This window comes from Mesocricetus auratus, unplaced genomic scaffold (assembly GCF_017639785.1).
Source record: "Mesocricetus auratus isolate SY011 unplaced genomic scaffold, BCM_Maur_2.0 Super-Scaffold_100031, whole genome shotgun sequence".
Taxonomy (NCBI): Eukaryota; Metazoa; Chordata; class Mammalia; order Rodentia; family Cricetidae; genus Mesocricetus; species Mesocricetus auratus.
Window position 1 is genome coordinate 4,439,951 of NW_024429212.1, and position 121,896 is coordinate 4,561,846.

At 48.4% G+C, this 121,896-nt stretch overlaps 2 protein-coding genes across 11 annotated transcripts; both read right to left on the reverse strand.

Moving 5' to 3' along the window:
- Window positions 1-3,065: 3,065 nt before the first annotated feature.
- On the reverse strand, window positions 3,066-117,470 carry Myom2 (myomesin 2). 8 transcript variants are annotated; one of them, XM_021234413.2, is made up of 38 exons: window positions 78,902-79,030; window positions 78,506-78,535; window positions 72,975-73,089; window positions 70,988-71,143; window positions 67,789-67,927; window positions 67,515-67,672; window positions 66,435-66,527; window positions 59,342-59,430; window positions 59,199-59,249; window positions 56,507-56,671; window positions 56,116-56,277; window positions 53,954-54,095; window positions 50,033-50,232; window positions 49,345-49,398; window positions 42,927-43,054; window positions 41,827-42,010; window positions 40,552-40,726; window positions 39,008-39,129; window positions 37,328-37,515; window positions 35,134-35,260; window positions 33,096-33,274; window positions 30,546-30,660; window positions 28,824-28,980; window positions 28,632-28,738; window positions 26,829-26,873; window positions 26,301-26,437; window positions 18,240-18,384; window positions 18,077-18,136; window positions 16,891-16,958; window positions 14,013-14,126; window positions 13,756-13,843; window positions 13,033-13,071; window positions 11,183-11,288; window positions 7,951-8,114; window positions 7,687-7,723; window positions 5,904-5,926; window positions 5,377-5,432; window positions 3,066-3,846 (listed from the first exon to the last, which is right to left on the reverse strand). In XM_021234413.2, the coding sequence occupies exons 1-38, from the start codon at window positions 79,011-79,013 to the stop codon at window positions 3,535-3,537; spliced, it is 4,542 nt and encodes a 1,513-aa protein (XP_021090072.2). In that variant the 5' UTR covers window positions 79,014-79,030; the 3' UTR covers window positions 3,066-3,534. The 8 variants fall into 8 exon arrangements, with proteins under 8 accessions (XP_021090072.2, XP_021090071.2, XP_040589538.1 ...); XM_021234412.2 differs by having other exon boundaries at window positions 72,975-73,092; XM_040733604.1 differs by lacking the exons at window positions 78,506-78,535; window positions 78,902-79,030 and adding an exon at window positions 117,393-117,470 and having other exon boundaries at window positions 72,975-73,092.
- Kbtbd11 (kelch repeat and BTB domain containing 11) lies at window positions 94,610-117,527 on the reverse strand. 3 transcript variants are annotated; one of them, XM_040733606.1, is made up of 3 exons: window positions 117,393-117,462; window positions 102,910-103,008; window positions 94,610-101,078 (listed from the first exon to the last, which is right to left on the reverse strand). In XM_040733606.1, exon 3 carries the CDS (start codon window positions 100,379-100,381, stop codon window positions 98,483-98,485), a length of 1,899 nt encoding a protein of 632 aa, XP_040589540.1. In that variant the 5' UTR covers window positions 100,382-101,078; window positions 102,910-103,008; window positions 117,393-117,462; the 3' UTR covers window positions 94,610-98,482. The 3 variants fall into 3 exon arrangements, with proteins under 3 accessions (XP_040589540.1, XP_012977909.1, XP_012977910.1); XM_013122455.3 differs by lacking the exon at window positions 102,910-103,008 and having other exon boundaries at window positions 117,393-117,527; XM_013122456.3 differs by lacking the exons at window positions 102,910-103,008; window positions 117,393-117,462 and adding an exon at window positions 117,207-117,342.
- Window positions 117,528-121,896: the final 4,369 nt, after the last annotated feature.

The following is a 121,896-nucleotide window of genomic DNA, read 5'->3' on the forward strand; positions in this document are numbered from 1 at the left end:
ACTCAAGGATTTACTTTGGCGTATGGCTTGAGGGCACAGTCCATCGTGGCAGGGAAGGGAGAGAGTCCATAGAAGCTGCTGGTCAGTCAGGTATCAGAAACAGGTGAGTGCTGGTGTCCCCCCCACCCCCATTCCTTAAGCAGGAAGGTGAACAACTCAAAAGTAGTTTCAGGAAGTCCCTGAAACTGAGCAGATTCACTAGGCCTCCTCCCTGCCAGATTAAGCAATAAAAACTGAGGGTCCCCCTCAGACAGAAGGAAGCTGAGCTGCAAAGAAGACACTCAGACCAGACCAACTACCTGGAAGAAGCAGAAAACAGCGGAGCTTCCTGAAAGAGGTTTACATCAACTGAGGCACCTGGAAAGGACACTCTCCAACCTGTTGAGCTGCCTGCAGGCTGTGCAGTGTGCTTCAGATTGCCAGCTTTGTGAGCTGTTACCCATGCTGGGGTGGACCTTGATGATACAGCTGTCTTTTTTTTTTTTGAGACAGGGTTTCTCTGTGGCTTTGGAGGCTGTCCTGGAACTAGCTCTGTAGACCAGACTGGCTTCAAACTCACAGAGATCCGCCTGCCTCTGCCTCCTGGGTGCTAGGATTAAAGGCGTGCGCCACCAGTGCTCAGAGATACAGCTGTCTTTGAGTCATTTCTGCTCCTGTATGTTACCCCTACCCTAAACAAAACTCGTTGGCTCACCAAGTCGAACTTTGGTGTCATCTGTACTTTGGCCTGTCTGATGGGGGTGAAAGAGTAGATATGTGTGCTGTATCACCCCAGGAAGGCTTGGTCATACAACAGATGGGGGGACTCTAGCCAGCCTGAGCATGGTAAACATGGCTCTGGCAGGGCTTGTCCTTCTACCCCATTCCCTATGCCTTGCTAAAAGCCATTACATTATGTTCCTAAAGCTAGCTAGCCCCCAAGGTGTTGGCATTTTGGGCAGATTGGGATGGGTCAGGTATTCTGGCACTCGGGAGTCACAGAATACTGAGTGTTACACAGCTCAGGTGGAAAGGTATCCTGGAGCTCGGGAGCCAAGGATCACCACAGGTTGTAGTAAGCTTAGCAGCTTACAGCCTTGCCTCAGGGAAAGGCTTCCCCAGTGTATCAGCTCGGCTCAGGCAGGACAGGGTCTTCCAGCTGGGGATGTTCGCCCAGGTTAGCAGTTTTGCTCAGCAGGAGGTTTCTCCAGCGAAATTGCTACAGTTCAGCTCTGCTCCGGGACAGTGGAGAGCAGAGAGCAAGAGCTGAGAACTGAGAGCAGAGTGTAACAGCTCCGCTCTGACAAGGGAAGGTTTCCCCGGCAAAAGTGTTACAGCCATGCCTGCTCTCTGCTCTGCCCAGGGCCGCCTCTGCTTCACTGCCAACGCAAAAGAAGATCTTCACCCAAAGCTCATCCGAAGGGCTTTATTGGGAGGGAAGAATCCAGGAGAGTGGCTGCCCTCTGCCACAGTGGCAGAGAACAGCCGGGTAGCACGAACAGACACAAACTGAACAGACACAGGGTTTATATAGGGCTTCCAGGGTGGGGATTGGTCAGATTTTAGTGCTGAGCTCAGATTGGCTAGAGCTCTGTCGAAGATTGGTTAGTTTGCTGCACAGGATTAGGGTCAGATTTGGCTCTGGTTTCAGAGCCAAAGTGTGTTTCTTTCTCTGGTCCTTTTTAGCCTTTTGGCTCCAATTTTAGGGCCAGGGTGGATTTGTTTCACTGACTCTGATTCCAGGGACAAAGTGTGTTCCTTTGGCACTGGTTTCAGGATCAGGGTACATTTCTTTGGTTCTAGTTACAGGGCCAAAGTGTGTTTCTTTGGTTCTGCTCAGGATGTGTTTCTTTGACTGGTCTCTTTTTCCCTACACAAGGTCTATTCCTTATCTGTCCACTTTCTCCCCCTGAGGCTGGCTACCAATATTCAACTATCAAAGTATTAAAGTCTAGCAATCCTAAGCCCCATTTTGACTGCCCTAATTAACATGTGCAATCAAAATTAAACACCTCATCCTAACATGGGGTTTCCCCTTTTACCTTTATTAACTGCCATTTGCCTATGGGCCACGCCTGTCTCCTCTCTATCCAGAGGCAGTCCTCTGTCCATCTGGGACAAATATCCCTCCCTCCTTCTTCCTTTTCCTCTATCTCCTGTCTGTCTCCCCGCCCCTTGTCCCTCTGGAGCAAGTAAATCTCCTTTGTGCTGAGAACGTGTCTTGGGGAGACTTATGCCAATAGTGGTCCTCTCAACAGGGAGTTTATAGATTCGGTTAACTGAGGTGAGGAGACTCACCCTAAACGTGGGAGGCACCATTCCTGTGGAGGCTGAGGTCCTAGACTGAATGAAAACAGAATGAGTTGGGCACCAGGGTTCATGCATCTCTCTGCTTCCTGACCGTGCACACACGGAGACCATCTGCCTCAAACTCCTACAACCATGCCTTCTTCTCCATGACAGATTGTCCCCTGGAACTGTGGGCCAAAATGAACGCTCTCTTCCTGGTGTTGCTCTGGTCAAGTATTAGGTCACAGCAACAATAAAAGCAACTAATACAGATTTGAATGACCAAAAGAGATAAAATGTACTTAATCCAGGAAGCTCTTTACGCTACAAAGCGACTATGATGCCAGTGGGGGAAGACTTTTATAGGCAAGAACTTGGGCCTCTGCTACAGGAAGGCTGTGCTCACCCTGCGCAGTGTTCAGCCTCACCCAAGCAGGTCTGCACTCGGTCAGGCTTACGTTTTTCCTTGGTGAGTACTACAGTGCCCGTTTCAATGAGGGGCTGCTTCCCAGGGGATCCCTGCCTAATTCATCAGTGTCTTAGAACAGAGCGAAGTCACACACGCATTTTGCTTTCCTCTATGACAGTCTTTAAGTCTATAGTCTGTGAGCCTCACCGAATGCATATTTCTCAGGACTCCTCACTGGGGGTCCCTCTCTGCATCTGTATCGGGATGGAGATGCAGGAGAGTCCTAGCCCACATGCCACAGAAGCCTGAAACCTGAGAAACTTATTGAGCCAAGATAGGAACATGTAGGTAGGCAGGATGTTGGTACAGAAACCACAGCAAAAATGCCTTTCATTTACGTGTTTGTTTTTATTAGCCTAAAGCAAGAAGAAAACAGGTAACCCAAGTGACATGCTCAAAGGCTACACAGAGTCTCCAGAGATGAGTCCTGCAGACCCCACCATCACCCTCAGGATGGTAATAACGGCCCAGACCACCGCATGCTAGAACTAGCTGAGCATCACTCCACAGTGCCTTGACCCTGGGCATGGCAGCCGCCCTCTCTCCACTCACTCTCCATTGCCCTCCACTCCTGGACTCACATAAGGTTTTCAGCTCTGTAGAAAACATTAACTTTCCCTCTGCACATAAAACTTTAATCACAAGATGCAAAAATCAAAAGCCTAATGTGCAACCACCCATCTTGCCACATGTGTTCAGAACTGGCATCCACTCAGCACAGAATACGACATCCTAAGACTTACACATGTCCCCCCCCCCCCTGTCCATCTCTGCAGCCCAGGGTGCATTGTATCGCCTTACTCAGATGAGGCAGAGGCTGGGATGAGCTTGGGTTTGGCCTGCTGGGGAGGTGAGATATCTGGGATCTTTTCCCCATGTTTGTACACGCTGACCGTGACGTCAATTTTCTCCCCTCCGTATTTGTTCTTCACGTTGATGCTGTACTTGCCCGAGTCCTCGGATGTCACCCCCTTTATGGTCAGGCTGACATACTTGGACTGTTCCACCTTCACGGAGAAGTGCTCGCTTAGCTCAATGTCCTTGTCGTTCTTAAACCAGACCACTTCAGGGTCAGGGTTCCCAAACACTGTGCAGGTGAGGTTCAAGGTCTTTGGAGGGAAGGAGGGGTGAAGAAACACAGTTAGAAAAGGAATGGAAGATGAGGGTGGCGTGGGGAGTGTGACCAAGATATACTGCATGCACGTATGGAATTTTCCAGCTCTGAACTTAAAAAGGAAGGCGACGGCCATGCTCCTCTCTGGAAGGGGCAGCTCAGTCATGCCTACTAGGACCATTTGCTACATCAGCCACCCTCCATGAACAAAGGCCCCAAAGGGAGGTGGGGACAGAGGAGCCCTGTGCTACGTGGAGCCCAAGAAAAACCTGTGTAAATGGTTCTGCTTGTTCCAAGTTCTAACCTGAACTGGGGGCTTGGACTTGGGAAATGGATTAGCTCTATTATCTCTGCTGAACCTGTTTTTAAGCTTTCTACGCTTCTTTTTATTCTTGTTTATGTGCATGCCTGCACATCTGTGTATGGGGAAATACATGCAAGTGTAGCTGTTTGTGGATGGCAGAGTAAGGTGTCAGATCCCCGGGGATCTGGAGGCACCAGAATTGTTGAGGCGCCTACTGTGAATGCTAGGAGCTGAATGGCCCCCCTCTCTAGGAGAAGCACTTGCTCTAGATAAACCCTCCTTTAGCCCCTAAACTTCCTTTCCACTTAGACTTGGGGGGGTCTGTCTTCCCAGTCCTGGGAAGTTCAGAGAATATACTGTCTACGTCTGCTAACTCAGGTGTAGTGATTACACACTTGCCCGGACTCAATGCACTTGCAGTCTGTGATTGTTAATTTCACAATTACATCTTCCGTGATGTCACAGTCACTCCACCTCAGGGGCTTTCACTGACTGCTAAAAAGAGGTCTATAAATTTTGCATTTGGGCCTAATAAAGTCCTTTCAAGTACCTGTGTCCCTGTGACATTGGGCGAGAACCATGCAGTAGAAGTGCCAATTAGATATCAATAACTCCACTGATGGGAGACAAATTAAAACCTCAATTATAGATTCTAGAGTGACCTTGGAAACTGGAGCCAGGTTTCCTTCTCCTTCAATATTAAAGAAGTTGTGACTGTTCCCATTCAAAAGTAGTGGCTCACAGTTTCACCACAGATGGGAACTGACCTCAGATGGAGAAGCCCCTGAGCCAGGTGACATCAGACCCTGTGGACCCCAAGGTCCTTCTACCAAGTCTGTGACCCACACAGCATGCCTGGTGTTCAGGACTTGCAAAAATGGCTTTTGTTGTTGTTCTGCTGCTGCTGCTGCTGCTGTTGCTTTTCTTTTTCTCAGTACTGAGGCGAAACGCAATGACTCACTCACACTAGCCAAACCCTCTACCACTGAGGTGCACCCCAATCTTGACTAGTAGTCTATCCCATCTCTCTGTTTGCAGAAGTTCTCAGGAGTTCAGGACAGAGGGGTGACGGTACAATGGGGGTAACTCTGAGCACCCTGCAGGCCAAGTGGGGAACGATTCCAGCTCTCAGGCTCCCCTGTGTCCCCCTACAATGTCAGCTGAATTCCACCCTGCATCCCTACGCTCATACCAGCTGTGTCCACAGCCGTCTGCTCTCACCTTGCCTTCCATTATGGTCACCACATCAGGTAAGCCACCAATCACCTTGCCCCGATCTGCAATGAAAAAGAGCTGGGTTGAGGAGGCGCTGTCACGGAGGCCATACAGGAGACCTGAGGTCGACACCAAGGGAAGGGCGGGCCTACCCTCAGGAGAGGGCACAAACGGGTGAAGAAAGCTACTGCAGGGGCCATGGCCAAGGACTAGCTGGCTCTGTGCAGGTTGGGGGACAAGTGGTGCCAAGAAAATAGGAATGAGAGTCAGCTGAACCAGGGAGGTCACATCAGGGACTGTACAAAGAGCTACATCTCACAAGGGAGAGAGTCTTGGCATCTCTGGGGAGCAAGAACTTGTGGGGTTGGGTGCAGACAAGGTGGAGAAGGGGACCAGGTAAGACATAAGGGGATGAGCAGAGGCTGAAAGATCAGGGATCACTCAACTTGAGGCAGGGGTGTGCTGTTACTGATCCACTAAATCAACCATGTAAATGGTGCACCTGTCCCCATGGTCACCCAGTCAATACTCACTCTTTTCTGCAAATGCAGCCGCCCTAGGAATCACAAGAGGGAGAGAGAAAGCTGTAAGAAATGCTACTGCCAAAAGTACACCGTGCATGTGAGAAGTTTGCTAGCAGTGAGAGAAAATGAAGAAGAAAGATCTAACGAGACATAGTTGCACAATCATTGGTTCCTGAGCTGAGCTCCAAGGATACCAAAATCTATGGACCTGCAAATCCCCTGTGATGAAAAGGTATACTCGCCTACAACATATACTCATCCTCCTGGATCTTGTCAGTCATCTCTAGTCACTTACAACACCCAATGGAGTAAACACTATGTAAAGTTCTTAGACTGCTACTATCTAGGGAATGATGACCAAAAAAAAAAATGCCTGTAGGGATGTACCGCCTTCAAAATGCTTTTCGATCGTGGTTGGCTCTGAGGGTGCAGAACCTATGCCCAGGCAGAAGGGTTGTGTTCTGATCATTTGGCGTTGGGGAGGGTACTAAAACCAAAAGGAAGATTAGCATGCAAGCTCCCAGGCTTGGAAGATTCATTCATTGTGTTGCACCTGTTGGGGGGAAGTCCTGTGCATTTGTCAATAAAGCACTGTTGGGCCAATAGGAATCTAGATAGGTGGGACTAGGAGTCCAGGAAGACTCTGGGAAGGAGAAACACAAGAGTCAAGATGTAATACCATGGGGTAGGAAGCCTGGAACTATTCTCCAGTAAGAGAAATACTTAAATTAACAATTATGGGATAATTACTTTAATCAGAGCTAGCCAGTAAGAAACAAACAAGGCCAACAGCTTCATAATTAATATAGCCTCCTGTGTGTTTATTTGGGACTGATACGGCTCTAGAACCAGGCTGGCGGGAAGGCTTCTCACAAGGAAAAAGCCTCCCTTTACATGCACCAAATTCACCAGACAGCATTAGAGACTTTTAGGTATCTGTGTGTCTGCACTCATGTGTGCTGGTTGGTACAGGTGTGGATGTGTGTGCGTATGATGTGTGTGCCTGTGGAGGCCAAAGGTTGATACCAAGTACCTTCCTAGGTTGCTTTCTGCCATATTAATTTTGAGGTGGTTCTCTCACTCTCTCTATCTCTCTCTCTGTCTCTCTCTCTGTCTCTGTCTCTCTCTCTCTCTCTCTCTCTCTCTCTATCTATCTATCTATCTATCTGCATCTTGCTAATTTTGGCTAGACTGATTGGCCAGGAACCCTAGGAATGCTCCTGTCTCTGCCTCCCCAGTGCTTGAGTTGCAGGTGTGCCTTTCTGTACCCAACTTCTTCCTTCAAACATGGGTTCTATGACCCCACTTGACTGACTAAGCCGTCTCCTAGACACTAGGCATCTTGGTAAACTGTCAATTTCCGATTTATCACACTTGTCACATATCCACTCGACAAAGCCATCTGAATAATTTAGTAGGAGTCAGCAACTGTTCTCCCCTTTAATACTCTAAATCTCAGGCACTTATTCGAAAATCTGAAGCATTCTTTAACAGTTGCTCTGTACACCATGTCACCTGGATTAGGACGGTTTGAGAAATCCATCATTTTAATCATTTAAAGTAATCCAGGGCTCTGATGTCCCTAGGAAGCTAATGCACAATGCATTTCTAGTGTTGAAAAATGGTTGCCCTGCAACATATTGAATTTCTTACATTGCTATTTTCATCCCAGGTACAGAGCATTCTTGGACTCGCTAAGGCATTTAATGGATGACCCTGTGTGTGACCAGAATGATCCCAAGGCAGGGCCCCACCCCCAACAGAAAAGATGTTAACAAGCTGTAGGTCTTACTTGAGCTTCTGGAACTCGGCAAATGCTTCATCAAAAGCTGCAAGGAAACATTCCATATGTCACTCATGTTCCCATGTGTTTACCTCTCATCCACTCAAATGGTCTACCAGATAACTGACAAACTAATCAAACCAATAAAGTGACTTTTCTTAAATCGTCTCCTCTAAGTCACGACATCCATAGATTACTTAATGCACCCTGTTCTTTTCAGCATCTACAGGGGTGGTCACAGGAGTGTGACGAGCTACAGGGAACATCTTGTACCTTGGCCAGAGAGGTCCAGTGAGCGCTGGTGGTTGTCTTTGCCGTCGAAAATCTCAAAAGTGTATTTGCCCTTGTCCTTCTCTGTGGGCTCACAGATCTGCAGCCACGCCATCTCCTCGCTTCCCCCAATCCGCATGTGCTCACTGGATGAGATCTTGGCTTCTCTACAAAGCAACATGGGTGTGCTCAGTTAACCTCTGGACCACGTGCTCACACCTGTGAGGGGACACTAGCACGTCTGAGTGAGGAAGGTCTGGCCAGCTGGCTCACATCTGGTTGGGGATGATCTACTCACTTGCTCATGCCAATGGCACAGTAGGTTTTGGGGTTTTTTCCTCTGGCTATTATAAACCTAAGTATATTAATCACTCAGGCCTGAAACCTCCTAAAGCCAAATGATCACAACTTAAAGGACTTCAGAACACTTGATTTGGAACGGCAGTTCGTAAGAACATTAGGCATGAAACTTAAGACCTGACACAGCATTTCCATCTCTAGGTGCACGTTCAAACTGACTGGAAGTGGGGACTGGAACATTTGGACACTCACATCTGCAGAGACGTTATTCACGATCCGTAATGCGGACAGCCACATAGGCCCCGACAGGAGAATGGATAATTAAACTGCGGTTTGTCCACACGGTGGAATACTACTGATTCTTTTAAAAGAAGGGAACTGGAACATGCCGCAACATGCATAAATTCCGAGGACATTATGCTACATTTGAAAACCTTGTCCCAAGAGGACAAACACATTTCTACAATCTGAGGTCACCAAAGTAGCCACACTCAAGATAAAAGAGTAAAATGAAGCCAGTACATCAGGAGGACAGCATTCCATTTTACAAGACGAAGGCCCTGGAGAGTGTGACAGAGATGGCCACCCGCAGCATGGCTTCACTGCACCCTTACAGCGATGAAATAATAAATTTTATGTTTGTTGTGTTCTATGCCAACTATGAACATGTAAGTGAGACTATGACACTCAATACCACTGCTGTCTACCAAGTCAGCAGTGTTAACACCACACTCACCCATTGTCAAGCCAACCTGCTTGGTGTGCACCCAGGTTTAATACATGTACACACACACACACACACACACACACACATACATACACACATGCACACACACACACACACACACACACACACACACACACACACATACATCTTTCAAGTTCCTGCAATTTAGAGGGCTGGTTTGGGTTTTGCAGAGAACTGACTATGAGCTAACAGTAATTGTATCACTTTTGCTGGTCACCGTGTACTTGCCGTTCAATGAGAGAAAGGAGTCTCCTGGGCCTCTTGACTGTGAAATAGTTCTGACAGGTACCACTCATAATGTGGGGACACAGAACATGTCAATCCAGGGTAGAAAAGTGACTGGTATTGTGCAAGCAGAGTATCAGGAATGTGGGCAGATGGGGAGGGAGGAAGCTAGGAAGGCTCCATGGAAGACCCGCACAGGCAGGAATAAAGGATGGAGTGCTAAGGCTCTAGACATGCCTAGAAGAGCACAGAACACACCTGGCAGGAGGATGCATAGGTGCTTGGTGCCCTTGGGCAGGCAGAAGCCAGAGACCAGAGGCCAGAGCTGCATGGTAGGCTCACAGCTTTCTAGCCAGAATGTTTTGTTCTATCCTAGCAGGTTCATCCTAGTCAGCTGGCTCTTAACCTGAGGGTAACACACATCAATTCTAGACCTCCAGCGAGCACAGAGCAATATCTCAATTACTAAAGCAATGTGAGGGTCACCCCAGCACTCGCAAGCTGTCCGTCCCTACCTAAAGGAGTAATGAGACTTTTATAAAGACCTTCTGCTTCTACAGAAAAGAAAACCATTTCTGTGCAGTCAGTCTCCCTGCTAGATTCCTTGAACTGACCACCCAAGTGAGGGTTAGACCCTGCCTCACAGCTTCCTAGACCCATGCAAGCACGCATCGGGTAATCATCACCGGGGCTGCTGATGCCTCCAAAGCCAGAAGGGTTTGAGATAGAAGGCTCAATGTGAACATATATAAGGCCCCCTTGCTGTCTACTGCAAACACCTCAGCCAGCCCTGCAGTGTCTGAATGTTTGAGGGTTGCTACTTCCCCCCTGCTTGTCAGAGGAAGACAGCATTCACTGCACCCAAGGATTTGCGATCTGCATCAGGTGGTGAGTCACGGGTCACCGTCCCTAAATATGCAATGACTCCTGTAGCCTGTTCAGTCTTCCTCTGCCAAGAGCAACCCATGTGGGCTTTAATCTGAAGATGTCTGCCATGTTCTCTGTCTACAAAACTCAAATACACTATAAGCAAAGAGAGCCCTGCCACAGGTCATTGGTAGCTGGTAGCCCTACCCCAAGTGGGAGAGAATCCATCCCACTGGAAACCTTCACCTCTACACCACTCCCACCAGGTCTAAGGATACTCAAAGTTAAGATGCTGGAAATGGAAGGCATCTCATTCTTTCAGGTAATTTGAGCCCACCAAGATGAAGGGGAGTCATTAGCCCCATCTGCCCACTGCAGGAGAGACCTCCCAAGCTAAGGGAACATGTATAGCCTGAGGTCAAAGCACGCTAGCTTTGCTTTTCCTGTAATGACAGCAAGCAATCCCTTGAGCAACTGGGATTCCTCTAAGCCTGAAGTGGTCAATCCTCAGACAGTTGAACTTCGCCAGGCCTGCACAAAACATTAATTTCACCCTCAGGCAGGAAAACAAGGTTCTTTTTCTGAAGAACAGTTTTGCTGTGTTCCTTTGGGCCAGTTTCTCATTTATAATTTCCAGCCTTTTATTTAAAGTGGCATTTTCTGCCTTCCTTGGTGTATGACTTGGCTTTTTTTTTTTTTAAGCAACAAACAATTGTGCTCACCTTTGCATTCTGCAAATTTCTCACTGGGATCTATGGATCAAATGTCACCCACTGACACAGGTTTCTCCTCCCCTTTCCTCTTACTCATGTCTAGTGGGAAAGTCACTAGTTGTAAGGTTGGAGCTTGGACTCTGGTGCCCTTGTTGCTATTGTCACTACCCAGAGAATGTGTTCTGAGCACTGGTGTCATTGGTACGCACCGGTGAGGAGTTGTTGACGTCTTCCTTTTCTTTCTCCTTTGCCCAGACCCTCCCCACTGCCCCAGGGACACCCAGCCAAAGCGTGCCATAATTACTGGGACCAGGGTTTGCTGGGAGTACCACATTGAGCCAAGGATGCTGTATCCAAGGAGACACACACTTCTCCTACTCACTTGTGATACCAGCTGACCTTCATTTCCTCTGTGAAGTACTTCATGAAACACTGAAGTCTGATGCCCTCTGGGGTGCAGAGAACCTTCAACGGTGAGGCGGAGGCCCCTGCAGATAACAAGATGTTATCTCAGATCTCCGAGAAGCAGGACAGGCCCATGGCCCATCAGTAGGGCGCATCCATCCACAGTGCTGGCACGTCCCTCCTCAAGTCGGTGCTCATTCCTGTCATAACCTCAGAAGCTACCTCCCTCCCATCGCATATGCTTTCATAGGACAGGCACACTTGCCCTGACAGAGCACTTCGAAAAGCCCTGTGCTTAAGACCAAAGAAACATGAGGTTTTTCAAAAAAAATCCACACCTGGCCCTTAGCAGTTTGGCTTGCATGAAAGAATCAATCTTGGTGACAATGGCTATGAAACCTGCTATATTAATTGGCCCAAATCTGAAGAGTAAAAAAAAAAAACCCTATAAAGGAGGGAGAATCAGCAGAAGCCAGAGTGGGAGGACACAGCAGGAACCCTTCTTACTAGAAACATCTGCTCATCACTCCTCTCCACCTGAAATGTCACAGAGATGCCAGGGGCCCTGTCACATGGAGACTCCTGTGCCTGCTCTTCATCCCCACCTAACTCCCCAGAAGAGATGTCTCTGTCCACCTTGGGTGACTGAGTGAGCCAAGGACTCCAGAAGTATCGTGTGAGGCCAACCTGTTGCGTTAATTGGTTCTCTGCATATGACCCACCTGTCATCAACAGGGGGCCCTCCAGCACATTACAGGATAGGTAACACAAAGCAATTCCCCAGAGCATAAGAGCAAAGCCATTTTTCTAACAGCTTGATTCACCTTAGAAGCAGCTTGCACACTCATGAGTAAGTGCTCAACTTAGTGAAAGCCATTCCAAGTGAAACTTATTTTAAAATGTAGCCTGGTCCTTTCACTAAACAAAAGCCAAAGGTCCACCTCACGGGGCTGTTTGCAAAAGCATTGAAGATGCACATACAGGGGTTTTCATGAGCATTCCAGGAACGCACAGGACTCTGTGGTTGAGAGGTAAAGAGGGTATGGGTTCTGGTGAGTCCGGACTCAGCTGGCTGGTCATCTACTTGCCTATACAGATTTTGGTTATGTGATCAGAAAAATGTAACACGGGTATTCTCCAGGTGATGTGTCTAACCTTTTGGCATTAGAACACAATGTCATCATCTACAGAATTCACCCTATAGGGCCTCACAACAGAGTCATGGGAAAGGAAACTCCAGGTCTCATGCGGTCACAAGTAGGTTTATGACTCTGTGTTAGGCCACTTGTGTGGCTATCCTTGACTTTGTGCAGTCACATCTGGCCAGTGGGTTGTAGGTTGGGCATCCTACAAATCTAGAGAGCCTAGAGTAATAAATTGCTAGTTGTTACCATGGAAGCTACTATTTGTTCATTTATAAGCAGTGCTTTTGCTTTTCCAGTTTCCATACAAAGGCAAATGGCTTAATACACAGACTATGAAGTCTAAGTGTGAAATATCCACTCTTGCCATCCAGTGTTTGAGAAAGACTAATAGCAACTTTGGACAAAGCAATTGCCCAAGCTGAGAAAAGGCTAATTGGCAGTGGTGACCAGTGGGCAATGCCAGCAGGGGCTTCCAAAGCCGAACACAAGCTCTAGAATTCACACTGAAGAACTCAGAAAGAGCATCACAGAGTGGGCAGGCAACCTGTCATTCTTCTGCCACCAGTCCAAGTCCAGGCAGGGGACCCCCAGCCATCAGTGCCCTCTGGGACAAGAGTGCTCACCCTCGGAAACAGACATGCTTCAGCCAACAAGACTGGAAAACTCAGGGCCTTTTACTCACCACACACACGACTCATTGCCAAGATCATGTCCTCATACACTGAAAGGGAGAAGGGAAATGTACCATCATTGGGTGTGAATTCAACAGAAAGCAGCATTTTCCATGTCTAATTAAAGTGACACAGGAAACTGTGGTACTCATTTGAAAAATGAAACATTAAGATGGTAATATGTGTCCATAAAAGGGCTATGTGCTCCATAAATCCTTCTAACCTCTTCGAGTTTTAAACACAGGACAAGAACATTTTGTTCGACATAAATCCAACTGCATATTGAATTGAATAACTTCCTAAGAGCTTCCGTCATCTTAGCTGCATTTGTAAGGAATCAAGTGCGGCTTCTGATGAGGGAGTGAAATGACATTTCATCTAAGCCCAAAGTGATACTGTGCATTTTTTCTAACACCGTGAAGCAGCTCTTGATGCAGACGAAGTGCCATCTGGTTTTCTTACCCGGTGTCACTACAGAGACGAAATGCACGCAGCTCTGAGTGTACAAGGGTGTGTTTTTATAGTACCTGCCATCCCATGGATAGAATAGAGCTTTGTATGCTCAGGGCAGCTATGACTCTATCTCCATGACACGCCTTGTCATTGAGACAGAATAGATTCCTGCTCAGTGAAGGATGCACACAGCTCAGGATGCACATGGACACAGCCCCGCAACACCCCTCATCCAGTAGACAGACAGATTTCACTGTAAGACAAAGAAGGCATCATCTTACCTTTGCCAGCTATCTCCAGGATAGACACATCTTGACCTCTGTCATCTTTCAAGGTTGCTTTGTATTCACCATGGTCCTTTTTAGACAACTATGAATAAAACACATTCCATACTTATGCAGAATCAATACCATGAGACAAGACATTGTATTAGTACATTTTCCTTGCAAAGCATGGGAAATCAGTGTGCAAAATGGAAGGCATTGCAGAGTTTACAAGTTACAGAGAATGCTATTTTGCTCCTCTGGCTGCATAGTACCTTTGGTATAAGCAGCTCACAGACCCCCTTCTCCAGGTCCGGCAGTTTCTCAGTTTCGTAAAGAACATCATCCTTGAGCCATTTGAAAACTGTTTCCCTCTTGGTGTTTGCAACCTGCAAAACAGAAGTCCTAAGTGAATCACTGTGGCTCAGGAGAAAAAAATTCTTCAGGGTTAGTCAATCCCAGACCTAAAGACAACATCAGCTTTTACCTTCAACAGGCTCAGTAGAGGGCTCATAAAAGAACTGTCACTTCTAATAACAGCAAATGCATTTCTCAATTGTCTTCTAAAAGCAATAAGCCTTTATAGCTGCCCCCAACAGGACCGATGAAGCCAGTAGGTGTGAAAATCTCTCATTTAATAGGAGATGTCATTAATGAGGCCTGAGCAAAGTGCTTTGATTCATAAATGTTTTTAGAGCTCTATGGATCACTGGGCGAGTGCTCTTTGAAAGTGTGGGATTGAGGTCCATGAACACAAAAGGATGAGACACAGACAGAAGGTTTCCCTATGTGGGAATTCCTCACACTTGAGCCTCTGGCTTAGAAGCTAAGCTTCGCAGAGTTCTGATGGAGAGGAACCATGCTCACACGCACATAGCTGACATCCTATCTCAGGAAGACCACATTCTACTTTGTGTGACAGATGCTGGATGGCATTGGATTCCTAGAGGCTGGGGAGTCTGCATCCCCACCCACACAGACTCCACACAGGTAATGACAGCAATGGAACATTACACATGATAATGTCATGACACTGGCTCTATTGACCAGTGATGCCATTTGTTTGGAATTTCCACAGCAGCTGTATGCAGTGTTGTCACCAGAGAAAAATCACATACCGCAGGTACTTTTGCCTGCTCTAGTCCCCAGAGCAGAAAACCAGTCTCGTACGGAGAAGCCATTCATAGTGTCTAAGGAACACATGGGGACCATGCACTAGCCACGCTGGAAGTGCCCCACCCCACCCCAGCACAGAACACACATCATAGGGTAGTAACTTCCTGGTCTTCTCTGGGTCTTCCTACTGTGCCGGCCTCGGCCATCCTTCCTTGTCTCTAGGCTTACTCTGCTCATCAAGGCGGAAGTTGCCAATGCCTTCAATCTTGTCTCTCAACAGCCTCCATCCTCCTACCACGTGGGTGGAGGGGTCTCACCCCATGCACAACCCTGTGCATCTTCTCCGACCCTGCAATTCACCTCTGTTACACTGGAGCACTCAGGTGCCTAACGTGTGCATGAGCACGCAAAGCAATTTGAACAAGCAAATTCGTCAGACGCCACATTCACACCGTGCCCATGCCCAAGGGACACTGCTCTCCCATCACACTGCACTGCAGTATGACAAACTCCCAAAGCACTGTCTTCCTGTTGTGATTAAGGTTCCCGTAAAATACTTCTTTTGTTTTTAAATGCTTTTCTGTAAAAGCGTAGATGTGTCCTAATATATGCTATTCCTTCTGTATATTTTGTCACATACATAAATTAAGAAATACCACCTGCCACAGTTATCACTGAATGAAACAATATTCAGGAAGATGGTTTGCAGCATTTATGCAAACATGAGTGTACAAAACGAATGCATGAGATTGCAAAATAACTCGTTTCAAGATTTCTTTCATTTCTCTAATATCCGTGTCTACTGGCCTGTGAATCTCTGTGATCAGGGAGCTTGAAGTAGTTTCAAACATTTATGGGCCATTACGGATGCTATCAGTCCCAGGAAGTAGACCTCCCTTTTGCCCCTTGTCCTTAGGATACAGGAAGAGTGGCATGTCTTGGTGATATGGCCAGAGCCAGAGCATCAGTCACTGACCTCTGACCCCCTAATGAGCTGAGCTTTGTAATGCTCACCACAGAAATACATACCTTTCCATGCACGGTAATTATTTGAGAAAACTGGTATTTTAACCAGTAAAAACTACCTATGTAAACAGTCCACGTTCCGTAAATGGCTAGCCTCCTGCCTCTAGATGCCAATACTTTAGACTCTACCATCATACCCACTCCTTCTTACAACCTCACACCCACCAACCCTGCCCTCTTGATATAGCTCTATAGCTTCTTATTGTGCATAGTGTGTATAACATCGGCTCTGTCTTCTGATGGTGGTTGAGGATGTCATTCAGTTCCTGTTCTTGATCCCACCCCCTGGACCTGGACTATCCTGACCCATGAAGCCCCATCTTGCTGAAATATCCTGCCTATTTTCTTCTTTCTGACTTGGGCTTTAAATAATTCGTAAGTAGGTTAAGGGCAAAAATAATGCACTAATATCACTTATCTCAGCCCTTTCACAGTGACAGATTTAAGGCAGGCACTCAATAAATTAAAGGTTTCTTGATTAAAACCAGGCAGTGGTGGTGCATGCCTTTAATCCCAGCACTTGGGAGGCAGAGACAGGCAGATCTGTGTGAGTTTGGAGCCAGCCTAGTCTACACAGCGAGTTCCAGGACAGGCTCCAAAGTTACAGAGAAACCCTGTCTGGAAAAATAAAAAAGAAAGAAGTGTCTTTGCTGAATTATAAATACAAAACTTAAGAACCTGTTCCTCAAATGCTCTTTAGTCCCTAATGGTATCATGTGGACAGCATGGCAGGTGCATTTCCTCATGACATGCCTTCTTATGGAGTCGCTGCTAATAATCTAAGTCAACGCTTTAGTATGCTACCTCCTTAAATCTTCTTTAAATGTCACAACACTAATGCTTGATGAAGAAGGGGGATGGGCGCTTACCATCTAAGTTTACAGGGTTCGCTAGACCCTGAAGTCGCTAGTCTATTTACACCTAACCCTAGAGCACCATCTTCAGTCCCCATGGCTGCTCCCTAACCAGACTCCCTGCAAGGAACAAGAGGGAGAACCATTGGTCTCTCACCTTGCAGACAAGCCTAACTTCACAGTCTTCTGTGACATCCCAGTGCAAATACTCAGCAAAATGAGGGCCTGTGGGGAAAGGAGGAGTCCCAAAACAAGAATTAGTTATATAGACACCTACGGCTAATGCAGTCATTGCAATATTTTAATATATTTCCATGTTATATTTTGATGTATAAACATAAAGGCGGGAGGAACCTGCTGTGCCCTGTACAGCCAGGGTATGTCTCATAGTCCTGAAGCCAGCTTGCCTTAGAGCTGCCTGTTCCTAGTGGGAGGACACAGTCCCCCCTCCTTATTGCATATGGGGTCATTTGCCCTATAGATATTTGTAATATCCAGCTTGTCGCATTCTCTTTTCCGGGCTATGAATCTGACTGAACACTGAGTGTCACGGAATAATGACCAAATCTTTAAAGTAAGAGAATTAGTAGAGGTGAGATGGAGACAGAGCCACAGGACCTCCCAACTTTGTAGATGTTTGCTGGTTCAGGTCAGAGATGGATGCAGTATCTTTTTCAAAAGTATCAATCATTTCTATTGAAATAAACACGGTGTAAGCCATATCCTAATGAAACTATTTCCTCATTCAACACAACAGTTTAAATATAAAACAGGCTTGAGACTTATGTACTGATTTTTCTCATATTAATACATCTTATAAGGCGATAATTCAATTGGTGCCCTGTTTAAAGCCTATGGGGGAGGTTTAGTAGGAAAGTACCTGGAAGGCACTGGAGGTGGGGGGAGGGAGGACAGAAGGTGATGTGATACTATTTCAATTCAAAATACATTTTTTAAAACCTGTGGGAAAAGCAAGACCAATAAGGAGTGGTCTGGACATTGTGATGGGGTATCCAGACAAGTCCATCTGACTTGTCCGGAAGGTTATGCCAGGCTGAAGTAGGCAGGGAATTTGGCTCACCTGAGCTCCCACCACTTCTGTGTGAGGTTATCAACATGTGACAGGCAGAGGAAACATGGAAAGAAAGGTGTTGGGAGGGACTATCAAGATGCAGGGGACAGGGACTAGTCAGCCATTGGTGCAGAGGCTGGTTGGATAGTTTCCACAGATAAAATGATGGCACAACATTTGATCCTTCTACGTCTTCAGAGTCAGCTGTGAGATGCAGAGACAATTACAAAGTCTGCATCTTGTGCTGCCGTGTGAGCGAGCCACCACCTACCTTGTTTCCTGAGGAATTCCTTCCTTTGAAATTCAGCCTCTTCTAGGACAGTCCTGAACGCTAGTTAAGAAAAATAGAGAGATGATAAAATACGTCTCCATTAAAGGGATTTTCTTTCCATTACGTTTTTTGCGGGCACGTGAAGATATTTTCTGTGGCATACCGTCTCCGATGAGCACCAGTGAAGATTGATTCTTGGCTTTTCCATCTTGAATCTGCACAGTGTAGGTCCCTTCATTTTCTATAGTAAACCGATCCATGACCATCTCAATCATGCCTGTGGATCTGTCACATTTAATTCTGTGTGTCTGGAACCCAGAAAAGACACAGAGAATGACATGATGAAACCACTTCTACAATTTGCAGTTATACTGTATGGCTGTTTGGATGAGAATGGCCCCCAATAGGCTCCTATATTTAAATGCTTAATTACCAGGGAGAGAAATTGTTTGGGAAGAATTAGGAGGTATGGCCTTGTTAGAGGAAGTGTTATAAAAGCCCACATTGGGTGAGCTCTCTCTCCCCTCTCTCCTCTCTCTCTCTCTCCTCTCTCTCTCTCTCTCTCTCTCTCTCTCTCTCTCTCTCTCTCTCTCTCTCTCTCTCTCTCTCTCTCTCCTCTGTCTCTCCTCTCTCTCCAGCTCTCTCTGCCAGCTGCCTACAGTCCAGTAAAAGAAGCTCTCAGCTATTGTTCCAGCACTATACCTGTCTGCTTCCTGCCATGATGATCACTAATTAACCCTCTAAAATTGTAAACAAGCCCCCAATTAAATGCTTTTTTTTAAGAGCTGCCTTGGCCATGGTATCTCTTCATAGCAACACAAGACTAACTAAGGCACACCAAATAGTGCATCTAAAGGAACTAGGGGACACAAAGGAACTCAGAAAGAAAGGTATCAACTGTTCATCTGGTTGAACTGAAAACCAAAATAAACCACTGTGTCCTGGGAAGGGAAGAGAGACAGGAAGGTTCCCCGTGCGTAACTATGAACTTCAATCTTTGAAACTGTAAACAGCCTCCAGGTTGTAAATGGATAAAGCCTGCCCCATTATCCAGGATTTCATCTCCAATACACATACAAAAAATAGTAAGAAACTCAAATACGCTTTCACATATGTCAGTCACGTGTTCTATACTTGTATGACATCACTGCGTATTTTAAAAAGGAGCTTGAAGAGAAGACAGGTATATCTATGTGCTCAAGAAAGGCCACAATGAAGGGCCACAAGTGTGCAGACTAGCCTTGCAGTAGAACCTTCTGGAAAAGGTTAGTGACAGGAACTATGGGGAAGCACTGTGTCCTCATGCTGAAATGAGTCACCACCATATCAGAGTAGAAAAAGAGCCCAGCCAGCTGCCCCTGCCCTGGTCCCTGCATATCTGTCTAGTTTCCAGTGATGACGTTTGCATATCAAAAGCAACGTTCAAGTTGCTCAACAAATGGTCAGTGTCCATGTGCTATCTGTCTTCATCATTTTACCACCAGTTCCCAGAACTGTCGGAACCCATTCTCACTAGTTAAGAGATCCCCGGTAAGAATTTCACCAACCGGAAGCTTCAAGACACAGTAGGCTCTCCAGCTTCCTCTGATCCCTCACCACAGTATCTGAGAAGGCTTTAGGAAATAATTAGGCATCTTAATGCAGCTAGATGAAGTTCTGAGATTTTTATGAGCCCCATAAATACAGGGTTTTATGTGACTTTCACAAAACAGCATCAGTCTTCAAATGTGAAAGTCACCTGTGGGCTGCTAATTAAAGAAGTGAAATGGTACCCTCCTTCTCTAAAAGATTAGCTCTGAAGCAGCACCGCTGCTGTCTGTGGCACGTAGAGAATGTTAATCAAAAGATGTTCAACGGATAATGTGCAATTACTCCATATTTCACTTCTTTTCCTAGCGTGACCTCTGCTCAGAGAAAATATCTCTAATCACCTTGATGAGGCAGTACTGCCCCAAACCCAGAATGCACTCACTTGGCTGTTTGCAACCCACAAAAATCTACCTGCACTCTATTTTTTCTAAAAGCATGTCATGGCTCCCATGGTTCAAACTGAGTAGATCATGTGATTTAAACCATGACATGACCCTGACATCCCAAGATTTCTGTTTGATAGACTTCATCTAGGCCTGTTTTGATAATACCACCAGGAAGGGTACACGAGCTAGTTAAAGACAGCACCGAGGGGAAGTCAGGAGGGCGAGTCCTGAGATTTTTACAAAAAAGGGTGACTGGTTGCCAATATCAAACCAGATGAGGTCACTACATGTTTACTAGGAAAAGCATAGGGCGCCCAGGCATGTGATAGGCTGACCTTTAAAGCCATTGGCTGGCTATTTTCCCACTCTGCAGTTTTTTGCTTTAAAAGGTGCTTGCTGTGGGGGCAATAAATAAGTTCCTGCTTGACTGGACTCCCCAGTGCATCTGTTTGTCTCTGGAATCCTGGGAGGCTGGGGAACAGGCAAGCACACACTTACCCTCCCTCGGACCCAGCTCAGCCTTCCGTGGTTTGGCTAAGTCCCTGCATCTGGCACCCTCAACGTGGGGCATGAAGGACCTATATTTCAGTTGAAGCTAAGCGGTCTCTCAGGGTAAATGAGACCCTTAGTATGGGTGACTCTATTTTCAGTAAGAAGGGAGACAGGGAGGGACCGGAGAAATCTGCCAAAGATGAGGTGGAGGAGGAATGGGCTGAACCAGCCTCCCCAGATAAGTCCAGACTCTCCCCTTAGCTCCCAGGAATGAGGAAGTTGGGTTCCCCTATACCATCCTCAGGGAAAATCCAATGATCAACCAATTGAGGCCTGGGAGCCCAGTTTATGCCGAGGCCTACCCAACCAAGGGTAGGATGCAACTAGGGCCCCCTCAAGCCTGCCCTATAAACTTGGTCCCCAGGCCTGGCAGGCCTCTAGACTGGTATCCTTGGGAGGCCAAGGATCTTTAAAAGCACTGCAAGGCCATGGTGGAAGATGGCCCTAATTTCCCTTGAACACAGACCCAAGGACATCGCCTACCATCTGTGCGTCCCCAAGGTCTGGCTGGATGTGGCTAAGGCAGTCCTCCCTAGTTCTCAGTTTATCAAATGGTGCGGCTTTTATAAGGAGGAATGTAGGATACAAGCTGAGGCAAAGAGGCAAGCTAACCCCACCATCCCTATTACCTGTGCTATGCTGTCAGGAATGGGAGATGGTTACTCCACTGAGGTTCAGCAAGCAGGGGTCCCTGTGCCGTATCGGGATCAAGTAAGGCTGGGTTGAACACCTGGGCTAAACAGGATGATGGGCCTACTGACTCCCCCACAGCTGGGGTGAGGCAGAAGCCTGACAAGTCCTTGCCAGAGTTTATAGATCGGGTCCAACAGAGTGTTCAGTGCAAGCTGCCACCCAGAGACCTCAGAGAACAATTTATCAAACTGTTGGTATGGGAAGGGATGAATGAGGACCATAGAATGACCTGCATGGGATTAAAAGGCATTTCCCTGAGCATATGGGTCATAGCCTCCCAAGATGTAGGTACCCAGCAACAACAATCCCAGTCTCTGGCCCAGACCTTGCAGGCACAGATGACCACCTTCATGGAGGCCATCACCCAGTCCCTGGAAACCCAGGGTCAAGGGTCCTTGAGGCCGCTGGGAAAAGGGACATGCTTTATATGTGGGCAGGAGGGACATTTTAAAAGAGACTATCCTAGAACCCCTCCCAACAGGCCAGGAGGGGCTAAGCCCCTCTGTGCCCCATGCCCTCAGTGCAGGAAGGGATACCATTGGAAGAAGGACTGTAGATCAAAATTTGATTTGGAGGGGAAGGCTTTAAATTGGAGGAGGGGCAACCTCCAGCCCCATTAAAAAAGGGAGGAAGTCCCTCTAAAAGTAGGATTGGAAGGTCCCATACCCTGACAACAATAAAATAATAGGATTCAATAATATATGCTTATATGGATGACTTAATTTTGGGACGTTGGATCCAGCATATCTGGAGGGCTTTGTGGCCAAGGTGCTCCAACTGATTAAAAAAGGGTATTTACTGTCACCCCAGAAAAGGTCCAAAAGGTGCCCCCCTTCAAAGTACTTGGGTCATGCCTCAAGCTAACACAGACTAGCCCTCTTAAGCCTGTTCTGAAGGTGTCTGAATCTACAACCCTGATCCAGCTCCAGCCTTACTGGGGGAGATTAATTGGCTGAGACCCTGGCTGTCAATCCTCACAGAAGACCTGGTACCCCTGTACACCCTGCTAAAGGACAAGGTGCCTCATGATAGTATAACCATGACAAAGGAACACCGCGAGATGCTCCTTGTCTTTCAGAAGGCCTTGGACAAATGCTTTCTAAGGAGGTATTCAGTGACTAGGCCCTTGTCCCTCTGGCTGTTTGCTGGAGCCTCCGTGATTACAGTGGTTCTAACGCAGGAGGGGAAACCATTGGAATGGATCCTTATTTATGTCTTTGGGAGGAACACCCTGGATCTACACTCAGGCAGATCAGCTCACTGATGCCACTGCATATATGGGGGAAAAGACCAAACATGCTCAAACTCACTTCCTTCAGTTTTTCACAACCCTAGGATTTTACCCATACAGATTAAGACTGATAATGACCCTTGCTTTGCCAGTAATTCCATGGCAGAATTTTTCCATAGATGACACATCAATCATACTAAAAGAAGCTCTTATAACCCTCCAGGACAAGCAATTGTCTAAATGTCTAAAAGAACAAATTTTAAAACAGAAATGGGGAGTTGGCCCCCATTTACAACTAGGAATGGCTTTATTTACTATTAAAATTTTGAATTTTTCTAAGGGAGCAACCAAATCTAAGTTCCAAAAACATTGGGGCCACCTATACCCCATACCCCAAGTTAAGGTCAAATGGAAAGACCCTCTAACATCCAAATGGAGGGGCCTAGACCCAATAATTACAATGGAAAGATGATTTGGATGTGTCTTCCCTATAGGAGAAGAAGTGCCCATCTGACTTCTGGCCAGAAATCTAAAATTCCTGCCTGCTCCCACAATGCAGGAGGATGACCAAGAACAGGTTCACCAGCGAAGAAAGGAAACAACAATGGTGGCCAAGGTTCCTCTTTCACAATAAGAGGACCAATACAATGATACCTAACCATGTCCAAGGGTGTTGTACCCTTGAGAAACTCTTGTGTTCTTTAAAACTTACAGATGATGTCCCATTTCCTGACCATTCTAATGCTCCCACTGCTGATGCTGACTGCTCCAGTGACCACCCAGCAGAAGAACCCTCATTGTCCCCAAAAGGTGACATTGATGGTGATCAATGCCGCCAATGGAGATATCCTCAACAGCACCACAAATGAGGCAGTCCCCAAGACCTGGTGGCCCACGCTCTTCTTCAACCTCTGTGACCTGGCCCGAGGATCTTGGGATGTGGGAGACTGGACTCCTCTTCATTAAGAATGGTCTGAATGTGGAGGGTTGTGGGGGTGCCACCTGCCCCACATATCGGACCCCCATTCCCTGGGCTGCTCACATGTTCCCAGTAGGGCAGCCTTAAGGGACACTGACTTTTATATATGCCTGGGAAGCAATCAGACAGATGTGGACATATCCAAATGTGATGGGATGGACACCTTCTACTGTGCACAATGTGGGTACGAGGAAACAGGGACAGGATCCTGGATAAGGCAGAGAGGGCCTATTAAAGTCGGGAGGGTGAACCATCCCAAACTCACCTGGAATCCTCTGTAAGATCCAGATCTCAACCCTGTTGGGTCCCTTTATAATAATAACCTTAATTTGTGTCTTTGGGCCTTGCCTTTTCAATAGGCTGGGCAGACTAGTCAGAACAAAGATTCAAGAGATCCAACTGATGACCCTCATGTACATTGTGATAGGTTCACCCTGAGACTATATCCCTTTTGAATGAACCTTGACAAAAGGTGCTATAAGAGGTGAATCCCTGTGGAGGTGTGTTGGGGACTGCTAGAACCTTGAACAAAATGGAGTCTGTCAACCGTTTCTTGGCCTTCTGACTACGTGACTACTAGCACACATGCCCTTGAGACAAAGGAAAAGGCTAACCATAAAAGTTAAATTTACACAGGGCAGCCCACCCGCCTAGCCAGGGGGGAAGTACCCTTACAGAGCAATTGTCTTTGTTAAACAAAAGATTATAGCATTCTGTTGTACACTCCCTACCCCTCCCTAATTCCTGCACCTGACTTACGCTGACAAGCATTTGTGGAATGCAACTAATGACTGATGGAAAATTACAACTTTGTCTTTACCGTATTTGGTGTATATTTGAAATGAGACTTGATTGATATGCTTGTACCACCCCCTGAGGTCCTTCCTCTATAAGTTCCAGCGCGCCCCAAAAAATAAAGGCTCTTGATCAGCGAACGTTGTCTTGAGCCTGATTCCATTAACCTCTTGAAGTTCACTTTCCAGATCGGATCTGCTCGTAAAGGCCCACTAAATTAGTAGCGACCCTCATCACCTCACCCCCTCGGGTCGGGGGTCCCTTCCCGGGGGTCGCAGAGGTGCCAAGAGGTCCATACTTTGAAATGAGGTAGGTCATGGTCTAAAACAAAAAGGAGGAATCTGAAGGACACACAAGTCAGTTAAAGATGGTACCGAGGGGAAATCAGGAGGCCAAGACCTGAGATGTTCACAAAAAAAAACGGTGATTGGTCGCCAAGATGGAACCAGATGAGGTCACCACATGAACAGCTCATGTTCACTAGGTAAAGCATAGGACGCCTAGGCACATGATCGGCTGGCCTTTAAAACCACTGGCTGGCTGTTTTTCTGCTCTGCGTTTTTTTGCTTTAAAAGATGCTTTCTATGGGGTAATAAATGAGTTCCTGCTTTACTAGACTCCCTGCTATGTCTGATTGTCTCCAGGACCCTGGGGAGGCTGGTGCACTTACTCTTCCTCAAACCCAGCTCAGCCTTCCATGGTTGGGCTAAGATCCTGCACCAGCAGACATAAAGACCAAGCTCAGAGTAGATGGTAAAGCTCACAGAAAGAGAGTGGGCTGCCCACAAACATGGGTGAGCTCTCATTTACAGCTCCCCGTTGATATGTGTGGGATGAATACCTGAATGGGGAGTTTAGGATTAGGAAGCTAAATGTCAAGGATATACCAAGACATTCAGTGAAAAGAGGGCATGCCAATAGATGACTCACCTAACCCACTCCCGAATAAAAGAGACCCCATGAAAAATAGATTGTCTTATGACTGGGTTCCCCAGCATGCTATAAATTAGACAAGTGTAAACATATCTAACATAGGTAAGGACTTCTCAAATGCCCCAGAGTGGAAAATGAGGACTTCAGTAATTTAAGGATTATTTTTATATAATCAAAAAAAAGATGGCTCATGCAGTAAGGTTCTTCCCTCACAAGTATGAGTAATTGCATTTGGATACCAGAACCCATGTAAAAAAGCTCAACATGGACACACATGCCCAGAGATAGCAAAATTGGAGACAGACAGATAGATCTCTATAAGCTTGCAGGCTAGCTAGGCTGGCCTGATTGATGAGATTCCAGGCCGATGAAAGACCCTGTCTTAACAACAAAGGAAAAGATGCCCCAGGAAAAATGCCCACATGTGCCATGCATGCACACATTTAAACCACTTACACAGTGAATATATACATATACACAAAGTAGAGCAAAGGTCAGGTGCTTATATATTATCATACTAAGCAATTATGAAAAGCCCACCCATTTCTCTGTCCAGATCAGATCCAGTACACCAAGGCCAGAGAGGACCAAGTGCCCCTGAGACTTCTTTTTTACCTGGTTGTCCCTCATGGGAGCTGTCAGAGGAAGGAACATAGGGAACCATTTTCCAGAATAGAGCAAAATGTCAAGACTTCAGAACCACAATCAGAAAGAAAGAAACTAATTCATCAAGACAACCCCCTTTTATCCTGTACATTTCCCTAAACCCAAACTCCAAGTCTCTAAAATATAGTTCCTAATTTTTAACACATGTGGTTTTTAAAGTCAGCCTAAGTTGTATCAAACCAAGCTTGAATCTCCAAGCACTGTGAGAACCACAACCTCGAGCCATTTGGTCAACCTTCTGAACTCCTGTTTCTGGAACTCAAAAAGGGTGGGAAGGAACATAAAAAAACTGACTCTTGAGAACCTTCCAAGTAACCCCAGATTTCTCTGAGCTGTAGCTCACTCCCAGCCGAGCAAATCCAGGTCCCTCTGAGTCACAGCTCACATCCAAGAGCTCACCTCACTGTCAGAGACTTCTCTGTCATTGATAACGAACCGGAAGCTGGCATCAGGTGAAAGGTGCTCTGCCTGCAGCCAGAATCGGACCTGACCCTTATCGAAAATCTCATAAGCTAATTCGGACTTCAGAGGAATTGCTACAGGAGGAAGAGAAACCATAAGTCAGTGGTGAGCAGGTTGTCCTCAGACGCACAGCTGCAGATTGGAAGGCAGCATCAATCCCAGTTCCCAAACATTGCAAGAAGGTGAGCCATGGAGTATTGCCCAGGCTCATGGAAACGAGACATGCACATCATGTGAAAAGCCTCCTGGTTGATGAGTTCCATGAACCTCTCTGGACATGGTCAGAGGTTGAGGAGTGACTCTATGAGATGACTTCTCTAGACAACTGTCTTGGGTTAGGAACAAACGGGCAAGTTTCCACATCATAAACTGGTATTTCTCCCAACTGCGTCATTATAAGTGTAATGAAGGCCCTCCCTCCTCCTGGGTCTGCAAATACATGTATGAAGCCGGAGGATTACTTACTGGGGTTCTTTATCTCATTGCTCAATGTCATCAAACGCTCAAGTTCTAAAAGTAAGAAAGGAACATCTCATCAGTTTGACCTGTGCATTCAGAAGTCTATGAACAATGTCGTGGTGATTTGAATAAGAACGGCCCCCATAGACTCATGTGTTTGAAACCCTGGCCTGTAGAGAGTGGCACTACAGGAGACATAGGTGTGGTCTTGTTGGAGGAAGTGTGTTACTCTGGAGGTGGACTTTGAGATCTCATACATGCTCAATTCACACCCAGTGCCTGCAGATCAAAATGTAGAAAACTCGCAGCTCCTTCTCCAGCACCATGGCTTCTGCATGCTACCATGCTCCCCACCAGGACTGATAAAGGACTAAACATCTAAACTGTAAGCCACCCCAATTAAATGTTTTCCTTTATAAGAGTTGCCGTGGTCATGGTGTCTCATTACAGCAGTAGAAACCCTAAGACAGACACCAAGGCTAATTTACACTGAGGGCATGAAATAAACATAAGGACGGAGAAGGGGCTTTAACCTTTAACACGCTGGCAGTGTGCTCCAGCCAGAGTCCTCACCCTGAAACCCACTTACTAAAAGGACAGTTGAGGGTGAGACATGGGAGTGGGGGACGGGCAAGGCAGGCACTATGGAAATCTAGACTAATCTGCAGAGTGTGAGTAAAGGGGCAACTCTGCTCTCTACCACAGGGGGCACCTCCTGCAGCTAATCTGCTCCTGGGAACATGCTGAGGCTAGTATGTTTCTTTCCTCTGCCAAGGTTTCCTCCTGCCTTATTCAAGGAAAACCTCATCATGGCAAAAATAATTGCAACAGGGCAAAAGGAAATCCTGAGCAAAGTCAGAAGAGCTGAAATTCCAAGATGTCTCTCCATTTCTTTCCCTTTCTTCCTCTCCTCCTTTCCCTCACAAAGTTAGAATTCATACATGTTATGGACACATAAGAGCATTCATTTGTGTTAAGTAAAGAAGCCAGATTCTTCTCAATCAAAAGCAAACTTCATTTGATCATTGGCTTGACCATGAGAACCTCCACTCCCAGTGACACCTCCCAGCAGGGATGTGCATAAATCAAATGAACTATGCCTGGATCCCTGAGGTCTTGCTTTGGTATCAGTTATGTAAAGCATGGCGGAAGCTTCATCCTATGCATCTAGTAAAGCTGCAATGCAGAATGCCCTGCATGAACCGCCGTGCAGAGGAATATACCGTCACTTCCTAAGTGTGCAAAGAGAGTCCTCAGAGACAGGCTGCAAAGTCCCTTCTCTATGCAGCTTAAAGAAGGGCAATGCCAACCCTCTGTTCCTCTTAGGTAAGTCTTGATCAGTTTGTCTGAGTTTGGTAAAATCTAACCAAAACTGAGCTAGATCTGCAAACTTGTGGAGTCAACAACATGTCACCAACACCGTCCTCCCAGATGATCACCTGTCCTCCCTTCCTATGGCATGAGGGATGTAGGCATCTCCCCAAGTTCACATGTTATAAACTGATCCCTGTGTAAGCCATATTGAGGTAGGAGTGAACCAATACTGCTGTCCTGGGAGTGGGCCCTTGTTGAGACAATGAGGCCCTTGTAAAGATTTTCTGTTTCCCCCACGTGATACTTTCCAAGACAGAAAGAGGCAGTGAGAAAGCCTTTAGTCTAGATTTGCTAAATGTCTAAAGAAATGTCGGCGCACATGCAAACCCCACACCCGGACTTCTTCCTGATCAAATGTGTTTTCTCTGTACTAGAGTCGAACTCTGAAAGTGTGACACAGCTGAGAAGGGCAAGCCTGTGCCAGGAACACGTTACCTTCCTCATCCAAAACGAAGCTGGAGGACACACCATCCGTGTCGCTTACAGATACAGAGTATGTCCCTGTGTCTGCTTTATCTGGATTCTTAAAGTACAGCTTCGAGCTGAAAGGAAAAGGAAAGGCAAGCATTAGTCACTTCTGCCTGCAGAAGCCAAAAGATCGCAGCCTCTGGCTTCCCGGTGACTTACTGATCACCCTCTGTGTGAACCTCGAACCGCTCATCATCGGCAATCTCTTCATAGGCCTTGCACCAGGTGAACTGGGAGGCGTCTGTCATTTCCTGGCAGTCAAAGCCGAGGTAGATGTTGCCCTCCTCATCTACACCAGCACTGATCTCCTTTGTGCCTACAAGGGATGGGAGGAAGCAGGGGATCCTCAGGAACTCTGTGTCTCCTAGATTCCTTTCCTAGAGAGGGGGTGACATCGGCCAGGAGGAAGCTTGCTTGACATTGGTTGCGTCATCAGTTTTATTTAATGTCTATCCAAAATTGGCCAGAGAGGCTTGGAAGAGCAAGCACCTCTCATGGATCTGGTCAACAAGGCCAGCTGCTGATGCCATCTGTACCATTAAACTTCTGCTGGATTACCCTCCAGCACTTCAGAAACCCCTGGACTGCCTCTCAGACTGACCTGTCACTCCCAGGCCATAACCTGGACAGTCATGTTTATACTACCCCATATTACCCACTCATCTTCCTTCTCCAAATCCATTATTCTATGTCTTATGGAGGACGAAGGCTGCTACTTGTCTGGTATGCGTTGGCCAAGATAAACAGCTGGCCTGACACCAGACATTCAGAATACAGCTGTTAGAAGCTGGGGCAGGGGATGGAGAGATGGCTCAGCCATTAAAAGCATCTGCTGCTCTTTCAGAGGAGCTGGGTTCAAGTCCTAGCACCTACGTGGCAGCTCACAGCCATCTGTAACTCCACTTCCAAAGAATCTGGTGCCCTCTTAGAAGTCTTCTGAGAGTAGCAGTCACATACACAGCTAAACAGTCACACACATAAAACAAAAACAAATCTTTAGAGGGGGAAAGGAATAGAGAGAAGGAGGAGGAGGAGAAAGAGAGAAGAGGAAGAAGAGGAAGAAGAAGAAGAAGAAGAAGAAGAAGAAGAAGAAGAAGAAGAAGAAGAAGAAGAAGAAGAAGAGTTTTATTATTGCCTGTGGTCGTGGTGGTAGTGTTGGCAAAGCTAAGCCCTGCTGGTGGATGGAACTAAAGTCATTAATAAAGATGCTCCTGGGTTACCAGGAAGATTTAAGAAACAGAGTCAGAGGAGATCAGGAGGCCCCAGGTGTAGACCATGGAGGTCTCAGCTCTTGGCTCCATTACCTCCCTGAACCCAGGCACACAACCAGCCTGTATATCCTGTGAGTTGATTTTTAAACCCAGAGGTGCCTCTTTGCAAGATCACCTCACGAGAGTCTGATGCAGCCAAGAAAATGACCAATAGCTTTATATCCTTCTGGTCTCACCCCAACAGCTGCTGTATAAACAACAACAGTCCCCCGTGGACATTGTTCGCTGCTCCTAGAACAACCTCTCCACACCAGCAGATGACCGTATGCTCAGGGGTTAGAGCATGTGCAGAGCCTGGATGTAGCCTAACTTCTCCTGTCAATCAAGTTCTGCTTAAAACATGCTTGGGGGGCTTCGGGGGAAGTAAAAAAGAAAAGAGTTCGGTGAGGAAGGCGTAAGCAGGTGATGGGGGTGTATGAAGTCAAATGCATTATATTATACATGTATGAAATTATCAAAGAACCTTTTAAAACCTTAAGATGGCAGGGTACATATTCATGCATTTAAACATGCTTCCACCCATGCATTCACATAGAGCATGAGTGCTCCCCTCAAGGTTCCGCTGTGGGGTGACATCTACTGTGCTGAGCAGCTGAGAGGTGGGGCTCACCTGGCCTGGCCTCCACAAGCACAGGTTCCGATGTATCCGATGGCTTCCCTGGTCCACTGGCGTTCATCGCTCGCACTCTGAATACGTAGGTCTTGCCTTGCTGCAGGTCACTGACCTGGAAAAGACAGAAGAAACGTGTGCCAAGGCGGACAGTGCCCAAGCTCACTGAAGGAACGAGCAGATGTGGGTTTGCTTGTCTACATTCTTTTGTTCCTCTGAACACTCAAGTGCAGAACCAAATGCTCTTGACTAGGTAACAACCCGGCGATGATAGTTAGCACAATTCCCCAGGACCAGAGCCTGTTTAAAATGTGGTTTCTAGCTGTTAAAACCATCCTGTAGACATACCATAACCGAACCAGTCTCTTTTCACGTGCATGCACCTGCTGCCATCTATAGCGTGGCTGGATTCTAAGGTAACCGTTTACTCAGTCAAAGGAGACTGTTTTCCATGGCGAATCTGTTCTGCGGGGCAGACTGCTTCCTGTCCATCCACCCGTGTGCCTCAGCGCCTGGCCCAAGCATCACCTTCCTTGAAAGAAGGGTGCACAGGCTTCTGCCTAGACCACATCAAGAGAGCCCCCCTTCCCCGGTCAGAGGATACAGGCCAGGGACTCAAGGACGCTGACACACTGACCCAGGGACTAGAAAACTGAAGGTGCTAAAGTTAAATCTTTGAAAAATGAGGGCGAACTCATCTACACTGTGCACACATGTTAATGTGTGACCCTGACCCTGAGTGCTGGCGTGCAGGTGTGTATGCATGCATGTAAGCGCATGTGGCAATGCAGGCGTGTGAGTGTGTGTACATGTGTGAGAGTGCCGGGATGCATGTGTGGGACGTCGTGGATGTGCATGCGTGTATATATGTGGGCACAGTCATGCATCCGTGTGCATATGTGTAATGGGTGGGAGAAGTCTTCTGAGGGTAGCAGCCACACACACAGCTAAACAGTCATACACATAAAATAAAAACAAATCTTTAGAGGGGAAAGGAATAGAGAGGAGGAGGAGGAGGAGAGAGAAGAAGAAGAAGAAGAAGAAGAAGAAGAAGAAGAAGAAGAAGAAGAAGAAGAAGAAGAAGAAGAGGAGGAGGAGGAGGAGGAGGAGGAGGAGGAGGAGGAGGAGGAGGAGGAGGAGGAGGAGGAGGAGGAGGAGGAGGAGGAGGAAGGGGAGGAAGAGGAAGAAGAAGAAGAAGAAGAAGAAGAAGAGGAAGAGGAAGAGGAGGAGGAGGAGGAGGAGGGGGAGGGGGAGGAGGAGGAGGAAGAGGAAGAGGAAGAAGAAGAAGAAGAAGAAGAAGAAGAGGAAGAGGAAGAGGAGGAGGAGGAGGAGGAGGGGGAGGGGGAGGAAGAGGAAGAGGAAGAGGAAGAGGAAGAGGAAGAAGAAGAAGAGTTTTATTATTGCCTGTGGTGGTCGTGGTGATAGTGTTGGCAAAGCTAAGCCCTGCTGGTGGATGGAACTAAAGTCATTAATAAAGATGCTCCTGGGTTACCAGGAAGATTTAAGAAACAGAGTCAGAGGAGATCAGGAGGCCCCAGGTGTAGACCATGGAGGTCTCAGCTCTTGGCTCCATCACCTCCCTGAACCCAGGCACACAACCAGCCTGTGTATCCTGTGAGCTGGTTTTTAAACCCAGAGGTGCCTCTTTGCAAGATCACCTCACGAGAGTCTGATGCAGGTGTGTGTATATGAGTTCATGTGTGTACCTCTGCACATGTGTACAAGTGTGAGAGTACAGAGGTGCATACACCCATGTGTGGGCTTCTGTGTATGCATATGTGTGTGAGTGCAGATGTGTAAGTGTGTGAAGGTGCCCATATCTGCATAATAGAATGTGTATTTGCAAGTATACATACAAATGGGAGCAGGTACACATGTGTGCATGTTAGTACAACTGTATGTGTACATATGTGAGAGCACAGGCGTGCATGTATAGGTAGATATGTGTGTTCATATGCACACATGTGTGTCAGGTGAGTACAGCTACATGTATGTACACATGTGTTAGCACAGATGTGTGAATGTGTGGGTGAGAGTATGCATGTGTGTGCATGTCTGTGTATGTGTGTATGCTGCTCATCAACCATATAAGCAATTATTATAAGCAATAATTATTAAATATAATTACTAAATAATTATTATTAAATAGATAATGGTTAAAGATAAGAATTACTACTTGGAATCATAGGAACTAGGTAAAGCAAATGTTGGGCTTAAGGTCAAAGCACAGAGTTAGGTGCCATCATCCTTTCCCAAGTCGGAGAAGGGGCCTCTGCACACAAGGGTGTGGTCCTATAATGGCAGTTTGGTAGGCTGCAGTGTGGGAAGAAATGAGCAAATCCGCACAGCTTCCTGACCGTGTGTGAGGACAGCACCACCTCCTCAAGGCGCTTTGCTGCCCTCTGCTGGAACTTTCTGCACTTGCTCCGTAGACCCTGGAGGTGAAGTCCCTTCTTAAGATGGTGGTCTCCATGGGATCACTCACCTAGAGACTTTGGGCCAGTTTGCTAAAGAATCAAAAACGTGAATGTGAAAGGGGCGGCAGGTTACCTTTAGATAGCGATTTGGAGTTGCTGCCTCACTGGCGGTCTTCCACTCCCCCGAATCCTCTTCCTTAAAATCCACAAAATATCCAGACACAGGACTGCTGCCCGTGTACACAGGGGCTTTCCACAGCATGACCAGAGAGGTGTCTCGGACCTCGCAGAACGTCAAGTCATAGGCAGGACCTGAAAAGTCACTAAACCTGAGCCCGGCCAGCTCAGCCAAATCTAACTACTGTCATCGCCACTGCAGTGACCCTGCCGCCTGGGCAGGGGCTGCCCACCCCCACCACTCATGCGACCCTGTCTCCTGGGCAGAGGGGGCCCACCACCATCACTCCAGTAAGTCCCCTGCTGCCTTGGTCCTCTCAGGCGCCCTCTCCACACTCACATGTCCCTCTCTCTAGAAGGTTCCAGATGCCGGGGCTGGAAAGGGAATCTACCTTCTGTCCCCTCCATCACCCACCTGGGTGACCGTGAGTGTGAACCGAGTCATTCACAGTGGACATCGCTCTCCGGCCAGCACACGGGCGTCACACAGACAATGTGCAGAAACAGGAGGGGTTGCCATCACTGCTGCAAACCTCCCAACGTGCTAACACATGTCACAGTCCTCTCCCAAGAGTCTGGGGCTGACTCCCCATTCCCAGAGAAGCTCTTAGAAGCAAGGGGAGAGAGGCGATGCTGCCCAACTTCATCTTAATTAGATCTCACTGTATCCTGTGTGTGCTGTGAAAGCAGGTTGTACGAAGCCTTCAAGAAGATTCTGGAGCTGGGCCTTGTGGTGCAGACATGCCATCCTGACTACTCAGGAAACTGAGGCAGGAGTATTGAAAGCTTAAGTCTCGGCCATAGTTAGTGTAAGCTATCTTGGCAACTTAGTGAAATCTCTCAAAACAAAAATGAAAGAGTGATAATGGACACAGTATTAAAAGAGAATATAAAGCTAATGCCTTTCCGGTTCTAACTCTGTCATAGACTTTTTTTTTTAATTTTTGGTAGATAAGTACATCAAAATATATTTGATAGGAAAAGAATAAAATCCAAGGTGAAGCTCCATGACTTCAGAATGCCTACAGACTGTGGGTCCAGTTAATTTCAGTGTGTGGTTTCTTTTTATTTCTGAGTTTTTAATATAAAGTTGATTTTTTTAAAGAAAAGGCTGCAGATGTATCTCCATGATAGAAGGCTTTCCTAGCTGGTAGGAAGCCCTGGATTCATCCCTGGAGGTTGAAAAGGGGAACAAGGAGGCGGGGGAGGAGTAGGAAGAGAAATGGGAGGGGTGTTCTGAAGAGCAATTTCTAAGGGGCCCAACCTAAATTAATGAAAATGAGGAAAGAAACTGGAAGGGAGGGGCATAGGGTGTGGGGGAGAAAGAAGAAAGGAAGAGGAGGAGGAAAGGAAAGGAAGAGAGAGGGAATGACGGGAGGAGGGAAGGAAGGAAGGAAGGAAGGAAGGAAGGAAGGAAGGAAGGAAGGAAGGAAGGAAGGAAGGGGGAGACAAGGAAGGGAGGGTGGGAAGGAGACAGTGAAGGAGGGAGGGAGGGAAGGGAGGAGGGAGGAAGAAGAGAAAGAGGAAGGGTGGCAGGACATGTAGGGCATGACGTCAGGTCTGAAGCAATTACACTTCTCAGAACTGGGGGCCCCCGATTCTCAGCGTCAGATGCTAACACAGGAGTAGGGACCCTGACGATCTGCTCTGCCTTGACTTGGTCTAGGTTTGTGGCTCCCTTGCTGCATGGAACTTTTTGCCACCACATCCGGGTCCCATGTCAGGTGCCAGCTGCCCATGGTGGACACTGGGACACTCCCTTTCCTCTGTGGCCTGGGCTAGCGGGTCCTTCCGTGCGCCACCTCCCACTCTGTACTCAAAGCCCCTTCCCTGGCTACGTGTGTCACTGCCTCACGCAGCTCTTGCCACAAGTCTGCACCGTGCGAATGGCCACCGTCTCGCTGTGGAAGTAGGTGACAACAAAAGTCTGCCATGGGAGCCCCCTCTGGCCAGTCCCGCGGTGTAGAGAGGCCTGTCTGGAAAGACTGTCTCACCAGGTTCTGGCGCTGTCCAAGCCTCGCACTTGAAATGCTCACTGGGGTCCGATGGCTGCCCGATCCCAGCCAGGTTGACGGCAGCAATCTTGAACTCATACAGTGAGCCTTCTGTCAAACCTTCCACCTGCATGGAGTCTTGTTTCAGTTAATACAAGATCTTGAAGCAGTGTTAAAATGCATAGAGGCAAAGGAGGACTCGTGATGAGTTTGCAAAGAAAAAGGTAAGTGGAATGAACAAGGCTGCCAAACTAGACTAAGCCATTTAAAGAGGCCATTCATTTCTGCACCTAGTATGTGGCAGTCATGACATCAACTCTGTGATGGCTTCAGGTAAGAGCTGAGCTGAGAGAAAGAAGCAATGCTCACAAACCAGGGATGGGGGAACCAGCTCCAAGCCCTGCCCTGTCTCTGCAAACCCACCACTGGGGTTGGCGGGATGGAGCAAGGAGCTCATAGGACTCCCTGACTCCAGCCTAGCTACGTAATGCTGGCTTAACTTTCAGCTGTAGTCGTTACTACAACATCTACTCCCTAAGTTCAAGTGCATGCTGAGTTTCGTGGTTTTTCAGTTGCTACAGTCTTCAGTGTGCACTGAGCTTCGGGGTCCCTGTCAGTCATGGGCAAGACCCTAAAGGAAGACCTTTGACCCAACAGCTTGGTAGAATAAAAGTCATATCCAGGTTGGGATACTGATTTCCAAAACGAGACCTTGGTGGTTTACTGCTTTACTGCTCCAAGGACAGGGCCATCTCACCCGGAGAGGAAGTAAGTGGTTCTGCCAGGGGCCCAGCCCCAATAGCCTTACTGGATGCTGGGGGTGAACTTGGAAAGTATCAGTATTGTTACACTAAATCTATCTGAATTTAAGCCACATATTTCTTGTAAGTGTAAATATATTTAAAACGTTACAAAATTATATTCTAAAGTGTATCATAAAGCAGAGCTTTCTATATGAAAATGAGGCTGCTAAGACCTCGCCCCAAATTTTCATTTTCCCAATGTGTCTGCCATGATCAGTCCTCATGTGTTGGTGATGAGATGAATCCATTCATCACTGCTCAAATGAGCAATCAAAGGCTTTAACAGTTGAAATCAAAATCAGGGGTTGGATTCAGATCTCTTACTCCCTCTGCATCTGGGTGTGACACAGAGGACAGGAGATGGCAAACACTGGAATTTCTAGGAAATGATGGTGTGTTGGTTTGAAAAAAATGCCCCCCAAAGGGAGTGGAACTTGTAGGAGGTGTGGCTTTGTTGAATAGGTGTGGTCTTGTTGGAGGAAGTATGTTACTCTGGAGGTGGGCTCATATATGCTCAAGTCACACCCAGGGTCTCAGACCACTTCCTGTTGCCTGTGAATCAAAATGTTTCCGGCCATGATGCTAATGGACTGAACCTCTGGAACTGTAAGTGAGGCACCACTGATGGGGAAGTCCTATGTATATGTCAATAAAGCACTGTTGGCCAATAGGGAAGCAAGATAGGTGGGACTAGGAGTCAAGGAGGACTCTGGGAAGGAGAAACACAGGGAGCCACAATGTAGCTGCCACAGGGGTAAGAAGTCCGGACCCTTTCTCCAGTAAGAGAAATACTTAGATTAAAAATTATTAAGTAAATACTTAAGTCAGAGATAGCCAGTAAGAAACCAAGCAAACTGCCAATAGCTTCATAATTAATATAGCCTCCTGTGTGTTCATTTGGGACTGATGGGAAGGCTTCACCCTACACACCACAATTAAATATTTTCTTTATGAGGGTTGCTGTTCCCATAGTGTCTCTTTGCAGCAATAGAAACCCTAGCTAACGCAGGTTGTTATCGATGAAAAGCAGTGTCCTCCCATCAGCACTTGCTCAGCTAGATCCTTTCCCACTCCTCTGCCTCCTCTGCCCCCCTCCCCCTGCACCAGGCTGGGATCCTAGGATGAAACACACCATCCCCACCAACTGGTCATTAACAGACCATGAAATCTGCTCAGGTCCTGGCATGGCCTCTTTATTGTTTCTTAGCTTCCTAAGATCCACCTAGACCCCAAACACCATGCCCTCTGAATTCTAGGGTTTTTAGACGACTTCTATTTCAGGATCAAAGGGCCTGAAAGCCAATGGAACTCTGGAACTCTGAATGAAGGAGTCCACCCCCAAGGTCGCCAAAGGTCATCTAGGCAAAAGCAGAGGACAAGCAAACACCAACCGTTAAAATCCTCTCTTTGACAGGCGAAGAGTTGACTTCATGCCAGTTCTTATGGTGTACTTCTCGCTTGTCCAGGTAGTAGCCTAGGATGGTTGAGCCACCGCTAAATTTAGGCACTTTCCAGCCCAGGGTCATGGAATGGCCGTCACAGTTGAGAAGGGTGATCCCGTATGGGTGAGAGGGGACAGCTACAAGAACACAGAAGCATGACAGTCACTGGGGCTCTATGTTCCTTATCCCACCAAGTATCCAACTCTGGAGTCACAGGGGAAACAGAGGCCCAGGCACCACTGCTCTGTTCACGGTCTCCTTTAAAGCGGGTGAGTTTAACAGCGCCAGCTCCTTTCATCTGTCTCCAATGCTCTCTCTAAACGCAGTTTCAAGAACCTTGAGGCTAGGACAGGGACCTGTTTGAACCCTGGGCCTGGTGGACATGGAGACAGCAGGGGGCCCTCCAGTCCCTGAAGGTGAACAAATGTAGCTTTCCAACCTACCTATGTGACGAACAACCACCATGTGACCAGAAGGGGGCAGCACTACCCATTCCATGTGTTTTTACTTCTCAGGTAGGAAAACTTCAGACTAACATGGGTACATAGCTATGGTTCCCTGTTTGGGCACCATGTCTAGAGGGATACCACCTTCCCCAACAAGCTTAGGAGTGTGCCCCAGCTTCCCTCTGACTGAGGGGTGGTGAGTGGGGGAGCAGGGACAAGCTTGAGCCTTTGGCTTCAGGCAGTAGACACAGGGGAAAAGGCAATCCTTCTGGGAGGACAGAGACAGATGTATGAATCGGAACCAAATGGTCTCTGCGCCTGTGCTCGCCTGGGACTTACCAGAGTCCCCGAGCTGTCCTCAGAAGTCCCAGACCTTGGAGAAGTGGTGCATACCTCTAATCCCAGCAAGTGGGAAGCAGAGGTAGGTGGATCTCTGTGAGTTCAAGGCCAGCCTGCCTACATGCATCGACGGTCCCAGGCTAGCCAGGGGCAACAAGAGTGAGACACTGAACATGAGGGATCCCTTTGTCTAGAGACAGCAAAAACATCTTGTCACCGCTCCACTCAGAGGGCAGAGCCTCAGGATTCCTGGGACAAGATGGTTCACTAAGCTAGCCCTGTCCTAAAGCTGCGGCTTCAGTCGAGAAACTCTGCCCAGTAAATAAAACGGAGTGTGATCTTGGAAGACCCCTCAGGCCTCCACGCTCACACACCCACCGGGGCACGAGCACTCACTCACTCACACACACACACACACACACACACACACACAACACAGTCATGTGCAAAAAAAATTGGGTCTGAATTGTCCTGTTTGATCAAAATAATAGACATTTTAAATATTCATGGATAGGATGAGAAAGTGACATGAAAGCCACACCGGCTGTCTCTTTGAAAGCACACATTTCAAAGAGACAGTCATGGCAGGCAATGGATTTCCTCCCCTAAGTACAGAGTTGCTGCGACGTCTTCCATATTTAATTAGCATGGTGTTGCCCTACTTCAGTTTCCCCTCAGTGCCATTTCCAGGACAAACAGCCCTCGGGGAGGTGTGGACTCCGCAACAAACCCCACCCCTACCACCTTTGTCCCCTGTCCATGGTCTAGGTGGTGCGGCAATTATTTATTCACGCAGAGAGTATATCGCTCTAACCAGAGACAGAAGAGCCCATGAGCTACGTACTGAGGGCCGCCTGGACCTTGATGACTTCCGACTCCTGGGAGTTCTCGCTGGTCCCCACAGCATTGACAGCCTTCACCCGGAAGATGTACTGCTCGCCGGTGGTTAAGCCATGTACCACGAACCTGAGGAACACGGTCAAGGGTCACACAGCACAAGACCCCGTTCGCTGCTTCTACAGCTGAAGCAGAAGTCACTAGGGTCCTTCAAAAAAAAGTCCCACTTGGTCTAACCCCAGGTTTACTTTCTCTGTAAACCCCACACACCCATCCTCATTTCAGTGTCATGAATTCATTCAGTATTTAGAGCAAAAAGGGCGAGCCAACAGCGCCGGTTACACTGCACTTGGTGTCAAAGGCTGAGAGCCCCTGTCTTGAGGTTTTTATCCGGAGTCTCTCTGGAATGCAACTCTGCTATAGCGTTCTATATCTCACGTCCAAGAGGACCGTGCATGGAAACTGCAGTGGTTAGAGACGGGGACCTCAAATTCACACAGAGCAGCTGGAGCGTCGGCTTTGACACCCAGCAGACCGTGTGTCTCCTGTCATGTTCCTTAACCCCGGCAAGGCTCTGCTCTCCCTCCTAGGGAGCATGGATGCTCAGTCCTCTCAGAACTGCCATGAGCATCCAGTGGGAAACAATCCAGGAAGAACTTGGCCCGCCTGCCTTGCCCACAGCAAGCATTCAGGAAACATAAGCAGTTGTTATGAATCTATGGTCAATATGATTTGCCAGCCTTCTGCAAGCCCCTCTCTGAGAATACGCACCAGGTCTCTTCCTCTCATGGGTCTTTCTCCCATTGCTGGCAGTGGACTGATAGACCACCTAGTTGTCAATCTTTTATACCCCCGGGTTTTTACAATATGCCTTCTGAAAGAAACTGTTTTTATGGTAGAGCTGCCACCAAGACCCTCCACAGCAGCCAATGTGACACAGACTCCACCTTCCCATGAAGCACATCTCGCAGAAACCACAAACCCAGACATTTCATGTGCCTTGGGCAGAGAACAGAAGCCGGTAGTTCCAAGAGTAAAGACTCTGGCTTCCCACTGCAAAAGACACAAGTCTCCAGGGCCACTGCCCAACCAAAGAGTAGTCATTCCCTGCCCCAACCCTGTTGAGGGTTGAAGTATAAACCTGCCCTTGTATGGGTAAAGAAGGGTTTCCCCTGCTCTGTGGTGAGTAGAGATGCTACTCTGACCCCCCAATGAATCTAATTTAAAATATTAAGGAAATGGCAATGACGGTTGTTATTACATATCATGTGCATATGCTTGATGATTGCATACCATGCCTTTATATGATCAAAATAATAATAGAAAAAAGCTTTTATCAATAGACAGGTTATCTATCTCAGGGATGGGACCTACCTATCTCAAGTCAGCACTTGAGAATGTCACATCCCAACATGTGACTAAACAAAGGAATCATGTCTAAAGGGGAGTCATGGGCATTCTACTGTGATCTCTCCAGCTCTGGAAGCCACACCACGTCTAATGTCCTGCCTCTGTGACAGTGGGTTGGCTGCTAGGTGATGGGGGTGGCACCTGTTATATCCGATGGGTTTGTGGTTGCATGGCTCCCACAGGTTTGTTCCCGCCACACAGCAGTCCACATAGTAGCCCAGCAGGTTCTCTTCATGCTTTGGCCTGTCCCACTGTACCACAACAGATGTCTTTGTATTCCTAGAGGCAAGCACCCGGCCAGGAGCAGATGGGGCCACTGAGGGGGAGACAGGAAGATGGAAGCTGTGATCAGAGTGTGGGCCCTTCCAGAAAGTCACCTTGCCCCCAAGGAGTAAAAGCCAGGTTTGATACTCTACAAGGGAGTGAGTTCTGGGTAGAGCTGTGGGACTAGGTCCTCCTCCTGAGTCACATGACTGACAGGAAAGGAATTTCCACTGTGAAATCTTCATCTCCATGGGGATGCCAGAGGTTCTAGTGCATGAGGCTTTGCTTGACGGCCATGTTGGAAATAAGACACACTGATATTCTATTTTGGAGAATCTATAAGGATAACCCATTGAATCAGTTTGGCCATCACAGCTTCTGCTTCTCCTTTCCCCAGTGGGCAATACTAAAAGAATCCTCAAGCCAACAATCTCAGACACATGCCCAGTGTTCATTGATTATTGTTACTTTGTGCATATGTCATTAAGTGAAAGAAAAGCAATGGCCTCTCCTTAGAGGCTATAGTTATGGTAGCTGTAGTCCTGGGTTTGAGTTCTAAGATTCTGGGTGACAGTGGAAACAGGCCACAACCCAAAGAAGATCCGAAGGTAGCCTAGGTCTCCATCCCCAATACCAGCTCACTGTCATCTCCAGCTTTTGAAAGATGTGATAAAAAGAGAAGGGGTACCCTGATGCTCAGAGTGAAAATGCCTACCTAACACCAGGCACATCCTGCCCAAAGGCTGTTAGAGATCAGGGGGCCTCCTGAGAAGGCTATACTTTGGAGTGGACTGCAATTCGTGTTTCTACACACATTTGTAGGTAGTATATGCTTATAATCACAACACTCAAGGGACTGAAATGGAATGATTGCTATTAGTTTGAGGGCAGGCAACACTATATAGTGAAGTCCTGTCTCAGCAAACAAACTAACAAACCACTTGTTGGCTTCATGAAAAGAGAATAGACCTTTGGAGAAATGCTGAGTGTTGGCCACAATATGGAGGCAGCCCTCCATCACTTGTGAATGGACTCAACACCACGCATGAAGTCATGCACAGTGTTCCAGCATCTTCATCCTCTCACTGAAGTGGTACCAGTGACACCTTACTTTCAACCTGTTGTGGATTCTGGTTATGGACCACAACTTACCAATCACGTCCTGTGCCTGAATAGGCGGTGTTATCTCTGATGGGTCACTCAGGCCATGCTTATTGGCCGACAGAACCCGGAACACATAGGACTTCCCCTCAGCCAAATCGAAGACAGCATACCGTGGAGATCTTACTGCTGTCTGGGCATTGACCCGCTGCCAGCTGCCACTCCCAACTGCAGACTGCAGGAGGAACAGGGAAGGAGGTCAGGGTCTCAAAAGATGGAAGGAATGATAATTGCAGAGAGCTTAGGGGAGTACTTATGAGATTGCATCTCCACTTAACGAGTCATAATCCAGTTAAAAGTTTTCCCATTCTGCAGCTATGTAGAGTGATGGCATGACATGATCTACATGTTCCCAAGAGCATAGGTCACACAATCATGAGGTCACATATCTAAACCATGGAGCTACTTAGCTCACTGAGTAAAAGCCTTTGGGGAATTATATCATTTGGTTAAATTCAGTGTCCAAGTTCATAAAAACTAAGTTAGGAAGAATACATACGGTATAATGGTATATCCTACAAAGTATAGAGATATAATTTGTCACATATGGTTCTATATGTATATGTGTGTGCTTGTGTATGAGTGTTGCCTGTGTATGTTGCCTGTGTATGTATTGTACTAGGTAGTGGCATAAAAATGTGTATGTCTTTACTTATATCCAGGTAATGAAGCCTAAGCCTGCTTAAACACATTTCCCTCTACAAGATCGCCATCCAGTGGCTGCATGGCTTGCATGCAAATTGAGAGATCCACTTCTCAGGAAACCTGCAGTCCTTGGGAGAAACTGGAAGGCAGGGACAGATGTGTAAACTCCACTCCTCCCTAAACCGTGGGGACATAGGAACCAAACAGTTGAGCAGCAGCTCTGCTACAGGGCTGACAGAGCTCCCTTCCCACAAATTTCTATACCCGACCAGCTACCCATGAGGGACCAGACACCAGGTCTCAACTCTGCCCTCTGCCACTTAACCTCCTCTTACACAGCAGGGGTCAGACTCTCTGGAGACCAATGGGCTCACAGCCCCTAAGGAAAGCACAGGAAACAGAGTGGCCACCTGAGAGCTGCCATCTTGGGAACTTGGCCAGAATACCTTCTCAATGAAGTACATTAAGGGCTCCTTGCCACGGGGAGAAGGAGGATCCCAGCTCAGGACGACATAGTTTCTGCTGACCTCTGAGGCCTGAACATTAGTGGGAGGTCCTGGAATCTGAACGTCACCTGCAAGAAAAATGAACTGAGTGAGTACTGTGCGGTGACATTCAACCATTCCCCAGCATAACCCAGGGTACAAAAGACCGCCCTTGTGAGTTGGGAGTATGACTCCACAATTAAGAGCAATGGCTGTTTTTCCAAAGGATCTGGGTTTGATTCCTGGCACCCACTTGGTGGCTGTAACTCCAGTTTCAGGGGATCTAGTCCCCTCCTCTTGCCCTTGAGTATACCAGTCAAGCACATGGTACACAGACATATATGCAGGCAAAATACTCATGCCCATACAATAAATATTTTTAAAAGATTTCCCTTCTACAGTTGGCCATTTCTACTCAGAGAAGACAAAAAGATTCCAGGCTTCTTTATCCAGAGTCAAAACACTCCATTAAAGATCACTCCATTTTATTTCTGATTTAAAAAAAAACAAACAAAACACACACACACACACACATACACACACACACACACACACACACACACACACACACAATCCAGTTCCTAAGAGTCTCATCCAAAAGCCTTTCAGAGTTTATATAGGACAAAGGAAACAGAATCCAGAAGAAATCAACCAAACCAGGATTATCTCTTGCTAGGATCTGTGAAGGCAGCTGGCAGCATTGCCAAAGAGCCTGCACTGACAACACCGTGCTGATGTCTCTATACTGTGGACTGAAGTCTTACATTAGCTCCTAAGGTACACTGCCCTTTCCTCCCTCCAAAGATCCATACACATTTGAAAACACTGTAATCTATACCTGTTCATTTAAACCTCAGGAGAGATGGTGATAAGCCCCTTGAAAATTACTGTGGAGGGGTGTTTATGATCAAAGACATCTGGTATACCTGCATCCCCTCTCACCTACCTACATTGTTTAAATACATGAGAGGTGGTAGATATTTGTGTTTGAATTTATGAGAGAATTTCACAGGTCTCTTTGATTGTTGTACAAAATATTAAGACTTTCAGTTAGATTAACACATGATTAAAATGGTTTGAACAGTCCCCAGGACATCTCTCTGCCCTTTGCAATATCCAGTTGCTCCCTTGGGACTCAGTTCCAGGCTGCACATTGAGCAGCCGCATGGAAACAGCACAAAACAAGATCGGGTTTCACTCTGAGACTCCTTCACAGAGCACAGCTCTAGAGGGTTCAGCTTAATCTGGAATCACGCCTGTCAGTGGGTTGGATTTCACTGAGGAGTCAGCATGTCTCCAAGGAAAGTGGGGATACAGAGGTGACTGAGGGAATGGGGAGCAGCCCAGGTCCCCATGAGTCGTTTTCAACCCTTACATGTGTATAACACCCAAAAGGGTACAGGCAGAGACACCAGAGAAAAGCACAGAAATGTTTGCCAGATTCCCAGAACAAAATCACTTCTGCTGAAGCAAGCTAGGGGGAACATACAGTTCCCACCACCACCCTGGGGCAGGCAGGAGCTACAAACCAAATGTCACACTTCAGAGCTTAGACCTATCTGTGTAGTTTGAGGGACACAGCCTCTGGGAATAGAGAAATTGGGCTAAGAAACACTTCATTATCTACCAAGGCAAGAAGTAAAAATCCAGCCTTGGGAACCAGAGAGCTCCCAGTGAGGATGAATTTCTTGAGTCATTAAGGCTTTCTATACTCTGCAGAAGATCTTCAGAGACCCTAGCCACAGACAGAAGAAACCAGGTTGGGAATGGCCTAGGAGCCAAGAATGAATTAATGAGATTCACAGAAGCACAGCGAGGGTGAGGGGAGAGGTCTGTAGAGACAGAAATGAAAGGAAATGGCCGGATCCTTCTCCTGGTGCCTTTTGCCATAGAGCTGGGCGCAGCTGGTTAGTTACAACTGCCCTTGACCTCTGTTCACTTCCAACCAGTTCTCTTGGGCCTTGACTCTGGATGGCCATGTTTACACTGGACGAAGATGGAGAGATGGGTATATGTATAACTGTGTACTATATAATACATATATGTATATATGTATATATATATACTCATGTACAAAAATACTTCTCATAACTAAAGTTATTTTGATAACAAAAATATGGCATGTGTAACTACATGTATGTGAGTTATTTTTATCTTACCATTATTTAAAATATTTCCACATCCATCATCTTTCTTTTCCCCTTGGAAGATGACACTGTCCAGTTCCAATCTAGAATGCAGAATAGGAACCCATACCATATCCACTGTCACAGCCATTGAGAGACTGAGTTATGGTTTAAGCTTGGGACTTCTGGGTCCCAATCCTGGACTTTGTTCCCTCAGTCAACCCAAGGAACCCACCATCACCCCAGAAGAAGTTGCCTTTCATTGCCAAAACCTGAGGTTGATTTGGAATGTGCAGTGCTCTCAAGGGGCCAGAAGTTAAGAGGATGAGAAACCAAGGCCAAGGGCTACAATTTCCAGAACAGATGGTCAGCTGAACATGCAGGGTACAAGTTCCCTGGTCCAAGGTAGATTACAGGATCCTGGATATGGAATCAGCAGAATGAAATCAGTCTTGTGGGGTAGCAGGCTCACTGGGTACACTAACAGCATTTGTTATGAAAGCCTGGTAACCTGAGTTCAATCCCCAGAACCCTCATGCCCTAATTTCTTCTCTGCTACTGTGATAAAAAAAACACTCTAACCAAAAGCAACCTAGGGGAGCAATATTTTTTGTTCAGCTCATAGGTTATATAGCCCATCACTGTAAGAGACCAGGGTGAGAACTTGAAGCAAAACCATGGAGGAATACTACTTGATGGCTCACTGGCGCTCATACTTAGCTAGCTAGCTTTCTTATAGCCCCCAGAATCATCCATACAAAGAATGGTGCCCCCACAGTGGGCTGATCCCTCCTGCATCAATTAGCAACCAAGACAATCCCCACAGACATGTCCATAGGCCAATCTCATCTGGGCAATACCTCAACTGGGACTCCCTTCTCAGGGGACCCTGGGCTCTGTCAAGTTGACAGTGAAAGCTAATTAGGACACTACATAAAGGTGGAAAGTGAGAACTAGCTCCACAAAGTTGTACTCTGACCTCCACAATCATACCAGGGTGCACACACACACAGAGTCACAGAGAGACAGAGAGAGGGGGCAGAGAGAGACTTACAGAGCAATAAAGTTTGAAAATACATAAATAAAAGCAATCTTAGTATATTACACAGGAACATATCTTACCCTCTCCAAGAATAGAGCATCCTTTTTTGATGTGACAATTCATTAAATATTAGAAAAGGTAACTTATGTTAAGGAAAGAACATTGACATGAATGGAATGTTTAAAGGAAGGGACTAACCAACTAAGATTAGGGTGGAAAAAAAAGACTAAAATAGCTAAAGTGTTGCTCTTAGTCAATGAAAGTAATGTTCCCACTTCATTGAAACAAATGTCTAAAGGAATATTTGGACTTAAAAACTATCAGAGCTGAGGAGGTAGGTAGGTTCAGTGTTAGAGTTACAACAAGCTTATGCAAAACACTGACTTGATTCCTCAGCACTGTGGGGTCAGGGGAGAAGGATGGGAAAGAGGAAGGAGGGGCAGATTATATTTTTAAAAAATAGAAAAAGTAGCTTGCTAGTAGCAAATGTTTGAACTCAGACAAGATTTGCTTAAAAGCATTATAGAATCTCAAGACAAGAATTTATGTTTAATGACCAAAGGAAACAGGATGTCCTGGTTAGCTCTGAGACCTCTTGACACAGCCCAAGACACCTGAGAAGAGGCTGAAGAACTCAGACCTCATCTGAAGATCTGCCTCTATCAGGTTGGCCTGTAGACATGTTTATGGGACATTGTCTTGATTGCTAATTGATACAGAAGGGTCCCAGCCTACTGTGGGTGGTGCTATCCCCTGGGCAGGTGGTCCTGGGCTGTATGAAAATCTATCAAACCATGGGCCAAGAAGCCATGAGCTACTAAGCAGAGTTCCTCCCCAGTTTCTGCTTCAGTTCCTATCCTGATTTCCCTCAACGGCAGGCTGTAATCCAGAAGTATAAGATGAAATAAACCCTTTTCTTCCCAAGTTGCTTTTGCTCAGAGTGGCTTTTTTGAAATCATAGCAACAGAATAAAAACTAGAATACAAACTTACTCTCCAAGTCCTGTCTGACTACATCAGAACCTTAATTCAAACCCAGATAGCTGCAGGCCATAGGAATTGTTATTCTATGCAAGCAACGCCTCACACCAGGACCAGCACCCGCATGAAGCTGAATACCAGCCTATACCCCAGTCCTCTACCTCGGGGTCTCATCCTCCGCCTTCCAAGGCTAGCCACATGAATACATACTAGCCTCTGGAATGCTCCAATGTGTGAATAAGACACCGCCACATCCTAGAATGCAGCAACTACCCAGAAGGGTAGCACAGCAGGAATGGAGGTGCATGGATGGGAGACAGGGGAATGCCCTTGGTGTCTTCCTCTGGAAATCAAGCCACTGTGCCCGCAGGCAGCATCACGGTATCATCCCTGTTATTGCCATGACAATGCTTCCTTTACTTGACATTTTTCTTTACACAACATCATCCCTTACTCAGCACACTTCCCAAATGCATCTATGCCTATATACTAAAAGGGAGCGTCTCTAGCTACAAAGGCGTAGCTGAAAGGTCCCTGCCTTGGGGAGCTTTAATAGGCTCTCCCCCTTCACAGTACCACAGGTTTCATCACAGACCCACGGCATTTATGAAGCAAGCTGCACCTTCTCACCGTGGCCTTTGTTATGGGGTGTGAATTCCACCGTCCACATTGGGAGAGCACAGCATTTCTCCACTAATCCTACATCCCACGAGAGTGAAATAGAATGCTTTCCCCCCAGCATGCCAAACCTCCCATTTATACAGGCCTACTCGCGGCAAGACTGTCTTCTCCAGTACGTCTTGGAGCTACTTCTCAGTCATTCAAATATCTATGTTTCAGTAGGTCCTGCACTTGGCACAGTGCTAGACCAGACAGTTGTGTAGGGTTGTAAGCCACCCTGCCAGGGACAGTTTCCTCTACTGAGTATCGATTGGTTGTCTCTCATGACTTTGGGGTCTTCTGGAGAATATGTCTGACAAAGATCACTAGTGCCACCTCAAGGTCACCCCTGCAGAGTCCCCAAGGGCTTTCTGTAGAACTTCACTTCCTCTGTGAACAAGGTTGGAGAACACTACTTCAGAGGCCCCATAGCATTCACAGGATAGAAGACACAATGGGAGGCTCCTCTATGGAGACTGTGTGCTGCAAACCTAAAAGTCAGCCCTAACCGACAACTGTCCAAGAAGAAGGAGGAGGAGGAAGAGGAGGAAGGAAGAGAAAATGTGGGAGGGGCAGGCAGAGAGAGAGAGAGAGAGAGAGAGAGAGAGAGAGAGAGAGAGAGAGAGAGAGAGAGAGAGAGAGAGCAACTTCAGGAGCTAGTTTTCTCCTTCCATTATGAGTTCCAGGAGTCAAACTCAGGTTACCAGTCCTGCCCAGGAAGCACTCTACCTACCACTGGCCATCTCACCCCTGGAATGTTCTGTTTATGTTTCTGTTCCCTGTACTGTAATCTGGCCATAAGTCCAACTAAAACCTCAGGATATCTGATTCATGGGCTCCTCAGTCCCTCTTCCTAACTGTCTGAGGACACTTACTAATGAGACATAGTCACAGCGTCAAGCTTCAATAAGAGAAATACAGTTTTTTCAAGAATGCCATTTGAAAGGGGAGTCACAACCCATTTCAGTTCAAACATTAGGAATAAAATTCTTGTTGAAAAAGTTAATAAAATAAAATGTTCTTTCACTAAGAGAGTTGTAAGATGGGGAATTGCTCAATTGATACAGTGTTTGTTGATCTCCAACACTTGTGTCAAAAGCCAGGTGTGCACACTTATAGTTCTAGCACTCGGGAGATGGTGACATGACTACTTGGGATACTCCAGGACATTGAGAGACACCTTGTCTCAAGAGACGAGAAAGGGAAAGAGAAGAAAGAAGGGAGAGAGGGAGGGAGAGAGGGTAGGAGAGAGGGAGGGACGGAGAGAATAATATCTGTAAAATGACAAAGTTGTTCTCTAGACTCCAGCACACATTCATGTATGTACACACATGCACAAATTAATTAACAGATAGATAGATAGATAAATAAACAGTAAGGAAGGACCCAACATCAGCTAAGAACAAAATCTCAGCTTTACCTGCAGGATTTCCTAAAAGATGCATTTGGGCCCTACTTGAAGAGTGATGCCCAGACATACTACAGCTTGCTCATTGGACCCTCTGCTCTTAGCCTCTCTCATCTCTAACTAGAGGCCTCAAGTTCACAAGGCTGAAAAAGGGGATCATTACCTTCAAGGTCATCCTGGTAGATGACGATTTCCTTCTCTCCTTCCAAATGAATGGCTGTGGAGAAAAGATGACAATGATTTTGACATGGAAGCGTTCTCTAATGAAAGTACAGTTTTCCCTAATTTGGGAAAAGTTGTAAGCTGTCTCAGCATTTAGGCAACAAAAGGTTATGGGAGTCATGACCTCTGGTAATTGGAAGTGTTCCTGATAATTCTCAGCACAATAAGCTCTTTGTAGAGGGTCAAAGGACTCATAGTAAGGTAAAATAGTGACTCCCATGAACCATGGCAAAGGGTCCAGTCCCATGAAGGAATTTGTGTCATAGAATGTAAAACTCAGGCACAGAGTGGCTTGGTGTTGAGACCTAAGTCCCACCATGTACAGGAACTGTATCATCAACAGATGGGGGACATTGACTCTGGGCATTCTCAATTCCAGTACACTGCTTGGTAAAGGCAATAAGCATTGCTGTGAAGCATGGGTATCAGCATCTATTCCGAAAGGCACGTCAATCAATCACTTCCAAGCCTAAAGACAATATTGATAGAAATATTGAGAATGGGGAAACCTTACCTGCCACACTCATCATGGGATGTCACGCTAACATGCAGTGGGCAACCGAGAAAGAACTAACTCCATGCAGGTAGCCCATGGGTTCCAGTTATTAGTGGGACTCAAATGAGCATACCTTGTAACCTTTTGAGGTCAGCAGGGTCAAGGGCAGCCACAGCATCAGAGATCCGGGAAGGCCTGCTGATGCCAGCATTATTGACAGCCCTCACACGGAACACATATGACCTTCCTTCAAAAAGTCCCGTGACAGGGTACTTGCAGATCTTCACGGGTGCATCATTGCACTGGACCCAGTTGTTAGTTCCCACCTCGCATCTTCAGACAAAAAAGAAATGAAGCGGGGAAAAGCATAAGTGGTAATCTAAGAAAGACTCAGGGGTATATCCTCATAGAGCAGTCATCACAGGGGGCATACCACTCAGACGAAAATTCACACTGTTGACATATTAACATCTGTTAACAGTAATACAATAAGCCTAAAAGTATTTAGTAAATTCCTTTGCAGGTGATATGATAGTTTACATAAGTGATCCAAAAAACTCTACCAGGGAACTTCTACAGCTGATAAATACTTTCAGCAAAGTGGCAGGATACAAGATCAACTCAAGAAAATCAGTAGCCCTATTATATACAGACAATAAAAGGGCTGATAAAGAAACCAGAGAAACATCACCCTTTATAATTGCCAAAAACAACATAAAATACATTGGGGTAACACTAACCAAACAAGTGAAAGACCTGTATGGCAAGAACTTTGAGTCTTTAAAGAAAGAAATTAAAGAATACACCAGAAGGTGGAAAGCTCTCCCATGCTCTTGAATAGGTAGGATCAACATAGTAAAAATGGAAATCCTGCCAAAAGCAATCTACAGATTCAATGTAATTCCCATTAAAATACCAGCACAATTCTTCACAGACCTTGAAAGAACAATAATCAACTTTGTATGGAAAAACAAAAGACCCAGATAGCCAAAACAACCTTATTCAACAAAGCAACATCTAGAGGCATCACCATCTCTGACTTTAAGCTCTACTGTAGAGCTATAGTCCTGAATACAGCTTGGTATTGGCACAAAAATAGACAGATAGACCAATGGAATCCAATTGAACACCCTGAAATTAACCCAGACATGTATGAACATCTGATTTTCGACAAATAAGCTAAAAATATACAATGGAAAAAAGAAAGCATATTCAACAAATGGTGCTGGCATAACTGGATGCTGGCATGTAGAAGAATGCAGATAGATCCATGTCTATCGCCATGCACAATGGATCAAAGACCTCAACATAAATCCAGCCATAATGAGCCTCTTAGAAGAGAAAGTAGGTGGTACCCATGAATGAATTGGTACTAGAGACTGCTTCCTGAACATAACACCAGTAGCACAGACAGTGAGGAATGCATGGGACCTGCTGAAACTGAGAAGCTTCTTTAAGGCAAAAGACACAGTCAACAAGACAAAAACGTAGCCCACAGAATGGGAAACCCCACATCTGACAGAAGGCTGATCTCCAAAATGTACAAAGAACTCAAGAAGCAAGTCTCCAAAACACCAAAGGATCCAATTAAAAAGTAGGCTGCTGAACTAAATAGAGAAGCCTAAAATGACTGAGAGGCACTTGAGAAAGTGTTCAACATCCCTAGCCATAAGGGAAAAATCAAAACAACTCTGAGATACCATCTTACTCCTGTCAGAATAGCTAAAATCAAAAACACCAACAAGAGTTTATGCTGGAGAGGATGTGGAGAGAGGGGAATACTCCTCCACTGCTGGTGGGAGTAACAACTTGTACAGCCACTTTGGAATCAGTATGGAGATTCCTCAGAAAAATGGGAATCAGCCTACCACAAGACCCAGCAATTCCACTCTTAGGCATATATCCAAAAGATGCACATTCATACAACAAGGATATCTGTTCCACTATGTTCATAGCAGCATTATTTGTAATAGACAGAACTTGGAAGCAACCTAGATGCCCCTCAACTCAAGAGTGGATAGAGAAAATGTGGTACATTTCTACAATGGAGTACTATTCAGCAGAAAAAAACAATGGAATCCTGAAATTTGCAGGCAAATGGATGGCACTAGAAGAAACCATTCTGAGTGAGGTAACAAAAAGACAAACATGGTATGTACTCTCCTATATACAGATTTTAGACATAGATCTGGGGAGTGCCAGGCTACAATCCCATGGCCAGAGAGCCTAGGAAACAGAACCTTCATCCAATGACTGATGGAAGCAGAGGCAGACTCTCATAGGTAAACACTGAGCTGAACTCAAGGAACCCAGTGACAGAGACAGAGAACTGATGAGCAAAGGGCTTAAGACTGGGCTGGTTTAATCCTCAGAAACAGCTGACCTGAACTAGGGGTAGCTCTTGAATCCCAGACTGATGGCTGGGAATCCAGCATGGGACTGATCAAGACCCCCGAATGTGGGTGTCAGTGAGGAGGCCTAGGCAATCTATGGGGCCTTGGGTAGTATATCAGTATTTATCCCTGGCATACTTTGGACTTTGGGTACCCATCCCACAATGAGAAATGCACTCTCACCCTGGACTCTTGGGGGAGGATCTAGGCCCTGCCCTGGATGAAATGACACACTATGGACACCCCCATGGAGGGCCTCACCCTCCCTGAGGAAATGAGGGGATATTGGGGGTGTTGGTGGGAGGGCATGGGAGGAGGGGAAGGAAAGTGAGAGGGACCTGGAATTGACATGTGAAGCAACCTTGTTTCTAATCTAAATTTAAAAATAAAAATTAACAAAAACAGTATTTAGTAAATTCAATAGCTATCTCTACATAGGAACATAAAGGGTGGATGGATGGATGGATGGATGGATGGATGGATGGATGGATGGATGGACGGACAGATGGATGGGTAGATAGATGATAAATATAGGGATGATAGAGAAAGATAATGGATGGATGGATGGATTGATAGATAAATGGATAGACAGATAGATGGATGGACTTTAGATGAGGCAAAGGTCGATGACAGGAAGATACTTACACACATGCATTTACACAGGTAAGTTCAATCTTTGTAGTTTATAGATTAAGATAATTCCTGCCATCAAACATGTTTTAGCCGAATATGATCAAAAAGTTACTTTACACCCATTGTGGGCAATTTATTGTTTTAATTTTCCCCCTCCCTGTATTCCAACCAGTTCCTCTCTACAAATCTCCCCCACCTCCCACCCCCACCATCTTACCACCCCACCACCCCCACCACCCCCACCACCCCCAGCCCAGATCCACTCCCTTTCTATTATTTTAAAAGAACAGGCTTCTAAGCGATAATAATAAAATACAATAAAATATAAGATAAAACAAAAAGCTGTCACATCAAAGTTGAACAAGACAAGCCACATTGTTGGCATTTCTTTTGGCAGCTTGAGTGGAAAGGCCACAGGATGGCCCCTCAGCGCGTGAGATGAAGTCTGGGGGACGTTATCCCTCCCTCCTTGTGGCTACTATACATCTTACTTGAGTTGAGCTAGGGCTGACACCTTATTGGGATCCTGCTCAGGCTACTGAACAATAAGATACCAGTTTCCAGAACCCTTCCCATGCAGAATTTGAAAGACTTTTGAAAATATAGTCCTGTCCAGAAACCTGGAAATGCAGGTAATATTAGCCTGTTTTTCATGGGCTGAGGAATTTAAATACAAACTTTTATGTTAAGTCCCCAGAAGAACAGGGCAAGGTCAGAAGTCTTTTGGGCTCTTCAAGCTGTAGAGTTGAACATTCATGTTAAGAAGTGTCACCTTACTTCCCCTAACTCTCCTGCAGGTAAAAAATCGGGCTTGTTACTGGCCAACAAGCCCCAATAGATTCTCCCAGGGCTCAGCCTACTAGCATAATTTACCAATTATTTTATCACTGACATTAGATGACTGAATAGTGATATGATCACTCTCCTGAATGGCACTATCAGCCTACAGCGACATTATATATACAAATTAGCTGCCTTAGTAATGTCACTGGTATTTCCATCCCCAGGAGAATGAAGCACACACTGACTTGTCAATGAAGTAGCCGATGACAGGACTCTCGGTGGTGGTGTTGGGTGGTTTCCAGGTCACGATAACATAGTCTCTGTTGGCGTCATGACACTGCAGGTCCATGGGTGCTCCGGGAGCCCCTGTGACCAATGGGTCAGCATCTGTTGTGGGGAAGTATATTTACATCACTAACAAGGTGGAGTCATTGCCAAGCCTGTCCAAAGACCTCCAAACTCCCATTCTCTCTGATCAGTTTCATCTTTATTTCCAAATTATTTGAATGAGTTTATTAACTGAGCAGACTGACATCAAGAATGTCTACATGTATTTTTTTAAATCTAGAATATTTAATCTTCTTATCTATGGCTTTTTTATAAATTGATCCAAAATTAAAGGTTATCTTCACTTAATTTTATGTGGCCAAATCTTACAAGTTGTCAAAATTTACTAATAACGTAGTGGTGAGCTAGCCTTTGCAACACCTGAGGCATGCCAACTGACATGCTTTTATATTTCAAATTTCTTAGAAAAATGTGAGAGTTTAAAAAAAAAGACAACATGTGGACAAATGCCAGGGTCAAAACTTCCCCATTCATTGCAAATACAATTTTCATTATAGTTACACTGAAAGCTGATTAGAAAACTAACACAGTTAACATTTGATTTTCTTATCTAAAATCCATATTTATTCAGGAGCTGGGGCTGTTGCGCGCCCACAGATGTCTGAGAATTCTGTGGTGTCCTAGCTCAAATCTCCCTAATGTACTAAGAACCAGGGATTTATTGACACCGAGCCTAGTATTTCCTCTCCATCCACAACCTCCAGAACGTGATTAGCACGGTTGAGCACCCCAGGTTTGTGTCTGGCTCTTCCTGCTCTTAGTGCTGAATAAGCATGGCAATGAAACCTGGTTGAAGTCATTGCATTTTTATGGTGCAAAACACCCAGTCAGAGGCACACGGGAGAACGGAAGGTATCCTTTAATGCCAACCCTAATAAAAACCCACAAAACTATATGGCAGAGCCTGAAATCACAGCCTTGTGTGTTTATGAGAGCTTGCGGGAAGCGCAGGAGCAAGACGTATATTTTCGTTCCTGAGGTAGCATACTCTAATGGCACAGCCCTCCATTAAGTTCCGTTCTAACTGCCACTGAGAGAAAAATCCCAATGGCTGTCTCATACCACCCACACCTGGAGCTGCAGGAGGGTGAACAGAGGGACCAGCTGAAGATAGCTGGCCATGCAAGACAGAAAGTATGGCAGCCTGGGGACAGCAGTCACAGCTGGGGTCTCCTTAAAGGTTCAGGAAGGAGCCCACAGAGGGCAGCCTGGGTGGGACGGGGCAGGGCGGGCAGAGGCAGCATATTGAGAAGGGGACACAACTCTAGCACAGTACCCTGAACATAGCTGAGGGAACACTCTCAGCCTGTCACTCCAAGGGAAGTCACCCTGGCTCCTCCACAAGAAAAACAACCAAATTCTCTGAGCTTTGGTGCCTCCGGCTGGGAATCAGAGCCACTCCCAGAGCTGTCATGAGAATTTTTGATGGTCTGAACGGATCATGCATGAACACATATACCTATGCACATCTGCACACATGTATGTGACCAGTGTTTACAGTGCAAGCCATCGCTGCTATTGCCTGGTCCTATGCCTGGCACACCATGGTACATTTCCTTATCACATAATTTAGAAGGGCATCCTGATGATCCCGTGTCAAGGGTGGGACTCAGGACAGAGGATTCAGTCTGACCCAGGGCATTCTGTGACTGTTGCTGCCATGCTGTGACCAGAGTACGCAGGGACAAACTGAAGTCAGCAAAGATGAAAGACAACACTGTCCTAGCCGTGTGTGGGTCACAACACCAGAGTCCAATGGAGCCCGCAGCGTCCTCCATGGTGTTGAGCCCGCAGCACACTCACCCTAGGGGTTCCCTTTATAAATTCTAGGTGGGTAAGAACAGTAGGGAGCAGAGTTCATTCGTCGAACTCTTTCTGCTCACTCGCAAGTCAGGGCCATGAGGACGAGCATGCCTCGCACTTCGGAAGGGGCTGATTTTGGTCAGGGGAGTCTGCAATGGCCGAGACGCCCCGCCCACTTTCCTGTACCTCTTCCCTGCCCCCTCCTTCCGTGTGGCTGCTCCCCCACCCTCTGCTGGGACCCCGCCCACTGCAGCACCTCTGACAAACAGGAAGGCGCTGTGGTCACTGACGCCACCACGGGACACGATCCTCAAGGTGTACAGCCCCTCGTCATCCTTGTTCAGGTGGCTGAAGGACAGCGAGGCCTGGCCCTCTCCAAAGAACATCTTCGTCCACTTCGACTCTTTCAGCAGCACATCTGAAACGGCATCAGAGGGCAAGGTTGGCTCCAGGTGCTTCCCCATCAGCTGGTCCAAGGCTCCCGGATGATGCCCAAGGTCACCCTCCCCGGGACTGCTCTTCTGCTGGCAGCTAACACGCCGCCAGAGGTGAGGGACCGGGTAGAGCCGTGAGGAGTCAACATGTCAGCATCCTGTCATTGTCCTGTCCCTTCCTGCCCCCTCCGCCTGGTTCACCACAGCACTCACCGTCCCGGTACCACTCGGCTCGTGGCTGTACTCTCTTCAGATCCGGCGTCACCAACAGCGTGCACTTGAGTGTGACTGTCTCACCCTCTCTTCTGAAGGTGACCCCAAATTTCTCCAAAAACTGGACATCAAAGTGTGTGTATGGAATCACAGATGAAAGAGGCACTGTGGGGGGGTTGGATACAGCACAGTAGAAAACACTCAGAGCACTCCATGCCAGGTAGTTCCTTACCTGGGCATGGAGCACATGCCCTCTGGGGTGGGGAGGTGCCTGCATTCCTGAGAATCATATGCTGATGCCCCCAACCCCCCTAGTATGAGGGCAGTAGGGCCTTCAGAGGTGATTTGGGTTTGATGAAATCACAGGGATGGGCCCCATGAAGGGCCCAGTGCCCTTATAGAGGAGGAAGAGAGATGGCTTTGTACCCAGGAGGACCAGTGAGGACCATCTATAAACCAGGATGCCGCGTTTGCGAAAACACACACTGGCAGCTTGAGCTATCAGATCTGCAAACCCAAAACCACGGAAATAAAGTCCCCTTGTCAGTCACCCTCCTGGGAGACCGGCATTGTGTAGTCAGACAAGTAGCTTACCTGTCTTGTCATTAGGGACACAGCCACACAGTTTGGACCTAACTGTGTTTACAGAACAGGATTTACATCTCACCTCAGCCCAGAGTGGCTTTGGGAAAGTCATACCCACTGGAGTCATGGCATTTTTCCTCCCTAAAGTAAGCTGTGGAACTGTTCTTATCCATGGGTCATTTCACGGCAAGTGAACTAACTAGACTCAGAGTGGTCAACTAGAACCAGACTAACCCTCAGACATGCACGTAGGAGAGGGTGTACCTCAGAAGGAAGTCAACAGACTAACCCTCAGACATGCACGTAGGAGAGGGTGTACCTCAGAAGGAAGTCAACACTGTCTATTTGGTTGTTGTAGCTCTGGAGTCAGACTCAGGTCCTTCCACATGCTAGGCAAGCGCTCTATCACTGAACTATATAGCCCCAGTTCTTCGTTGTATTGTACACGAAGATCTTCCTGTCTCCACAACCCAAGTGATATGATTATCAGTGTGCACCACCATACTTAAAAAGCGAAATTTTAGGCCAAGCAATGGTAGCCTACAGTTTTGATCCCAGCACTCAGGAAACAGAGGCAGTTAGATCTCTATGAGTCTGAGGCTAACCTGGTCTATAGAGCTAGTTCCAAGACATCCAGGGATTCAACAAAGAAACCCTGTCTTGGAAAAAAACAAGGACGACAACAAAGAACAAAACAAAAAAAATTTTAAAGCTAAAAGAAAATCTATGTTTTAAAAACATAAGCGTGTAGGGAAAGTTCAGAAACTATCTACAAAATGGAGGTGGCAATTTTGACTAGGAGGATGGGCTGAATATCTAGAAGTTCTTACCAATTCCATGATAGCCCTAGTCCTTTAAAAATAGCTGAAGCATGGCTGAACTGTGTGCTTTACAGGGTTAATTCTATGCCATGTGAACTTGACACTAATTTCAAAAGGACAAAAAGTATAAAAACAAAATTATGTGGTGAATGCAAGAGCATCTAATATCATTGGGATCTAAAGGTATTTCCTATTATAGATATTTTAAGTCTCTGTTTAGAAAGATAAATTTTTAATGGGAGAAACCTAGGAGTAGGGCATATAACTCAAAGGTCTGAGTGCTCAAGGTGTATGGGCCCCTTGTTCCAGATCCTCAGACCTCCCTATGTCAACGTTGGTCAACACTAAGCTCCTGGGGTGGTTTAATGCCAGACAAATGTTGGGTGTGGGCCCACCCAATGAAATTCATGCATAAACACCAAAATAAATTGGTGAGTGCCAAAGGGTCTACCCTCAGGAAATGTTGTAGTCAGTTCTTCAGATTAGGGCTCATGTGTAAATAGAATCGTGGCAGAGCTGAAGCCTACACAGAAAGCACAATTCCCCTGATAGATGTATAGGTCAAACTTAACCCTTGTCCCTAAACCATGCATGAGTATGTTGGAAGTAGGTCCTCATCACTGGGGGCCTTCCTCACCTAGTCCGGGTCAGCACAGCTCTTGGGCCTTCCAGGGAAAAACCAACCTGGGTCACAGGGAAATGCATGGCTCATGACTGGGCCACTGCAGGTCACTGTGGACAAGGAGCCCATTTGCTGACAGGTGGTTTCTTCCCATCCTGAGGCATGGTGTTTAAAGGCAAGCGTAGGTGTGTTAACACTGACAGTAGAACAAGGGGCCACATGGTGTAGACAAGGCACCTCACATGAAGAAGATGTTTGTCGGACACTGAGGTGCTGTTTGTCACTCTCAGCATACACAGGCTGTGTGTCCCATCTAGACCTCCGGTATCTGCTCCATATAAATGGCCTAGGGACTCTGAGGGGCATGGAGTGTCCTCACACACAAAACATGGCACCATCACAGATTGTGCCTAAGAATTTGCATTCATTTCTTTTTTTTTCCAACTCAGATATATAAAGTTTCTACAAGTGATGGTTTCACCTGTGTCTAAAAACACCAGCTTACCAGCAGAGAAAACTATCAGACAATAACCCTTGCTGTGGAAACCTAGAAAGGTATTAGAAATGTAAGTTTAGCAAAGATTTTACCCTGAGAAAACCATTTCTCACTTCTATGCTATGTCACTAGACATCTTCCTTGACAAAGACTCCCAGGTATACTTACATCCAATTGGGAGTCCTACAGAGTGCAATGGCTCCTCATCTCCCCGGTACCCTGTGGGGGGAAAGTAGGTGAATGTGACACAGAAAGAGACAGGCAAAGACAAGGCCTTCTTCCCCGACCCCAGACAGACAGAAAGAACATACTTCTCACTACCACTGCAGCATTGGTAGACACTTGTCCATGGGGGTTCGTGGCCACTGCTGAGTAAGTGGCTGTGTCCTCAAAGTCAGCCCTTGGGAAGAGAAAGCAAGTTTTGTGAGATGTTCTGACAAGGTCGGTCTCCTGAACTTGAACAAAGCATTCCTGGAAAGCAAACCATGTGGCCGGAATCACATGTGATTTACTGGAAAACAACGCCAGCTCTATCTTGGAATGAAGAGCAAGACAGATAGAGATGAATGCCTGACCCAAACTATGTGTGGCTTGGACTCTCAGAAAGGAAGGATGGGAGAGTGTCCAGAAATCACCTATTTCACTCTCAAGGAGAAATCGTCGGTCTGTCTGACCCTGTTTCTCAGCCCAGTTGAGTCTGTTCTTTTGTCTAGCCACTGGGAAGCCTTCTGAGATCGTGGTCCACAGCAGAACCTCCTGCTGGGTCAATGAAGAAACATGTTTGGGAGAGTCTTGCATCTGTTCTGTAGAGAGGAGTTGCTCTCCTCCCTAGGAGCTGGTCACTAGTTGGGTCAAGGTAGCCCAGGAGCTACCGATTGGTTCCAACTCCTATGCTGTCTTGGTGCTTCCCATCTAGGACTGTGCCTGTCACTGTCATGTTCTAAATGGCTCTATGATCACAGCATGACCAGGCTGCTGAAAGCACACCAGAACCCCAGGCAGAAACCTGATCTTGTATCTAAGGCCTGAGCAGAAACCCCTGAGCCTTCCTAAGTGTGGAGCATCCTGCTAGTCAAGTAAAACAGATCCAGAACCCCGCCTCACTTCCCAGAAGGACTCTCAAGACAGTAGCTGATGTTGAGAACCACAAATGCTACAATCCACAGATTGGGATGACCCACATCGGTCTCATTAAAAAGCTCAGGCTGGGCCCCTCCTAAGACACGGGTGTGGGTCCATCCCAGGAAGACTATGACCATGAGAAATGGCAAGGGCCCAGACTCTCAGGGCACGCAGTCTTCATCTCCCCACTTCTATCCTTCAGAAGTGGGGCTACTTCTATGGATGTGAACTGACACTCCTCCATCCTCCCCAGAAAATGTGACAAGAAAGAGGCAGGCAGCTTCAGGTTTGTGCCAGGTACTCAATTAGGTTCTGATGGGGGTCCCGCTCCTGTGTGTGTGTGTGTGTGTGTGTGTGTGTGTGTGTGTGTGTACATGTAGATACATGTGTGTGTACACATATGAAATCTAGAGGTCACCCTCTGGAATGGTTCCTTGGGATATGTCCATCGTCATTTTGGAAGCAGGGTTTCCAGTTGTCCTGGAGCTTGGACTAAACTAGGCTAACCAGCTAGAAAGCCCCAGGCTTCCACCTGTTTTTTGTGCCAGCGACACTGAGATTACAAGAACATGCCACTATGCCATGCTTTGTGGTGTAGATTCTGGAGATCAAACTCAGGTCTTGATGCTTGCATAGTAAGCCCTCTGCTGACTCTGCCATTTTCCCAGCACACAGCCCTCAGCTACGGTCTTACATAACATGGTCATGGATCCTGCAAAGCACAATGGGAAAATCTGGCACTTGGAAAGATTGGAAAACAAGGTCCACATGGGCTCCAAAATTTGCATTCCTGCCGCTGTTTCCCTCCAAACCGGGACCTGAGTGAGGCCTTAATCTTGGAGAAGAAATAGCACAAGTTTACTTTTAAGGAATAAAAACTTTGCCTAAGTCTTGCTATAAAAAGGCTTAAACCAGTATTCCGAGAGACAAAACCCTGTCCTGCAAGTTCTTGGTCACCTGACTTTCTCCTCTCGATTTCAGAGCTGAAAATATTTTCTTTGACCTAAGATTTAGTATTTCTAGGAAAGGGGAGAGAATTTTCTGAGACCTACACTGTCTGCCAACTCCCTTCTTTTCTCCTGGGAGTTTCAGCTCACTTTTGCTGTGTCAGACGTGACATCTGGCCCCCTTTAAATGCCACTGCTTACAGAGGTCAACACAGCCTGTCCATCTGGACACTCACACCAGTACATTATGTCCCATTCACCTGGGAGGAGAGAACTCCAGCTGTCACCCGTCAGCACAGACCAGCGCCAGCCTGCTTTGATTGGGAAGCAATCAGCTTTGTGGTTTGAAATTCTGCAGACAGCCCTCCCTCGGTGCAAAAGAACAGCGGACAGCAGAAAGTTCCACAATGTGGACTCTTGCTCCAACGACATTCACCCACCTCCACCAGCAACAGCATCACAAAATGAGAACAAACGACAGCATGGTGACTAGGGCATGGCTGTAGGTCCTGGGAAGCCGGTGGAAAGGGACAAAAGTCTCTGGGAGTGACTGTCTGAGCAACAGGAGCCACACAGTGGCACAGACAAAGCTTGGGGGTAGAAGCAAGACACTCAAAGCAACTACCCGGCAGATAGCAGAGCTCATGGGGAAGCCTGGGCGGGACTTCCAGGAGAAGCCCAGAGGACAAAGACTGCCCTTGACCCTGCAGATCACCTGGTTCTCAGAGCTGAGAAAGGGATTAACACTTAGGCCATGAGGAGTCCTCAGAGGGGTGTGGACACTGACGGTACCTGAGTGTCCATCAACTGCATAGATCTCACCATCTCCGATTCCGTCAACAGCCCTTCATATTAATAGAATGGTCTTAAAGCGGCATTTCCTTTGTTGCACTGCAAATTTCTTCAGTTTTTCAATCCAGGGTGAACACCTGTGCTCAGATGTATCGTACGCATCCTATTTGCACAACTAAGGACGGTATTTAGAACTCTATAGCATGTAATCCGTAAAGCATGTGGTCTGTCTGGGCCTAGGCCTCAGTAATGCTTCTACCATTCTGTGTAATTGGTCAGTGTCCTCTGAGATCAAGGTGAAAGCTTGTTTCTGTTTATAACTGCTCATCTTGGCAAGTCGGGGCTGTTCTCAATAGTGGTCAATCAGAATAACTGCAGAGACCAGGGCTGCCGAGGCTGTCATACTCTACCTTGGTACCATGCTCTTCCGTGGATCAGCTCACAGCCCTCATCTGTCAGCGTTACCACTCCCAAAAGGTACTTATATTTTAAATCCCTAAAATGCTTTATAAACATGACTTTGATGATTAAAATAATGCAATGTATTTTTAAAACTCTTACAATTTCATAGATGTAATAGTATAAATACAAATGTCAAGCTTGTCATCATCAGTTAAAATGCACCAGCTCAATCCTTGAACCAAAAGAGCACACACACTCACACACACACACACACACACACACACACACACACACACACACACACACACAACCGCTCCTGTACGAAGCTTTCTTTTCTTTCCCCAAAGTCCTCCAAACATCAGGGGCTTCCAGGGCCTCTAAGTTTGGGTAAGGAAGAGCTGACATGGTGTGGCGACAGAGCAAAGCTTGTCACATAAGGGACCACAGGAGACAGGAAAGGAGCAATGAAGCCATGAGGCCTCCGGCTGCCTCACTGTAACTCCCAGCTTGCCCTGGGCTGACTCAGACCTGAAGATGGGACAGCGCCACCTAACGCATTAGCACTGATTAGCTCCTCCTTTCACCCATTAGCACTTCTAGGGCAGAGGCATGGAGTTAGGAGAAACTCTGATGGGAGCCCTTCTTCCTCCTGTACTTCGGAAAGCCAGCTCAGAAGGCAGACTCCACAGCTTCCTTCACACTGGGAAGGAACCCATGACATGCCCGAGTATGAGACCCCTTCATTTATGACAGTGCTCCCCGGAATCTGGGGCGCCCAGGTGACTGGTGGGTGGGCAGGGTGCAGGTAACAATTTCTAGTATCTTCCTTTATCTGGCTCATCATAGTCCTTGGCATTTTGTACTTTACGAAACTTTGAAACAGTGGTGTATATGTATGTAGTAAATGAGCGCCCATCCACGTGTTGAAGTGGGCCCTGGAATATTCCCCACTACTGAGTGCAGCAGAGCTAGCTGTAGGAAACAGGATGCCCAGGGCAGGGACAGAACAGGAGGAAAGAGGGAGAGGGTGGCTCTGGGAAATCCGACAAACTCTGATTTCAGCAAAGGCTAACATGGAGACAGTGAACTTTAACCCCATCCCCACTATGTCCCAAGGGGACCTTCCCTCCCTTCTGCGCCTCTAGACACACAGGGAATGTTCAGCAAACCTAGTGTCTAATTCTAGCCTTTGCTTCATGCTGAGAGAACTCTGCTATGGTTTTACTTTCTGTTTGGATGGGTTCCCAGAATAGGAAGGTTTTCTTTCCATCTCAATTTTTACTTCCACAGGGGTACCTTTGCCTCTCAAACTCTCAGTGCAAAGGCGTCACAACACAACTTCCTGTGTGAACTAATGAAATTTTATTTTTTCTGAAGATGAACAGACATCCCAAGTGAATTCCTCATTGGTAGGCAACACTGGGGTTCTTTAAACGATTAAGTGATGTTAAATCAGACATAGAGCTTAACTCTTAACTAAATACCAAAGTCAAAAAGTAAAGTGTAAGAGATGTTTAGTCATGAAAGCATTCTATAAAGGGAGGGGGTATGATGGTGGGTGCCACTAAGAAGAAATGAGACAGACTGTTGTAAATGCTCCTCAGAATAAGAGAACACCATTAAAAACCCTTTGGGAAAAAAAGGCAGAGAAAAATGTATGAGTATATCTACCATGGTGCAGATTACAAGTTCAAATAGTACCAAGGACCCGGTTTGCTTTTAAGTGTCTTAAGAATTCCGCTGCATCAGCCAAAGAACATTCATAGGAGCAAATGTCATCTCAGAATGCAAGGAAAAGCTCATTCCACCGCCAGCTAGAGACTCGGACAAGGCATTCCACACCCCGGAGACGCCCCGGATCAGATGATCCATAGCTCAGCACTTCGGAATGAACAGCTGAGCTGAACTATAATTTGTGGGTTTCCCTTTGCTCTTTTCCTGAAGAACATGAAATTCTCTTAATGTTCTAAGGATGCCCCAGTAGGGAAGAGACAGAAAGAGAGAGAGAGAGAGAGAGAGAGAGAGAGAGAGAGAGAGAGAGAGAGAGAGAGAGAGAGAGAGGTGGTACTGGTCTTGGCAAGTGTAAGTCAAAAGACTTGTGTTTCTGGATCATTCCATCATGGCCTACCAGGGCCAACTAAGTTCCCTCTGAGTGTTTCTTCACTGTTTAAATCTGATGTTATTCTGGGTGTAAGGTCTGAATGCTGACAACATTGGGTGAGGTTGTGACTATTTTCATGCTTGTTAAAGGAAAAACACTTCTTGACAAAAAGCTAACTGCTCATTCAAACCAACCTACCCAGACCTGCTGATCAGAGCACATGCTGCCCAGGGATCAGTTACCCTGACCTCATAGTGTCCTCCTGAGAAAACTGGTATTGGCTTACTGCCTGCTGATCCTTGGAAATCAAGGGAAGAGTCACTGTCCAGAGAGTGCCCTGCTCTGAGACCTGCCCTCCGCCCTCCATTGCTGTTCTGGAGCCCCGCCCACCCAACTGGCTTCTACCAGGGACTCATGAGTCTACCTGGATCCCTCTCATCAGTTCCCCGGCTGGTTCCTAGTTCTCCAGTTTCAGCAAGAGTCAACTTGGGCCCCTCCCACCCCAAGTCAAGAGGGGTCCTGTCTGCTTGCTTCAACTTTTTTTTTTTTTTTTTTGGTTTTTACAAGACAGGGTTTCTCTGTATTGTTTTGGAGGCTGTCAGTCCAGCCCGGCCTCGAACTCACAGAGATCCGCCTGCCTCTGCCCCCCGAGTGCTGGGATTAAAAACATGCGCCACCACCACCCAGCTTGCCTCAACTTCTAAGCAAAGCCAGCATCCTACCTGCCCTGAAGGTTTCCTGCTCTGCAGGCCTATCTCTGACCTCCAGTTCTCCTTCCCCTCTAGGCCCAGCACCTGTGTATCATGAGATGCTGCTGGAAATCCTTCACCAAATATCCACTTCCCACCTAGCCCCCTCCCACCTAGGAGACCCCAGCTGCATCCTCCTAAGCAAGTTGGCCCTGGTCCTCATTTTGCTGTGGTCGGCCACCCTAGGCCCAGTTCACCCCATCACCTGCCTGTCATTCACCTATGCTCAATACAGGGCACCTCCTGAACACCAGATAGCAAGGCCAATTTTGGTGGCCAACCATGTACTGCCTCACCTAGCGCAGCACCTGGTACTCAGCGGGCTACCAGTGGATGAGCAAAGAAATCCACCACCTGTGAGGCCAGGAGATGGAGCTTATGGGGGGCAGGGCTCCCTACTTAGTAGAGACTGGACAGACGTGGAGGAGGGGCACTTCCACCCTTGAGGGAGGAGGCCCACAGACCTGCAGGGCTCAGGGACAGCACTACCCTGTCCTCAGGCCACCAGGATGACCCCAGAGATGGGACTGTCTCCCCCACAGAGAAACGGGAGACACTAGGAAGTAGATAGAAAGAGCGGGGGAAAGGCTAGGAAACAGAAAGAGAAACCCTACCTCAGCTGGAGGGCCAGGGCCTGACAGAAGGCTTCCAGTCCAAACAGGCTCACGTTGGAGCAGGACCTCAAGAGCAAGACCACTCACTTTGACCCCCCTCCTCCATCCCAATGGAGCCCCTCATCTGTCGCCACCAGGGAACAGCTGGTACCACAGTCTAGACTCATCAAGAACCCTGCGAGGTGCATTTATCCAGAAGCCTCCTGCTGTCACTTTCTATCTGTGGGCCCCACGCTCTCCTTGGCTCTGATGTCCAGCTTCAGGTCTGCTAAGGGCTGAACACACTTCTTCACTGAAGCTATCATTGCGTGAATCTACCTCGCCATCAGGAACAAATACCACAACCATTGCTTCTGCAACAAAACCCAGTGCATAAAACATTTTAATTAAAAAAGAAGCACATGCTTTTATTCTAAGCAAACATCTAGGCAAGTATTCATCTGTATGTCTTATTGCAGCATGGGTGGGCCATCACGTGACTCTTCCAATCACACCTGAGATCAGGGACTCGGGTCTCAGTCGATTGGGCTGGCCTAGACATCCCAGTGTCTCTGCCTTAGCCTCCTGAGGGTGGGAATCGGGGTTTTACTGCCTGTCCCAGCCACTTCCTGCTGTCTTTTGGGTTTGCACGTGGTTATGGGCTGTGACTCCAGCACACACTGGGCCTGGATCCTCACCTGTTGATCTCCAGGGTGTGCACTCCATACCTGCTCTCAATCCGGTACTTCCCTGGCTCACCTGCCTGGCAGATCAGACTGCCATCTTTGTACCTGGTGGCAGGAAATATTCACTTTAGTATAGTAACAGATATACTTTTGCAGTTTGCCCCCAACCTCCTTTGTGCTCTAAGAAACAACTGCTCCTCTTTCCCCTGCCTGTTAATGCAAAATGCTCTGGATTCATCTTTCCAGAAGAGGCAGGAGTTACAACATTCGAGCAGACAACCCCATATATCTGCTTGAACCTCTTATGAATTCAGAATTCATAATTGTCATTATCATTCCATTTAAAACAAATGTAGCTGGTGCTAGCTAGCCAGGTCCCAGGCTGGCCCATCAGGCCACATTACAGCTGGAACACATGAGGAGAATGTCACAGAGTTCATGAAGCCGTAGTCCTAGAAACTCGAGCTCCCACCTGTAAAACAAGGCTCAGCCATTACAGGCTGTGCTATGGTTGGGCAAGCCTTGGAATACTTCCTTGTCTCCTAATACCATGAACTCAGCCACCACAGGCTGTGCTATGGTTGGGCAAGCCTTGGAATACTCTCTTATCTCCTAATACCATGGGTGAGCTGAGCTACAAGGTTACGAGACTCCTGTAAGAGATCCTGTACACAAGGGGATATATACAGCAATCCGTGATTGCAGCAGCAGGTAAACAAGAAGGGTCTGTAAAGCTTAAACACTCATCTCTCTAATATTTACAACTTCCTTCCATGAGCCCACCTATAACTAAAGCAGACATATAGGCTCTGTACAAGGTCAGCAATGAAGCCAGTATGTAGACAACAGCCAAGACAACAAACATGCATGCCTATTCAGGGAGCTAACCCTTCAACAGAATGCTCTGAGAGAGACATCAGCACAGTGTTCCTAAACTTTGAATGATAGACCATTAGCTAGACAGGCATTTTGAATTTTGTGCATGTGTTGCCCACATGGACTTCCATAGGTCCACAGGACAGGTTCTCAGACACGCTCGCCTTCCATGCACACAGTTCTTAGAGGCAAGCAGCCCCGAATGCTGTCTCTCACCATTGCACCACGGGTGTGGGGAATCCTTGTACAGTGAAGCAGAGCCTCACAGACATCCGCTCCCAGATGGTGTGGGACCTTAGCCTCACCAGGATCTCAGGGGCTCTGCTCATCCGATCTTCAAATGAGGGTCTCTCCCAAGATAGCTTGTCTTCCACCTGCCAAGAAGAAGCAAGGGTAGTTAGGGTGGGTGTGGCAGGAGTAGCCCACTAGCAGTGAAGCATTAGACACACTCTCCTTCTATGTGCCCCCAGGAGCTTGGAGGTTCCCCTACCATCTGCTCCAAGGAGTACTTGTCCAACTTGTCACGAGCCAGTGACCGTGCCAGGTGTACGTTCTCCTCCAGTTGGGCCAGCTCACTAAGAAAACGCTGCCTCTTAGCTTCTCCATAAGTCGCCTCTAGGGACCGGTACCTACGAGAGCCAAGAAACCCTGTTAGTCATAGGACATGTGACAAGACTGTGTGGAACTGACAGACAACACCGATCTTCTTTGGCCACCTCAGCATGAAGAGATAAAAGAAGATGATGGGGCAGAGGGGACAAAACTTTTTCTACTTCATTTTGCCTCTTTATTTTCAGAGTGTGTTAATAGCACACAGGAAGTTACAAAGAACAGCAGGAGTGTGGTTTAGTAACATGGAAACGCACAGCATACATCTCTTGCTTTCTTTGGCATGGGAGACAGGACTACTTGGCCATGCCTTGGAGTCCTTCAGGGGTATGTACATGTGGGTGCTTGGAAAGATCCCTGCATGTAGAGGCTGAATGTCCATAAACAATGAAGAAATGTCAGTCTTAGTCCTGGGAAGTCAGAGTCACCCCTTCCTGCCAAAGTCCCATACCAGACTGGACTAATGTCTTCAAGGAATGGTTAGAGCTTGTGATAACAACTAGGCCTGGTGAGAGTGGTGGCATAGAATGAATGACTGCCCCTCCCATTGGTGCTCAGCAGGGCTCACTCATCCTGCACAGCTACCCCCACAATGCAATGGTATCATCTCCCTCAACCCCGGGATCACTCACTAGCCACCCAATCTACTTTCAGAGGAAGAAGTGATCTCAAGACCATACATGGTGAAGACACCACATGAATGATGAAAGTAAAATATTATGATTCCATGGCGGATAGTAGGGTCCATTAAAGGCTGGCCAGCCCCACACCTGCAATCCTATACCTACCAAGAGGATTGACATCTACAGTAGGCTAAGAGGTGCCATCAGAACTCAAACCTAGACTCCAAGTGAGAGACTCCAATGCAAAAGTTCTGTGTCATGGAGATTTCCGTCCACTGGGACTGCCCCAAAACTGTGCAAGACTTATAACCAACATACCAACTGTTCAAGTTAATGATGTCACTCTCCTCACCCTACAGAGAGGACAATGAGGGACAAGAACTTGCATATCCTGTTCAAAGTCACACTGATATATAACTGATGGGCATAAAACAGTGTGGCTCAAATACCCAATATCTAGTCCCCAAACTTAAATATAATCAGAAGATATCTTTCCAAAACAATTGAATACATAAAACTTCAGAGTGTTTATGTCCCATGCAGCCCAGGTTGACCTGGAACTCACTATAGAACCAAAGATGACTTGAACTTCCGATCCTCTCACCTCTATCTCCCAATTGCTGGGAATACAGTCATGTGCCACCATTCCCGGATTATGTGGGGCTTAGGACGATACCCAAAACACCACAGATGCTCTCTCCACTGCACTACACCCCCATCCCACACCGCTTACACTCTGAAGTCATGCCTTAACACCAGAAGCCCTCACTTTATAATAAAATCAATTAATACAATTTGCATGGCACGATATACCTAAGGCATATACAGAATTTATTTTATAAGAAGAGATGAAGAAATCCACATATATAGTATTCTTCAAGTCTTTCCTCTGAATGAACTCTTAAGGTATAGCACATTTCAATGTAAACTAAGACCTTAAGTGGGCGGTATCCACGTGATTCCTTGGAGAGCTGTTATCTTACTGCAAGACCTGAATTTTAAATTATTATTTCACTGTCTGAATATTCCTCTAGGATGTAGTTCTTTGTAAGTAATACTGAACTTGGTGCAATTTAGTCTTTTGGTCTTTGTGTTGTTGTGTTGCTTTGTTTATTTGGGTTTTGTTTGTTTGTTTTTGAGACAGTGTTTCTCTGTGTGACTTTCCCAGAACTCACTCTGTAGACCAGGCTGGCCTTGAACTCACAGAGATCCACCTGCCTCTGCTTCCAGAGTGCTGGAATTAAAGGCATGTACCACCACCACCCAGAATTTTATTCTTTAAACACACATTTTAACTAAATGATACTTTAAATGTTACTAGAAATGTGCTTAAAAATATTTGTAACTTTGACATTGCTGAGAATTCCTAGGACGATGGATTTACTGTCCCCGGATTTAAAAGAATAATATGCTAGGAATCTAAATGTACCAGGAATCTTGCTGCCATCCCTCTTTGTGCTACAGTTCTGAAATGTATCGTTGTGGCTGGATAACTGTACTCTCCGGACAACTGAAAAGACATCCTTTGGGCTATCCACCGCTAGTCCAGTTACTCCACCACTGAGCAACTTTCAAATGAAGCATGCTTACCCAGCTCGCATGTGTCCTTGCCAACTGGAGTTTCTTTAAGAGAACTTCTGGGAAATGGTAGGGAGGGGTGGGAGAACTACACAGTGGGCATAAAGTATGTGACTGCTCATGGTATTCTCTCGGGGTCACTGTGTCCATGGGTGCAGGGTGCAGGAGGAGGCCAGAGGTGTGGGATCTCCTGGACCTGGAGTTACAAGTGGTTGGGAGGCACTGGGGAATCAAACTCAGATCCCCTGCAAGAGCAGCCAGTGTCTTCACTAGTGAGCCACCTCTCCAGACCTACTTGTGTTTTTCTTGAAAGACCGATGCACGACCACCAGCTGTTTCTCCATCACTCAGATTTTGTAACTTTAGGACTGGCATCCTGGCTGGTCCTTCTCTTCCCTATGACAGATATGATGATTGATGGAACCCTAGGTAGCCCTTGGTGTCCACAGAGACAGCTGTTTAAATATTGGCTGCCTCCTCAGAAGATGACCTTGCTCCAAGGGACAACAGCCATGGAGGCTGTGATGGAAACTCGGCTGTGGAGCCTGAGGCTCCTGGTGGCTTAGAAAGGCAGGGATCTGAGCACAGAGGGTATGCCAAAAACCACGCCTCAGCCCTGGCCAGTATAATGATGGAGATGCTGTCCCCATTCTTTGTGTGTTGGAACTCACATCGGATGGTAAACAGTAAGCAAGTGATGGAAAGAAGCTCTCCACTGTGGTTATAAGCAAGCCTGGCTTCTGCCTGCTGAACCTCCCCAGCTAGTACCCCTTTGCCCTTCTCTGCCCAAGGTTACCCATCCCACAGCTGAATTGAATGCCAGCACTTAGAAACACAGGTGCTACGGGCAGCAGCCGACGGAGGACGCAAAGCAGTTACCTATTTTCATTTTCAGCTTCCTCTTCTTCTGCGGAGCTCACTCGCTTTGCACAGAGCCTGCAGGTCACCCCCCTAATGGAGCTCTGACTGGAAGCTCTCTGCGAAGAGGACCTCTCTGAAAGAGACCTCTCAGATGATGACTGGGTAGTTGCTCGCCTGGACAAATAGTGAAAACGGTCAGGTGTGCTGGAAAATTACTAACACGTATGCTAACATACACTGCTTCCTTTCCACACATCCAACCCTCCCTGCAGCACACACACATGCACCCAGAGCATAGGCACATACGTGCCCATATATGTACATGAATGCCCACGAGTAGTCCATACAGATGTACCCAGGCACACCTCATACATGTATATGCATACATTCTGTAACATGAAAAATAAAAACCCAGAGATAGATGTCGGGGTTCAGGCTGAAGATCAGAGAAGCAAAGCAGCCAAGTTACCAGAAAGCTCTTACCTCTACCGGTGCTGGGGTGATCCTGACCTCAACATGGCTGGAGGCTAATTGCCAAGAACACTGAATGCTACACTCCTCTCACACACCTTTCTAGTGCCGTTTCTCTTTTAGACTGATTCACTCGAATGTAGCCCTGGATGGCCTTGAACTCACAGAGATCCATCTGCCTCTGTCTCCTGAGTCCTAGGACTAAAGGTGTGTGCCACCACTGCCCAGCTTCTATGGCTAACAGTGTGGCTGGCTTTGCATTCTGATCCCCGGGCAAGCTTTATTAAATCATAAACAATATATTACCACAGCATACCACATACGGAGGCGCACGCATACATCAATATATATAACACTAACACAAGGAGGAGCATGCATAGCCATGGACACACACACACACACACACACGCGCGCGCGCGTGCACGCACACACACACGTTCCCAAACATCTCTACTTGTGCAGGTACACACATACATTGGTATATATGCCTACAAGCACAAGCACACATATGTGTGTTTACACCTAAACCCAAGCCTGCATCTTTGCATGTGGCATCCTCCCTTAGTCTGCAAAGACCCTCTGAAAAACACGGCCCTGGGCTCCCTGTGGCTGCTGGTTCCCCTTCCCTGAACCATCCTTCCTGATTTTCAGCCAAGATACTGTGTGTGTGTGTGTGTGTGTGTGTGTGTGTGTGTGTGTGTGTGTGTGTGTGTGTGTTAGAATCTCAATCTCTGTTGAGATGGGCTGCAAATGTTTGGCTTTGTTTATAACAAGGGATGGCAACTAGACGGATGCCACAAGCATTTCTAAATATAGGGTGCTGGTGACATGTGGCAGGCACCTACAGCAAGAGAAGGCCAGACTCAGAGGCCTCTTCCTGCTCCCCGCCCTCCAATCAGCCCGCTGAAGCTGTAGATAGGCTGACCCACAAATGGTGCCAGGGAGGCACAAGCTGTAAGCTGGAGGAGACCTTGTCCTTCAGGAGCTTGGCCAGGAAGAAACCTCGTCCTTCAGAAGCATTAAGATGTAGGTGGACTAGATTTCACCTGTCCTTGGCAGGGAGGACACTCAGGGCTTGCACCTGTACTACTGAGGTGGGGGAACTGTGGTCAGAACAGACTTCATTTCCATTATTGCTCTGATACCTATGGACCCTGCCAATTCTTTCCACTGCTTTCCTCCTGGTCCCATACTGTGAGTGATTATTTAGGTCCCACTGCTAGAACACACTGGGAAGAGTATAAAGTCAGTGGGCTTGTACTGCATAATCTTGGGCACCTCCACCAGTGGGCTCAGAGTCAGCCCTTGGGCCCTGCAGGATATGTGACAACTCCACCCAGCTGGGCCATGCAACCCAGCCAGTGTTTACTCTTCAAAAGGGATGTGTACATCAGAGATGTGTGCCTCCCTACTTTCAGGCTTCCCACAAACCATTTCACCCCCAGATTTCAGGGGCCAGCACAGTTTCTAGCCGGAAAACGTGAAAGCTACACATTCAGAATCCAGGTAGTCTAGACAAGACCTGTCCACTTACTTTTTTGATGTATACTGGTCCAGGAGGTACCTGGTCTGGATATTTCGATACGACTGGTCGAAGTGCTTGTGTCTTTTCTGGTAGAAAGGGACTGCCACCAGGGACATCTTGGGTGCTTCTGGGAGAGAAAGGTGCATGAGGAACCATGTCCTGTGATCTCTGCCTGAACATTCTGCATCATTCCAAGGGAGAAGGCGGGACTGGGGCAACGGCTCTGTGGAAACAGTGCTTGCTGTGTAGGCACGGAGCCCTACAAAGCATCCCCAGCACGCAGGGCAAAGACTCAGTGCTACACGCCTGGAACTCTGAGCTGGAGGTGGCAGACTGGCTGAAGGAGGAGTCCAGGAGCTCACTGGCCTGGCAGTCCAGAGACTGGGGATCTCTCGACTCAGGGAGAGACCTGTCTCAAAGTTCGGTAGAGAACAACTGAGGAGACGCCTGGCATTGATCTCTGACCTTCACACACACACAGAGAGAAAGAGACACAGAGATGGACTAAGAGAGACAGAGAGAGAGCAGACATACACAGACCGGCACACGCACAAACACGGATACACAGAAACAGATGGACACATGCAGACACAGGAGCACACAGAGACACAGACACATGTCCAGATAGACCAACACAGACACACACAGACACACACACACACACACAGACACACACACACACACTCAAAGGCTACTCTGATCCAGAGGGGCAATGTGGAGATGTGGAGGATTTTACACAGATAGAAATCACCCTCAGCAATAACCACAGAATGCACAGACTTCTCTGGAGCCCAGTTTTATTTTATTTTTTTGTCAGCTTCCATGAAAATCAGAAACCGTGACTACATGCTGCCTTTAATTTCTTTCTTAGCAGTATTTCTAGAATGCCTAATGTGCTCAGGGCAACACAAAAAGCAGTGTGAGTACAGAGGGTAAAAATAATTTAAACCGATTAGGGAAGTAAACAGATACTTGACAGGACAAGAGCCACAGGCCACACAGAGATACAGTGTGCCCTACAAAGGAGAAGAGAGGGCAGCCAGAAAGGCCCCCAGCAGGGGACATGTGGGAAGCGCCCTGGGGGGTGACCAAGTCAGCAGACAGAGGTCAGGCAACAGGAATGGTTCCGAAGCAAGGTGGGAACATGGTGTGCAGCAGGGCATTACTCCGGGAAGGCTGCAGCCACACCCGAAACTTCCAGTGGCTGGCCCAGGGGTATTGGAAAATCGCTAATGCCCCATTGTCTCCAAGGGTCATTTGAAGCCATGAACTGTGGGCGTCTGGTAGCATGGTTGGAGCAGATGCAGGAAAACACAAACCAAGACAGCAATGAAACCCCAAGATGTGAAAAAGTAAGCAAGTCCAGGTGAGATTCTCCCGAGAGGTTTTGGAGCATCGCAGGGATTACATGTGTTCATCTATTGCACAAATTCACCCCTGGCCCCTTTGGTCATCTCTATGCAATCACTCAGAGGCAGCTCTCCTCTGTCTCTGTGATCTTCGGTTTCCCAGATACAATACAATTAACTGCCCAGGCCTCTGCTCTGAGTCGGCTGCTGTGTTTAGAGCCCGCAGCACAGCTCTGAGGCTGCCACTCAGGTGAACTGAAGGGAATGCAAGCTCAGGATGGAAACTTGAGGGCAGCTCAGAGAGGAAGCTACCACCGTTTCAGTCCTCTTCATCATTCAACAATCTATTCATCAATAGATTGGAAAATTTGCCATATTGCATAATTTACCCCCTGATCCGTTCCAGTTAAAACTGGGATCGCAGAATTACAGGAAGATCCTGAGAATTATCCAAACACAGGCCAGCCCATCCCCCACTCCCGCCAAGGTCAGTAAACTTCTGTGCCGGGGCCCTCTGTGGTTATTTCAGTATTTCTTTCTAAAATCCGGCATGTTAAGAGGCCATGTCCTGTTCCAGAGGTCAAGTGTGCCTCCACAGACTCCACAGAGTGTGCCACCATCCCTTGGTTACAAACGTGTCAAAAGACATTGTACCCTAAGGGCCACACAGAACCAACCCAGCCAGCCTTGAAGGAGAACTCAGAGGTCAGGTGCCAGACTCCCTGGGACTTAGCTCTGTGACACAGCCTTGGGGCTTTATTCCTAATCTCTCCGGCTCTGATATTCCACACTGAATCTAGGTAATAGCTGGCACTGTGCTTGGCATAGAGCAGCAAACAGACTCCATGGCTGTCTCAGTCACGAGGTCATTGTGATAGTGAACCATGCAGATGGGAAGATGTACCCGAAAAACCCTCTCACTTTAACGTGGGAGAGCCTCAGCTGTACCTCGGCAAAGCGATCCCCAAGAAAGGTCTGCTGTCCATGCTGTCCCTTCTGTCTCTGGACCGTGCATATGTGGGGACTAAAGGCAGACCAGCATTACAGAGATAGCCACCATTAAAGCTAGTTTCCTCTCCAGGATTTCTTCCCACATCCATCTGCCCTGATGAATTCAAATTCTTCATCAGAAACATAGACTATCATGTCATTCCATATGTTTATGTACATATTGTTTATGCTATGTTAGCTTTCAAATTGTTTTTTTGTCTTTTTGTTTTTGTTTGTTTTGTTTTTGCAAAAATAATTCCAAACAGATGCTACATCCCTGGTAGAACATGTCACTAGACACATGCTTCTGTGTGATGTGAGAGGACATGGGTCCTTATACCTCAATGGCCCTCTTCCCTTTAACTAGCCTGAATGTCCCACTCAATGTTCCAGGCACAGACAGCACACAGCGTGATGTCTCTGACACCATATCACATGCCGTCCGGTGGGCCTGGAAGTCTTCAAACACTTCGTGTGTGAGGAACACACACTTTGTAGTGATTAGCAAGGAACCACCTGCCTTAAGTGGTCATGTTTCCTGGGCCCCTCACTCTGACACACAGACCCACTGCAGATACATCCCCTGGGTGCCTTTGACAAGGGCAACAGCATTTCACTGCACTTAATCCTATACTTTGTCCCCCTAAGGCCATCAAAGCCAGGAGTCGAGGGCAATCCAAGTGCAGGCACTCTCCACAGTATGCATTTTCAAAGCACTGCCTTTTGGAGCAACTGGCATGTGTGTCCGCCAGCGCTGAGCCCAAGACCACTGGATTCCAAGAAGGTGGTACCTTAGAGTTCATGGCTAGGGGACAATGCCAGCCGGATCAGTGCACCTGAACACCATGTGTGGGACCTTCCGCTCCACAGCATGAGATTTCTGGGCAGGAGATTGCTTCCAGTCTCAATCCCAGCAAGACACAGCAGAGGAAAAAGAGGCCTCGCGGGACCCCAGTGTGCACTCTGCAGACATTGCTGACTCCTTGGGATTTCTCACTTCAGAACTTTCCTGAGTCAGGCTGGGCTCCCAACCCCATCTCTATCAATGAACTCTCCTAGAAGGACATTCCTGTGGCCCAGAAAAAGGTCTTGGGCTGCAGTCTTGGAGTATTGGGTGCTCAGACGTGAAAGGGACCTCCAAGAGCTCACCCAGAGTCACGCTGCCACTGTCCTCTTTCAGAAGTACTCTAAGTGACCCCACACATACCCAAAAAGATGAGGAGTGTCTCTTCTCCAAAGCGCAGGTTCTGATGATTCCCCGGAATTCAGAAGCACAGAGAGGCTTTGGTTCTGGATACCCCAGGGCCTGAACCCTTACAACGTCAGGCTACTGTGTGGTTCACTGTAAAACCAGGGGACTGAACTAGTGCCAGAAATACTCCTCTAAATACCCCTTGCCTCCAGCAGCGTGTGTCAGTGGCTGTACGTAACTGCCATCAGAGGCCATGCTGACCAGTAATGTCGAACCCTCTTAGATGAGCACGCCCTGCCCACTCAAAGGACTGGTGCATTCCAGCAGAGCCAAGACACCAGCTGCTCCTTTGACCACTCCCAGACACTTTCTGCCTCAGCCCAGCTCTGGAACCACACCCTCGGGCCTCTGACATGTTTAGGAATTATGACACCACCATGAAACTCGAGCCTGTCCCCAGTACTGGGGCTCTGTGTCTGTGATGTACCTTGTTCTGGCCCTCCCTGCAAGGGACAGTGGGAATGACCTCTCTTGTGTCACTAAACTCGGTTCTAGCTTGTGAAGATATGTCTGGTTGAAAGCATTTCTGGTTGAAAGCATTTACTCATATGCAATTAAGGAAATTACTTGCACGGCTAAAAAATGTCAAAGTTCATAGGTACATGGAATAAAAATAATTGAAGGAGGGAGGGAGAATCAGCGGACACAGGGCAGACCACAAGAAACAAGCCTGGAGCTCATGAGATAGATTTTTCACTCAGCTCATTCATATTAGGACCTATTTGTTCAAAGGGTTTTCAAAATGACTTACTGCCAAAAAGGACCATTAAAACAACAACTGGGCACAAATCAAGCCTTGAGGTCATTGAGAATCAATTAAACATGCCTGGGTTCAGCAGGACCCCTCCTTTGAGAGCCTTGGCGTGAAATAGAGAAGGGTCCAACTTTGTTGTTCACAAGTGCTCAGCTGTCTTTGAGGGATCACTGGCTCCCCATAATACTTTAATAGTGTTGAATTTGACTCAGAAATGATCCCAGGCAGCTCCCACTTGGGCAATCCTTACAGTAGCCAACAGCAGCACCCTATTTCCCAGAAGCCATCAAGACCGTAGAGTTCTTGGGACAATCTCCCTGGTTCTGCATGTAACCGTCCTTTGGGTAATAAGCTCCCTGGTTCATGTGCGTTTCGTACAAATGCGCTGCAAATATGATCCAACAGCCTTGCAGAGCATTCAGCGGCTAACCCTCGTTCTGCCTTTGCAGACCCAGAAGTGTCAGTTGGTGAGCTCATGGGCACAGCATCTCCAGAGGGCACATGGAGTTGGCGTGGGCCCCGGAAACTGAGCTCTTGGCTCCTAGGACGGGTTTTTATCTGGGGCCCCAATTTATTCAATATCACCTTTAAGTGTCTTGGTCCCATGTGCTCTTTGCTTCCTGTTTTTATTGCACCCAGTATGGAAGGAATGTGGGGCAGGTGACAGAGAAAGCCGAGTGTTTCTGGCCCTCGAATGCAGCATGAGCTTCCCCCCAACCCCCACCCTACCCCACCCCTGCAGGTACTACTGTCTGCGCACAGCTCTGCATAAGGCATGGGGCTGGAGACCTGCGGGATCCAAACTCCAAATGTGCAAGGCAAGGAAACCCGACAACCCACAATTCCCAGCCCTGCCCAAGCTCTAAGCTGAACGCCTGGTGTTTCTCTGCCCTCCACTCACAAGAAAGTATCCTCCTTCTGGTCCACCCTCTCCTCCTCCCTTCATCTCTGATCCTTTGTAAGAACCCCAGACATCAAATCAATCAGCTGATTTAGGAACAGTTTTTAAAAAAATAAAACAGGCAGGAAACCCAGCGGGGGCACAAACTACCAGGAAGGGGTGTCAAATCATACAACAGTAAGGCCCAGAACACAGGAAAATAAAGGTGTAGCTCAGTGGGTAGAGGACTAGCCTAGCATGCCTGAAGCCCTGGATTTGATTCCCAGCACGGCATAAAAACCTGGTGGCACACACCTGTGATTCCAGCACTCTGGCACTCAGGAGCTGAAGGCAAGAAAGATCGGAAGTTCAAGACCAGCCTGGGATATATGACCCTCCCCCTTCAAAAGCGAGGCAGGGAAGGGAAGGGAAGGGAAGGGAAGGGAAGGGAAGGGAAGGGAAGGGAAGGGAAGGGAAGGGAAGGGAAGGGAAGGGAAGGGAAGGGGGTAGGGGAAGAAAAGGGGAGAGATCCTAGCTAAGCTGAGTGCAGAGTCCCAAGACAGGCCCACCGTGGGTGCAATCATATGACTTGTCCTACAGTGAGGAGTGTCTGCAGGTAAGTCTTCACTCTGAACTTGGCCCCCACGGGAAAGCAAATGCAGCATGCTCTGTGCTCTCCCAAAATCACAGCCAAGGAAAAGAGAGACTCACCCAGAGGAGAAGGGTCAGAAGAGGAGAAAGCAACTGCGGAAGAGTATCCCAGACACTGGCTGAGGACAGCAGAGCTAATTTCTCCCTGCAAAGCTCTGTGCTTCCCTCCCATTTATGGCCAGAGGAGGTGCTATATTTAGGCACAGGACTGCCTCTCCCAAACCCATACCTGTATCATAAATCACTGACTCTCACTAGAGGAGAAGCACCAGATGCAAGGGGGCGAATAAAAACGGGGAAGCAGAAAGTGCCGGTACCAAGTCCCAGGTGCTCCACTCTGTGCCCCTCTGGCTACTGTCCTGAAGAGGGAGCCGACTCTAGTATTTCGTCAACCAAGATGTAGACACAGGATGTGAGGGTCAGCCCAAATTCTCAGGCATGTTTTCTCATTCAGCAAAGGCTCCCTGACGCGTGCCGTGTTGCTTCTCTATGTGAGCATCCATAAACATCCGGGTCACCCGTTAGCCAGCGCACCTATCGGCGGGGAAGATGGCAGCCCCGTGTATTTTCAGGTGTGTGTGTGTGTTGATTTAGAAAATTACTACAGTCTGGGTGTGGCTTTATCGTGGGAGAATTTAACAGGAGCGGCCCACCTGAGAGGGGCCAGCCTGTGGGGCAAGCTCAAGCTCAGTCTTCCCACTGACAGCCTCTGACCTGCAGGGATAACGGCAGGTGTCCATCTTTCCACACAGCATGCGCCCAAGTATAAATAGCATGCACCTGGCGTGGCCGAGCTGCCAACAGGAGGAGTCTGAAGGGGCCGACGGCTGTCGCTTGAGGATTCTAGCCAGTCAGTCCCACAGAGCTCTGTATTGCTAGCTTAGGGTTGTGTGCAGTAGCATCCACCTAGAAGTTTGCTGTGAGAATTTTACTTGCAAAGCACCTGGAGGCCTTTAAAGGAATCCATGTTCCCACATCTGGTTTGTCAGAATAATTTGAGGAACAAGCTAAAAGTATCAGAAAGGCCTAGGATAAAGGCCACTGCGGCCTTATCCAAAAATCCTTTGCATGTTTAGTCAGTGACTTGTGCACTTTATAGGACCCCAGTGACCTAATATATGTGTCTCATTTCAGCTTGACACAAGCAAGAGTCATTTGGGAAGAAAATGCTGCCAATAAGATTGGCCTATATGGCGAACGCCTTTAATCCTATCACTTGGGAGGCAGAGGCAGGCAAATCTCTGTGAGTTCAAGGCCACCCTGGTCTACAGAGCAGACAGGCTCCATAGCTACTGAGAAACCCTGTCTGGGAAAAACAAAAAAAAGATTGGCCTATATACAGGCTTGTAGGGAATTCTCTTAATTAGGGGTTGATGTGGAAACGCTCGGTCCATTGTAGACGGTGCTGTCCCGGGCAGGTGGTTCTGGGTTCTATAAGAAAGCAGGCTGAGGAAGCCATGGGGGGCGAGGCAGTAAGCAGCTGTGGTTTCCTCTTCAGTTCCTGCTTTCAGGTTCCTGCCCTGACTTCTTTTGATGACGGACTGTGATGTGGAACTGTACGCTGACATGGTCGTGGTGCTTTATAACAGCCACAGAGATCATAGCTAAGACAGAAACTAGAAGCAGGTAGTGGGACATTGCTATGATAGACTTGACTACGTTTGGAAGAGGACTGTGGGAGAACTTTGGAACTTAGAGCTAGAAAAGTCGTTCAGAGCCTAAGAGCTTAATGAGCTATTTGGGGACTTCGAAGATAAATGCAAGAGTAGGGTAGATAGTAGAGGCTCAGCTTGGGAAGGTTCAACAGGGAAATTCGTGTGGTATTTTGTATTAAGAATCTGTGGTACCTGGTCAGCTGAGGCTGAAGAATCTGCTGTCATTAACAAGAGATCAGAACCACCGAAGCAAAACCTTTGCCTTGCTGGGACAATTGCTGTTGGTCAGCTGGATTAAGAAGAAGCCAACATCACTGGGGTGACGTCTTCTGGGGATGCTTCTTCAGGGTTGGCACACAGAAGCTGTGGTCCATAGGAAGCCAAGTTCGCAACCTTATGTTGGCAGCTGAACTTGGTAATGTATAAGAGTTTCCAAGTTGGTTATGGAGAGCAGCTGAGGCTTGGCACCATGAGAGGCCATTGGTCAATGGGTCAGCCTCCTTTTGCAGTAAAACCTCCAGAGTAGAGAGAGGCTTAGCACCACGTGCCATAGTCCCTGAAGAGAGCCCAGGAGAGGCTACTGGTGAAGGTGCAGTGGCCCAGTTGCAACAGGAACCCCAGCATTTTGGAGTTACCTGAACAGACAATACCCTGAGGTACCATCAGGGTGGTGTGCAGAGAGCTTCACAACTGGTCCTAGCACCAGGAATGCACTTCACTCCTTGGTACGGGCTTCCGATAAGCCAGAGACTAGGGTGAAGTTATCTAGGTCCTAATGGGTACCCTCTTTCTGGCACTATTGCAGAGGTGTCTACGTGGTCTTACAGCTGCCCAGGACCAGGCTTCTCTCGGTGAGTACCGGAAGTACACACCTCTCCCGGCTCCGTGTGGATCCTTCCTTGATTTTAGGGCACTGTGCACTAGTTCGTACACAGTAGAACCATTGTGGAAAGCTTAAGATCCCACTTAATAAGTCTGTGCACAGCGATTTCCTAATCCAATCACGCTGCCACACTGGAAGACCGAAGCCTGGGGATTTGCTAATGGCAGAACTTTATTTCTTTCAATTCTGGAGGCTGTAGGTCAGGTGGGAACAGCTTTTTAATCCACAGACCACACCTCCTGACTATGTCCTCCACGGATGAAAGAACAGGGAGCTTCACGGGTTTCTTTTTAAGTCCCTATAAACCTCTTGTACCTGGGCTCCACCTGGTGATCTCATCACTTCCCATAATCCCCACACCTTCACTATCCCCCTGTGGGTGCGGATTTCCCCAAGTAGGAGCTGGAGAGATGGCTCATGGGTTAAGAGCAGTGACTGCACTTCCAGAGGTCCTGAGTTCAATCCCCAACAACCATATGGTGGCTCACAACCATCCGTAATGAGATCTGGTGCCCTCTTCTGGCCTTCAGGCATACTGTATATGTAATAGTTTGTTTTTTTTTTTTATCTTTAAAACAGAAAGAAGGAAGGAAGGAGAGGGGGGGAGGAAGAAAAGATTTTCCCCAAGTAATAGGGAGCAGGAATCTTCAGTCCACAGAGGAAGCCCCAAGGTCTCATGCTGTCTTTACATATGAGGGACCAATTCTGCCCCCCCCCATAGATCCAGACACAGGATACTGCACCTCTCTGGCATGTAATGTGGCTGGCACTCTAAACTGTAAGTCAGCCAGCAATGAAATAGTTTCCTTTATAAGAGCTGCCATGGTCATGGTGTCTCTTCACAGCAATAGAAGCCCTAAGACACACATACACAGTATTTTTCCTACTCTTATTTTAACCCCCCTGTTATCGGGGACTATTAAGGTAAATGCCCATTTTCCTTAATTGATCCATTTCCATAATATTGATTTTACTTTGTACTCCTAGTGAGTTAGCTGGTGTCTCTCCTGAGACCAATGACAGCGTGACACCCTTCGTTTCTTGGGTGAGGGCCTTCCTAACTATACCTGCCACCATGAACACACCCAGAAATGCACTCCACCCACAGTGGAACTGAAATAATAAGGCGTAGGTTCTCCCACAGAGAGGCTGAGGGGCTCAGACCACAAACAGTTTCTCTTAGTAGGCCGACCTTCATGTTAAGACAAGCATGGTTTCTGTGGCATGAGGTCACTAGCCTGGCCTGCATGCTTGGCGTTGGGCATTGCCCTGTGTCTCTGTAATGGAGCCCAAAGGTTTTCCATGTTTTATAGATCAAAACATATCCTAGGAAACCCATCAACAGATCTCGGCAGGGTACCTTTGCAGGTGTCAAGTGTGTGACCCTCTGGCACCAACTCCATTGCAATCAATCCAAGCTACGTGCCCAGGCCATGGCGGCAGGAAGCCCAGGACTCAGAGCAGGGACAGGAGGCTTTCCCTCAGTCTGCAAAGGTCGGTCTTCAGCAGGCCAAGGGTGAAAGTGCTCTTAGCAGACAGGAAGCCACAGAGGACATGAGGCCTAGTGCGTGACTGAGAGGAACACAAGAGGCTTAGCGTGTGTATAGTCGTCTGGACACCCTCACACCCATGCATCTAGCTAACACTTGGGGTTGCAATGAAACATCCCTGCAGCATTTTAACCTTCCAGAGAAATGTAGGGTAGCATACTCTCTGACAACCCATCTACACGAGGTGGCCAGGATTGCCTGCAGATGTTGACATAGACCTACGTCTCTGCTCTAACAGATCCGTCAACGTCAAGCAGGTACAGAGTCAGTAGGTATATCTTCACTCAAGTGTGAAGGTTTGAAGTTTACCGTGTGGGTTCTATGAACAGGCATCAATCTTTAGAAACTTCTGACTCCCGTGTTAGCATTTATTTCTTACAGGTGAGGGTGTATGTACATGCCTATGTTAGTGTGTGTGTGTGTGTATGTGTGTGTAGTGTCTGTGTGTGTGTGTACATGTGCATTTGCACACACTGGGAAAACAGTGTGCCTTGTGTTTTTTGAGGCAGGATCTCTTGCTGAACCTGGAGTTCACTGATTCTGCTACACCGGCTAACCAATGACCTCCGGGGATCTGCCTGTCTCTGCGCCCCAGCACTGGGGTTGAGAACTGTGCCACAGCATAAGATCCAGACTGAGGTCCTCAGGCTTGTGTGGCAAGTGCATTATGGACTGAGCCATATCCAGCCCCTCAGGGAGTTTATTCTTACCGAGGCTTCAGAGAGCCATGCTCAGGCAACAGGCAGCTAGGTTTCGATGGAGAGCCGTAAGCCGGAATCAAGGGCACCGGCTCAGGTTGATTGTTTGTTAATCTATTCTTGGAGCTGAATGCCGATTGAGAATCCCTTCAGCTGCCCTGGGCCTCGACTTCCTCGTTGGCACAGTGGGAATCGGATTAGATACTACTAGTTTAAGCCCCAAGAGACTCTGTGCTCTGTTCTGCATGGCAGTGCTCTGAGCCTATGCTTGCTGCACAGGGCTATGTGGCGAGCTGCCTAGCCCACGGCAGGCAGGCTCCAGGAAACAGTAGTGAAGGCTCAGACAAGCCATGCCAACGAGGATTCCATTCTGAAAACACTCAGAGGCTCAAAGATTAGCAGCAGTGTGCCATGCCACGTGTTTACAAGAACAGTGGCTGCAATAAAATAAAAGTGGCACAAGAGTCCATTCTGCTGGCCCTGTCTGTGCTGGCAAGGCCCAAAGCAAACAGTGTGCCCACTGGTCTAAAAAGAGAGCTGATAGGGTAAGGACCAACCCAGGCTGACCCACAGCCGATAGAGGAGCTCATACTGCATAGATCCACGAGACCGACACCCTTACCTCCACCTCGCCTGCAAGAGTGGAAACCACGGTCCTGAGGGGGCTGGAGAAAGCCAATAGAGACCAGGTGGTGGCAGCACACACCATTAATCCCAGCACTCAGGAGGCAGAGGCAGGCAGATTTCTGTGAGTTCGAGGCCAGTCCGGACTACAGAGCGAGTTCTAGGACAGGCTCCAAAGCCACAACAGAGAAACCCTGTCTTGGAGACAAAAAAAAAAAAAAAAGAGTGGAAACCACGGTCCAGAGAGATCTGTAAAAAGCCAATAGAAGGCTCTGAACTAAAACTCACCACTCTTGATTCCTAGCCCTCTGTGGCAGCATTCCCTGGGAGGGATGGGAGGACACCAAGTCAGGCTATGGTGAAAGTCTGGGATACCACTTCATCCAGCGTAGAACTGGGACAGAACTCCAGCTCAGGAGGCCATGGTGTGGGGACAGTGCACATGTGAGCTGAGCAACTTTCAGAGCTCCATCTAGCTTGGACAACACACCGTCAATAACAGGGGTGGGACGTCCCAAGGGTTTTAAATAGCCACGTTTACAAACAGCCATGGAGTCTGGTGTGGTGGAGCAGGTCTATAATCCCAGCCCTTGTGAGGTGAAGGAGGGAAGATCAAGAGCTCAAGGCCATCTTCAGTTACATAGCAAGTTCAAGACCAGCCCGAGCCCATGAAACCCAACCTTTAAAGAAAACTAAACATGGGGGGGGGCGGTGAGGGGGAGCTGCGGGAGGAGGGGAGGGAGAGGGAGCTGGGATTGACATGTGGAGCAAGCTCTTTTCTAAAAAAAAATGTAATAAAAATAATGAAAACAAGAACAAGACATTCTGTTTTAGCATGTATCATTCTGTTTTAGAAATGCACATGGGAATAGCCATGGAAAACACAATGCATTAAAATTTGGTTCCTTAGAATTGTGTTCAATCATTTTCCCAAAGAATAATTGCATAAAATTTGTCCCATATGACTGCTATAATAAAAAATACAAAGTCAAAAAAAAAGAAAACTAAACAAACAACTATACTCACTGACTGCAGCTTCAGCCATCCCTGCCTCAAGGCTGAGGCTCAACGCCATGCCACAAAGTCGGAATCCCTTGTCTGCTTCCCTTGGTGTCCTGGGGACATGCTGCTTGCCCACATAAACCTTAAGTTCAGGTCTTCAGCAACCTCAACTGTGTCCTCAACTGTGTCACATTCTCTGGGCACAACTAGGAACTATGGCTGCCCAGCCCATAGGAAAGGCAGGACGAAAAGCGAGTCCTCGGGTTCCAAGCCACTTTGAAGATTGACATAGACCCCCCACCCCTTAGCTCAGGACCTGAATGAAGCCATCACCTGTGGGGTTCTTCCTCGGGGACAGGCCCATTCTCAGATATGGGCCCCGACAGTCCTATTCCTATCTATTAGCATAAACTGACTGTTGCCCAGTCCTCCCCGGGGACCTGACACTGCCTGCATGAATGTCTGATTTACTTGCAACTGCTGTAGCTACTCCTGGAACCCACAGGCTAAGGGTGAGTAGAACAGGCAGACTACAAGGTCGCCAAGTAAAGGAGTGGGTGTTAGAGATGGGGCAGACATCCCAGAATATGTCCTGGCCAGACACTCACCCCCCAGATCTGTGACCTTGGATGAGACACGGGTTTGACTTCCCAACCAAAGGAAATGGTGACCTTGCGCGGTTAGATAGGAGCGCCCTCGGGACTACTTCTCTTCCACAGATCCGTGAAACTGTCGAAACCTGGGGGCCATACAGTTGATCATCCACAACAGAGGCACGCTGAGACCAGAAAGAGGGACTGTTGGTAGCCACTACATGCCCAGAGGTCCAGACGTCTGTCACCCTGACCACAGCCGGTCAGCCTACATAGCAGAAGCACCTAAGAGTGCACGCTTAACCCGACACCCGTGGTGATGGTACACAGTGGGTGTCCGCTTGACTGGCTCTAGAACCAGTAAGAGCCAGGCCTCTGGGTCGGTCTGTGTGGGTATTTTCAGGAAAGGTTAACTGATATGACCCGCTAGAAATAGGGGTGCTATTCCATGGACTGGGGTTCCAGGCTGCATAACAAGGAGAAAGTGACCCTGTTACCGGCATTCATCTGGCGGTTTCCTCACTGCCTAACCCAATGCCTCCTGCTGTGCCCCCAACCTCCCCCCCACTATGGACTAGGTGTCCTCTCAAATTGTGGCCCAAATAAGTTCTTCCTCCCTTAGTTGTCTTGTCTGTGTCACCAACAACTAACACACTCATTAGCTCTGGCAATCACTGCAAACGTTATTTGCAAAAGCAAAAATGAGAGTTCTGATCCTTGCACCCCAGAGACCTTCCCCTCCCTCTTTTCACCCTTAAAAGCCCAAGCTGCAATCTCACAACTGCAATCTCACAAGTGTCCACAAGAGGGAGGGCTAAGCCACCAGAAATCTCTTCTTCCCCTAAGGAGAACAACATTGTGCAAAAGAAAAACAAAAATACGGGAATTTTTGTATTACTACCCATAATCCTTTGCAATGTGGAAAAAGTTACATTATTCCCGACCCGGACTGTCTAGTCACAGTAATTGTGTCTAACAGACAACGCAGCGTCATGGTTCTGTAGCCTATGCAATGGTCCAAACAAACCAGCATGAAACGGGAGGGGAAAGATTTCTCTACTGCTGCAGGGAAGGACAGGTGGCCATTTCCAAAGCAATGTCTTCCTCAAAGTGCCTGGATGCTACTCGGGGAGCCTCCACATACTCCCTTCAGAGATGGGCACATCACGGGCATGCTGTTAAGATGTGAGCTCCTGAACATGCTCAATTTAATATTCAAGAAAGGAGGATGCCCCACACATTTCTTGGCACGCTGTGTTGGAAATATGGCAGACAGAAACCACTCAGCGTGCTAAGCACGTGACATAAAAATTCACTGACGAGTGTATTAAATTTCACGGAAGAGTGTTGGGCTGCAGTGACGCCTGCTTGCCTCTGCCTGCCGAGGTTTGATTTGTTTCCTGTGATCTAACTGGAAGTCAAGTATCAGACTTTAATTTTAGTAACCTCCTAGTCTTATCCACTAATAAACAGTTGGTAAGTAGATGAGTGACTCTTCCTTTTTGTTTAGATTAGAAACCACTGACCCCCCTCCCACCCCTACTTCCCTTCCATGAGTGACTCCTCTTGATTATGGTAATTTTCAGTTCTAACAATGACCTCACATTGAACACGTGCCGGCTTAGTATAAACAATGGATGTCAAATGATCCCTTTATATACAATATTATTCTTATATTTGAAAACTCAGCGGCCAGGGCCACAGCAACTGTGGCGAAGGAAGACTCAATGGGAAGCACCACAGAGGTCCCCATCTAAAGTGGCCTCCAGCAGGCCACACGCAGCAGGCTCCCTGGAGTCCCAGAGCACCAAAGTAACGCTATATCCAAAGTGTCCAAGCCTGCCCTAGCTCAGTCATACTGTGTGGGACAAAGCTAATAGGACCTGGAGATCCATGGTGTGCTGGGGACAGGTCCTGGTGCAGGAGAGTGAAACTGAGGCAAAGTTTCACACAATCTGTCATGAATGCGGCTGTAACTCCCAAGCACTGACTTTCCCACAACCGTCCAATTTTACTTGTCTCTATCTCAATATTCTGAACGTTTTCTGGTTTGACCTAACAGTTGTAGTGTTCTGTAGTAACCTGCAGGGGGTGGTGTTGGACTTGGAGTTACAGCTTCCAAGGTTTTGGCCTGAGGGATTGTGAGGCCTAAGATTCAGGGTTCCTGAGAGCTGGGGCTGTGCACAGTGCAGTTTCCTGGCCCCTTCTTGGTGGCTATTCGTGATCAGCGAGCAAGTCCTCCCCACCTGCAGGACCTTAGGGAAATAGAAACAGAGCGTCTAGGAGAGTCGGTGGCTCAACCTCTGGCCCTTGACCTCATCACGCCTCATCCATCCCAGGGTCTGGGATTCACTTTCTCAGCAAACACAGTCACTCTGAGGAAACTTCTGCTGCAGAGACAACTGTGACCACAGCAGCTGCTCAGGCCACAGCTCCTGCCTCAGCTGCTACAACCCCAGGCACCTCGGAAAACTCCAGTCCAGTCCAGGCATGCATCAGTGAACTTCAGATGACCTCAGTCACCCTTTCAAGAGGGAGCAGCTCGGCAGAGAACTAACTGAGGTGCCTGTTATGGGTGAAATGCCAGGCTCGTGATTGGTTCTTAAAATTTTTTATGTTCTTATCTTTTATGTATGCGTGCGCTGCATGTATACTAGCCAGAAGAGGGCATCAAATCTTGTTAGAGTCGGCGGTGAGCCACCATGTGGATGCTGGGGATTGAACTCAGGACCTTTGGAAGGGCAGCCAGTGTTCTTAACTGCTGAGCCATCCCTGCTTAAGAGAGGTATAAATGAAAGTCCTATGCAACGTGCAAGTCTGTGGCTGGTGCAATTGCAGCTTAAGAAGAATTTTGCTGTAAACCCTTTGTCCATGCGTAAGCAGCCTGTTTCTGAGTCTTGATGGGTTAACCTGGCCTCTCCCGCATGCTCCTACTCCCGTGCTGCAACAAGAGGCAGTAAAGGCAACCTCTGGATGGTCCACTGTTACCTATTGTCTCTATCACAGGTAGACTAGACTGAGCTGGTGACACTAAAGACAGGTGAAGCTCTGGGGTTCCAGTCCCAGGCACCCAGGAAGAGCATCTAAAAGGCAGCTGGGGAGAGAGAGTCCTGAGGCTGCAAGGCCTGAGCTCACTGGCCCCTCGGGAGGAAAACGGAGAACTTCCAGAGAGTTCCAAGGGCAGAGACCGAAGAGACTTCAGAGGACTCAGACAGCAGAACGTGAACGTACAAAGGACAGAGTGGAGGGAAGAGTCCCAGCCTGTGGCTAGAAGAGCTCCAGGAAGCTTCCAAGGCGAGAGCCAAGCATCTAACGCCTGAAGTCTGGGGCTCCAACACCAAGCGAGTGGCTAAGAGCCAAGGGTCCTGGCACCCAGAGCTTGAGAACTGCACACCATCATCATAGAAGGCTTGCTCCGGCCTGTGCATGGCGAGCTGATAGTCCCTAGCTCGGAAAGCTCGGGGTTGTAGCCTAGTGCTGAGAAATTAGAGCTGGTAGCCTCTCAGGCTCGCAACCTCTGGAGCCTGGGGCATATGGGAGTCAGAGCCATCAGCACTCCTGAAAGTCCACCCCCACGCCCAGCCTGAATAAAGCAGATGGACCCAGCTGTTGGTGGCCCAGGCTGGGTGGGGCTCCATGGAGACATGCCACCAGACCTCTCTCCAGTCTGCCTCTCACACTCTTGGGCCTCTCTTCCTCCCCCATACTCAACGACCTACGTAAATCATGACTTGCCTTAATGCTTTTACATTGTCCGTCCATCCTCGGAACATAAAATCATTTGAATGGGACGGAAAAAACTATCAGTAACAGAGAAAGAGTCTAGAGAGAGAGAGTTTAAAGACAGAGCCAAGGATCACCAGAGATGGAGAGATAACGACAGAGCAAGGTGGAGCCAGTAAGAGACACCTAGTTCTCAGGGTGAAGTCATGAAAAGACCTGAAGAACCCATTACAGATGGTTAGCCCCCAGCCTTGGCCTTCTGAATAGCAAGCACTCCTTGCAACTTGAAAGAAAGAGAGAGGGGGGGAGGAAGAGAGAGAGAAAGAAAGGAAGGAAGGAAGGAAGGAAGGAAGGAAGGAAGGAAGGAAGGAAGGAAGGAAGTCACTAACAGGTCATGACAGTAGAGGTAATGTGACAAACCACTCACTTTGTCCAGAAGGGCCTCCTGGAGCAACAGAAGCCACTAAGACTCTTGAATCTGTCCCCCAATAACATCCGGCCAGAGCAGGGAGGAGCAGAGGAAATCCGATTGGAGGGCCAGCTAGACAAAGAGCGTCTGTCCACCCAACAGCCTTCACTGTCCTCCCCACAACACAGGACAATGGGCACTTCTCTGCTGACTTCTGTTCTCAACAGGACAGAGGGTAAACTGTGACAGGCAAGTCCTACCAAAGAAAGTGGCTTGTGTATAGAGTGTGCCCAGGGCTCAGTGATGTCATACTAAACCCTGGAAGGAAAAGGAACTGGGAACATGGGTGGGGACAAGGGGGGGCAGAAAAAGTACAAAAGAGGGAGCAGATTTCCACCATTGGTGGTCCCACATATATCAAAAGCCCCTGCTGAACACAGCCCCACAGAGACACCCTTGCAATGGGACTCTCCAGGCCTGCCTCTACTGTCCCCAAGTGTCTGATGAATTTTCTCAGGAGGGGGCAGGTTAATCTTCCTTCAAACTTCTATTCCACCAAAGGTCAGCCTAGAGAACCAATGCGTTTATTAGGCTTATTAACAGCGTAGGCGATCCTGAGACAGCCAGGACGGAAGGTCTGCCCCCAGAATGAATGATGGCCTCCCTTGTGACTGCATAAATAGAACTCCCTTGTCCCTAGTCTTCCCAGTTACATACTTCAGCTCTCCTCAAGAGCCTGGGGTCACACGGAATTAAGGCAAACTCTCATACAACTGACAGGGAGGAATGGTTGGTCCACTCAAGCATCCAATAATCCAATAATCCTCCTTCTCCCTCATTGGAGGATGGGATACCAACAGCCAATGTGCCCAGCTGTGATGTGCTTTTGCAAGCAGACACAGCTGGTCTTAGGAAGATGGAGGCTGTTCTGATTGGAGGATAGAACTATACAGCACCTCACTAGACAGAGACAGGCTAAGGTCAGACAGTAACCTGACACTATCCCTGGATCTCAAAGCACAACATTGTAGTCATGAGTAGGAGGAGATGTGGACTGAAGAGCTCTGCCTTCCAGCTGCCCATAACCCCAGGTTGACAAGATACCTATTATATATCCCAGCCTGGCCTCAAACTCACAGCAGCCCTCCCACCTCAGCCTCCAAGGCGCCAAGATTACAGGCATGCACCACCTGCTTGGATACAAAACGTTAAATACTTCACTCACCCTGAATAATGTCTTAAAAGTGATTTACAAAAGAAACGCCTGATGCACACAAAACCAGAACCATGGCTGCAGGACCGGAGGCAGGAGCGGGGAAGGACTTCATCTGGGGACAGCCATTCCTTTTTTTGATGATGATCTGAGTACATGGACACGTATCTGGTTATCCATACATTTGGACAGAAGCCATTGAACCATATGCTGGAAGTGAGAGTATTACCAGGTACACAATACGCCATGATAGAGTTGGTCTAAAAGTAACATAAATAGAAAATGTGTTTATGTAGAAACCAGTATGTGTTTTACTCACAATTCTAAAAACTTAAAGCAACGAGAGAGACGCTCTTCGGGAGTTGAAAAGGTAAATGGTGGCATATCCAGACAGTGGAGTCTTCGGCACTGAAGAGAAAATCACAGTTCAGCCATGAAGACACCAGATTTTCTCCTTCCTCCTGGTTGTTGGCAGCATCTTCTCCAGGCTACATTGCATTGCCACAATTAGTGAGCAGCTCTAGGCTTCTGCTGTCGCTGTAAAGTTTACATAAGAGCAGGGACCCCATCTATAGAGAGGTGTAAATCCTCTGGCTGCATCCTCAACTCAAATGTATAGGACAAGGAGCTGAGTGGGAGGCGGGCAGTGGGTAGGAGGAGCCCCCAAATAGATGTCATTTGTGTGTGTGTGTGTGTGTGTGTGTGTGTGTGTGCATGCGTGCGTGCGTGCGTGCGCACAATTCACACACATGCCTTTGTTTAATTGTGCATGCACCTACATTCTCAAGCATTTGGTGGACAGAGGACAACCACTAATGAAGTCAGGGGAAAACCATGACCGTGGGGCCTCAGGCACTACCTAACTTGGCTTTTTGAGAGTGTCTTTCTTACCAGCCTGGAACTCACCAAGTAAGCTAGTCTGGCTGGCCACAAGCCCCAGAGATGCACCTGTCCCCACCTTCCCATTCTTGAATTGCAAGCACATATTGCCACATCCGGCTTTGAGAAGTGCAATCTGATGATGGAACCAGGTCGTGTGTTTGCAAGGCAAACTCTGAACCATCGCCTAAGTACCCAAATGTCATCTTGAGTAGAAGGAGCAGTAGAAAGATGGAAAGATAAGAGTGATTTGCTGTTTTTCAGCCACACCTGATATAAGCAGTAAGACTGGAGCCCAGACAATATATTGGAGTCAAGGCTCATGGGCCTTGCAACCCTGGAACCTGGTTTTCAGAACTCTACGTGTTTTAACCCTCTGATACTCCAGGCCCAGACACAAACACATAGTGTGTGGATGTCCTCAAAGTTCACATACACACTGGAAATTTGGCTGTCCCTAAGAGCAAGAGTGTTCTCCTAGTGTTCAAGGCCTGTATCCCTCTCCAGAAAGAGAAAATCGGTCTTACTCTGGTCTGCCCTTAAATAGAAGGGAATAGGGAGGCCCACACTCTATACTAGGCTACCCTTGGAGTCTGCCCCTCCAAAGAACATGCTTTGTAACCCTATGAGGATTTAGGCTTCCCTTTGTAGGGACCAGTATCAGCTCAGGATACCCAAGACAAAGTTCTCGGGATAAAGGAGATTGTTTTGCTCCAGAGGGACTAAGGGCAGGGAATAAGAGACGATGACAGGAGATAGAGGACAAGGAAGAAGGGGAAGGGGACAAGGTTAAAGGGGAAGGGGTACTTGTCCCAGGAGGGACAAAGGCCTGTGTCTGGATAGAGAGGAGACAGACATGGCCCATAGGCAGATGCTGGTTTATGAGGGAAAGGGAAAGCCTGTGTCAGGGTGAGGTGCTTTGTTTTTATTGGATTGATTTGTTTACTTTTAACTGGGGCAGCCACAAGGGAACTTTCGATTGCTGGACTTCAATACCTTGATAGCTGAATCTTGGTAGTCAGCCTGAGGAGGAGGAAGTGGGCAAATAAGGGAACAGACCTTGGTGGCTAGCTTTAGGAACGTAATCTAATGGTTTTTAGCAAGGCAAAGGGAATGGGAGAGAAAGGCTAGACCTGTCAGAGCCGTGTTAGTCGTGTTCCGGCTGCCATGTTCAGTGGCCCCAATGGAGGACTGGCTAAGCTTACCTGATTTAGTTGCCTTCCTAAGCCGACCCCAAACTTCTTCCTACCCAGATCACGTAGACAACATCCATGCACCTGGGTATCCCAAGCTCATATGCACCATCCATGCTCCCTCGGGTCCTGCGGTCAAGTTTAACTCAGCTCACCCGGGTCCCCTCTGTTCAGTGGGGCCCCCTCTTCTCAGCTGTTGGGCCTGTTCTGGTTTGAGTTTCCTGGGGGTGTCAGGAGGTCATGTAATGTATGAGGCCCCCAATCGTACACCATGGAATCCCAGTCAAATCAGGCGGTGCTCACAGGGAGAAAGGGAATGTCAAGACATTTCCGGTTCCCCAAGAACCCTCTCCAAGAGGTGTAGCTGACTGATGTAACTATATCTTGCATTTTATATTTTAAGATGTTTTGACTTGCTGGAGCTTGCTGCGGGGGAGGGACATGTCCCCACACACACTCCGAACCAGTCAGTTCCTAGGAACAACACCTCAGGATTTGGCTAGCACATTCCTTGGACAGACCGACACACCCACATTCTTCTTTGACTTCCAGGTGTGAAACTGTGCTCCCCATGCTCTGAACTGGCCGATGCCAGAGAATCAAAGAGGATCCCAAAGACCAGACAGAACCGGGGAGTTGGAAATGACCCTCCCCCACAAAACCCAGACTCCAGAATCAGCCACACCTGCCGTCAACGAGCAGTCTGCTTGCTCTGCCCGTCCCCTGCAGGGGCCACAGTCAAGGCCTGGCTTGACCCACTCTCTCCCTGACCCCACCCACCCCACCCATGGCATGCAGTGACCACTCCTTGGTTATGGCAGCTGCATGGACTCTTATGGTCACACGCAGAGCCCTCACGGCTCCATAATGCCAGCCTCTGGGACAGGACCTGGCTGTGACCTGGCTAGCTCATGAGGAAAAGTGAAAAGATGAGGTCATGACCATCCCAAGCCTAACCCTAACCCTAACCCTAACCCTAACCCTAACCCTAACCCTAACCATCCCAAGCCTAACCCTAACCCTAACCCCTAACCCTAACCCTAACCCTAACCCCTAACCCTAACCCTAACCCTAACCCTAACCCTAACCCCTAACCCTAACCTAACCCTAACCCTAACCCTAACCATCCCAAGCCTAACCCTAACCCTAACCCCTAACCCTAACCCTAACCCCTAACCCTAACCCTAACCCTAACCCTAACCCTAACCCTAACCCTAACCCTAACCCTGAATCCATGGCAGCTCGCTGCAGTGATACTAGCCTAGGACTCATTAGAATCCACTTATCATGGGGACACGCCACGCCTGCCATTCTGGAGACCGGAGGGAGAAGCAAGCACAGCAAAATTCCAGAAGCGCTGGCACATGGTTTATTTCGTCTTGGCACAGGTGACAAACACAAAGGGTTTTACAGTATTTCTGCCGAGGATAAAACTCAAGCGTTAGCACAGTTAACTACACATCCGGTAAGGGCCGGCCTGACTTTCCCTTAAACAGGTACAGACCTTCACTAAACCGCAGCGTGTGAGTACTCGTTAGTAGGTACTGGTGAGAGATCTACCGAGCATGGGGGTGGGGCAGGGGCGGGGGGGCAGGGGGCGGGGCTGCAACCTCACGTTAGAATACACCTAGACTTTTACTTCAACCCAAACCTGTCCACAAAGCCATGTGAAGTTGCTGCCAGGGTCGACTTCCCGCCAGGATCTTCAGCGTCTCACAGGCCAGCCTTCTTGGTGGATGTGGACAGAGCGTACGTGACAACGGCCGCTTGGATAAATGCAGATGCAGCTAGATGGCTGTCAGGGTTCCACTTTCAGCTTGGGCCATTACTTCCTTGTGAACAGTATCACGGAAGAAACGGGGATGTTAAAAGTTCTCGGGACTCAAAATGAAAGCGTTCTGTAAGTTAGGGAAGGCACTTAAACTGAAACCCAAAGCTAAAGAGCACGTTGGCTCCCACCTGACACCCAGATGCTCCGCAAGCCTTATGGCCACGTCCTGACTCTCCTTCACTTCAGCAGGGCCCTCAAAGGCATTCAGTTACAACACTGGACAAAGCTGGCTAACAGCTCGCACTGTCGCTGCCGCCACAACTGCTAGAGATCGCTCGCTGTTCATTGCTTTTTGTCAGCACAGCAAAAGCAATACAGGTAAGAAATCAAACTAAGCAGCCAACAAAACTTCCACGACATTCATTTTCTTAGAGTAAAAGAAACTCCTGCCACCCTTTCCTTAGAAACCGAGTCACCACATTCCAAGTCCTCAAAGCTGCCAAGAGTCTGCACCAGAGCCAGAGGTGGGGCTTGTCCCATGTCAAAGTACAAAACAGAAAAAAAACCAAGAAACATTAGCTCGTTGCCTAGGATCCCAAATGAACCCTGGCAAAACAAACATAACTACCCACCAACCAAACAAAAGGTCGATCCTTTGTCTGTCAATCATTATCCCCTTAAAGAAGCGCTGTTCTTTATAACAATTGTGGTGTCAGCATGCAAGGGTTAAATATCTCGAGGTCACATTAGCCTTATTTGACTCTTTTAGCTGACGGTCAGATCTGTGCTCACACAGACCACCCTCCTAGGTGGAGTTAGATGCAGAGTGTGGCCAGTATGTAGAACGTGATGGACCTACCCAGGTTCACACACTGGAGGCTCATTTCACTACCAAACCAATACTGTACAGAGTTCACTTCTCTTTGTCGGGGTGTGGGGGGTAATGCACAAAGGTTAGTGTTAACTTACAGGATCTAGAATCACCTGGAAGGTGGGCCTCTAAGCAATGCCTCTTGGGAGCTACCTTGATTGCATTGATGTGGAGCGGAAAGAGCTGCCCCCTGTGGGCCATGCACCACTTCCTGACTGGGTCCTGGGGATGCACTCATGGAGAAAGAAAGCTGGGAGGTAATGGGCATTAAATGCTAACCCTCAAGGTCCTGCCCTGTGGCCACCACAATATGAGGGACTGTAACCTGAGCTCTGAGCCAGAATAAAACCACTCCCTTAAGTTCTTTATGTCAACATGAAATGAGTCTAAGACAGATGGGTGGCAAACCTTCCAGATCCCAAGAACAAGATACATGGTTGCTAAGACGTGACAGTGCTTGTTGTGTTTGCTTTTATATGGGGATCACTATTCAGATTCAGGATATAAAACATTTTATGTATGTTCTCAAAAAAAATAGGTTGGCCACACATCTGTTCATGATTAATGAACTAGTTTTCTTTTCACGATTCACAAATTAATACATTTACCCTTTTGACGTGCTTGGGTTTTGTTTGTGTCCTGTGGGGCACACTAGTGTGCTGTCCCCACAGGAAGACTCCTCTGTCTGGTGTACATCTGTCCTCTCCGGGGACATGTCACTCAACAGGCCAGATTTCAAAAGTGAACGTCAGAGGAATGCCTTCTTAGGCAAAACCACATGACAGTATTTTGTAAGTTTGGCACTTAAGGAATGAAAACAGGGACCGATTTCATGTGAAGGTGCCAACAGTAGAAATGACAGTCTGGAGGGAAAAGGTGCTACAGTATTAAAAGGTACATCTCTCCAAACATCATCTCACTTGGCTCATCAGCCCTTTCCCCAGGACACCCCTGAGAAGGACCAATAAAGCCAGGCAATAAGATGTCTGGTTTTCCTTCCTAAGATGATTAACCGAGCTGACAAGACATCTTGGTCTATGCTTAATCACGAAAAAACACACAGTGACCGGAACACACAAATGGAAACTGTAAACTCCATCCCCCTGGGTCATTGCAGGATAACCAAGCTGGCTGTTTGTAAACACACTTCACTGTGACCTCTCAGAGCAGACTCTAAAGCCTAACCGAATTCCCCGCGAACCACCGACTTCCATGGAGATGACATGGTGAGTGCGGAGCTTCCTCTAACTCTCTTTCAGAAACTCTCAGCATGTAGGGACCCTGTTGCAATAAAACAATGGGCTAGTGTGGACTCTGAACAAGTTGCTTGGGAGCATGCATTTTGTCCTTAACTTCTTAATAAATAGGAAGCCTCGCCTGTGTGTACTCAAAATGTACAACATCCTAACGCATGAGCGAAGACAGATTTGGTTTGGTCCCTGTAACCTTGTCTAGGAATGAACCTCCCTCTAACTCTATTAGGGTATTTCGGGAGTTAGATAAACGTCACTCACTTGCTAAACAAAACACACATGTTTCTCCTTGTCCTACTCCTTAGCATGTGGCTTCCACACACTTTCTTGGGAGATGGTTGTCACTTCATCTCCCTTATCAGAATCACAGAAGACACCTTAGAAACATAGCCAAGTAGAGAGCTCACAGAGTGCAACTATCAACACACGACTCTACCTTGTTTTGGAGGGAAGTTTCCCCTAGTTCGTTCTGAAACAGGAAAGCGGGTGAGCATGCAGAGCCTGCTGTCCCAGGGGCCTTTCAATAAGAAGCCTGCCCCCTCCCCCTGCTGGCCATGCTTTTCCGTTCAGCGTGCTGTCTGATAGCATTTCCTCACCAGAGATTTCAAATCTAAGCAAGGACAAATGACCACCGGAGCTAATAACATCCTCTCCACGGTTGCCTGGTTGTGTGTCTATGGTTGGACACAGTATGTTTGGGACTAGAAACCATGCTGGCCAACGAAGATTCACCTTCGGTACTTGATACATTACTCTTTTTGAAGTTACGCCTCACACAGTGAACTTTTCAGGTCTTATAAGTTATGGTTTTAAATCTCAGTGCGGGCTGTGACCCTCCCTCTGCAGTTGCATTGATGCCTGGCCTACTTTAGGACACCATTCAGTCTTGAGGACCTTGCAGTCACTGGTAAGGAAGGAACTGGACAGGCTCCTTATTACACCTCCTGTCCGCCCCTGCTCCCAACTTCATCTGTGGCCTCTACCTCTTCCCTTAGGCATCGGGTTATCTGCATCTTCCCAAACTTTATGCCATGACACTCACTAAGCAATTGAAGCAACAGGAGAATCCGGCACTGCAAAGCAGGACTTAAAACAGCGTTGCAAAAATGTCTTCTGAACGAGCGAAGCTTACACTCTCAAAGCGTTGGCATGATACAGTGTGGCCAGCAGCCTGGCCTATGCGGAGGTCCCTCTCTTCCTGCACCCTCTTTGCCCTCCCTCCCCACTGGGGGGGGGGCTAGTCCACTGACTTGCAACCCTTCCTGCCCCCCTCCCGTTCCCCGCCCCAGTTGCTGGACAGTGGAGTTGTCCAGCTGATCCTGTCCTAGGCTGCACCCTGCTCCCCACGGTCTGGTTTCTCAGGCAGGTTGAGCACGAATGGAAACAGTACGCCCCGGACATCCAGAGGGGATCCCAGGGGCTCAGGCTCAAAGCTGCCACCAGGTCCCATTTCGCCACCAGCCTCAGTGTCCTGAGAAGGCACGTAGCGCCAGGTCCCCGCGCGGCTCACACAGTAGATGGTACCGTCCAGGGCGGCGCAGCGGAAGGGCTGCAGGCCTGATGGAGCGCCCGGGGGCCGCAGGTGCACAGCACACTGGCTCCATTGCTTGGCCAGGCAGTGGTAGCGAAATACGCTGACCCCACCACCTGTGCCGACCGCAGTCTGAACGTCACCGCGGCTCCCGCACAGGTCAAAGCGATAGAGGAAGCCGTCGAGGGCCACCATGTCAGCAGAGCGCTCTCGGCTACTGCTACATGGGCACTCCTGCCACTCATCGCGCCGGGGGTCGTACTTGAGCAGGCGGTAGAAGAGAGAGCCTCCAGACACGTAGATCTCGCCATTGCAGGTGGCAGCCTCATGGGCCACTGCGAAGGCTCCCCGGGGCAGCGGGGCCACCGCGGTCCAGCGGTCCGCTCGCGGGTCATAGCGCTCCACGCTGAGCAGGCACTCGCCGCCCACGGCATACAGGTGGCCGTCCAGGGCCAGTAGCTGCACCTGAGAGCGCGCCTGGCGCAGCGGCCGCACGGTACTCCAGCAATCGGTGGCCGGGTTGTAGCAAAACACCTGGTCCGACGGGCGCGCGCGGCCATCGGGACCCGCAGGCGCCACACCGCCCGCCACGAAGAGGTAGTTGAAGAGCACGCAGAGGCCGCAACCGCGAGCCGGCGCGCCCTCGGGCAACCGCGTCAGCTCGCGCCACTCCCCGGCGTCCGCCTGGTAGCAATAAACGGCCGCGTCCCCGCGCGACTCCGCGTCCCCGGACGGGCTCTGCGGACGGCTGCCCGCGCGCTCCCCGGTTGGCCCGAGCGCGGCGGCCAGCAGGCAGGCGCGGCCCGAAGCCAGGCGGCGCCGCAGCAGCAGATCGCGCTCGGCACCGGACAGGCGGCCGAAGACGGCGGGCTCGCGCAGCACCTCCAGGTAGTGGTCGCTCATGAAGCGGTAGGCGGCGTCGCGCAGCTCGCTCAGCCGCTGCCGCTTGCCGGCGCTCAGCACCTCGTAGCAGTTGTCCAGGCTCAGATGCGGCGCCATGGCATCGGTGGCGCGCTGCGCAGCGCCGGGTAGCTGGAGGCGGCGCGCACCGGCCACCACCTCGGCCACGTTGTCCGGTCGCACGCCCGCCATGCACCCGCTGTAGGCGTCCGCCAGCAGCAGCCGCAGGGCCGTGAAGCTCACGCCTTGCACCCGCAGAACGTCCCGTGACGCGCGCGCGCGGAAGTAGTCGCTGCGCGCCGCCAGCACCGCCTTATGCGCCCGCAGCCGGCGACCGGCCACCTCGATGACCAGGTCTGGTTCTCCGTACGCGGGGCCGACCCCGGGTGGCACCGGAACGGGCTCCCCGAGCTCGTCTAGAGACTCCACAGGACGCGCGTCCTCGTGGCGGGAAGGGGGCTCCTCGGGCGACGCGGGCTCTTCCGGGTGCGCGCACTCTTCCGGGGACTCCGGGGACGCGGCGCTGCTGACTTCCCACTGCGTCTCCACCACGCGCAAGTCGCTGCGATGGGGAGGAGGAGGAGAGGCTTCGGCGCCCTCCGCGGCAGAGGCGCGAGACTGCGGTGGGGAGTCATCCCCGGAGCTGAAGCACAGCGAGGTGCTGAGGCTGCAGGGTGTCTGAGCCGGGGACACAGCGCCCTCCTCCTCGGCTGGCAGCGGCAAGCTGTCCTCTCCCGGAGTCCCGGGCTCAGTCCCCGGGTAGAGGATGAAAGGCGCCACAGAGTTCTCCATGAGTGTTTTGTGTTGCGGGCAACCTCTGCCAGCTCAGGAGTCACACATGCCTGGTGGAGGCTGAGCGTCCTTTGCCCTGGGGTCTTTGGCAGCACACCCTTTCCTTGGCACCAGATCAGATTTCACATATGTCCACCTCCCTCCCCGTTCACGCCACTCCCACCTTGCCCTTCCCACTCCCCTCTCTTGTGAGGAGGACGCGCCCAACGCCCACTGAACTTTTGAACCGCGGGATCCTCAACTCTGGCTATACCCGCTGGGGTGGAGGTGGGTGAACCAACCAGCTCAGTGCCAAAGTTTTGTTGCAGTTCCCATGTCCAACAGCCCTGAGCTGTGACTCTCTTGTATGGCTCCTCTGCAGAACTGTGGTTAAATGCTCCTGGTCCACCATGGCATGACCTTCATTTGACTCTTGTGTCACCTTGCCACCAACGCTGTAGCCCCAGGACCAGTAGATCCTCTAGGGGCTGTAATCACATTTAAATCCTTGGCTTCAGTTCCGTTTTAGCCTCCAGTTGTGCAGCCCAGCTGTGTCTGAGTCCTGGGTGGCAGCTCTGCACCCACAGCGTCCACCTAGGGAACCACTCCACCTATGGGTGCGTGTCTGGAAACCCAGGGTTCTTCATTTGTCATCCAGAGCCTGGCTGCTTCCTTTGTGGGATGTCAGGCCCCCACATCACTCTCGGCATTCTTGCTCCTGTTCACAGAAGGAAAGCGGGAAGATTTGAGTTTTACCGTTGAGTGAAATGGCTTTACCCCAGGCCCTCCATCGATAGCAGTTAGTAGTCTGTCTGGTGTCCAGATGTGTGATTAGCATTGGAGTTTGGTGGAGAGGAAATACATAATTACTAGTCCCCTTCTGGCACAAGACTAAGAAGAGCCCAGTTCAGGCAGTATGTGTCACCAAAAGAAGCTCTGATCACAGTGAAGGAAACCCAATATGTGGCTAGTTGGACGTCATTAGCTATCAAGGAAAAGCTTTAACTCAGTAGAAGTACATTTAGAACCAAGATCATGTGTTGAGAAAGCTACAAAACCTTGTTAACTTTATCAATGCAGTGGCAGTCTCCCTTGTTCTTTCTGGACAATAATCTTACTAAATGACAACAAATATATGTCAGATACTTGAAATCAGTCAAGGATCGAATCCCGGGGCTCCACCTGTCACCCCTGTGGTCATTATTGGTCTCTTCCTCAGAGAGGCAGTCGCCAAATAGCATGAAGCTGGTAAAGGAAAAACAAGGCAGAGCTGTGGAGGTGTGGGAGGGTTCCCGGGCCCTCAGAGCAGTAGGCGGGGTTCTCCTGCGCTGGCAAGCACTGATGTATGAGCCCCTGCCTGCTGGAGGGGATTCGAGCACAGAGCAGTGTGGCCAGTTTACTCTAGCCCTCTGAAGAGTATGAATGATGGGAAATAGAGGCAACTCAAGGGCTGACACTAATGTAGGCCAAGCACTTGCTTCCCCAAGGCAGTAACATTCAGGTACTTTTCTTGAGCATCTCACGACCACACACACACACACACACACACACACACACACACACACACACACACACACACACACACACACACACACACACACGGTTATGTAAGTGCTGTTATGGTTTGAATGTGGCTCGTCCCTCATAGGCTTATGTTGGAACACATGATTCCCAGCCAGCGGTGCTGTTGGAGGAGGCTGTGAATGTCTGAAGTAATAGACACCCAACCTTTTAACATTGTTACAGGATGTTGCCATCCTCAGTGTTGCCGCTGGAGACTTGTGTGCTGTGGAATAACCCTCCTGGAAAGATTTGTCACTTGAATTGGAATACTAAAACACTGATAGACCAGTAGCCAGGCAGGAAATGCAGGCAGGGCGACCAAACTAAGGATGATAGGAAGGAGAAGGGCTGAGTCAGAGTAGTTGGCATCCAGACACAGAGGGAGCAGGGGATGAACATGCCATGCTAACAAGGGTACTGCTACATGGCAGAGTAAATAAGGAACATGGCTTAACTTAACATGTAAGAGCTAGTCAGTAATAAGCCGTGGTCAATAGACCAAGCATTTACAACTAATATAAGCCTCGGAGTCAGTTATTTGGGGCAGGGTGGTTGGGACAGGAAACGCCTGTTTACATCTGTGTGGTCAATTTAACCCACCCCTTGAAAATATCCCCTCATGTTTTAAGTTATGAATTTAATTTTGGCCACATTCGTTGCTATCCTGGGTAATGTGTGTTTAGGAGCTGGGGCTATGACTTGATGGTTATAGACCATCTCATTGCAACCTTTTTTTTTTTTTTTTTTTTTTTTGCTTTCTGATCTGCCTGGGCAGGCTCCCGCCATCAAAGATGAAGCCCCAGCTGTCATACCTAGCCCACGGTAATAAACTATAACCCTCTAAGCAGCAAGCCCTAAGTTCCTTCGCCCCTTAAGCTGTTTGTCAGGTCTTTTGTCATAGTGACGAGAAGAGTAACAGAAGTAAGCATTGTGCAGCACTCCCACCCACCCCTGCTTCCTCCAGCCACTTTGGCACTGACATTTACCGTGGAACATGGAGACATTCGGTTCCCTCCACGCCAGATCTGTTTCCTCAGGAAAGATAATGCTAAGGAAGTTCGCCAGGCACATGGGTCCAAGGACTCCTAGGAGGGTGGAGGACATGATGTGCTCTGGTTGACTATGACCTCCATGATGAAGCCTCCATCCGGCTGTCAGTCCAGGGAACAAGAGGACTCGCTGGCTCACAGCAGTGAAGGCGTGAGGATGACTGCCCACACATGACAGATGGGTGTCCCAGAACCCCACAGGCTGCCGAGCTTTCCACGTGGGCTTAGCTACTGAAGGAAGGTGAAGTCAGCAGCTGGGCACACTGCACATCTCATGTGAAATGTCTGGAAACCTCAGTGTATGAGAGACAAGCAAGGCTGGCTCTCCTGCTCAGCCCACTCTTGACACGGTCTCTGTGAGGGCAGCAGGCCGTCACCTTTAGAACATCACATGACTTGGGAAGTGGCCGCAGAACTACCTGGTTCCTTGGTTTTACAGCCTGAGTGGGGGCATGGACCAAGTAACAGAAGACTCTAAAAGGGAAGCTTGGAGCCAGGTGGCAGTGGGGCACGTCTTTAATCCCAGCACTCGGGAGGCAGAGGCAGGCAGATCTTTTGTGAGTTCGAGGCCAGCCTGGTCTACAGAGCTAGTTCTAGGACAAGCTCCAAAGCTACAGAGAAACCCTGTCTCGAAACAACAACAACAACAGCAACAACAAAACCAAACAAAAAGGGGACACTTGGGATTGTTCGTTTAAACCCTGAAGGAATGGTTGGCAAGTGAGCATTTTACTGTGTCCATAACTAACAGAGTCTCCACGCTGAAGCTACGCTAAGGCATTGGTGTGGTCTGCCCACACCTATGGGACCTGTCTCTGGTCAGGAGACCTGGGATGGAGCTGACTTTAGTTCCTACTCATTTAGGAAAAGGAAACTCAGCTACCGCCAAAAGCACGCTGGTGAGCTCTTAATGGCTATATCACTCTTACTCCCAACACAAACGACCCCAACATGACTTTTGGAAGCATACTTCCAGAGTATGGCTTCAATAGTGTTCCACTGAATTCCTTGGCATCCCATGTTGCCCTCAGCACAGACGGAGGCCGAGTTGGCTGAGTCCTGTAGCCTCACTCAGCTCCCTCCTCAAGCAAGAGCTCTCCCGTGACCCTGTGACAGCCAGCAGCACACACCCCACCACTGCAGCGAGGCCTGTCAAGCACACCTGTTAGTGTTCAGGCATCTGTGCTGGTCAGCCTTTGGAGTCCTGACAGGACACGCCCTCAGCTGTTGCCACTAAGAGCACCACCTGTGCCTATTCAGTATGTTCCCTTTTAAAGGGGTCCTGCCCACCCCCATCTCTCTCTTTCCCTCTCTGTCAGTGCCCCCTCCCTCTGCCTCTCTCTCCCCTCTCCTGCTGCTCCTGTCCTGGGAGGCCAGTCTCCCCACTCCCCTTTCCCCTTTTTACGATCCTCTTCCCTCAATAAACCACCCCCCACTTGAACTCTGTCACACTTTTTTTTTTATTACAACCACACCTTTGTGAAGCTGGTGCCCAAACAGGGTCACACTTCAGAAATCTGGTTACTTAAACTGGGAGCTCAGGCTTGCTGCACATTGCCCCAACTCAAAAAAGAGATGGAGGTGTTGAGCCCAAGACAGAGAGTCCCTTTGCCTTTGGGGGGTGGTGTTAAAGGAAACTGGGTTTCTTCACTAGGGCCAGCCATTCCTGCAGCTTACCCCTACAACGGACAAAGCGTCCAGCCCATTTTCACACACAAGCCCTCCCTAACGAGATGGAATGGCTTCCCGGACAGCCTGTCGGTGGGAACGAATGCCTGAGCTTTCCGACTCCGATGTGAGCCCACTTCCCTCCTGGGCTTGTTCAGAGAAGCAACGTTAGTTGTACAATCGGCAAAGGCGTGCTCACATTAGAGGGTTAACTGTAAACCATAGCAGCTTTAGGAAGTTATGAAAGTTTAAGCAAATAGAATTAAAAACAAATAAAAGAACGACCCCGATGTCTGTGGCTCTGCTAAGACTGTGCCATGAAATTCCAAACCGAATGGAGGTTTGGACATGGAAATTTCCCTGCTTTGTGGTCAGCTGTAGGGCCAGAATTCCTTGGGGGCTCCTGCAGAGCGAGCAAGCACCTGCACCACTGTGGTGCAGTAATTGGAGCCCTCACTGCCTGCTCTTGACCTTAGGCCTCTGTTCAGAGTGCTGCTGGGAAGGAGCTTGCCTGGGCAGAGGAGGGGGTGAGTGGCAGAGCCTCCTCCTAACTAGCCAGGAAATCATGCACTACGGCAGGATTTTAGTTAAATATGATTTACGTAGCATTTTCTCTTGCAAAGTTTCTGTTTACTTACCATTGATACGAATAAAAACCATACAATTGGGTGTGGCTTCCCACTGGGCTGTATGATTAACATGGGAATCGGTTTATTCAAAATTAAATGCCATGCCTTGCTATAATGCCAGTTGTTGAAAAGAATCCTTCCAGTTGGTACAGCCAGCTCCCTTTAAGTTTGCTGATGTACTTACAAACCCGAGGCAAACTTCAGTGATATGCAGTACTTACAAGACAAACTCCCCTCATGCCCCCCACACCTACAGAACCACAGCCTCTCTGGGGAAAGGTGTCTTCACTTCGCCTACCTGACGCTTCACAATCAAGAACCAATAAACTGCAACCGGGATCCTTGGGCCGTAGATGAGGCTCAGGGCGATGTGTTTCCACACCCATCTCTCTCCCCACCCACCAGAGTCTTCCCTGCTGCAGCAGCTCATGAGATAGTGTGTGTCCACCATCTCAGGCTGTCTGCCGGGCAGGGATGTGACTGTATGTCAGGGAAGGTAGCCTTGCCTAGGAACCTCCATTCCCCCGTGAGACAAAATTCTTATGCCTTAAGCTCATGCCCCATGGCATCTGCCCCAATCACTGCTGGCCTTGGGTGCAGCAGCCAGAGGGTGCCGGCAATGGGTCGTTTTAACCGTGTGTAGTGCTGATGATATGCATCTCCATCTCTCTCCTGAAAGAGTGAAATTCAGTAAAAGGGAGATCGCTGTAGCTGGTCCGTCCCTGGAAAGGAGCAGAGTGGGTGAATGCTAACTGGTGAGTTTGGGCTAGGGTTACTAAAGGCCATGTTCAGAAGCTCAGAAGCAGCAGTCATCTGTCCCCCCAACAAACAGAAGCAGCAGTCATCTGCACCCCCAACACACACACACACACACACACACACACACACACACACACAAACTAAAGGGTCTTAAACTTCCCCTCTTCTGCAGCCTGGTTATCAAGAGACAACCTGTCAACAAGCGTGCACTGCGTGTGGGCTGCTCATCAACTACATGGCACAGCCCACCTCCCCCACACTGACACCTCTGAACGTTTTACACCTCCTGCCATATTGTCTGTCTGTGACACCACTAGCTAATAAATCTCTTGCCCAAAAGGACAAGCCACTTCAGTGTTCCCCCAGGGCCTGAAATATGAGACCTCTCATTAAGTAGGAATAAATGTATATACCTAGTTATTATAGTGTGTATATGTGATATATAATATATATACATATTTCCAACTCACATTTATTTATAACTTGTAAAGCACCCAGATAAAATGCCCCGAAATACACAACACTCAGCACGCCGTATGAGTATTTGTGGGACGGCGGACCTCCCAGGTTTGGTGAGCATGGCCGGTGCTCAGCATCTCTTGGATAACCGCCCTGCATCCTCCCTGTGATTCTCTCTCCTGAGACAGGATCTCACGACACAGCCTAGGCTGCACTTTAACCCCCCACATAGCCCTGGCTGACCTCACACTGGAGACCCGCTTGCCTTTGCAGCCACATGCTGGGATTTACAGGGATCTGCTACCACACCCACCCAATGCATCTCCGTATATTGTTTTTAAAAAAGAAACCTACATGACTTTGGTAATCATACAACTTGCAGGTTTTAAAGTACAGAAGCTCTCTCTTAAAAGTCTCCAATGTATAAAAACAAGGACAGCTATTGGGACCATGGCCTTTTTTGGTCTTTATGAATTTTTTTCTATCAAAAGCACCATTGTTTAAATCCCCCCGCCCCCAGCCCCGCCCCAGAACACAGTCTGTCCTTGCTCCCATCCCTCGCTGTGCTGAGCGCTACCACCTGAGCTGCCATGGATTTCTCAGCTCCCCTTTTATTCCCCCACACCCTAGCCTGGCCACAGCCAACAAAGTGCAGCCAACATTTGTTTCCTTGTGTGCAGGGACAGCACCAAACACCCAAACCCAAGGTCAAGTGTCTCAACTCACACCATACAGGTGAGGCGGCCAGTGGTTGGGGTGGGGGCTCTTCCCCAATTTCCTGATTCACTCAGAGGTGCAGCGGAACCCCAAGGAAGCAGCGTTCTCTGGGGAAATACCCTGCTGGTAGCACTTTTCAAAGGGGAGAGTGTTTTAAGCCATACATCCCCCAAATTCAAATCACTGGACAGACTGTGCGGGATCTGCAGGTGCCTCTGTGGTCTCTGACATAAAGCGAGGTGATGCTGTTGCAGAATGAGCCTGGGCCCAAAGCACCCCTGCTGCTGTCCCCACACCTACCCTGTATGTCTGCTGCTTACAAGCTGGGACCCAGGCAGGTGACATCCAACTGGTTATTTCAGCTCTCAAGAGAGGAGCAGTGAGTCCAGAGGGTTCCTCCCTCACCACTGTTACTGTCCCATTGGGGAAGAGTATTATACCTAGCAAAACACCTAGTGGGATGCCAGTTACTATGTTCGTGGCCATATTATGGCAAGCTCAGTGCAGACCCCTAAAGTCAAGAGAGGCTTGAGGATAGGCTTAGGGTGGCACCAGAGAAGACATTTGCCTCAGTACACTCCAAGCTGAAATTGAGGGAAAACTTGCCCTGGTTTGTGTATGTGTCTCTGTGTGTGTCTGTGTATGTATGTGTATAAAACAATACGTAAGTAAAAAAAAAATCTAAGAAATGAAAATCATAGGAGAGAGAACACTGGACTGGGTCAAGTCCCAAATCTTCATCTGGCTTGCAGGATTCTGAGGTCTGTGAGCTCCACCCCACCGGTACCCATCTGGACACGCCCCCACAGCTGCTGCAACCCATCAGTGCTCATCTGGACACGCCCACACAGCTGTGGTCACACTGCAGCCATGCACAGTAGTAGCAGGACAGCTACCATTACCTTGATAAGTGACAGCACAATGGTCTGTGATCAGAAATATTAGGTGCATGGTCTCGAAAGATCAAACGAAGCCCATCAGTGGCTCTACTATCACCCTTGCACAGGTGGCCTCGGAGAGGAGTGCTAAGGCATTTGGTATCCCTGGTCCTTAAGTTAGTGAGCCCATGTGAGCTAGCAGGGCTTATTCACTGGTCATGGTGTTAAAGGTTTGCTCTCAGTCACAGACTCCAGCCCCCAGGGTTTCACCCTATTTACATCATGATGCCACGCTGCATAATAGAGAGGAGGCATCATGATTCCTTCCCCCGAGACCCTTGACCATTACCAACTGGGAGCTATTTGGAGGGATCTGAAGTATCATGTAGGGAGATTAAATTTTCACTAATCCAGTTGGACACAAGGTCATGAGATAATAGATGTTACAATCTGTTTCCTCCACCCAGCTGTGGATGTTTTTATATCCAACTATTCTGAAACACACACAGGGCTCAGCTTCACATCCTACAGGATACATCTTTACTTTGATGTGATGAGATGCCTGGAGCACCACACTTGAAAGCAGATGTGGATAAAGGCCACTGCCCAAGGATGGGAGTGTTCAAACCTGATGTTTAGGGCAACCCCATCCACCCCGTCTCTGGTACAAGGTAGACAAACTCACTGGGATCACACTTGGATCTACGGACAGAAAAGGGCTGAAATTAAATGCTTGTTAACTCAAAGCATCCACGGTCTGATGACTCCAGCTGTGCCCTGCCTTCTGTGAAGACATATACCCAGACACAAACAATATTCTGCCCCTCCTGGTGACTCAAGTGAAATTAGAGACTTGGATAAATACAAAGCATGAGCACCAGAGTCACTGAGACCTGGAAAAAGGTACACAAACTGTAAGTCTATGTTTCATTTATAACTATAACATTCGATTTCTAGCAGTGCGTGAATCAGCCTGATTGTCAAATCTTCTGTGACTCCAAAGTGAAAATTGAATGTTTCCCCAGTGACAGGTGTTGTGTCAGAAATGAGAGACCATCGAGACCAATGAACTTGTAGCTTTTTCAACCATCCACTCAGGTTCTGAGTGACACTCTAGAACTGGAAAATACTTGCTGGTAGTCAGTAACAGATGTAACGGAGCACCTACTATGTGTCGGGCCAAGTCATCTGTTAGTCCCCACCCTCTGGAGCTGTATCCGGAGACAAACTAAGCCACCACATGTCCAAATGGAGTCAGATGCCATGACCAGCTAAGAGTGCACAGCAGACATCATGACAGGACCTAACTTCCAGGGCAGGTGATGCTCCCTGAGAATATGAAATTTCCACCAAAGCCCATGGGAAACTCGAGGGGTAGAGCCTGTGGGAGTGACTCTGGCTCCCCAGAAGAGTGACCGGAGCCAGTGGGGCAGCAAAATCTTGGGTGGCCACAGAGTTCTATCACCTTGGTCACAAAGAGGACCGTAAGTGACTTTTAAAGAATTAAGCCGAGCATTGATGTGCAAGGGATACCTGACTGTTTTATCCTTTCAGATACGAACAAAAGATAAAAGATTTTGATTCTTATATTACAGCACTACTAACTGGACCTTGAAATCAATGAGCTAAAATCTGCACGGGCCAATCAAAGTGAACCCCACAAGCGCGATTCTTTTCGAAGATTTACCAGATGTTACCCTATCATGCCATTTACGTGCTCTTTAAAACATGAGAAAGCTGCCTGTCGCTTGTAAAGTGGAAAACACAGGAAGGGAGGTGAGACGGGTCTCTGTGCAGCGCAGGGGCACTTCCTCGTGCTCTGTGCCTTCGGTTTCCCAGAATGAGTGAACATCAAAGGCCCAGCACTAACACATTCGGCCTCAGGAACAGGAGTGCCTCTTTGTTTTTACATTTTGGGTTTGTTCAAAGTCTTTCCGTTTATAATGTGTTACTCCGAATGCTTCAGTAGCAGACTCTTGAGTGGAGTGAGCTGTTCTACACTAAACACAAAAGCCCAGGCAAAGTAAGATTGTCACCAGGCAACGGGACATGGAGGGTAAGAGGCTTATACGGTTACTCATGCTCTGGGTAAATGAAATAGAGGAAATCAAGATGAACACATCAGGCTCCATGGCTGGGACGAACTGAAGCATGGCAGGAGCCCACAGTCAGCCTCCAGCTTCTTTGCTCTCCTCACCCACTGTGCCTGCATCATGCAAACCGTCAGTTCTCACACGTAGGATGCTACTGAACTGGAACTTCCCGTTCAGCCTGAACTGCCAGTATTAACTGCTTTGGGTCCAGAGAGAAAACGGGATTCTTTTCATCAAGGTTACAGTGTCCAAAGCCGCACTTCCTGTTCAGATGTCAGGAAGAGGCGGCCTGGAAGAGATGATGCTGAGGATAGGAAGACGGGGGGTGGGGCACCCTAGCTTGGTCACGTGACGGTCTCCACTAACTAGGTTAACTAACCAGGTTAACTGGATGTGCAGCAAGGCAGAGATGAGCAGGCTTCCTTTCACTGACACTCACAGTTTAACCATTGCTGTGGACATGGATGTCAGGACCTGTGGTCTGATGGGTAAGAGTTGTGTTATGGGATGGCCTCTCCCAACACTAGTGCTGAAATCCTCTGGGCGCTGGAAACATTCCACGTGTCCTGGACGAGGGTAAAGTGTGAGGGAAGGAGAGACTGTAAGCCAACCTCAGCACGGGGCCCAAGGGGACAGGGCAATTAGGATTATCTCCCTTTGGGGCTGAAGGTCACCTGGGTGGCCCAATACCCTTCCAGTTTCTGTGGGTAGCCTTCCTGTAAACATCAGCGCCTTCTTTCGAAGGGGGTCCCAGGAGAGTGGTCCAGCCACTTGGACTGGCCTTTGACAACAAGAGTCTTACAAAGGCCCTTTTCATTTTATACAGGAGCTTCCTCAGTCCGGAGTGCATATTCCGGACACTCCTAAGAACGTCATTTATTATTAGCAGCAGAGAAGGCAGGAAGACAGACACCGTGTGGGAAGGAGCGGACTGAGTCTTAAGAGGGCATAGCCCCATGTGTCCCTCTCCTTTGGGATGGGGAGGACACAGAAATTAACCAAGGCAAGCAGTGGACACCAACAGGTTCCTGCTAGCTCTGGGTACCCACAGCCTCCAATCCATACAGACCCTGTCATGTCGGCTGCATACTTCATCAACCTTGCGAACAAGCAATAACCAGCTCCAAGAACAAGTGAGTTTGGCAGCTTAACACCGCCTGTCTGATAAACTGATCTCTGCGTTATTACTGTTGTTGCTATTTGTGCTGGCTAGTTTTACATCAACTGGACACAAGCTACAGTCATCTGAGAGGAGGGAGCCTCAGCTGAGAAGATGGCTCATAGGTCATAGATAAGGATATAGGCAAGCCTGTAGAGCATTTTCCTAATTGATAACTGGTGGGAGGGTCCAAGCCCATGAAGGATGGTGCCATCCCTGGGCTGATGGTCCTAGATTCTCTAAGAAAGCAGGCTGAGCAATCCATGGGGAGCAAGTCAGTAAGCAGCACCCCTCCATGGCCTCTGCATCAGCTCCTGCCATCTGAGTCCCTGTCCTGACTTCCTTCAGTGATGAACAGTGATGTTGAAGTGGAAGCCAAAAAAACTCTCTCCTCCCCAAGTTGCTTTTGGTCATGGTGTTTCAGCACAGCTACAGTGACCCCAACTGAGACTCTAATGTTCTAATTACTGTGATTATATGTGCTCCTGCAGTACAGAATGCCTTTGTCTGGCTATAAAGGTTGATTTGGCTCATTTCATTGGACACAAACACGGCCACCCACAGTCCTGCAGGTGCCTTTCACACAGTAGATCATTCCGCCCCTTCACTCTGTGTAGTTTAACCTTAATAGTGAAGCCCGTCCCTCACAGCTGAATCTTCTCTGGAAAACAGCTGCAATGTGCATTCTGGAGACTTGAGCCCATGTTATCCCCGAGGTAAGTACTGGAGGGTAAGGCTCACCCTTGCCTTCCTTCAGCCTTCTGTTTGTTTTGTGATCTTCGCTGCTTTATCCTCCTCTCCTCGCCCTCTGTTAGACTCCCATATTTAGCAAGTCCACTGCAGCTGTCTGCTCTGTGGTTCCATGGGATGCTACCTCCCTGAGGCAGCCCCCAGAAAACAGTGAAGGAAGAGAACCATGGGGGCTCTGTGGTCCCTTTTCAGCAGAGCCCAGCCCCTTTGGGAACTGTAAGCACTTTAAAGCAGGGCAGCCTTGCCCAAGTCCAAGTCAAGGAAGCACTTTGCATGGATGGGATGTGCAGATGCAGCTTTTGTCTAGCGGCATGGGTCCCCAGGGATCCCTGGAAACTCGGGACGCTTTAAGACCATTGGAAATTGGATGGGGTGAGATGCGGCCAGCTCTGCCTAAAGGAAACAGATGCAGTACAAGATAAAACAGCATGCTAGGCTATGGAGATACTGCGGGGCAGGACACAGGCAGAGCAAGTCACTTAGCTGCAAACAGCAGACATCACCATGGAGAAGGAAGAGACTTGGAGAGCCAGGACCAAGCTACTGTTAGCTTGTACCCGGATGTCTTGGGATAGCTATGGGCTGTGGGCCCATCAGCCTCTCAGTTCCCCTTCCCACCAGGAGATTTAAAAAAAGCATCCTTTTTTTTCCATCCACGTAGGTGTACCACACCATCCAGAGGTTTAGACAAACACTTTTTAGACAGGGCTAGCACAAAGTCAGCAGGCTGAATAAAACCAGATGTCCTCCATTCTCTGAATACGCCTTACCTGTTCAGTCTACAGCTTGAGAGAAAGAGATGGCAGTGTCTAAGGAAAAGAGAATTCACCTTCTAGGCCCATGCTGCACCATTACTATTCCTGGGGTACTAAGGCATTTTCTGTGATTGCAACTGAACACCCGAGACTGGAACATTTATAAATCATAGAAAGTTATTTATCCCTGAGGACTGGGAAGTCCAAGGACACAGCTCTGACCATCTAAAGCAAAGGGCAAGGGATGCCTACAGATGAGGCAAAATGTGAAGGGTGGACTCGTGATGAACCAGACACAACAGGAGCTGGCCCAAGAGCAGCACCAACCTTCACATGACGAAGTACGTGTCATCAGGAACAGGCCTCCAACGCAAGCCTTTTGGGGGGACACTTCATACTGAAACCATAACCAGGACCAAGCTTCAGTGTGAGTTCTGTGAGAAGAAACTACATTCAGAGCTCAGGACGGGCCCACGCCTGCTGAGCTGCCCCACCAATTCGGGCTTTGTCGTGGTTAGTCTCCATTGTCAGTTTGACTGGATTTGGAATCATCTAGAAGACACCTCTCCAGAGAAGAGTGTGGGTAGCCCCATCCTTGCGCTGAATAAAAAGGGACATTGAAGGAAGCACACTGAGCACCAGCATCCATCCTGCTCCCCGACTGTGGCTGCGACCCAACAGCCACCTCATGTTCTCACTGCCACGCCTGTCCTGTTCACATATCAGATCTTGAGCCAGAACGAATCCCTTGTCCCTTAACTTCTTGGCAGTTATTTTGTCACAGCGTCAGCCGTCCACGTACATACATGCATAGTCACGTCCCATGGCTGTTTGAGGAACACTGACAAGATCAACAGTGACCCTGTGCTGTCCAGTGTGGTAACCTGTGGGTATAGGACGGACATCTTCCCTCTTTGGTGCATAGGCCTTCAAATGGATAGGAAGGACTCAAAGCAGCCCCTCAATCCAGGGGCATGACTTAAAAACATTAACTACACAAAAGTGCAAGGTATTGAGATTTTTGACCCTCATATCAAGGAGGGGGGGCATTGAATTTAGCAGTTGGAGGTTTGATTATGACAAGATGTGACCCTATTCAGTACTCTCCCTAGAGTATGAGATGACAGAGATGCTTGAGTGGTGGAGTTCTGTCTCTTCCTTCAATCAGCAAGCTGTACCTGTGATGAGAATGATGCTACAGGACTAAAGGCTCCTCAGGAAAAGTGGTCCAGCTTCTATGGGACTCTTTCTGAAGACATGATTCACCAGCGAGGAAGCTGACAACTAAGAGGTCTGGCTCCTCTGCCCAGTCATGCCAGAAGTGAATAGCAGCTCTCTGTGACTCAAGCCCTGCCCTCAGGCTTCCACGTCTGGCACTGATTGGCAGACATGCCACCCCTGAGACTGCTGGATGGCAAGCAAACAGAATGGATGCTATTGGTTAAGCCATCAAGTTTTCTCAGCCGTGAGAACCTCAACGGGAGTCCTGATGCTTGAACGGGGGACCGTGAGCAAATGAAGGCCCAGAATATGGCTGTTCCAAATGGTTGTGCTGACCAGTGCATCCAAAGGCAGATGTCCACATCCTGATTAGGGACCATCACACCAGCAAGAGCAAGAGATGAATGTGGCTCAGACCTCCCAGACACAGTGAAGGCAGACACCAAAGCTCTAAGAGTTCTTAACCAAAAGATGACCCCAAACATACCAACAAGGCCTTTTATTTATGCAACATCTCATCCACACCGGCCACCTTCAGGGCTTCCCTTTGACTTGGGATCTCCATTCTGTAAAGACTGAGCCACGGACCCCGCATCCAGCCTTCCAGTGTCAATCTTCATCAGTGTACATGAACCGAAGCTACAGGCCCTTTAAAGGTTCTCCAAGGGCTCCTCTCTGGGCCTCCCTAGTGATCTGCCCCACACTGCAGGGCCTTTGCACAACAAGTCCCTGCTGATGCGCTGTACCGATCCCCTCACCACACCTGGAGCCTTCATTATGTATGTTTGTGGGATGCAGACACTCCCTTCAGAGCAAGTATTGATCCTTAAGCTACACAAGTATTGATAGGACACAAGTCATGCCTTGCACTGTTTTCGGGTCTAAGATGCACAGGCAGAGAGACCAGGTCATGGTACCTAGAATTATGTACCTAGCACCCAGGATTATCCACACTCGCAGCAGACATCAACAAACACCACTCAAAGGAAGAGTGTTCAGCCATCTGAACAGTACTTGTAGGGCTTGGGGTAGCTTCAGTTTCCAAGGCAATATTTAATTATGATGCTATGTCTAGCAGGAAGCAGAATGTTTCCAAAACGTAAACTCCTAGAAGTTTGCATTTTTGTTATAAAAGTTGTTCTCTGTAAGGTTTCTACACACATTTGCTGGTGCTATCACTCTCTGTGTGTGACCACTCTAATCTCATGAGAAAAGCTAAAACACGAGGCCACCGGTGAGATGATAATCCATGGCTTCCAGAACAGAGCAGACACCTCTGGATTACAGGAAGTAGGCTGGGCTGGTTTCCACTGCTCTGCTCCATGCAGTCCTGATACCCAGCATATACAGTCAGTTCTGACCCCAGCCTAGACGCAGGGCAGTCCAGAGAATCACTGCTCCTGCCTAAGTGGGTCCAGATTCTCAAGCTGTTATTACACAGTCATCTATGCCATCAGTGTTTAGGAAACATCTGAAATATGAGCTTAGATGGAGCGCTAGCAAGGGAGAGCCGCTTGGCTCAGAAAGCATATTGCAAGGAGAGCAATCGACACTGTCAACTCCCTTTTTTGTTCATGCTGAGTCTTGTACTGGAACATACTCCTTGCAAGACCACCACAGCGGGGACCAAAGTCACCAGCGATGTGATCTCACACCACAGAGCTAGACCCTTCCATCCTCTTAGGCATAGTGGCCCCCAAGACGGTGTTGCTGGGAAGGGCCTGTACAGAAACAAACACATTGAATGCTTTCTTCCCCCAAACCAGCGATGACCATGCAGACTGTAAGCAAAATGTTTTCCGTATTGCCCCTCCGTTCTTATCTAATGATACGATGAGCCGTTTCTCGTGGCAGACACTGAAAAGCTCCGTAGAATTTTTATCTCACCAGAACCTCAGCTGAGTTAGACCAGAAGGGAGCCTTGGAGCACTTAGTGAGTCAGCACGGGGACGCTGGTTTCTCCCACCAACTCTGGTACCCGGGAAAGCTCCCTTTTGCCTGGCAAGGCTTGAGGGGGTAGGGTTCTAATAATAGGAGCCGCTCAGGATGAAAAGCTGAAGGGCACCATTGACAGACAGCCACGGGGTTACTAATTAGAGCCTGGGTAACTGCGATTCAGTAGGAAGTGGTCGGGTGCTGTGAACTCGCAGCGAACCAAGAACTTCAAGATAAGCTCCCGAGTGGGCTGAATGGAAGTAAAAGTGCTCACCGCGATGACGGGCTTTTCCTGTCTCCAGAATAGACACTAGTGTGTGTGTGGAGGGGTGTAGTTCTTTAGGAGATGTAACAGGGTTGGCGTGAAAACCCTCCTGTCAGCCCGGCGTTGGTGGCACACGCCTTTAATCCCAGCACTGGGGAGGCAGAGGCAAGCCGATGTCGTCTGTGGGTTCAAGGCCAGCCTGGTCTACAAAAGTGAGTTCCAGGACACCCTCCAAAGCCACAGAGAAACCCTGTCTCGAAAAATCAAAAAAGAAAAGAAAAAAGAAAAGAAAAGCCTCCTGCCTAGCGCTACAGGTGCAGTGGACCAAGGGAGAGGAACTCTGCAGGGCCTGTCTGCACTGCCCTGGACCCGGAAGGCTGGGCTCCACTGCCAGCCTGGTGGCCTGGATGAAGGCAGCCGCCGCGCTCAGTCCTAATTTAAATGCAGCGCGCTTTCCTCCTCCCCTCCCCAGCGAGCTGTCAGGCACGTACCCGCGCAGGCCACCAGGCATCCCCGACCCGCCGTCTGGCTCCACGAGCCGAGGAACAGAAAGTATGGTGCCTTGGCCCACACGCCCCCGCAGACTACGAGTGGAGAAGGGGACAGACAGCATAAGCCACCCGCCCCCCCGACCCGGCGCGCCAAACCAAGTCCACATTTCGAGCTAGTGCAGTGACCCCCCCTCCCGTCTCCCGGTAAAGAACCCGGCACCGCAGGCAGCAGGAGGGAGCGGCTGGACCCAGGCCTGGGAGGGGCCGTCGCGGGCGACTCACTGTCGCCTGCCGCCCTCCCACGCCCCGCTGGCTGCTTACCTTGGAGGATCCCGGCCCCCCTTCCCCAAACCCCGCGCCAGTCCCCATCTCCCGCCAAGAGCAGAGCCCCTGCCCTCCATCCCCGGGGTTCCTCCATCCTCCCAGCATCCCGCAGGCCGCGCCCGGTCCCCTACCTCACCGCTGGCAGCTCGCCGCTCTCCCTCCACCCCTGCGCCCACCCGAGCCCAAGCCAGGCAGCCTGGTCAGGGGGGCTCAGGCGCGCATGCGCATGCCAACATTCGCGTGCACCTGTGGGAGCGCCGGAGTCGGGGGTGGGGGGGAAGGGAGACGGGAGGAGCGCAGGGGAACCCTCCACGCACCTGTGCGAGCCAGCGCCGCGATCCTGTGCGCTTTCCCCGCCGCCGGGAGCGAGCCGGGCTCCTCCGCTCCCTTGCCAACTGCCTGGGTGGCAGCGGCCGCTCGCTCCTGCGCGCTCCCTGCGCTTGGAGGGAGCGCGAGCTGGAAGGCCGCCCACCACCCGGGCGCGCGTGCACCTCGTCGCGGCCCCGCGCGCCGTCTCCGGGCTGGGGGTCTGTTGGCAGGGCTGCTTCCGAGCTAGCCCTGAGGGCCTAGCGGTGGCGGCTCCCGCGCCTTTGTACTTAACCCTTTCCATCCCCAGTGAGCAGAGGCCCTGAGCTCTTTCTTGGCCGCCTTGCCTTGACAACTGCTCCAAGGCCCACCGCACCCGGCAGGCATGACCTGTTGAGCAGCCCTCCTCAAACCCCAAAGGCACCCGGAACAGGTGTCAGCTGAAGCGCTGGGTCCCCTCTAGGGTGGACCTCCAGCACCTCATCCTGGTTCTCTGAGCATCTGTTAGAGATGATGCCATGCATAGGAATTAAAAACCCATTGCCTACATCCTGATGGTGCTTGGAATCTTTAAGAAGTTCGGGATAGTGAAGCATACCAACTGGTGGACGTTTCCCGGTGTCTAGACAAGGCCTTCCTCTCCTGTGTGGACAGCCTGGGGTGACACCAGGGTTGTGAGCCAAGTAGTCAAATCAGGGTTGGACCCGGGTAAATGCTACTTTTAAAAGCTGTATGCAAATTACCCATGGCTAGATTTCAGAGGACTTGAACATTTGCTTTCTTCTTCTTGGCTCTGATATGCTTGGCCAATTCACACCATCAGCCCTTCTGATTTCAACCCCAAAGCTGTAAAGACCCTTCTTGTTCAGGAGCCAGACACCAATCTGGGCAGAAAAAGCTGCAAACTGCTGGACTCAAACCTTCCATTTTCTGTTGGTTATAATACAAATAGGCAATCTCCAGACTGAGATCATATTCGTTATTAATTTCAGTTTTTCCTCAAACATGTGAGAGACTCCTGAGGTATCTTAGCGTGTTCCTATTTATGCGTGGGTGGAGGAAAAGGCAGAAGGCTACCAGGGAACAGCCTCTGGGCTTCTCGACACTGCCGGTCTCCAGCATCCCTACTCTGGGGTGCCGAGAGAATCACTGTTGTCTTTCTCCATCTTTTCATGCTCCTACACAGAACCATGTGGGATTTGCAGCCCCCCCCCAGGATTTTTACAAAGAATTCCCAACTAATTAATTACTACACCTCTGCAAATGACACTGACTTCACCGAAACTAGAGTCTATAAACATTTAAGCAGAGAAATGCATGGGGGTTACCTGCACTACATTCTGTCAAGATAGTTTGAATTACTTCATTTAGTTCTTCATTCTTTCAGAAAAATGTTCATGGACCTTACCCCTATGTTGGAAGTTCTTTGTGCCTTCTGAGGTCCTGAAACTGGCCTGACTTGTGATCAGGATGCAAGTGATAGTATATGCCATTAAATCCTCCTGCCTCAGAAAGCGCCTAACAGCAGTGTGGAAAGACACACCACCATGGGTGTGGTGGTTTGAAAGCAGATGGCCCCCAAAGGGAGTGGCACCATTAGGCCATGTGGCCTTGTTGAAGGAACATCACTGTGGGGGCGGGCTTTGAGGTCCAGTGTGACCCTCAGACCACGTCCTGTAGCCTACAAGATGTAGGGCTCTCGGCTACTTCTCCATCACCATGTCTGCCTGCATACCGCCACATCCCACCATGATGACACTGGACTGAACCTCTGTGAACTGTAAGCCAACACCAGTGAAATGTTTTCCTTGTAAGAGTTGCTGTGGCTATGGTGTCTCTTCACAGCAATAGAAACCCTAAGACAATGAGAATCTGACAAAGTCAGGTGCGATGCTGATTGAAGCGTTTACCTCTTGGGTGCCTGGGTACAACTGGGTAGGTCCAGGCCACCAGCAAGCATTAGATCTCCAAGATAAAACTCCTAATACAGTTACCCTCCCCACACCTGACAGGGATGAGATTCTCAACCTCTCTGCTTCCCTTACAGTACCCATCTCAGATTGAAAGAGATGGCATCTGTTGTGGACTGGGAAGCGGAGCCATCTTCCCCCAGGGAGGGTGCTCTCCTGATTCTACCACCGCCCTGGGAACTCTCACCCTGCCTGGTCCTTCATGGCGGAAATAGAAGTAGCAAGTGACCTGTAGGCCGTAGTCACCTTAGAGGTCTTTCCTACTCTCAAGTACTTTGGCTGGCTCCTGTTGAATACTGGGTGTTGTTTTCTCACACATGTCACACCAGGCAGTCCCAGACTTTGTTTTTTCTAAAAAGCCCCGTAAGACTTCTCTCCGCTCCCCAAGTAATTAAATTCCAGTGACTGTCAGGAATGGCGCCAGCTGCTCTAAGTACTTCCAGCTTCTTGGCATAGAAATAATGAGAAGTCAGCCTTGTCTGACCAAGCCACTCTCCACAGTGTAGGCATGAATCTGCACCCGGATTCTTCTGGAGACTTCTTAAGTATTGTGACTGTGTTGCTTGAGCAGTGCACTGCAGACCAGTGCCTAAGAACACGGTACTCAGAGGTCATGTGATGCATGTTGTCTGTGACGTGTCCAAGGAAATGGTGACTGTGGAACCTGATGCCATCTGTGAGATGATCCTGCGTGTCATGTCCTTCCAGGCACTTTAAACGACAGATGACGCCCAGTCTGAGTTGACGCCTCATGCCTTAGAGCTGAATATGACAAGAGTGTATTGTTAGGCTCTATATGCTCCTGGGTTGGAAGTCGTAAGTGATGAGGTGGGGAGTTGAGGGTGGGAGTGCTGGTTTAGACCTGATGTCTGCTGCTCCTTGACTTTGATACAGCTCTCTGTAGGCTAGAGGTTCAGGTAGACCCTGCTTCAGTAGATGCCAGCTCCTGAGAGAAGAAGAATCCTTACCAAGTGAGTATTACAGCCATCCTCTTAATAAGCCAGTAGATTGACACGTGTGAATCCTAGTAGGCATTTGTTTTTGAGAATAGCTTTAAGAGGAAATAAAATTTTAAAAGCTGAGACAGTCTTAAAAAAACACAAGAATAAGCTGGGCAGTGGTGGTGCATACCTTTAATCCCAGCACTCGGGAGGCAGAGACAGGTGGATCTCTGTGAGTTCAAGACCAGCCTAGTTTACAAGAGCTAGTTCCAGGACAGTGACAGCTAGGTCTACACAGAGAAACCCTGTCTCAAAACCACAAAAAAAGAAAAAACACATTAATAAATTGAAAGTAAGCTGTCTGCCATTGAAAGATTTCACTAAGTATACCAATCAAACTTGTATTGATGATGAATCAATCATTTGGTATACACAGAAGAAGGCATGGGGGAGCAGGAAGGTTGAGTCGAGGTAAGAATAGAGGAGAGCAGGATGAGAGATACCATAATAGATGGAGTCATTATAGGTTTGAGGAGAGAGCTGACACTAGTGAGATTTCCAGAGATCTATAAGAATAACACCAACTGGCAAAATAAGCAATAGCCGAGAGACTACATTAATAGCCCCTCCTTGATGATAAGGTTGGTGACTACCTTATATGCCATCCTAGAACCTTCATCCAGTGACTGATGGAAGCAGAGACAGATACCCACAGCTAAACACTGAACTGAACTCCTGGAACCTAGTGACAGAGATGGAGGAGTGATGAGCAAAGGGCTCAAGACCATGATGGTGAAACCCACAAAGACAGCTGACCGGACAAGGGGGAGCTCTTGAATCCCAGACTGATGGTTGAGAGGCCAACAGGGGACTGATCCAGACTCCATGAATGTGGTCTCAGTGAGGAGGCCACAGAAATCACTGGGGCCTTGGGTAGTAGATCAGTGTTTACCATGGTGTATGAATGATCTTTGGGAGCACATTCCAAATAGAGGGATGCTCTCTCAGCCTGGACACATGGGGAAGGACCTCGGTCCTGCCTTGGATGAAATGACAGACTCTGGAGATCCCCCATGGAGAGCCTCATCCTCCCTGGGGAATGGTATGGGGATTGGGTGGGGGGCGAGAGGGGGCTAGTGGAAGGACAAGGGAGGAGGGGTGGGAAAGGGAGCTGGGATTGACATGTGAAACATTCTTGTTTCTAATTTAAATAAAAACATATATTGAGAAAAAAACCAAAAAACTCAACTAAGCAACTAAAAACAGCAATTTTAAAATGAAACACTCAAACAAAATACGTTTAATTTCGATACTTACATGCTGAGAAATGACAGTAGGAAACTATTGAAAGTCTTCATCTTCTGTAATTAAACACTGTTTCTGTAAGAGCATAAAATCTGTACATACAGCAAAAACACTGCACGTCCTAACATTAGCAACAAATTTGAGTCAAGATAGTTCAAGCAGCTTCCACTGGCATCATTGGGCATGAGAGCATGCACAGTGTTGAGAACCATGGTCACAGTGAAGTATCATGATACATGGGTGAGTGTGGTGATATATTATTAAAGCTTGCCTGAGGATTCAGAAAGCAGAGTCAGCCA

Bases quoted from the DNA above. Each gene is read 5' to 3' on its own strand.
- Myom2 (XM_021234412.2), bottom strand. From the start codon at position 79,013: ATGGGAGGGAAGCACAGAGCTTTGCAGGGAGAAATTAGCTCTGCTGTC. The intron at 39,130-40,551 runs GTGCCACCCCCA...CGTGTTCCTCAG, and splicing joins AAACCCATCGGATATAACAG to GTTCGTGGTACATGGCTTAA. The intron at 26,438-26,828 runs GTAAGTAATCCT...TTCCTCCTGTAG, and splicing joins CAATGAGATAAAGAACCCCA to CAATTCCTCTGAAGTCCGAA.
- Kbtbd11 (XM_013122455.3), bottom strand. From the start codon at position 100,381: ATGGAGAACTCTGTGGCGCCTTTCATCCTCTACCCGGGGACTGAGCCC.